Source organism: Staurois parvus, unplaced genomic scaffold (genome assembly GCF_062004578.1).
Source record: "Staurois parvus isolate SC_StPar_1 unplaced genomic scaffold, SC_StPar_1.0 ptg000659l, whole genome shotgun sequence".
In the NCBI taxonomy this organism is placed as follows: domain Eukaryota; kingdom Metazoa; phylum Chordata; class Amphibia; order Anura; family Ranidae; genus Staurois; species Staurois parvus.
In genome coordinates this window covers 300,080-437,790 of record NW_028318455.1, presented here as the reverse complement: position 1 = coordinate 437,790, position 137,711 = coordinate 300,080, and the positions used below count along the sequence as shown (strand labels likewise).

Genomic DNA, 137,711 nt, shown 5'->3' with positions numbered 1-137,711 from the left:
CAATTTATTATAGATTTATTTTGGATACCGAATTTATATCACAGCAAAGGCTAATAAACCCGACACAATGTTGGCAAAGGGACTTCGTCCTTTGCCCAAAAACACTCTCCAATCATCTTGCGAACTAGACATAGCGTCCTTACTAGCAACCCTATTCAGATTTTGGATGAGTTTAGGCACCATCTTACATATTTTATACACTGCACCTACTCAAACAAGTGACCAGGATATAGTCCACTTCTTGGAGGGTCTTTTCCTCCAGAAACTTACGCCAGCTCAGGGCAGTTAGGGATCGAGCCATTTCTACCACGGAAATTCAACAGAGCATTAAAGACTTAAAATTGGGTAAACAACCTGGGCCCAAGGGCTATTCCGCTCTCTTTTACAAAAAATTTGCAAACATAATCACTCCCCACTTAGCGAATATTTATAATACTATTCGGAAGGTGGCGTTTTCTCCTCTCACCTGACTACGAACATTGTTATGATCCAAAAACCTGACAAGGATCTCCATAATTGGGCAAATTATTACCAAATCTCTTTGATCAATATATATCTAAAACTTCTCACAAAGATTCTGGCTAAAAGGCTCAATTCTTCCTGACTAGACTCATTAAGAAAGATCAGGTGGGCTTTGTTCCCAAGCGCCAAGCAGGAGATGCCATCCGTCGAGTTCTGCAATTACTCCATATTGCCAAAGGTCGATCCTTGGAAATGTTGCTTTTATTGATAGATAAATGGCCTTTGACACCCTTTCTTGACCCTACTTGACTATGGTTCTCCATCATTATGGTTTTGGCTCGCTTTTTCTGTCTTGGATAGCTGCCTTGTACAGCACTTCCCAAGCTAAACTTAGATACCATGGGTTTGAATCCTCCGTCTTCCTGATCAAACGGGGCACCCGACAGGGTTGCCCTCTTTCGCCGCTCTTGTTCGTTCTGGCCATAGAACCTCTGGCTGAAGCGATTTGGAGCAATCCTGGTGCGATGGGTGTGGAAGTTGCGGGTTCCTCCCACAAGATTTCTATGTTTGCGGACAATCTATTGTTATCCTTAACGTCCCCCCACTTCTCTCTACCTAACTTGATGAAGACTCTGGACTCTTTTGCTCAACTCATGGTTGAACTGGATGGACTTTTGTCTTTTTTTCAGCCAGACTAACTATGTAACTCTCCAGTCTCCATGTTAACCTGGGAAAATCAAAGGCTCTCTGTGTCTCTTGCACCGCAGACTTTGAATGCTCTCCGTCAGACCTTTCCATTCCAATGGCTTGCCTCACTGCCATATTTAGGTATCTGTCTCTCTCCAACTTACAAAGGCCTATATCAGGCCAATTTCCCCCCTTATTTAATGCATTGTTGGATCTGTTGTTCTCATGAAACCACCTTCGGCTATCCTGGTTTGGCAGTATCAATGCAATTAAAATGAAGTACCTGCCCAAATTGTTATACTTCAGAGTTCTCCCATTTCTGATACCCTCTCATATACCCAGAATTCAGCAGCAAAACATTCTTCGCTTTATTTGGGGTTCTTCTTGGCCCCATGTCAATAAGTGAATACTGTTCACCTGCAGGATCCATGGAGGTCTTTCGGTCCCTAAACTTCACGCCTACTACCTTGCAGCCAAGCTCGCCTCCATTCCCCATTTACATGAGACTTACCATTTGTCCTTATGGGCTACAATTGATATGATCGATTCTCACCCGATGCCCTTGTCTTCTTTCCTGTGGCTCCCTTCTAGCCATCGCCCCTCTGGCATGGGTCCTTCCCTATTGCACACCCTCAGTCTTTGGGATTCAATCAAATATTCCGCAGGATTGATTTCTCCTCGCTTACCTCTTTTGTGCCTCTTTTGCTGTCCATTATTTCCTCCTAGTATGGACCAGCCTGGCCAATTTTCCTGTAGTATAGAACACTGGTTCTCGGACATCCACTCCTTGCTCACCCCAACTAGGATTGTTACCTTTTTGAAGCACTTCGCTCATCCCATGAGATACCCTTACGGGAACATTTTTGCTACCCTCAGCTTCGCCACTTCATTCAGAAATTGGTTAGGCCCCACTCAGTGCCTTATCTCATTTTGGCTTTTGAAAGCATTTGTAGGTCAGTCCACGCTCAGCAGGTATAATCTCTTTGATATACTCTTCTATCATTTCCTCTAAGAAATCTCAGTTGCGTTCCTTTCAACAACATTGGGAATGCAAACTGCCTGTATCCCTGACACCTGAGAATTGGCAGATAATGATCCAAACAGCCTCCAAATGCTCCAGAAATGTCACCACTTTGGAAAATGCCTATAAGGTCATATACCGTTAGTATTACACGCCAGCTCGATTGGCCAGAATTCTACCAAATTATCCATTGACCTGCTTCTGGGGTTGCCCCCAGCCTGGGACAATGGCCCACATTTTGTGGTCTTGCCCTTGGGCGATGAGATTATGGATCTGGGTTTACGCGCTCTTAGGAACTATATTTAACTCAAATATTAAAAGGAACCCCTGTGAGGCCCTCCTTTTTAAACCCATTGAATCTCTGTTATGGGCAGAACGTGAGCTAGCAACGCACCTTTTTAACACTACGAAGCTTACCATAGTGAAAGCTTGGAAAACTGCATGTCACGTACCTGGTGATGGAGGCCAATGGAGAGAGGGCTTCCCTTGCGGCTAAGTTCCGGACTCCCCTGAGAGTGGGACAGCGGGAGTCAGGCCCAAAGTTGCACAGGACGCCTGTAGGAGTGCTGGTTGGTGGTCCACTCAGAAGCACAGCTGGTGCACGGAGATAGGTCTGCAGATAGGAGGCGCATGTGCAAGCCCTTTCGGGATTTAGATGTTTACTAGGTAGTCGGTTCAAGCCAAGGTCAAGTACCAGGTGGGAATCAGAGCAGACATAGTCAGATAGGATAGCCGAGGTCATACACAGAGGAGCGAGAGAGAGAGTATTCGTAAGCCAAGCCGAGGTCAGATCAGGGGTAAATCAGAGTAGACAGGTCCAGGAGCAAGCCGAGTCGGTATCTGGAAATCACAGGAAACAAGGCACAGGGAGTTAGAGATCATCCAGCAACTTGGGGAAGTGATGAGCCTCCTTATAAAGGTCGTCTGGCACCAAACTGAGGCTGATGCGTGCTTCTGTGGCCATGCAGGGTACAGGACCCTGACACCTCAGCTCTCAGTTTTGAAGCGGTAAAACATCGCATGAATGATATAATGGTCAACGAGAAATTGACATCTATACTGTCTGACTCTCATGACCAGTTCCTATGTGTGTGGCAATCCTGGATCTCGTACGCTTATCCCTCACGCTTCGACCATAAATTACTATCCCTGTGATATTTTGAATACGCTACCCTCCTAGACCATCTTCCTTCTCTTTCCCCTCAACTTTATTTTTCTAATTGTTTTAGGTTAACGTCTGCACCGTGGAAGTGATACCTTGTAATGGCTAAGTACACCAACAGCACTTGTTACTCAGATCGCTTCTCTAACGAGTCCTGCTGACTGTCACTTGTGTGGCGTTCTGCATGTTTACGGAGACTGACTAATCTAGCTAACTTCCTGTGGAGCAATTAGACGAGAACTATCACTTTACGCCATGATGCGGATGAACCTTTCTCCTCTATACCCTTCTTTCTTTCTCTCTTCAGCTTTCCTTGCTGATCCTTTTTTTCTACAACTTATTTTATGCCTTAGTTTCAACAATACCTTATTGATTTTAGGGTTGAATAGATACTGTAAGTTTTGTATTGTTTTTTTTTGTTCTAAAAGTTGGTCTGGATGCCTTCTGGTTCCACTTCTCATATTTAAGTTGTTACTGGTTTTCCTGTTTGAATTCTACAAATATTTGAAAATCACTTCCATACCCAGGTCCAGTCTTTCTTGGACCTTCTGTTGCTCATTGTTCTTTCTTTTATCTTGTCATGATTTGATGCTATACTTTGAAATACCAGAAAGATGTATACAATATAGTTCAGTTATTTGGCTCTGTATATCTATGCCATTTGTAAATAAAAAAAATATAAAAAGTGAAATGACAAAAAAAAAGCAAATTAAATAATAGGTAATTTAAGGCAATATAAGATACAGTTGTAAGAAAAAGTATGTGAACCCCTTGGGATTACGTGGAGTTTTGCATGAATTGGGCATAAAATGTGCTCTGAACGTCATCTAAGTCACAACAATAGAAGAACACAGTCTGCTGAACATAATACTACACAAACATTAGCTGTTGCCATGGTTTAATTGCACATAACATGTAAACATTTACAGTTCAGGGAGGAAAAAGTATGTGAGGCCCTAGCTTAATGACTTCTCCCAGAGCTAATTGGAGCCAGGAGTGAGCCAACCTTGACTCCAATCAGTGTGATGATATTGGATGTTTTGCTGACAGATGTCCTGCCATTAAAAAACACACACCTGTTTTGGGTTTACTGGTTTCAAGAAGCACTGTCTGATGTGAACCATGCCTCGCAGAAAAGATCTCTCAGAAGACCTACGATCAAGAATTGTTGACTTGCATGAAGCTGGAAAGGGTTACAAAAGTATCTCCAAAAGCCTTGATGTTCATGTGTCCACGGTAAGACAGACTGTATACAAATGGAGAAAGTTTAGCACTGTTGCTACTCTCCCTAGGCGTGGTTGTCCTGTAAAAATGACTGCAAGAGCACAGCGCAGAATGCTGCATGAGGTAAAGAAGAATCCCAGAGTGTCAGCTAAAGACCTACAGAAATCTCTGGCACATGCTAGCATTTTTGTTGACACATCTACAATAAGGAAAACATTAAACAAGAATGGAGTACATGGGAGGACACCACGGAGGAAGCCATTGCTGTCCAAAAAAAATATTGCAGCACGTTTGAAGTTTGCAAAAGAGCACCTGGATGTTCCACAGCACTACTGGCAAAATATACTGTGGACAGATGAAACCAAGATTGAGTTGTTTGGGAAGAACACACAACACTATGTGTGGAGAAAAAAAGGCACAGCACACCAACATCAAAACCTTATCCCCACTGTAAAACATGGCGGAGGGAGCATCATGGTTTGGGGCTGCTTTGCTGCCTCAGGGCCTGGAAGGATTGTTGTCATTGATGGGAAAATGAATTCCAGAGTTTATCAAGACATTTTGCAGGAAAACGTACGACCATCTGTCCGCCAACTGAAGCTCCGCAGAGGATGGGTGATGCAACAGGACAATGACCCAAAGCATACAAGTAATTCAACAAAACAATGGCTGCAACAGCACAGAATACGCCTTCTGGAGTGGCCCAGTCGGAATCCTGACCTCAACCCGATTGAAATGCTGCGGCATGACCTTAAGAGAGCGATTCACACCAGACATCCCAAGAATATTGCTACACTGAAACAGTTTTGTGAAGAGGAGTGGTCCAAAATTACTCCAGATCATTGTGCAGGTCTGATCTGCAACTACAGAAAACATTTGGTTGAGGTTATTGCTGCCAAAGGAGGGTCAACCAGTTATTAAGTCCAAAGGTTCACATACTTTTTTCTCCCTGCACTGTGAATGTTTACATGTTATGTGCAATTAAACCATGGCAACATCTAATGTTTGTGTAGTATTATGTTCAGCAGACTGTGTTCTTCTATTGTTGTGACTTAGATGACGGTCAGAGCCCATTTTATACCCAATTCATGCAAAACGCGATGTAATCCCAAGGGGTTGACATACTTTTTCTTGCAACTGTAAATCACTCCTCAATAAATTGTTGATTGTATTTACACCCCATAAGAACTGCCCACATATGTGAGACGGCAGGATACGGTATGTCACAGCAGAAAATAGCATTTCATATACCATAGTAACCAAAAAGGCGAACACAAACATGTACAGTGGGGCAAAAAAGTATTTAGTCAGCCACCAATTGTGCAAGTTCTCCCACTTAAAAAGATGAGAGAGGCCTGTAATTGGCATCATAGGTAGACCTCCACTATGAGAGACAAAATGAGAAAAAAAATCCAGACAATCACATTGGCTGATTTGGAAAGAATTTATTTACAAATTATGGTGGAAAATAAGTATTTGGTCACCTACAAACAAGCAAGATTTCTGGCTCTCACAGACCTGTACCTTCTTCTTTAAGAGGCTCCTCTGTCCTGCACTCATTACCTGTATCAATGGCACCTGTTTGAACTTGTTATCAGTATGAAAGACACCTGTCCACAACCACAAACAGTCACACTCCAAACTCCACTATGGTGAAGACCAAAGAGCTGTCGAAGGACACCAGAAACAAAATTGTAGACCTGCACCAGGCTGGGAAGACTGAATCTGCAATAGGCAAGCAGCTTGGTGTTAACAAATCAACTGTGGGAGCAATAATTAGAAAATGGAAGACATACAAGACCACTGATAATCTCCCTTAATCTGGGGCTCCATGCAAGATCTCATCCCGTGGGGTCAAAATGATCACAAGAACGGTGAGCAAAAATCCCAGGACCACACGGGGGTACCTAGTGAATGACCTGCAGAGAGCTGAGACCAACGTAACAAAGGCTACCATCAGTAACACACTACGCCGCCAGGGACTCAGATCCTGCAGTGACAGACGTGTCCCCCTGCTTAAGCCAGTACATGTCCGGACCCGTCTGAAGTTTGCTAGAGAGCATTTGGATGATCCAGAAGAGGATTGGGAGAATGTCATATGGTCAGATGAAACAAAATAGAACTGTTCGGTAGAAACACAACTCATCGTGTTTGCAGGAGAGAGAATGCTGTGTTGCATCCAAAGAACACCATACCTACTGTGAAGCATGGGGGTGACAACATCATGCTTTGGGGCTGTTTCTCCACAAAGGGACCAGGATGACTGATCCATGTACAGGACAGAATAAATGGGGCCATGTATCGTGAGATTTTGAGTGCAAACCTCCTTTCATCAGCAAGGACATTGAAGATGAAACGTGGCTGGGTCTTCCAACATGACAATGATCCCAAACATACCGCCCGGGCAACGAAGGAGTGGCTTCGTAAGAAGCATTTCAAGGTCCTGGAGTGGCCTAGCCAGTCTCCAGATCTCAACCCCATAGAAAACCTTTGGAGGGAGTTGAAAGTCAGTGTTGCCCAGCGACAGCCCCAAAACATCTAGAGGAGATCTGCATGGAGGAATGGGCCAACATACCAGCAACAGTGTGTGCCAACCTTGTGAAGACTTACAGGAAACGTTTGACCTCTGTCATTGCCAACAAAGGATATATAACAAAGTATTGAGATGAACTTTTGATATTGACCAAATACTTATTTTCCACCATAATTTGCAAATAAATTCTTTCCAAATCAGCCAATGTGATTGTCTGGATTTTTTTTCTCATTTTGTCTCTCATAGTGGAGGTCTACCTATGATGCCAATTACAGGCCTCTCTCATCTTTTTAAGTGGGAGAACTTGCACAATTGGTGGCTGACTAAATACTTTTTTGCCCCACTGTATATGAACACTTCATATGTTGGAAAGATATGGTGGAAAGATTGAGCTCTTATTCACAAAAAATGGCATTAATAATATATTTTCATTAAATTTAAGTTTGAATTAAAATTGAAAATTTAAATAGAATTTGGGGACATCAAGTTCTAAAAGACTGACAAGCGTAGGAAATATGTCAGCATTAAGGCGGATGGTAAAATTCTATATATAATATAAAATTTAAGTATATATATAAATTAATAATAATGAGAATAATAATAATAATGAATAAAAATTTAAATTAATAATTCAATATGATTGGTGATATCAGTGGATTATAAAGAGAAAAATATATATATATATATACATAAAGGAATAAATTACTTAATACCTGTGGGACACTGAAAAAGTACATTCATTACCATAGATTACCATAAAATTCGAATTGGAAGGTCAAAAGTGGATACCTGGATTGACAGATTGAAATCATCCATTTGGGTTCAGTACACATAGCTAGGAGGCATTCGGCCACTAAGTGTCAGTGTTACAGTCTGTTTAGCAGGCCTGACAGTGGAAATGCTGGAATAAATATTGCCAAGCGACTTCAGTGGAACGCACGCCAACTTCCAGGTGCTAGTGCGCATGCGCCGTGCGTTCCAGCGGCCATTACACAGAATTACTTGCAGGAAGGTAGTGTCCATCGGCACCTGCATTACTAGTTAACACCCATAATTCCACCAGCATTAATGGACAAATTGGAATGGGCACTGGCCAGAGAACAGCCACAGAGCAAATAAAAATAAATTACTAAAAAACGGGGATTAACTAGTGGACCGCACGCCGACCCACTGAGCATGCGCCGTGCGTACCCACGACCATCTCTATGAAGGGCTTCCCAAAGAGGACTAGCGCCATCTACTGCCCACACTATAGAAGTCATACTAATCCGCTGATTAAAACAACACAATACTTCCACAAAGGTGGACCTAAAAATTGGAAGCTAACATGTACTATAATATCAGAGAACGCTAATCACCAGTATAAAGTGCTGAATTAATACAACGTGAAGAAATTAGTAAAAGTAAAAAAAAAATATATATATATATATTTATATATAAATAAAATTAAATACTTAATCAAAGGCAAAAAAGGCACAATAAACAATAAAAGTTAATATAGGGAAGAAAAATGACAAGTCTCTGGTCATCTCCTGTACTGTGTCCGCAGTCTTTGGTCATCCCCTGTACTGTGTCCGCAGTCTCTGGTCATCCCCTGTACTGTGTCTGCAGTCTCTGGTCATCCCCTGTACTGTGTCTGCAGTCTCTGGTCATCTCCTGTACTGTGTTCGCAGTCTCTGGTCATCCCCTGTACTGTGTCCGCAGTCTCTGGTCATCTCCTGTACTGTGTCCGCAGTCTCTGGTCATCTCCTGTACTGTGTCCGCAGTCTCTGGTCATCCCCTGTACCGTGTCCGCAGTCTCTGGTCATCTCCTGTGCCGTGTCCGCAGTCTCTGGTCATCCCCTGTACCGTGTCTGCAGTCTCTGGTCATCTCCTGTACTGTGTCCGCAGTCTCTGGTCATCTCCTGCTCTCTGTCCGCAGTCTCTGGTCATCTCCTGCACTCTGTCCGCAGTCTCTGGTCATCTCCTGTACTGTGTCCGCAGTCTCTGGTCATCCCCTGTACTGTGTCCGCAGTCTCTGGTCATCCCCTGTACCGTGTCCGCAGTCTCTGGTCATCTCCTGTACCGTGTCCGCAGTCTCTGGTCATCCCCTGTACCGTGTCCGCAATCTCTGGTCATCCCCTGTACCGTGTCCGCAGTCTCTGGTCATCCCCTGTACCGTGTCCGCAGTCTCTGGTCATCTCCTGTACCGTGTCCGCAGTCTCTGGTCATCCCCTGTACCGTGTCCGCAGTCTCTGGTCATCCCCTGTACCGTGTCCGCAGTCTCTGGTCATCCCCTGTACCGTGTCCGCAATCTCTGGTCATCTCCTGTACCGTGTCCGCAGTCTCTGGTCATCCCCTGTACCGTGTCCGCAGTCTCTGGTCATCCTCTGTACCGTGTCCGCAGTCTCTGGTCATCCCCTGTACTGTGTTCGCAGTCTCTGGTCATCCCCTGTACTGTGTCCGCAGTCTCTGGTCATCTCCTGTACTGTGTCCGCAGTCTCTGGTCATCTCCTGTACTGTGTCTGCAGTCTCTGGTCATCTCCTGTACTATGTCCGCAGTCTCTGGTCATCTCGTGCACTCTGTCCGCAGTCTCTGGTCATCTCCTGTACTCTGTACGCAGACTCTGGTCATCTCCTGTACTCTGTCCGCAGTCTCTGGTCATCTCCTGTACTGTGTCCGCAGTCTCTGGTCATCCCCTATACTGTTTCCGCAGTCTCTGGACATCTCCTGTACTGTGTCCGCAGTCTCTGGTCATCCCCTGTACTGTGTCTGCAGTCTCTGGTCATCTCCTGTACTGTGTCCGCAGTCTCTGGTCATCCCCTGTACTGTGTCTGCAGTCTCTGGTCATCCCCTGTACTGTGTCCGCAGTCTCTGGTCATCTCCTGTACTGTGTCCGCAGTCTCTGGTCATCCCTGTACTGTGTCTGCAGTCTCTGGTCATCCCTTGTACTGTGTCCGCAGTCTCTGGTTATCCCCTGTACTATGTCTGCAGTCCATTGGTTCAGAATATTTTTTTCTTGTTTTCCTCTTTAAAAACCTAGGTGCGTCTTATGGTCAGGTGCGACTTATGGAGCGAAAAATACGGTAATTAGATTGAATGCTGATGTGAAAACTAAATTTCATTCATGCCTACATGAAAAACAGAAAGCAGTTGCTTCCTGATGTATGTACCCTCTAAGATGAAAACAAAATGACGGAAATAAAAAACTGACAGGATCAACAAGAATAGTTATTTTTTTAGTTTTATTAAAGTATGGTTGCCAAAACCAATTCTGTGCGACAATATATGTAACATTGTTGTAGAGTTTTTTTTAAAGTTTTTCAAGCAGAAAAAAATGCTGAACACTCTTAAATGCTCCTAATTGTTACTAAACGCTACTAAAATGCTACTAACAGATTTTTTCTATCTTTTTTTTTTATTTTACATGCACTGTAAAAATGCTAATAAAATGCTAACTCTCTTAAGCACTACTACCAGTGTTTATCCAGCATTTTTTCCCAGCAGTTTTTGAGCTTAAAAAACTTCTAGTGTGCATGGAGCCTAAAAATAACAAAAGCTGCTACCCTAGGAAACACAGAAATCAGACGCCCCATCCTGAGAGGCTGAGCCAGCTGCCAGTCAGGCATCTAGGTGGATCCGGACATTGAAATAGGGATCTTGCATAGCCTGGACCAGCTCTGTGATGTCAGCCAACAGTGGGCATTAGCCCACTGTTAGTAGAATCTGGGTCACAGGAGTGCCGAAATAAGTGCTCTCCTGTGAACCAGAAGAGATGTGTGGCCTAAACAAACCTTGGCTATACTTACCCTTTAAAATTTACCTATGTACTTGTCCTGTATTCATCATGCTTGGCATTTGTATTTTTTCTTTTGACCCTGTATTCTCTGTCATGATTCTCTTATGTATTTGACTTTACTCTGTAGCGATTGTACCATTGATATCAACAATAAAGAGCAGTACTGGTTGTAAAAAAAAAAATCTACTTCTGTGTTTTTCTAAATATCTCAATCTTTTGACAAATTTCTAGGTTCTACGTGAGGTCTGATGCTATACCTTATTCTATTTTTGTATTCCTCCCATTATATAGCACCTTCTCTGCCAATAAGGGTGTGGATGATATGAAGAGTGTATCTAGGCCAATAAGACACAGTCCAGCTGAATGGCCGCACATTATTAACCACTTCAATACAGGGCAATTTTAACTCCTTCCTGGCCAGGCAATTTTTCAGCTTTCAGCACTGTCGCACTTAGAATGACAATTGCGCGGTCATACAACACTGTACCCAAATTAAATTTTTATCATTCTGTTCACACAAATAGAGCTTTCTTTTCATGGTCTTTGATAACCACTGGAATTTTCTATTTTATGCTAAATAAACTAGAAAAGACCAAAAATTTTGGAAGAAATAACAAGTTTTTCTTTGTTTCTGCTGAAAATTTTGCAAATATATAATTGTTCTTCATAAATTTATGACAAAATGTATATTGCTACATTTCTTTGGTAAACATAACCCAAATCAGAGTATAATATTTAGTCTGTAGGAAAGTTAAAGTCCACAATCTATTGTATACAGTATATCAAAAAATCGATCCATTCTGCTGTACTGACTGCCTATCTAATTTCTTGAGGCTCAAAAATGTCAGGACAGCACAGATATCCCCCAAATTACTACTTTTTGGAAAGTAGACAGTCTGAAGTATAAAGTATTTAGTATGGCGAGTTTTTCAAAGTAATTTTTTGTCATACTTTTTTGGAAAATAAAGAATTTTAAAAAAAAGTAAAGCGGTAACACCGAGCTACACTTGGGAATACCATACAGCATTGCTTAGGGATTCCTTGCAGCACTTACCTTGTCCTGCACTCCCACGATGTGTCCCCTGCTGCATCCCCGGCCATCTCCTCCAGTCAATGCCGACATCTGTCTTCTGGTCCCTGCGAGCGTGGGACATACGGGGGCCGGAACCGGCGGGAAATTTGAAAATGTTAAAAACTGACATTCACTAAATACACTAAAATCACATAGTGAAACATTACTGTTTCAAAGCATTTCACATACATTTTGTCCCGAGTGCTTTGTCCTGTGCCCTGCCTGCATTTTTACTGTCCTTTCTGCCTGGAAACTTAGAAAAGTGCATGGCGTCCAAAAAGCGTCCCATTAGGTCAAAAGCGGTTTTAGACCAGCTAGAATACAGCAATAGTAAATCAGAACCACTTGCAGAATTGAGTGATAATGATTTGTGGAGAAATTTGTCATCAGACAGTGAAAACGATTCTGCGACTGAGCTCAGTGATGTGCGAACTTGGCGCTATATTTCAAATTTCAGTGTTTTTGGTTTGATTATATTATTGAATTAAATTTATTATTATATTTATATTTTCTTTGATTATATATTATATTATAATTTGTGATTTCATGTTTCAAGTTTAATCCTACCCAGGATGTTTACTACACTCTTGTTCGGACAGATTTCAGTGAGTTATTCCTAAAAATTACAGGCCTACAATAAAAAAATGACATATTTCCATGCAAAAAAATGTACCGCTTTCAGCCCAGAAATATGGACATAATCAGACTGCTAGGGAGGTTACTGGTCTCAATCCATTAAGTCAGTCAATTAGAGTTCACCCTTTGGACATAGGTATGGTCACCTTAGTAACATCAACTTGTAAAATTTAAAGCTGTGCAGCAGACATAGGGGTGATGGATTGCCCTTACAATCCACAATCCCTATTTCTGCTGTACTGCTTTAAATTTTACAAGTTGGTCTTCTTTCTAAGGGAGAGATCATCGCCTAGGGGGGCTCATTTGCCCTTCCTGGGCATTCTGTCATGTGCTTGTCGAGTGGAAGCCCCAGCTTGGAGGCTGGAGGGCCTGGAGCCAATGTTTGCTGTCGAAGGTGGACTGAGAGGGCTGTGGTCTAAGTATCTAGTCTAGTATCATTCGGAGAAACTGAAGGATACTGGTAGGAGGCCACCATCTATCCAGAGACGTTCTGTGAGTACAGACGGGGAGGGATCTTAGAGGCTAAGTGCTATCACTTCTCCTGTGTGCTAGGACATCAGCTGTGTTTGCTAAGAAGTTTCTTCTGTCCTGAAGAGCATATCTTATCCATTCCCTGGGTGGGAGGCTGTTGCTTTGACTGTTCACCGAAAAAAGGCTCAATCTCCTCAATACTGCCTTGCAGAACCTATCCACTTTCTGCTACACAGGGACAGTGTTCATGGTTACAAGAGTTTTGACTTTCAAGCAAGTTTCAGTGTCCTCAAATTTCATCATAGCAAGTTATGGGAGTAACCTACTTTCCCAATCCCCATCCAAGTTCAACCCTTTAAAAACACCAAAACTAACAACACTGTTTCTTGAGCATAGAGAGAAAAAAGTGCATATGTCTGGCTGCGGGGTAATAGTGGGAAAAGACCTTGGGACCTACAATGTGCTGGCCTCTATGGAGGTTCTGCTACAATAACATGACCAGGCCAGCTACTGTATATGACTGCTGTTTCTGGACAATGTTCATTCACTGGATAACAATTTAGATCTGATTTGAGTGAGACCAAATGTTGGGAGATGGGGAACTGTTGTGTCTTTCTCCTGATGAAAATTTGGCTGCATAACAACATCCTGGACTTGGTGCTCCAACTCAATGGGATGCTACTCTTCTGAGCAGATCGTGATTATTTGTTAGGGCGAACTCAAGGTGGTGGACTTTGTATTTACATTAACAAAAGTTGGTGCACAATGTTTTTCCTGGTTGGTAGTCACTTCTCTGAGGCAGTAAAATATCTAACGGTGAAATGCTGGCCTCATTATTAGCTATAGGAGTTTACAGTAGTACTTGTTGTGTATGTTCCCCCCAGCACTAAGGCTAATGATGCACCGAAAAAGCTTCATGACAATATCAAGGCACACCTAGGCTCTCAGTGTGATTGCTGATGATTTTAATCATGATAACTTGACTTACTTTCTGCCAAAGCTTCTTCAGCATGTCACCATTGCCATGTCAAGTGAACATGCTTGATCAAGGATATACAAATAGATGGCGGGCATAGAGCTATCCCTTGTCTACACCTAAGCATTTCTAACCACATTTTCATTTTCATCATGTTGATCTGTCTACTGCCTCTTCAGTCAGGAATCCAACAACAAAGACTATTACGGTGTGACCTTAAAGTGATTGTAAACCTCAGACATGAAATGTGCACAAAGCATATCCCTCTATAGTTTGTGCTTGTCTTAATCCAGAGTAAGTGTTATTTTTGCCTGCTGCCTTATTGCTCTGCTATCTACTGTATATGAGTCATTCTGACACGTTTTCCTGACACCAAGAGAAAAGAAAGGTAACAGGGGAGGGAACTGCAGCACACAGCCTGTGATTGACAGCCTCAGCTCTGTTCCTGTGTGTGTGTTGGGAGGGAGGTCCCTTCCCTCCAAACAGCTCTGACTGAGCTCTTCAGAGTGTAATTTCTGCTCCCCAATCCCTGTTGTGCACTTTGAATGGCCATAGAGGAGAGAGGGCAGCAGATAAACACATACAATTTATGTAGATTTGTTTAATCTCTGTATCGCCTGAGGCTGGTCAATTCACTGGGTATATGGAAGGGTTTACATCCACTGTAATGCTACAGGACTGTTTTGAATGTAATAACTGGCATATCTTTAAACAGGCAGTGACAAGTGTGGGAGGTGTGGACCTGGAAGGAAATGCATCATCAGTTATGGGCTATATCACCAAGGAGGATGTTACTTCAACTAGAACAATTAGACTTGGGTCTTCAACTTGAAGCTGCAGACTGGACCGAAATTTGGTCTGCTACAAAATTGTCTTCCCAAAATATGGTGGCCGTAGAAATGAACTACAAGGTCCTCCTGAAGTGGTATCTGGTCCCTGCCTGGATTGCTAAATTTCTTCCTTCCTACTCTCCCTCCTGCTTCAAAGGCTGTTCTGAAGCTGGCATGCACCACCTGATTGTTCAAACCTTGTAGGCTGAAATCTTTTATATGTAGCCCAGTGCTGGCTAACTTACCTGTGTCATCGCAAGACATTCATAATAAGAATTATGCTGAGCTAGCGCTCCCTCTAGTGTTTAGCTGTGATAGTGAAATATTATTCATAGGCACAGAGAGAGAGAGGAGGGCCCAAAAAAAGCCGAGGATTGTGGGACATGTGGTTCAGAAGGTTTGATTTGCAGAGGGATCAATACCATTGTGAACTACAAGTTCCAGCCAGCTGGAAGAGGAAGTGGAATCCTAGGAGAGGATATATAAATCAAACCCCAAAGGAAGTGCTTTCTCTTGGGACCACAGGCTGAAGCTGAGAGGAGAGACCCAGCTGCTTGTGAGAGTTTGGTAGGCTGTGCGTCTGGATGGTGTGAACGATCTTCAGTGGGAAAATTACATATCTACAAGCAGATCACCTGTCCCAGCTCCCTGTTGGCAGAGTCACTGTCCAGAGTTGTCTAGTAGCATCACTGCCACAGTTACAGCGGAGTCCCAGTGTCGAATGGGGCTAGGCCTGACGCCCCTAAGCTGTTTGCAGATTCTGTGGGAGCCCTTCCAGGACATCCTGAATCCCATGAGCTGCAGTGTCATTAGGATTGATGAGTGGGCTGAAGCCCACACTGTGTACACTCTTCACTAGGGATACTGCATGCAGACACCATTACCATATGTCTGATTGTAGATCTGTCACCTTTACCTGGAGTCATTTACCATTGCACATTATTCTTTTTGGGCTCTATTGGGCTCAGGATGCTAGTTTCTTCATGACTCTATTTCACTACTCTTCAAGCCAAGGACTCTGTGCCTTACTTTGTGCTTATATTAAAGGGGAACTTTATTTAGAACCTGTTTATAGCATATATTATATGTCTACCTCTCCCAAAGAATGTTGATATTTTCATACCTGTGGCATCAGGATTCTAAGGGAGCAGTCTGACACTGAAGAAAGGTCCTTCTTCTCCCTTTCATACTTGAGGTCAAAGGTTGTCCTTGAATATATTTGAATTACTGTTGACCTGTTGTGTTCACTACTGCAGGTACTTTGTGCTTCACTTTGAGATTAGTAATCAGGTTATTGTCCTAAGAAGTATTTGCTTTAACTGTCTGCAACTAAAGAACCATTAGTAAGTACTCAGTTGTTTACTGCAATTTGGTGTCTATGAAATCATGACTTGTGCATTAGGGTGTCAGGAGGCTTGCAAGGTCAGGGCAACCTTTGGGGACCATCATCTTACAGCGGCCCTCACGAGGGTAAGACTACACATATATTTGCCACCCTGTTTGACTGTCCACTAAACACTGACCCAGCCATAGCCCTGCTTGATACGGTCCTTAGCAGTGATCCAACGTCAGTTTAAATTACTCCTGCAGGTCACTACTGCAGCGATGCAAACCATTGGCTTAGGCCTGGAAATCTCCCCACCCTAGTGTCCTCGAAACCAAACATAGAATTACCCGGGCAATGATACATGCCAAGGTCGAGGCAGCAATCTGGTGAGTAAGTATGAACAACTGTAGAAACCACAGGTGGATCATTTCTTATTAGTGGAGTTTGACAAGACGCTATTAGCACTTTGATACAAATGCTTGTACTTTTGGAGCCTTCCATTGGAACTTCCATTGGGGTTCCCCTTCTCCTCCTCTATCCTCCCCTCATACTTCCCTGCCTTGTTCTCTGTCTCTATTTCTTCTCTTTTCCTTTATCCTCAATGCATCCCGTGGGCTCTCTCCAACCCCAGGTGAATGCTTTCCCTGATTTTGTTGCTGAGAGAATCTGCTAATAAATAGACCAAGGTGGGGTCACCGAACTTATGGCAATACCCACCTTTCCCTGAGATGGCCCAGTCCTGTAACCTCTTTTTCTGACCTTTTAAAGGCTCTCAGCTCTAGGGGCCTCAGTTGTGACTCTGCATCACCTAGGTCATCCGCCCTCCTAGCATTCTGTACTATGGTCTGGACAAGCGTAAGAGACTAACCTTGACTATACAGATTATAACATGTCTTAAGGCTCTGTTACACCTTAGTAACTATTGTTTTACACTATGTACAGACTATGTTATACTCGCTGTTCTTCCTTCAATACAAATATTTGAACAAAAACTGATCCACTGCAGATGTTATCTTACTCACTTGGAGCATAAAGATTCTTAAGATAAGCTGCCCATAGATGAATTAAAATCTGAACATTTCAGCAGGCGTCCAACTGTAAGAATACAAATGTGTCACAGGGAGGATTCCTCCATCCACCTTGCATGTGTGGTTGGGGCAATCTGTTTTTTTTTTATCAACCTACTGGATTATTAAAAAAATTAACCATCCATAGCCAACATTTTTTTTATTTGAGTTTTGCCTTCAATATTATTATGCCACAAACCCTAATAGATAAATTGGCACTACTTGGAATGAACCGGATATCATATGTACTCTCCAGCGCCTCAGGATATGCACAGCCAAAAGGGAAACCAAGGGTACCAGGACAGCGACAACCAAAGGAAATGTTCCAGGGGTGCAGCCCTCCTCAGACGGGGAAATCAGCCACTGGATAGAGAGAAAACAGGTGGCGCACACACCTAGTGCATTATGAGGCATCAACAGCGAGGCTCTTTCTTTCCATACATCATACATCAGCATCAGAGGTTGGTAATCAGCTCTGAGGAAAGGGATTCGTCCCCGAAACGCGTCAGCCATTTGACCGCACTGAGAGTGAGAACACCATGCCCGCCGTTGTGGCCATTGTCATTTTTCTATGCTTTTTAGATACATGCTTTGTCTGTGAGTATGTTTTTATTATTTCATTCCTACAATAAACCTTGGATAATGCACTAGGTGTGTGCGCCACCTGTTTTCTCTCTAACTACTTGGAATGAGCTCAATGTTGTGTAACTGGTAGGCCAAGGTTGCATCTTGAACCCCTTACTGTAGACACTGCTGACTTACAATTGCTGAACTAAGTATCTGGGCAATTATTTTGTGATGTTCGCAGACAATTCAGCACACATTGTGATGAATCTATTTGCAGACAAGAAGTTGAGAATCTAGAAGTCTGGTGTAACATTAACAATCTATTCATTAACATAGAGAAAACAAAGGGGAAGATTTTGGACTTTAGTAAGACTAAAATAGGAGCTAGACAAATTTGTATTGATGTACAGACATTCCTGTTCATGGGAGGCTTGTTGAAACATTTCCGCTCGATCTGCACATGCTACCAACGTGCAGCAGTGCTGATCAGTGTATTCTGACAACAGGGGACATTTGCATTCTGCTGTCGGACTGCAATGATACAGCGAGGAGGATTCCCCCATCCACCTTGAATATGTGGATGGGGTAATCAGGTTAGTTTTTAACGTTTAGACAAACATCTGAGTAAAAAACACTGAGCCATGTATGGCCAGCGTGACACTACTCTCTACAACTGAGGAGAATCTGTTGAGATGGTCCCGTACTTTAAATATTTGGGAGTACACATCTCTGATAACCTCCCTTGGAGCACCAATACAGCAGGTATAATAAAGAAGGCCTATCATCACCTTTACTTTTTGAGGAGTATTAAATGTGCTGGTTTTGGTACTTCAGTTCTCATCTTCTTTTATAGGTGTATGGTGGGGAGCATCCCTATTTTTTGCATTACCGTTTGGTATGGTAATTGCTCTGCTGTGAATAAACAGACACTGTAACAGCTGATAAAGACTACCTGAAGGTTGTTGGCAGCAGTCTGCTCACTATTAGTAATATTTAGAGCAGCTGGTGTAGGTTAGAACTACCAGGCTGAGGAACAGCTTTATCTCTTATTTTGTGAGATTGACAAATGCTGCATGACCACCATAAATGACTACTGCTTTTAATAGTATTTCTTTTCTGCAAATTGAGATTTATAATACTGTGGTACCCTCCTAGATAGGTGCTAGGTTTAGATTTTGTTTGACTTACTGTGTTCAGGACTGTATTTTTGTTGTTAGGTAAATTTAGTTGCTCTCAATGTAACCAGTGTAGCTGCAATTTCTGGGTTAGGCAAAATTAGTTCTAGCTCACTGTAATCAGTGCAGCTGCGTGTAATTGTTTAGGTCTGTTCTGTGTTTCACAGGCTTTGGGTTTGATTACTCCTGCCTTCTAGAGCTTACTGGGTAATCCTGGAACATACACTATATGGCCAAAAGTATTGGGACACCCCTCCAAATCATTGGAATCAGGTGTTCCAATCACCTCCATGGCCACAGGTGTATAAAAGCAAGCACCTAGGCATGCAGACTGCTTCTACAAACATTTGTGAAAGAATGGGTCGCTCTCAGGAGCTCAGTGAATTCAAGCGTGGTACCGTGATAGGTTGCCACCTGTGCAATAAGTCCATCTGTGAAATTTCCTTGCTACTAAATATTCCACTGTCAACTGTTAGTGGTATGATAACAAAGGGGAAGCAACTAGGAACAACAGTAACTCAGCCATGAAGTGGTAGACCAGGTAAAATAACAGAGCGGGGTCAGCACATGCTAAAGTGCACAGTTTGCAGAAGTTGCCAACTGTCTGCAGAGTCAATAGCTAAAGTCCTTCAAACTTTGTGTGGCCTTCAGATTAGCACAAAAACAGTGCGTGGAGAGCTTCATGGAATAGGTTCCCATGGCCGAGCAGCTGCCTACAAGCATTACATCACCAAGTGTGGATGCAGTGGTGTAAAGCATGCTGCCACTGGACTCTAGAGCAGTGGAGACGTGTTCTCTGGAGTGATGAATCACACTTCTCTGTCTGGCAATCCGATGAACGTGTCTGGGTTTGGCGGTTGCCAGAACAGTACTTGCTGGACTGCATTGTGCCAAGTGTAAAGTTTGGTGGAGGGAGGGTTACAGTGTGTGGTTGTTTTTCAGGGATTGGGCTTGGGCCCTTAGTTCCAGTGAAAAGAACTCTTAAGGCATCAGCATACCAAGACATTTTGGACAATTTCATGCTCCCAACTTTGTAGGAACAATTTGAGGATGGATCCTACCTCTTCTAACATGACTGCGCACCAGTGCACAAGGCAAGGTCCATAAAGACATGGATGAGCGAGTTTGGGGTGGAGAAATTTGACTGGCCTGCACCTGACCTCAACCCGATAGAACACCTTTGGGATGAGACTGCGGGCCAGGCCTTCTTGTCTCATCCGACATCAGTGACTGACCTCACAAAAGTGCTTCTGGAAGAAACATTCCCATAGACACACTCCTAAACCTTGTGGACAGTCTTGCCAGAAGAGTTGAAGTTGTTATTGCTGCAAAGGGCGGGCCAACTCAATATTGAACCCTACAGACAAAGACTGGAATGCCATTAAAGTTCCTGTGCGTGTAAAGGCAGGCATCCCAATGCTTTTGGCAATATAGTGTAGGTGTGAAGTAGGACAAATGAGCAGCATGAATAACTGTACTGTCCCAGCCAATCTTTGTGAGCCTTGTACAGGTGGCTGCTGTATAAATAGTATGGGTATAAAAAGTTTGAAAGCTGGAACAATCTTGTCTTGTCCTGGAGAGGGAAGTCCAACCTGGAGGCCATGTTGTCCTAGTGGGCAGCTAGCATGTACTTCTGTTTTCTGCTGGTCCGGGGACCCATTCTACAGTTACTTTGCTGAAGCTGACCAAGAGGATTTTTTTCCTTAGAGATCTGGTCTGGTATCACTAGAAAAGGAGTCCGGTAGATATTGGAAGGAGGTGGCCAGTTATCCAAGGACATTAGTGAGTACAGAACTGTGTGAGATATCCCTGAGACTGTTTTCTGCTGCTATACCTTTTGCAATAGAGTTGGCCTATTTCACTTCTACTGAAAGGGAATGCACTATTATAGTGTTCCTGGAAATCTCAGTCCAATATTTGCTGTAAGCAAGCCAGGAAAATACTTGATGAAAAGACTTAAGGAAAAGAAATAAAAAAATTATATTGAAAAAATTAAGGACGGAAAAGGAGAACTGATTTACTACACCACCGATATTGCTGAAACGTTCCAAAAATTCTATAGTAAGCTGTATAATGTTAAATCTAAGAACCCGAAAGTTACAGAGGGAGAAAAGAGGGGGAAACTGTTGGAATATTTAAAAACAGTGGACCTGCCAAAATAGCAAAAGAAAAATTAGTGTCTTTAGATCAAGCTATCACTCAGGAGGAAATTAGTAAAGTATTGAAAAATACAGTGGGGGGGAAAGCCCAGGACCCAACGGGTATACCTATTGCTCCCCAAGTTCTGTATATAAAAAAAAAAGAAATTAAAGAAATAGAATATAAAAGAATAGAATAGTAAATAAAAGAATAGAATAGAAAAAATATAATAGAATATAGTCATCTTCCGAAATTCAAATTTCAAAAATATTAGAATAGAATAAAACACAGTAGAAAAGAATAGAATAAAACAGAATAGAATAGAAAGTAAAAGAATTGCATAAAATGGAACAAAAAATAAAGAATTGAATAGAAAAGAAAATAGAATAGAAAATAATAGGATAGAATAAAGAAATAGAATAGCAAGAATATAACAGTCTTTCGAATTTCAAATAGAATAGAATAGGACCAGCTATTCTTCACAATGAATTTAGATCGATTCGATATTTTCTATTCAAACTCAATTTGAATAGGAATCCATTGGACACATTTGAATCTGATTGAAAATGAACAAAGGAAACAACAAAACTAAACAAAACAAATTTTGTTACGAATGCAAGAAAACAAAATTAGTAACTTAATGAATCGATCCGAAAGTAAACAAACTTTTTTGTTCTGCACATGTCTATGCACAGCTGCACCAGATTCTATGTGCACCAGTTTTAGTAAATCTCCCCCTAGGTATTAATGCAGAAAGTTGTAATAAGTGTCCATAAATCAAGATGAATGTCTAAGCATTCCTAGTGTAAACCCTGTGTGCACTTTTGCCCTGGTGATTGGAACAGAAACACTTAAAGTGGAGTTCCAGCTGAAAAAAAAAGTCAGCAGCTACAAAAACTTGTAGCTGATGACTTTTTAAATACAGCCACTTACCTGTCCCTCGGTCCAGCAGTGTACTCACCACCGCTGGTTTCACTGGCCGTCTTCTCTCCCTGGCACTGGCATTTTTACTGTGTGGGCAACCGGCTGTGACAGCCTACGGCTTCACATCCCGGTGCTCACTGCGCATGCGCGAGAAGCGCTGCGCTTTGTGAATGGCCCCGTAGTCTTCTGGGACCTGTCACGTGTCCCAGAAGACTACAGGGGGGGGGGGGAATACAACTTCCACTTCTGATCACCTAGGCGATCGCAGTGGAAGTGGGAGCGGGTACCTGTCAAATTCGGGTACCCATTCCCCAAAGCTGCCAATCCTTAATGGGGAGCGGGGTACAAAGCATTAAAGCGGAACTTCCCCTTTTGGATGGAACTCCGCTTTAAGTGAGTAAAAATCTTTTACTTCACAAACACAGCCTCCAATGGACTAATTGCTATGCACTTTTCAATGGCTTAAGATAATAGAAGTAGCTCTTCCAAAATAAAAAAAAGTCCCAAAACCAATGGTAAATCCTCCAATCCATTGTTTTACATTTCACCACAAGTACTGAAACTTCTCTTTCATCATAGACCCTGACAGCTTCCTTTGATGACAAAATGTGTAGGGCAGAGCATATGACATGGACGTCATCACATTTTTTTGTTCTCTATTGCTGCAATTTCATATGCATTTTTATATTCAATTTGTATGGAATTATTTGTTTGTTTTTATTAATAAATCACCTAGATTACTTGAATCACCTGGAGCCTTGTTTTCTTTTTTATCTATCAGATGGATATTGGAGCATTGACCCGATTGGGAGCAAGATAGGAATCTTCTTCTAAAGAAAAGGTTATGATGCTGTAAACCCTCAATTTTTCATTAGCTGTTGGATAAAGGTGTGTTTATGTCCTAAGCCAGGACAACGCTGTACATACCATGGAAGGCCATGAGAAAAATGAAAGTCCAGCACCGACACGGAATGAAGTAAAATTGCAGTACTTTATTAGTTATCCATCAAGACATGAGTGTAAAGTTTGATGCGTTTCAGTCCCACAAATCCTGGGCCTTAGTCATAACCTCCTTCATCCTGAGCTCCAACTTCTGGTGAGAGGCTTTGACATGTTTGGTGGAGGACATTGTGCCACAGAAGAATCTCACTACTTGAACTGAAATATGGTGGTGGAAGGTATGTTAAAGAAGAGTCTTGCGCTGAAGTGTAGTACAATAGATTGGGAGGCTTTATAATTGATTTATGGACTTTTCTAATCTACAAGTGCTACTTATAATATCTCAGTTTTAAGAACCATATATCAGGGGGTGCAGCTTCTTTTTTATTCCTTTTTCAATTACATTTTGCCAGGATTTGTGTATATTGTTGTTTTTAGCCTGGCTTTTTAGTGGTTTATTTTTATACTCTTCAAAGGCTGCCTAAAAAAAGGAGGGAGTAAAACAATTGGCATGTTTTTATGGTATAACACCATATATTCATTGAAAACATAAAAACAGTTACCACGCTGACATTTCCTGGTACACAACCAGTGCCAGCATCAGATATATAGCTTACATTACATTCACTTCTACAGTCATGTCCAAAAATATTGGCACCCAGGGGCAGATTGACCATTTGGAAACTCGGGCACTGCCCGAGCGACCGGGGTCAGTAGGGGGCCCCATGAGATGACCCTGGTACCTTTATCATAGGCTTTTTTGAGTTTGGGCAAGGACACAGGGGCCCCATGATCCCCTATTGCCCGGGGGCCCCATGGGTTGTCAGTCCGCCCCTGTTGGCACTCCTTCATTTCTGTCAGAAAATGCACCACTTCACCCAGAAAATTGTTGAAATTACAAATGTTTAGGCATTCTCATGTTTATTTCTTTTGTTTGTATTGGTATGAAACAAAAAAGTGGAGAAACAAAAATCCAAATCGGACACATGCCACGCAAAACTCCAAAAATTGGCTGTACAAAATTATTGGCACCCTCAATTTAATATTTTATAGCACACCCCTTGGAAAATATAACTGAAATCAATCGCTTCCTGTAACCATCAATGAGTTTCTTACACCTCTACTGGAATTTTGGACCACTCTTCTTTCACCAACTGCTTCAGGTCTCTCAGACTGGAAGAGTTACTTTTTTTAAAAGCTGTTTTGAGATCTTTCCACAGGTGCTCTATGAGATTGAGATCCGGCCTCATTGCTGGCTAGTTCAGCACTCTCCAGCACTTTGTCTGAAACCATTTCTGGGTGCTTTCGACACATGCTTTGGGTCATTGTCCTGCTGTAAGACCCACGACCTCTGACAGAGACCCAACTTTCTGACACTGGGCTCAACATTGCACCCCAGAATAATTTGGTAGTCTTCAGAATTCATAACATTAAAAACATCCAGTGCCTGAAGCAGCAAAGCAACCCCAAAACTTCAGTGAGTCTCCACCCTGTTTTATGGTAGGGACTGTATTCTTATCTTTAACCACTTGCCCTCTAGAGGATGTACCCCCCTTAATGACCAGGCCTCTTTTTGCTACTCTGCGCTGCATTAATTCAACTGATAATTGCGCGGTCATGCAATGCTGTACCCAAACAAAATTTATGTCCTTTTTTCACACAAATAGAGCTTTCTTTTGGTGGTATTTGATCACCTGTGCGCTTTTTTTTTGTGCTATAAACAAAAAAAGACCGAAAATTTTGAAGAAAAATTATATTTTTTACTTTCGGCTATAAAAAATATATAAACTCAAATTAGTTATAAATTTAGGCCAAAATGTATTCTGCTTCATGTTTTTGGTAAAAAAATCCCAATAAGTGTATATTGATTGCTTCGTGTGAATGTTATAGCGTCTACAAACTATGGTATTGATACTGCAATTTACGCCATTTTTTTGCTATACAGCACTGCACTAGTTTAACTGACAATTGCGCAGTCATGCAATATGGTACATAAATGAAATTTATGTCCTTTTTTTCACACAAATATAGCTTTCTTTTGGTGGTATTTGATCACCTGTGTGCTTTTTATTTTTGGCACTATAAACAAAGTTGAGAAAACTTTTTTATTTTTAAAAAAAACGATATTTTCTCATTACTGTCATAAAAAATATCCAAAAAACTAAAATTTCATCATAAATTTAGGCCAAAATGTATTCTACTACATGTTTTTGGTTAAAAAAACCCAATAAGTGTATATTTATTGCTTTGTATGAAAGTTATAGCATCTACAATCTATGGTATAGATAATGGAATTTACACAGCTTTTACTTTCTGACTGCCCATCACATTTCTTGAGGTGCTAAAATATCAAGATAGTACAAACACCTCCAAATTACCCCTTTTCGGAAAGTAAACACCCTAAGCTATCTGCTGAGAGGCATATTGAGTCCATGGAAGATTTTTTTTTTTCCACAAGTTTCTGGAAAATGACAAAAACATTTTTTTTTTTTTACACAAAGTTGTCATTTAAATTGTATATTTCTCACACAAGCCATGCTTATATGTGGAATTATACCCCAAAATACATTCTACTACCAAGTATGGGGGTACCACATGTGTGAGCCGTTTTGGGAGCCTAGTCACATACAGGAGCTTGAAATCCAATGACAACTTTGAAAGCCTGAAGGTGCGTAACTTCCTCATTTCACTTCCTCACTACCTATCACAGTTTCGAAGGCCTTGAAATGCCAGGAACCAACCCCCCCCCCCAAATGACTCCTTTTTGGAAAGTAGACACCCCAAAGAATTTATAAAGAGGCATGGCGAGTATTTTGCAGATCTCATTTTTTCTCACAAGGTTTTTAAATATAAATAAAGAAAAGAAAAAAATATTTTTGTTTTTTTTTCTTCAAATTTCAAAAACTTGTGGCAACAAACGAGATCTGCAAAATACTCACCATGCTTCTAATCAAATTCCTTGGGGTGTCTACTTTCTAAAAAGTGGTCATTTGGGGGGGGGTTTGGTGCTATCCTGGCATTTCAGGGCTTCCGAAACTGTGATAGGTAGTCAGGAAGTGTAATGAGGAAATAAAGCCCTTTAAAAGTCTGATGGTGCTTATTGGATTTTGGGGTAGTGTACTTGGCTAGACTGCCAAAACGTCTCTCACATGTGGTACCCCCATACTCGGGAGAAGTAGCAGAATGTATTTTGGGGAGTAATTCCACATATACCCATGGCATGTGTGAGCAATAAATCATTTAAGACCTCCTACTCTCTAGCTCCCTTGTCTCCTCCTCCCATGTTCGTCTCCAGACTTCTCCAGAGCTTCTCCCATCCTCTGGTTACTACCTTTTGTACCACTAGCCCCTCCCTCCTAGATTGTAAGATCCTAGGAGCAGGGCCCTCCTATCCTCTTGTATTGAACTGTACTGTTGCTGTATAGTCTCCCGTTATATTATAAAGCGCTAAGAAAACTGTTGGCACTATATAACTCCTGTATAATAATAATAATAGTAATGTCTTCTTGAAGAAGAGATTTTTGTTGATCTGGAAACGCGTCAAAATCGAACCATGCATTGTCCATGATTAGATTTGCAATACCATTTCTGATGACACCGCCGCAATATGTATTGTAGCTTTATATTATTTTTGAAGATTGTAAAAATAACATTTCATACTGTTTTTATAAAAAATCTCTTTTGCATTGTTGAAATTTATCATACAAGTAAATTGTGCCATTAAAGTCCCATCAAAAAAGAGGACTTTCCCCCCCTTGTATTTGTTAGGGATGTTGGCACTTTGTATATTATATCCCTTCCTCTCCCCGAAATGAGAAAATATCTTTTTTTTTTAAAAAAATGTTTTTCTTCAAAATATTTTTGTTTATAGCGCAGAAAATAAAAAGCGCACAGGTGATCAAATACCACCAAAAGAAAGCTCTATTAGTGTGAAAAAAGGACATAAATTTTAGTTATGTACCCTATTGCATGACCGCGCAATTGTCCATTAAACTAGTGCAGCGCTGTATAGCAAAAAAATGGTGTAAATTGCAGTATCTATACCATAGTTTGTAGATGCTATAACTTTCACACAAAGCAATCAATATACACTTATTAGGATTTTTTTTACCAAAAACGTAGCAGAATACATTTTGGCCTAAATTTATAACTAACTTTGAGTTTACTATATATTTTTAATTTCAATCATTTTTTAGGAAGGTTTTCAAGAAAATTTTTTAACAGAGATAAACATTTGGTTCAGTTTAGAATGTATGCATACAATACAGCTTTATTAGACAGTTACCCCACCTTTTGGCTGGGGTCGGAGTTATAGTTGCGGCATAAACATCAGAGGTATGCTTGGGGTGGACTGAACCATGGGGAGGTGTAGTAGGTATTGAGGGGGATTAAACAGGGGGGTAGTAGAGGGGGGGAGGATAGTAGAGGGGGGGAGGATAGGTTGTGTGAGGATGGGGGAGAAGTACCAGTCTGACGTGGATAGTTTGTGCGATTGTTTGTACAGTATCAGGGTTTTACGGAGCAGTTAGGATTTTGTAACCAGTTAGACCATAGAGAATAAAACTTATGCTGGGTGGAGTTATTAGTGGCCAGTCTTTTTTCCATTTCGCATTGGAAGTTAAGATCTGAGATTAGCGATTGAAAGGAAGGGGCTGTGGTGGTATTCCAGAGTCGGGTTATGTTTAGTTTTGCTGCAAAAAGAATGCGAACCATGATGGTACGAGAGGTATATGGGAATTTGTTAATCCCGATGTGTAGAAGTGCAAGTGCCGGATTGGGGTTTATCATTATTTTGGAGATTTTGGCTATTAGTTGGAATACGCTATTCCAAAAGGATTTAATAGATTTGCAAGACCAAAGTATGTGAAGAGTGGAACTTACGTCCCCGCATTGTCTCCAACAAGAGGGGGAGTGTTTTGGATAGAAAATGGCAAGTCTGGCATGGGTTAGGTACCATTGATGAAGTATTATCAAATAAGATTCCCAATGTGAGCTGCAGTGAGAGGATTTGTAAGTGTAGTTAAATGCGGTAGTCCATGAGTGGGTAGGGATGGTTTCCGCTAGGGTTTTTTCCCAGTTGTATAAAGAGGTAGACTTTAAGGTAAATTGTAGGTCTGTTAAATATTTGTAGAAGGTGGAAATGCCTTTCCTTGGGTAATGCGGTTTGGAGAAATAAGTGTAGGCTGTAGCCGGGATTGTTATGGTTTGGGGTATGTTGTACATTCGGATGCAGTGGATGATTCATAGGTAGGTGAAATATTCAGCGGCCGGGAGGCTAAATTTGGTGTGAAGATATTGAAATGAGTGTAGGATGTTATTTTTGTAGAGATCTGATATGTGATGTATGTTTCGTTTTTCCCACTGGGTTAAATCTAATGAGGGCGTAATGGAGTGTAGTATGTTGAGTGGGGTATGGAGTTGTTTGGAGTCTACGTAATCTGTGGATAAAAGATCTTTCCAAGCTTGAAGAGTGGCTTGGATGCATGGGTGTTTTAAGTGATATGTCCTTTGTGAGAATATTGTGGTTAAGAGTAGATGTTGTGATTTATACTATATGTTTTTTAAAGCCGAAAGTAAAAAATATTGTTTTTCTTCAAACTTTTTGGTCTTTTTTTTTTATAGCGCAAAAAATAAAAAGCACACAGGTGATCAAATACCACCAAAAGAAAGCTCTATTTGTGTGAAACAAAGGAACGTAAATTTTGTTTGGGTACAGCATTGTATGACCACGCAATTATCAGTTGAATTAGTGCAGTAGCAAAAAGAGACCTGGTCATTAAGGGGGGGGGGGGGGTAAATCCTCTAGAGGGCAAGTGGTTAAATTGGCCAGTAAGGATATCCCTCATATTGAATGGCTATTTGGATTGTGGCATTGGGAGACTGGCAGATTTTAACACTAACCGGAGGTGTCAGAGCTTTGCTTGTCAGTAAGGGCTGACATTTCATTGTGTCAGAAATGATTGACAGGTGCATGAATGTCATACCTAAAGCAGTTTCACGCCCTTTCCATCTATCTCTTTAATGAAAACTTATCTATGGTTTCTATACTAAAGCTACAAAAAAAGACAAAGCCCTTAGGACTTATTCACACTTCATGAATGAACATGCTTTTTGCTTCAATATGGTGCAGTCAATATGCATGGACAAGCAAAATGTATTGTTTTGAATAGGATCTGCTTACTAAAGTTCCAAGTTGATTGTTATATTTTGAGTGTGTTGCCAAGAATTTTGATGTTCAAGGCAATGTATTTCTTTTAAATACACAAAGCAGCAAAACACTGCTAAAATTACAGTTACCCACCCTCCATCCAATACTATCCAATCCCCAGCTCCCGCTCTTCTCCAAGACGCTTACTTACTTGAGTAGGACAACAGCAGCTTGCTTCAATGTTTTTTCATCCTCTGGTGAAATCTTCCTCACTGAAACATGAAAATGCCTTAGTAGTTAGTTTTTTCTGAGTGTCTCCACTCTTGGGAGGCAGCTCATCAAACAGCCCCTGTGCCAACGTAGCATGTAATATAGGATGGAGGATGTAAACATCAAAGCAGGCTGTGGCTGTCATAAGTAAGTGGCTTGGTGTTGGTGATGAGGTTGTATAGTATTCAAAGGAAAAAAACAACTCTTTGAAATGTTCGCACTGTACAGAGATTTAATTTGGAATGATATACAAATATTAATTGTCTGTATTTATTGCTAAGAACATAAAACTCTAAAGAAACCATAGTTTTTATGTTTTCTAGGTAAGGTTTTCATTTTCAGTTTGGATTGCTTGATTTTTAATTCTAGACTATTCTTACAGGTACTTATATAGTGCCGTTAATTTACACAGAGCTGAACACATATTTTACATTCAGATCAGTCCCTAACCCTCAAGGAGTGTACAATCTAAGGTCTCTAACTCACATTCATACAGACACGTACTAGGACCAATTTAGACAGGAGCCAATTGACCTACCAGCATGTCTTTGGACTGTGGGAGGAAACCAGAGTACCCAGCGGAAACCCATGTAGGTACAGGGAGAACATGCAAACTCTAGGCAGGTAGTGCCATGGTTGGGATTTGAACTGAAGATCCCACTGCTGCTGGGCAGAAGTGCTAACCACGTAACCACTGACTAGGGCAGTCTTAAGGGATTCATGATCATTTCGAACAATGCTCCTTTTCTGGGATGTTTGTTTTCAACCTAGTCCTGAAAATTCTACGTAGTGTAGGTACTTGTTTAGAAGTGCTATACTTTGGAGCAAAAGAGGGTGGTGATTCATAACTTAGGGCACTAATGTAATGCTACATAAAAATAAGTTACATTACTATTTAATGTTAGTGCCTCCTTCTAATTTTAGGATAAATGCACTTTTAGTAGAATAGGAAAGGGTTAAAGCTCTTGATTTTTTTTAATCATCTCTTTCTCTGTGCCTGTTAGCGAGATTTCCATGCACTTCCTTGGTGGTTACTGTTGCATAACCAGACTTCATGTGTCTAAACTAAAGTTGGCCATAGGCAAGCAGATTTCTTCCTGTGATAGGGGTTGTAGAATGAGATATCTCAAATGCTGAAGCAGGACTTGGAACATTCCTTTTTTCGATAGACAGAACCACTCATACCCCCATAGATATTCATAATTACCCAGATCTTTGCTTGAGCATTACATTACAATACATAATTTAGGCAGGACTGTGCCTATTATGGACACTCTGGAGGTAGTCATAGATGGGTAGATCTCAATTGAGAATGCTGTCTTTGCATTAATCATGCAGTGATACAATGTTCTGTAAACTATGACTTACATTGCAATCTTGTACACACATGGTGAAAAGGTTGTTACTTTAACAAAGGTGAAAAGTGAAAGATTATCGAACAGATTTTCTGAAACAATAAAACAGCCAAATCTTTATAAGTTATGCTCACGTCTCGCATATTTCTTGCAATTACCAAAGCCCCATATGGCCACTCTAAGTTAATATTTCATCAAAGTTATTACTGAGAACATTTACTATTGATAGCTATAACTGAGCTTTATGGGGCTATTGTGAATTCATATCCTCTTTCAAAATGAGTCCTTGAAAATTTCAGTTTTTAGGTCTGACATTTGCAGGTTTTAATTGAAAGTACTGCACGTATATGTCCGTTTCTGCTCCTGAAGTTATGCGTTTCATATTCCTGGGGCATACATGCATTGCCTGCACCTTCAGCCCATACTAGGCAATGATGCATGTTACGATAGTCCCTGAAAATATAATAAATTGATTTGTTAGATAATTACATTACTTTCAGGATAATTTGACACTTCCAAAAAGTGTCATACATACTTATTTAGTAAAATAGTGCAATAACGTTTTCGAAACATTTCATTTAATTGAAAGTATGACTGGAAATTTGTTTGTTTGAAGTCATATACACTGACAGTACTTTTCTGAATGCTTAACTACATTTTCCAGCTAGAACTGCTATCTAATCATAGGCAACATATGTAAAATCTCTATGCAGCTAAATGGACCTAAAGCCTGTGGTACCTTCTACCATAAACGATCATACCAGCAATAAAATACTTATACTTATTTGTTGCCCAGAGTAGTCTTATTTCAGATTTGACTGTGTAGGTAATTTCCTGATATTACTGACTTCCCTGGCTGAGAGGGAACCTCCCTTGGCCACAGCAGAGAGACTGTAATTGCTGATACTACTTTTTATTGTTGTTTTCCTTTGTGAGGGATAAGGTAAGTAAAAGTGCTTTTTAATGTTCCTCTGAACAAAAATGAGCATTTCACTCTTGCAGTGAAGGCTAGTCTTTTAGTTTCTCAGGAATTCTGATTTAGATACTGATTCAGAATACTTTATGAATCTCAAAGGGAAATTGCAAAATCCAAAAGAAATTTAAATATACCATTAAAAGTGCAAAAACAAAAATCTGTTGATCTTCCCTGAAAACTTGCTAGCTATCTGTGTTCTTTGCCCCTACAGACCATTTACATTATTCCCAGCTATTTTTGAACAGATAGTTAACCCTTACTCTGAGGATAGATTTATGTTATTGAAAAAGAGGAGAAGAGGAGATTATAACATGGTGGCATCACTGCTTTTCCATAGACACTATTCAGTGAGTGAGCTTTGTCACCCTAGAACAGAAAGTGTGTTATTAGCAGGATTAGGAAAAGAAAATGGAAAGAAAGGTAAGATTAATGCAGCCACAACATCTGATGCCCCCAAGAAACATAGCCTGAGAAGAGCACCTCTCAAACTGTGTTGCATGTCTATAGCTTACATGTTTTGAAGAACCTACTCTCTTTGTCAGAGCCTATAACATCATAGAGACCTCTCCTCAATATAGCCTGAGAAGAGCAACCAACATCCAATCAGCATTAACAAACAGCAGCACAAAACATTCTCTCTCTCTCTCTCTCTCATAAATTCCTAAAAAGCTTGACTCATTCACTTGACATCAACACTAAGCTACCATGCCTAATGACAATTACCGTATTTTTCGCCGTATAAGACGCACTTTTTCTTCCCCAAAACTGGGGGGAAATGTCTGTGCGTCTTATAAGGCGAATATGGAGTGGCCGGTCCGGTATTTCCACCGCGGCCGTGTCAGAATACCGGGCCGGCCGCTCAGCTCTGCAGCGGGACCTTACCTGTTCCTCTATCCAGCGGCATGCTGTCTTCCCGGCTTCTGTAGTGTGGGCACTGAGCATGACAGCCGGGTGCCCAGTGCGCATGCGCGAGAAGCGGTGCGCTTTGTGAATGGTAAGGCGGTACCTGGGACACATGACAGATCCCAGAAGCCGCCGGACCAATCACAAAGTGCAAGTGCTTCTCGCTCATGCGCACTGGGCACCCGGCTGTCATGCCGAGCGCCATTACAGAAGCCGGGAAGACAGCGCGCGGCTGGATCGAGGAACAGGTAAGATCAAACAAAAACTCTGCGGAAGTAAGAGCGGGTACCTGTCAAATTCAGGTACCCGCTCCCCACTTCCCCAAAGGTCAGCAGTCATCTGTACTGTCCGCAGTCTCTGGTCATCCCTGTGCTGTCCGCAGACTCTGGTCATCCCTGTGCTGTCCGCAGTCTCTGGTCATCCCTGTGCTGTCCGCAGTCTCTGGTCATCCCTGTGCTGTCCGCAGTCTCTGGTCATCCCTGTGCTGTCCGCAGTCTCTGGTCATCCCTGTGCTGTCCGCAGTCTCTGGTCATCCCTGTGCTGTCCGCAGTCTCTGGTCATCCCTGTGCTGTCCGCAGTCTCTGGTCATCCCTGTGCTGTCCGCAGTCTCTGGTCATCCCTGTGCTGTCCGCAGTCTCTGGTCATCCCTGTGCTGTCCGCAGTCTCTGGTCATCTCCTGTACTGTGTCTGCAGTCCATTAGTTCAGAATTTTTTTTTCCTGTTTTCTGCCTCTAAAACCTAGGTGCGTCTTATGGTCAGGTGCGTCTTATACGGCGAAAAATACGGTAGTATGCTTCTTTTCTATTGTAAAGAAAAACACACCCTTCTGTTAGCAAAGGTGTAAAGGTGTTCTCAAACTACCAGGATACACACAAACGGTTGCCATCAGAAATGGGAATGCATGCCACAGTGTGTAATTTAACCATCACTGTTATTAAGTGAAACTTGACCAGCTAACACACTTTGTAATCCTGCCTTCATTCTCCATCTACACCTGTATAGAAACATTTGGATGTCACCTCCTCATTTTATAGGATCATGATATATTAGGAAACATATTACAAGTATACTGGAAGTCAAAGTGGAATTACTGTACATGTACAGAAAATTCCACTTTGACGTCCAGTATACTTGTAATATATTTCCATCAAATACAATGTAACCTTCAGGTCATTTTGCTGTGCTTGTTAATTTTAGGATGTATGGAAGCATCATTTTCCTCCCAATATTGGTGTGTTTCTGTTCACACCTAACAAAGAAGTTCTAAGCTGGTTAAAAAGAAAAATTAAACCAGTTGTACTTACCTGAGAAAACAGTGACTTCCTGTTGAACAGCTTCCTAAACACCTTCCCACATCAATTTCCTAGAAGATTGAAAAACAAATTAAAACAAAGAATACTTCCTTATCCCTATTCACATTCCCAAAAGTTGAACAAAAGGCAGAAACAGTAGAAACTAGTTTGCATGTCAATGAGTGTGAATAGCAAGATTTAAACATCAAGCTGTGGCTTTGTCTCTTTGTATAGCAATTAACCAGCCTTTGTATTCAATGTGTTAATGAAAAGTCCTTTAAAGTGAATATTAAAAACGTTTAATAAAAACTACTGAAAAAGAAATTTAATTAATTGTCAATTGCCTGCATTTATACCATGTACCTCTTATGCATATTTTATTTTAATATACAGCTTGTTATACTTTTGGTGTTGTGCATTTATAAATACATTGTGTTGTGCATTTATAAATACACCAATGTGCTAATTTGCTCTCTACATAAAGTTAATGTATTATTATCCTAGACGGCTTTATAAAGAATTTAAAGTTTATCTGTACTTTTTTAGTTTTACATAGAGGAATTTTTGTCTTTCTTCCAAGTACAGAAATTGCCTTTACTTACAGAGACATCAAAAATTGAATGAAAATCTTTTAAAAGTGAGAGAAACTCCTCTTAGTTGTCAGCAAAATAGGTGTCTCCCTTGAAAGATTCCTCCTGATCTCCTATGTCAGCTACAAGTGTAAAGTACTAAATTTCACATGATTCAATGTCCCAGTGAAAACGATCATCAGGGCAAACAGAAAAGGCAAATCTCCTCAGTGGATACACAGATAACAATACAATTATTGCAGAAGTTCTAACTCTCCCTAATCTATCCAAAGCTACAAAAAGTATTTAGCCAGAGGTACACTTTAATGTGAATAGCACAGATAGTGCATCATAACACATTAAGGACTGTTTATAAAAATGGAATTAAGAACTGAACTAAGACATCAGTTTTTGTGTTTGCAATTTTCAGTAAAATATGCACACGATTTTCTTCAAATTTCTTAAAACAAATGCTAATTTAGGAGAAACATAATTTGAAAACACCAAATTGTACTTTGAGTTTAATGCAATATAGTAAAAAATGGAAGATTGAAACTGATGTGTTGTTAAAACTACCTAATTAAAAGTGGTGAACCTGTTTTAAAGGATGGCCTCATGCACCCTGAAAACCCACCTCTTCAGGGAGCCTACCCCACCCCCTGCTAACTTGCCGACCTCCTCCACTCTTCCTACCACTCCATCCCCCACAGCTTTCTCCTCCTGTGCCACCATCCCCTCCCTCCTAGATTGTAAGCTCGAAAGAGCAGGGCCCTCTATCCCCTCATGTTTTGCATTGTATTGTATTGTTATTGTTCTGTCCCCCATTGTAATGTACAGCGCTGAGCGAACTATTGGCTCTTTATAAATACTGTATAATAATAATTCAAAAGTGGTGAACTGATGAGTAGCAGAACGTTTAGAACTTATAAATGCTGCTTAACAGAAAGTGTAAATCTTTTGCAAAAACTGGAGACAAAGAGAGATATACTTTTCAATTGTTGAAAAGAAAGTGGAGAATTGAATAAATAAACTCAGAATGATGCAGCAGCACACTTTTATATGTTAACAGCCCTCTTACAAACTGCTGGCAAAATTAGAACTTCACAATTTTCATAAATGGAAGATCGATATATGAATTTTTATAGTACAGTCATTTAATAATTTGGGGTGGACCTCCACAAAGTATGCCAAGAATGCTGGAAACTGCATTGTATTAGCTTCAAGAATAATGAACTCAGAAAATTGCAAATTAGTCCATTTGCATACAAAACAAAAGTGGCCAATGTGTAGTTCTGCAAAGAAAGTGGTGAAGTAAATAAATAAAAAAGAGTCAATACAGTTTGAACCTTTAGTTTTCTAGGTAATAGTGGAGTTGGCAAGAGTTACAAAATGACACTGCAGACCATTAACCAAATAAACACTTTCAAAATGGCATGTTATCACTTTTAAATCTTACCTTTAGCAATTCTTCAACAACACCTTTGTGGTTTTGAACAATCTCATAGTAGTATTCCATATAGGATACTCTGTAACAATTCTCTTTCATATCACAGGTTTCCACTGTCTGAACAACTTCTGCTCCATTTGGATTTTCAATAACTGTTGTGCCAAATTTGGTTGGAGCACACCAAAATCCTGTAAAATATTAAATCATGAAACATTTATTTAATATGATTGCCATGGAAGCAAAAACATAACATTTTCCACTAGTTACATATTTAAGTTCACTGCATACTTGCTTTGTGCTAATTGAAATATTGGGGTGATATGTAGATATAGCAGCTGAGTTAAATGTCTAATGAATGTGTATACATTACAAATGAATATAATATACATATATACATTAATACAGTATATATATATATGCTATGTTTTGCTTATCTACAGTGCAAATTAGTGTTCATGAATAAACATAATATTACCTATTGGGGGAGATTTTCTAAAACTAGAGCACTCAGAATCTGGTGCAGCTGTGCATGGTATTCAATCAGCTTCTAACTTTAGATTGTTCAGTTAAGCTTTGACAGTAAAAGCTGGAAGCTGATTGGTTTCTATGCAGAGCTGCACCAGGTTTTGCACTCTCCAGTTTTAATAAATAACTCCAATAGTATTCAAATACCAAACAGGAGTAAGCAAAATGAACCAAGAATCAGGCAAACCCAGCAAATTCAACAAATAAAATCTTTCTTTGTGAATCCCACATTCTCCTTTCCCCTGGGCGTGTGTTTTTCACATTTTCGTTTTATAAAAAAGATTACTATTTACTGTTTTTAATTTACCTGTAGAAACATCAGGAGTGGAACATTTGCCAACATCAATTGTAGACTCAAAGGGGGTGTCTGGGAAGAAGGTCTTCAGAAATGGCATTCGGATACACTCCTGTGGAATGGGAGTGCATTGACAATCCTCAATGACTGCAATTTCTTGAATTCCCTGGAACAGAAGGACCCTTTCTATAGTGACTTTTGTAGGTTGGCAGCTGGACTGACTTGGACATGAAGGCTCTGAACCAGATGGAGAAGGTATATCTGGAACCCTCTCTCGCAACTGCAAAAAAAAAAAAAAACTGTTAAAGAAGGTGTAATTTCTCACGTGTTTAAATGAAAAGACACAACTTGTTAAGACCTTTAAAAGATGCATGATCATTAGGCTGGCCATACCTGATACAATTTTCTTGTGCTATTTCTGTACAATCTTTGTTAAATTTACCCTCAGCTATGTATTGCAAGGGCCTGCCTGATTGGATACATATTGAAAGTGTTGTTTAGATTTGATCTCATATTACATGATTTTTGGTAAATCTAAAGGAAAACTGTACAAGAAAATTGTATAATGTATGGCTGGCTTTACATTTTGCAAATGAAACCAGTGTGTTTAAGACAACATGTCATATATTTTAACACAGTAATGCCCATAGGCAATAAGTCTACTACCAAACTTCGTGCTGCAGCATGTGTGCACTGGAATGGTGCTCTTTCCAGAAGCTTGAATTTAAGAGATTTTACAGTGAACAATTCAAAGTTGATCTATAATTGGCCAATGTTCATGTAGCAAAGCAGTATGATAAAAATTCTTGTTGAGCTCCATCAGTTTAGTTTAGTTTAACTAGCAATGAATTACAAACATTGGGACAAATCTAGAAATGACAAACATGTCTAATTATGTAGTAGAGTAAATAAATTAATTACTCAAAGACAGAAATTTGGACATTTGGCACCATAATAATCAGAACAAACAGGAAAGTAAGTTTAATGTTGTATTTGGGCAGCAAAAATGGTTTTCAGTTTTATTTAACAGATATTTCAAAATTTCCGCTCTAAATAATAATACAATAGAATTTTATTATAATAAATATTGTGCCACAAAATATCCAAAAAAGTGCAATTTTTGCTTTTAAACACCCAAGAGTTACAATGTTATTAGCAATTGAATCTACCCAAAGTCATTAGGCTACAAAAGCACACTACTATAAAAAAGACAATTCAGATGAATTAAAATAACAATGGAAATATAAGAATATAATATGTAAACAATGAAAATTAATTTGCTCACTAACCTTTTTATTTTTCAGGAAATCTAGCATTGAAGAGTGCTTTGGAAGTCCGGAAAAGACAGAATTGTAAGTGTTCACTCTTTGAATGACCCCACAATGAGACCTGCACAGGCCAACATCCACACTTACAGGACTGCCAGATATGTCTATAAGAAAAAAAAATATCTTTATAGTAATTTGTTGTCTACAACTCCATCAATACAGCTAGAACACAAATCATTATTTAATGTGTCAGTTTTGTTATGTTCAGAACCTTTTGACATAGACAAGACCTACTGACCATGTTTGTTTTGTGAAAAGATGGTTACTGGAAGCTTTTTCACAAACAAATTAGATTAAAAATCTAACGAGTATCAATACCCAAATATTTATACTCATATTACTAGACATAATGCCAGTATGCAGAATCGTAGGCCTGACACAATCAATTGTGGAGAGTGAATGGAATTTACCTGGCCCTATGTAAACAAAGTTGCTCTGTCTTTTACAGCATTCTCTTTCTGCAAACAAATTTCGTCTGTTGTTCTGTCTGTTTGTCATTCCATCATCTGTAAGATAGTAGGTAAAGTTACAATGAATATTATACAGCCAAAAAAAAGGATTTGGAGCCCACTAGTATTTAAATACTACAAAATTAATTGTTCTGGTTGTTATTAATAACATATCTAATTAACAGTAAGGTAAAGTAATTGACAAGGTACTTACAAGCTGAACAGAGGCAGCAGCAGCACAAGCTGAAGAGTATCGTAACCATAAGCACTAAATTTTCCATGTTGAGTGTCTACCCTTGCCTCTAAATGACTGTCTGGGTTCCAAAACTCCTATTGCAGACTTTAAATCCTTAGGGAGACATGGTTTATATGTATATTGGTGCCAAACCTACAATAAGATGCTGCTCAGCTTGTAATCTTAATAGAACACAAAAGTGGTGCCAAAACCCTTGATCTAATTGAATTTCCCCACTTAAATGTCTCTGAAACAGTGGTTAAGATGCACTTCAAAGGCATGATTCAAACAACAAATTATCCTCTAAGCTTGGCTCATCTTTTGGTTTTATTTGCTTGCTCTGCTTGAGGTGTTAGCTCAAAATACTTGCACTAGCCAAATGAAGCCCTAATTAGCTTTGAGTCTACTTCTTTTGAGAAGGAAAAGAAAACAATTAGATATTCATCCATCTCACATGTCTGTTATCTGTAGTTAAAAAAAGATTTTTAGCATTTAAATGTTTAAAATTAAGCTTCTTAATAAACTTTGACTTTAAGTTATCTATAAGAGTCTATCTCCAGTAAGTTGGATAGTTCCATAGCAGAAACCAATGATGTACAGTTTGTACTTATCCTGCTCCTGCTTAAACCCAGCTTTCATGACATAAATACCTACAAATCCACCGTTTTAAGGAGTACCACACATTTTCTTTGTTATTTGAATGTATTTAGATGTTTAGTTCAATATCTTCCCTTTTATTAGTATACAATATATTGTATATAACATTTTCTAGTTTTGAATAGAGTGGGGATGGACTTACTACTAAACAGGGCTCCATTAGAGAGATTACCATCACAACCGGTCCTGCTGACAAGAGTTTTGCCAGACAGAAAGTGAGAAAATCTGCAACCAGGACACAGAAAGGAATAAAAATCTGGCAGCAACAAGATATAAAGACAAAAAGGGGTTATAACCCTTCCTTACTAATAGTAACTAGCATATATTGATATTGAAACCAGTTCAGAAACCTATTCATTATTTTTATAATTACTTTTTTAGGTGTATAAGTAAACAGTAACTATTGTTTAGCTGTTAGGCTTCCATTGAAGCTTTTTTGTTTATATATAAAGTTTATTTTTTTATATTTTCAACTAGGGTTTATTTTTTTCTGTTTTTCCGCAACACTGAATTGGCAATTTTTATTAAAATAAAACACAATTTTATTATGTACAAAGCTTAGAAAACATTCTTACATTTTCTTTTAAAACTAAATACATATGAATATTTGGAATGCATTAAGTACTTTTGAAAGCTGGATGAATCATGATTGTACATATACCAAATTAAATAAACGCTTGTCTATGCATTTTGAAGCTGGATCATATGTGCTATAAAGAAAGTTTAATTTAAAGCTAAGGAAAAGTGTGTGTATATATATATATATATATATATATATATATATATAAAATATGTATTGTGACATGGGGAACCATTAGCTCAGTAGTAGATGCATTTTTAAGAAAGTTCTTGTCAGTCAAGAACTATATTTAAGGGCCTGGTAGCCCGTGTTTATTAAAAAAGGCAAAAAAACTAAATCAAAAGTCCAACATAAGCTTTCCCATACAGGGTCTCTTCTCCAGTCAATATACAAATGAAAAATGCCAAGCCACCTGGCTCTCTCTGGTCAGCAGTACCTCTGGATATTCCTGGTACACAGCCTTGGGATCCTTCGAACACACAGTCTCAAGCCCTTTAATGCACAATGTGTCTATCTCATCACAGATACTCTCTCAATGACAGCAACTGCTCCAACTGTCTCCCCCTCCCCCTGTAACTCTCAGCAGACCAATATTATAAGGGCTGTGTGCGCCTGGGTGCACACCCTGAAGTTGTCTACAAAACCCAGACATTGTGTTGGAAATATCTTCCCTCCCAAGGTGTTTTAAAATCTCCAAACTATGGAGCTCCATCCAGAAAATATCAAAATCTGGAGAAATCTGAAAAAGCAGTTGTCTCTGCTCAAAATAAATGTTTTTAGCAAATGTGCAAACCCTGTGCCCTTTTCCTGACAATTTCTACCTATATTCACCCTGTGACAGGACCTTGCACTGTTATTTATATATATATATATATATATATATATATATATATTGTGGCAGTACGGTATCCTGCCACGGTGGAAATCATAATGGAGACCCAGGATTCTCAACCATACAGGTTGAGGGGCTCCAGGCAGATCTCATAATGCAGAGGAAACTGGTTTATCCGTTTCCTCTTTGGTTTGTAAAGCCTGTTTTGGGACCTGTAGCCTGGAGATTTCTTAGAGATTTGGGAGGGATGAAATCTCCAATCCTGGGCCCATATTTTGGGAGCAGCCAGCGTGCTGATTGCACAGGTGTGTGCAGGCCTTTTAGGGGAGGCCAGGCCATGATTCTGGGCTCCACCCCGGCAGACAGGAGTCAGGAGGGCTCCACCCCGGCAGACGGGAGGTCGCTGCCTTGGAGTCAGGTGGAAGCCAGACTAGCTGTGTGCTAGAAGTTTGCTGTGTGCAAAAGCAACCTCGTGGAAGGCGTCTGTAGGAGACATATATATAAAGTGGGATATCTGAGAGAGGCAGAAGGCTGAGTATTGTTTGCATTTGTGTGATGGTGGAAACCCCTGCGTGGGAAACCTTTATGTTACAGGACTTTCATTTAAATAAAAGTGGGCAAAAAGGCCCTTAAAAAAGAAGCGAGTTGCTGTGTGCTTTGAAGAAGCTCTACCACTTGAAGCGAGTTCCCACAATATATATATATATATATATACAGTTGCAAGAAAAAGTATGTGAACCCCTTGGGATTACGTGGAGTTTTTCATAAATTGGGCATAAAATGTGCTCTGAACGTCATCTAAGTCACAACAATAGAAGAACACAGTCTGCTGAACATAATACTACACAAACATTAGATGTTGCCATGGTTTAATTGCACATAAAATGTAAACATTCACAGTGCAGGGAGGAAAAAGTATGTGAACCTTTGGACTTAATAACTGGTTGACCCTCCTTTGGCAGCAATAACCTCAACCAAACATTTCCTGTAGTTGCAGATCAGACCTGCACAATGATCTGGAGTCATTTTGGACCACTCCTCTTCACAAAACTGTTTCAGTGTAGCAATATTCTTGGGATGACTGGTCTGAATCGCTCTCTTAAGGTCATGCCACAGCATTTCAACCGGGTTGAGGTCAGGACTCTGACTGGGCCACTCTGGAAGGCGTATTCTGTGCTGTTGCAGCCATTGTTTTGTTGAATTACTTGTATGCTTTGGGTCATTGTCCTGTTGCATCACCCATCCTCTGCGGAGCTTCAGTTGGCGGACAGATGGTCATACGTTTTCCTGCAAAATGTCTTGATAAACTCTGGAATTCATTTTCCCATCAATGACAACAATCCGTCCAGGCCCTGAGGCAGCAAAGCAGCCCCAAACCATGATGCTCCCTCCGCCATGTTTTACAGTGGGGATGAGGTTTTGATGTTGGTGTGCTGTGCCTTTGTTTCTCCACACATAGTGTTGTGTGTTCTTCCCAAACAACTCAATCTTGGTTTCATCTGTCCACAGTATATTTTGCCAGTAGTGCTGTGGAACATCCAGGTGCTCTTTTGCAAACTTCAAACGTGCTGCAATATTCTTTTTGGACAGTAATGGCTTCCTCTGTGGTGTCCTCCCATGTAATCCATTCTTGTTTAATGTTTTCCTTATTGTAGATGTGTCAACAAAAATGTTAGCATGTGCCAGAGATTTCTGTAGGTCTTTAGCTGACACTCTGGGATTCTTCTTTACCTCATGCAGCATTCTGCGCTGTGCTCTTGCAGTCATTTTTACAGGACGACCACGCCTAGGGAGAGTAGCAACAGTGCTAAACTTTCTCCATTTGTAGACAGTCTGTCTTACCGTGGACACATGAACATCAAGGCTTTTGGAGATACTTTTGTAACCCTTTTCAGCTTCATGCAAGTCAACAATTCTTGATCGTAGGTCTTCTGAGACCTCTTTTCTGCGAGGCATGGTTCACATCAGACAGTGCTTCTTGAAACCAGTAAACCCAAAACAGGTGTGTGTTATTTAAGGGCAGGACAGCTGTCAGCAACACATCCAATATCATCACACTGATTGGAGTCAAGGTTGGCTCACTCCTGGCTCCAATTAGCTCTGGGAGAAGTCATTAAGCTAGGGCCTCACATACTTTTTCCTCCCTGCACTGTGAATGTTTACATGTTATGTGCAATTTAACCATGGCAACATCTAATGTTTGTGTAGTATTATGTTCAGCAGACTGTGTTCTTCTATTGTTGTGACTTAGATGATGTTCAGAGCACATTTTATGCCCAATTCATGCAAAACTCCACGTAATCCCGAGGGGTTCACATACTTTTTCTTGCAACTGTATATATATATATATATATATATATATATAGTGGGAACTCGCTTCAAATGGTAGAGCTTTTCTTTTCAAAAGCACACAGCAACTCGCTTCTTTTTAAGGGCCTTTTTGCCCAGTTTTATTTAAAAGAAAACGTTCCATAAAGCTTCCCACGCAGGGGTGTCCACCATCAAACAAATTAAACAATATTCAGCCTTCTGGCTCTCTCAGGTATACCGCTTTATGTCTGTCTCCTACAGACTCCTTCCAAAAGGTTGTTTTTGCACACAGCGAACCTCTAGCACACAGCTATTCTGGCTTCCACCTCTACTAGGTGAAGCCCACCTGACTCCAAGGCAGAGACCTCTTGTCTGCCGGGGTGAAGCCCTCCTGACTCCTGTCTGCCAGGGTGGAGCCCAGAATCATGGCCTGGCCTCCACAAAAAGGCCTGCACACACCTGTGCAATCAGCGTGCTGGCTGCTCTCAAAACATGGACCCAGGATTGGAGATTTCATCCCTCCCAAATCTCCAGGCTACAGGTCCCAAAACAGGCTTTACAAACCAAAGAGGAGACTGATAAACCAGTTTCCTCTGCATTATGAGAACTGCCTGGAGCCCCTCAACCTGTATGGTTGAGAATCCTGGGTCACCATCATGATTTCCACCGTGGCAGGATACCGCACTGCCACATAATATAAATATATATATATATATATATATATAAAATCACCCACTCCATGTGTGTGTATATATATAGCAAGGTGGTTGAGAACTAAATCTGCATGGAGGATCCTGTAAGAATTTTTCAGGGTGAAAGGGCTCAGTGAAAAAGTGCAAGACTGTTGCTACAGATGATGAGACTGTGAGCTCAGGATCTGCAAACTGGCCAAATAGGTCAGGAAGGTCCTTGAGGCAGTTTAGAGGACTGGGTGCAGAACCCATAAAATTTTATAGTTGTCATATTTCTGCTAACTGTTCCCTAACTGATGAACCTATGCAATGTGGTAATGCGTATTTAATAAACTGCATGTCTATTTTTGCACAGGTGGCATGTACTGCATCATGTCAGGGATGTATAGAAAAACAAATGTGTGTGATTTCAGTTGATAGAAAGCCAGTCACAGCTCTACTAAACTCTAGTAGCTTTGTGACATTAGTAAAAAGGGATTTTGTTAATCCATGCAAACTTTCACCCTAGTACTATTGGGGTCACTTGTATACATGGTGACACACATGACTACCAGACTGCTATAGCTGAGATTTATACTCCCTGGTGCTCTGTGACACATTCTGTGGGGGTGATACCCTCACTGCTTCACAAAGTCATAATGGGGAGAGATTTCCCCATTTTTGGATTTTGTAGAAAAACAAAACAAGTCAGGAGGACATATTTCCCCTTACTGGGGAAACACCTGAACTCGCTACTGACCCTTTTGATTGCAAAATGGAAGGGGAAACTGTTGGTGTGACCAAGCAAGGAGTAGGTCCTTTTCCTTTCAGAAAAAAATGCCTGTCAGAAAAAAATATTTTTGTATGGAACAACTGAAAAACTCCAGACTTACTAGAGCCAGATAAAACATTATAATGATATCCAGGGAAGCTGTTGAACCTGATGTTGGGGTGTCTTTTCACTACATGGTTTTTAAAAAATAGCTTTCTTTTTCAAGTGGTAAAACAAGGGGAGGAGGTGGTAGAACATCTAGTGGTCCCCAAACCATATCGCCAAATGGTATTAGATTTAACCCATGATCATAAAATGTGTGGACACCTGGGTATGGAGAAATCTAAGAGAATAACCCATAGACTCTTTTTCAATGGTGTACATTGAGATGTCAAAGAATACTGTGAGTCATACCCAGAGTGTCAGTACTCTGCAGCATCGCTACATTTTTGCAGTTCGCTGGTACCAATTTTTTAAGTGCCTTTTGAAAGAATTGGCACTAGTGGGACCAGTGGGAAAGTCTGCCTGGTTCCATTAGCACATACTAGTAATACTGGACTATGCCACACGGTATCCTGAAGCCATTCCCTTGGGTAATATCTCAGCTAAGGTTTTGGCCAAAGAGCTCATCCAGGTATTTAGTTGTGTAGGTATTCTGAAAGAAAAAATAATGGATCAGGGCACAGCATTTAAGTCCCTTTTAAGTCACTAAAGAGTTATGTAAGTTGTTCAAAATCTCCTATCTCCCTACCTCTGTCTTCCACCCTCAGGCTGATGGTCTTGTGGAGAGATTTAACAAGATGCTCAAGAACATGTTAAAAAAGGTGGTGGACAAAGATGGGAGAAATTGGGATTTTTTAATTGATGTGCCTCATGTTTTCTATACAAGAAACATGGAAGGGAGAGACGACGCCATATAGAAGCATCATCGAGCATATCTCGCTGATGCAGGATAGATTCACGGCTGTCATGCCACTCATATGTGAACATATGGAACAAGCCCAGGAGGTACAGAAAAGGGTTTATAATCGGGTACTAGTCCCCACAGTTGAGATTAAATTCCTAGCAAAGTGGCATGGTCCTTTTTAAAATTTTGGAAAGAATAGGTGAGGTAAACTACAAAGTCCACCAGCCAGAGGGAAGGAAACCAGAGCAAATATATCATGTCAACCTCTTAAAACCTTGGAAGAACAGAGAAACTCTGCTAGGAGTACCAACCCCCCCAAAAGGACACAGCCTCCTTTACACCCGAGATGCCGATAACTTGTCAGTAGCCCAACAAAATGACTTAAAAAAGTTTGTAAGAAAGAATAGACATTTTATCTCACATATCTGGACTGACCACAGTTATACAACATGACATAATTACAGAGGCAGGTGTCCGTGTCAATGTAAAGCCCTATAGAATACCTAAGGTGAGGCAGGAAGCAGTTAAAAATTAAATGAAGAGCATCTTACAGTTGAGAGTGATAATGGAGTCCCAAAGTAATTGGTCAAGTACAATAGTGTTGGTCCCAAAGCAAGACGGAACCATAAGATTTTGTAATGATTTCAGAAAGCTGAATAGTGTGTCCAAATTTGATGCTTACCCAACGCTTTGGGTGGATAAGCTTGGGAACTGCCCAGTACACAGCTACTTTAGATCTTATTTATTTAATTTACTTATGATCTGACTAAATTCTATTGGCCGATACCCCTAACAGAATCTGCAAAAAAAAAAAAGACTGCATTCTCTACCCCTGAGGAGTTGTTCCAGTATAAACAAATGCCTTTTGGTTTGCAGGCCTTTGTCCTGCCTCGTTCCAGAGAATGATGGACAAGATGTTAAGACCACATTTCCAATACACAGCTGCTTATATGTATGATGTAGTGATCTATAGTTCAGACTGGAAGTCTCATTTGCCCCCCCCCCCCCCCATAAACAGTAGTAGATTCCCTTTGGAAAGCAGGACTTACTGCCAACCAAAAAGTGTTCCGTAGGCTTGGAGGATATCTTAGCTACATTATTGGTCAAGGGCTGATTAAGCCTCAGGTCAATGAAAATGAGGCTAATCAAAAGTGGCCCCAACTTATAAACAAAAAGCATGTCTGTGCATTTCTTGGATTTTGCCATCATTGGAGCCCCACTGACAGATCTGATGAAAGGTAGAGGGTCAGTCATCATTAAGTGGATTCCTGAAGCAGAGAAGACATTTCAAATGTTGAAGCAAACTCTTTGTGCAAAACCAGTTCGCATGACCCCAAATTTCACAAAAGAGTTTTTTGTACAGATAGATGCCTATGATGTGGGACTGGGCACAGTACTGTCTCAAATCAGAGATGGGGAGGAACACCCGGAGGTCTACTTCTGCAGAAACCTGACTAAACATGATAAAAAAAACTATGCCATTGTTGAGAAGGAATATTTGGCTATCAAATGAGCCTTGGATGCCCTCAAATATTACCTTTTGGGTAGACAATTCAAACTAGTCACTGATCATGCCCTTCTCAAGTTGATGTGTGATAATAAGGAGAAAAATAGTTAAGTGAAAAGGTGGTTCCTTTTCCTTACAAGAATTTAAATTCACAGTGGAGCATAGAGCTGGAAACTTCAGGACAATGTAGATGCCCTTTTTTGTGTCCATTGCCTTGTTGGGACAGTTGCTCACCTACAGTAGCTTGAGCAGAGAAGGGGGGGATATATGACATAATGAAAGGTATGGTGACTGAGGGATTGTATGTGTCACCTTACATGTTTTCTTATGTGGGAAACTATGGTGGAATCCGGCCCAGGTTTTCCAGGCCACCTTGACAGTGTGGGTTCCAAGCCAGATTTTGCTTCCCACTTGTGACCAGCAGCAGCTAAGCCTGAGAGAGCTACATGCGGAAATTAATAAAACAAGAATGCAGTGCTCAGAGTATAAATTAATAATAAAAATTATGATTAAAAAGTAAATTGATAATAAGAACTATCATAAAACACAATAATGCATGTAAAATAGAATAACAAGAAAAACTGTGAATGGATGAAGATTATTATAGCAAACCGGCTAGATGAAAATGACTCCTGGTCAAAAAAATTCCTTCACAATGGATAAAAGTGAACAATAAAGTGCTGAAGTCTAACATCCAATGGAATGGTGAATGGATGAAATAAAAAAACAATATGCTCAGGAATGCAGATATACATGGTGATAACTGGATACAGTGTGGGTGATTTCTTTGTGATGTAAATGAAGTGTGCTTGCACTTACCAGAAGCGCAAAGATTATGTGCATATAGGGAATCTCAGATAACAATCTGGGTCCTTGTAGTCATCAAGAATCTGGTCATCATAAGAGTAGAGTAGGGGCACCAGTGGTTCACACACATCAGGCGGCTCTCCAAACCACGTAATGGACCAATATCAAGTGAAGATGATCAAGAGGATGTTTCCTTGAGTGATATGGGTGGTTTTGGTGATTCGCACCAGAGGATACTATTCCAACCTTAAGATGGCTCAAAAAATGATAAAGCCACCAAAACAAAGGTGTACAATAGTGTAATACGTTTATTAAATGTGTAGAGTAAATTAATAAAATTCACATAAAGTCCGTCATAAAAATCAATAACTGGATGTACATATAATCAGAGTACTGCAATGAGTTTCTGAAAATCTTCCAAATAGCATGCAGAAAAAACAATATTAAAAGTGGTCACTGGGTGCACGTGTAGCCTCAGTGGGGAACGTCAGTAAGACAGGGCTAATCGCTGATGCGTTTTGTGTAAAAACACGTTGTCAAAGGGATAGCTCTGTCCCTGATGTTAGGATCTATATATAGCCACATGCTAATACTCATTATGAGCACCGCAATGCATAAAACGAACTGCGCATGCGTGAAGCGGGCGCCATTTTGCCGGAGTCCCCTGCACACGCGCATTACGTCCGCGATCGCAGAGATGATAACACTGCGCATGTGCGGCGTGGGCGCCATTTTAAAGGAGCTCTAAGACTATCAGCAGCAAGAAATTAAGAGACCAAGGGCTGTTATAAAAGGATCATAAAGGGGATTACTTAAACATTAAAAACGGGAGATAACTAACGATAAATATGACCTAAAAATGTCAACATTTATGGAATAATCTTAAAAATAATGACTGGGAACAGCTATCTAAAATAGTGTATTAACACTATTTACTAGAGGGAAAAATTACATAAAAAAGAGGCACCATTTTATTGTGGGCCAAAACGTAAGGGAACAGAACATTAGGAATAAATTAGTGATATTTAGAAGATCAGGAATAATAATACAATATAACTAAAAGGGATAATATAATGTTGTGTAAGAAAGATAAAAATAGAATTATATATCAAAAATAAGTTTATATAAAAAATTAAATTTGCAAAAAAAATACTGGTCTCTAGATAAATGCCCCAACATTCAAAATGACATAAAAATAAATGCTAAAATGTCCAATCAACATTAAAGGGATAAGAAGAATAAATACCAATGTTTCAAAGGGATAAGTATGTGACAGATACATCATGCGATGGTTTTATATTATAAATTGTCTAGCATGTAATAATATATAGAATAGGATACAGCAGAATAAAAAAACAAACACTGGCAAAAAGTGAAAAAACATGAACAACTATAATTGTCTAAGGATTCCCCCATGAGTGGGTGGAAAAAAAATATATAAATAGTATTCTAATATAATAAATAGAATAGAACACACCAAAAAAGGATAAAAAATAGCAAAGCATTATAAAAGACTCAGATTAACCTACAATAACACTATAAAGTAGTGAACCATCATGTATAATCTAATGAGTAAACATGGATAAGTAAAACAAAATATATAAAACTTTATGAAAAGAGGGGTAAAAGATAAAACACTGAAAAAACTATCTGGTATCAATAAAACAGTTGATGTCTAATTCGACATTATGTCCTAAAGGGCACAGAAATCTAAGCTCATAGATCCACTTTGTTTCTAGCTTAGAAACCTCTCTTGTTTTATGGTTACCTCTCCAGTTATGTTTGGTAATGTCTATGGCCATAAATGTAAGGCTCTCCGGATTCCTATGGTTAAAGTACCTGTAATGCTTGGACAACACATGTTCTTTAAAACCTTTTTTGATATTATATACATGTTCTCTCAGACGATCTCTGAGTCTTCTGGTTGTCCTACCCACGTACTGCTTTTTACATGGGAATTGCAGCAGGTAAAGCACATGGGTGCTATTGCATGTAATTAGTGAGTCTATATTGTAAGATTTACCTGAGGTAAATGTTTCTTTTTTGGTTTTCCGGATACCATTACATGTACAGATAACACATTTGTTAAAAGGATAGAATCCTTTTAGGCCGTAAGAGAAAGTAATGTTCTGTGGTGGGTCAATTACATTAGGAGCTAAATAATGCCGTACTGAAGGTGCTTTCCGAAAGACAAGTTTGGGTCTGTCAGGAAGGGTATTACGTAAAACTGGATCATTTTTTAGAACAACCCAATTTTTCTTAAGGATTTTTGAGATGTCTTTATGCTGTACCGAATAATTAGTTATAAACGGGCATACCTTAGGTACCTTTTCTTTTTTACTGGCGGACAGTAATTCGGTCCTATTTATAGCCGCTATCTCATTAATGCCCTCCTGTAAAGAGACATTTTATTACATAAGTTATTGCAGTTGCGCCGTAATCTGAGAAACTGGCCCTTAGGTATATTCCTAAACTACATTGGGTGATGGCAACTCTCAGTTGGTATAAAACTGTTACGGTCTGTACCCTTAAAAAACGTTTTGGTAATGATATTGGCACCTTCATTAATGATGACCAGGTCTAAGAAATTGATCTCAACTTGTCTGTTTTGATACGATAAATTAATATTAGTGTTATTAAAATTAAGTGTTAAATAAAAAAATTGTGCAACGAGAATTCATCTCCTTTCCATAGTAAAAACACATCGTCTATATATCTGCGATAAAAAGACAGTTCCAGCCAATCCCTTGAGTAAATAATTACTTCCTCCCACCAGGACATGAATAGATTAGCCAAACTAGTTGTGAATTTCGTGCCCATAGCTACGCCGGTGATTTGGAGATAATATTGGTTATTGAACCAAAAGTAGTTATGGTTTATGGCATAATTAAGTAGTGTCATGATGAAACATTTCTGTTGTTGAGGAATAAAACAAATAAATAAACAGTGTAGCGCTGACAAAACTACTGAATAAATAAAATATGTGAAATGGTGATTGAAATAAATCAACCAATTGCATACTAAACAGTCCCATTATTACACACAACGGGGAAATCTACATAAATAAATAAATAAATAAATCGTGTCATACGTGAATTCCCTCTCATAGGGAATATACAGTGCACATAGTGAAATATAAAACCATAATTCAATACTATGAAATGACACACACACAATAGTGCAAATCAACTGTGAACCAATAATTAGTTCAATAGTTCCAAAATACACAATACATATAGTGGTCCTCCCACTTCACTCTCATGCAAATATTGTGCTGTGTAAGTGATTCACAAGTGCCAATCCTCCAATGTCCGAAATGCCCCCTCACCTCCTTACTTAGACCCCAACAGGGCCAGCTCGCTTTAGGGATCAACCGATCCTGTAAGAACAGACTCCTCTCAGGATTCCCCAATTTGTTTGCAAGATGTCAGAATAGCCTCCCAGAGCTGCTGTTTGGATGTAAACTGCCTCCACCCTCATAGATCTTTTGCTTGAGAATGCTTCAAAGGTTCTCAATAGGATTGAGGTCAGGGGAGGATGGAGGCCACACTATGACTTTCTCTCCTTTTATCCCCATAGCAGCCATTGATGCAGAGGTATTCTTTGCAGCATGAGATGGTGCATTGTCATGCATGAAGATGATTTTATTACGGAAAGCATAGTTCTTCCTTCTGTACCAGGGAAGAAAGTGGTCAGTCATAAACTCCACATACTTTGCAGAGGTCATCTTTACACCTTCAGGGACCCTAAAGGGGCCGACCAGCTCTGTTCCCATGATTCCGGCCCAAAACATGGCTCCACCACCGCCTTGCTAACGTCGCAGCCTTGTTGGAATAGGGTGGCCGTCCACCAACCATCCACTACTCCATCCATCTGGACCATCCAGGGTTGCACGGCACTCATCAGTGAACAGGACTGTTTGAAAATTAGTCTTCATGTATTTTTCTGCCCAATGCAGCCGTCCCTGCATGTGAACATTGGTTAGTGGTGGTTGAATAGAAGGTTTATGCACAGTTGCAAGACTCTGGAGGACTCTACACCTTGATATCCGTGGGACTCCAGAGGCACCAGCAGCTTCAAATATCTGTTTGCTGCTATGTAATGGTATTTTAGCAGCTGCTCTCTTGATCCGATTCATGGATCTGACAGAAATCTTCCTCAATGTGCCTTTATCTGCACAAACCCGTCTGTGCTCTGAATCAGCCACAAATCTCTTAATAGTGCGATAATGACGCTTAAGTTTTCGTGAAATATCTAATGTTTTCATACCTCATCCAAGGCATTGAACTATTTCACTCTTTTCAGCAGCAGAGAGATCCTTTTTCTTACCCATATTGCTTGAAAATGGTGCTCTGCTTAATAATGTGGAACACCCTCCTTAAGTAGTTTTTCCTTAAATTGGGCTCACCGGCCAATCTAATTATCACAGGTGTCTGAGATTGTTTTCAGTGATCAAAAGAGCCCTGAGGCACAATGCCATCCATGAGTTAAACTGAAAAACAAAATATTTAATCTTTGTGACACTTAAATAGAATTTGCATAATAATTTGGAACAGGGTGTATATAAGATGTGCTCAGACTAGGCCACTTTGCCTGAGCAACTTCTTAGTTGTTGGAGCTCCCATGTGTTTCCGCTGTGAATCCTATATTGTCTATATGTGTACCGACCCCGCTTCGTTCCTGACCTTGGTTGTTTTCTGCCTGTCCTGACCCCGGCTTGCCTATTGGATTCCCTTTGTCTTCTCCCGTTGTTCTCTGCTCCCACGAGCAGTGTCCTCCACCTCAGCTGGGTGTACTTGGGGGCCGCGACCTAGTCCCAGCCTGCTGCAAGTCCATCCCCACCATCAGGGGCTCTGGTGAACAAGCAGGCTGGGGTTTAGACTCCGGCCCTGGGGAACCCCAAGTTGAGGATCAATAGAGCTCACTACTACAGGTGCTGACAAATAAATTTCCCAAATGATAATTGGAGGGATTGGGATAAGTAATCCTTGCAGTTTATACCATACCACTTGAAGGAATCACAACAATGAAAAACCGTTCTAAGTGTAGTATTTAATAAGGCAACAGTAGGAATTAAAACAAACTGGATACACTCACATGATACACATGATACAGTGCCTGAGAAGCCAGCACCAGCATGCATTGCCTGTGTATTCAGTTAAGATGGCCGACGTGCATTCCAAGCCTCTGTCCTGACCGGACGTGACGTCACCGGAGCCCGGATATGACGGAATCCCATTTATCTTTGATGTATGTTTCGCCTGGCGGCATCTTCATGAAGTGCATTTATATATTATATTTTATTTAAGTACAGTGCCTATCTATTCACTACCAGTTTACATTCAAGTGTCACCTTCACTTTTTAGGGACAGCTGTAAAACCTAGGGGGTTAATTTATCATTTACATCACTCTCAATTGGCGCCACAATAATTCATTTTTGTTTGATGTAGGATTTTACACCAAATCGTGCTCGCTTTGATTCAATGTATTGTACCCAGCTGAGCTTTCCCTTGTAGACCATTATACTTTCATCTATGCTGATATCGCTTTCTGGCACATAGCTCCATTGAAAATTCTTTAGAATCATTTGAGATACTTCCCAAATTTTCTTTAGTTTTGGTGCAGGATGAGTAGTTTCATCAAATTCTTTGTTGTTTTCGAAGTGTAAAAATTTAATGATCAGGGAAAGTCTGTACTCTGACATGACCGTGCCAAAGAATGGAGTGAAAAGTAATTTGTTAGTTGTCCAATACCATTTCTGCAGGGGTTTCCCCACCACTCCCTGAAGTATTATTAAGCCCAGAAATTTCTAAATGTCATCTTTGGTCATTGGTTCCCACTTTCTGCTTCTTGAAAACGTCCGATGCAAAGTAACCAATTGCTGCTGTTGGTACCGATTTGTCTCAGTAACTATTTTTTCAATAACCTCATCGATCAGAAATAATTGTAAGTATGCCAAAGGGTTGTTGTGTTCAATGTCTACTTTGATACCAGATGCTCCAGTAAATTTGAAAATTTGGGGGCGCTGCCTGATCCGTACCACAGTCAATAGAGCACCAAGTTCGCACATCACTGAGCTCAGTCGCAGAATTATCACTGTCGTCATTTTCAGTGTCTGATGATGAATTTCCCCACAAAATCTATCGCTCAATTCTGCAAGTGATTCTAATTCACTATCGCCGTTTTCTAGCTGGTTTAAAACCGCTTTTGACCTAAAGGGACGCTTTTTGGATACCATGGACATTCTCAAGTTTCCAGGCAGAAAGAACAGTAAAAGTGCAGGCAGGGCACTGGACCATGCACTAGATACATAACTGAGGTGCAATGGTTTGATACAGTAATGTAATCCTAACAGATTACAATGTATTGTGTGTATGCCATGTTTTGTTTACTTTTTTGAATCTCCCCCTGCGTTGTGGTGCTCGCAGGGAAGGGAACCCAGAAGACGGATGCCAGCATTGGCCAGTGGACATCGGGGGATTGCAGGGACAAGATAAATTGCACTACAGTCTAATCCTGAGTGAAAATTAACCCCAAGCCACACTCGGGATTACCGCCAAGGAGGTTAATGTGAACATGAACTTTAATGTAACAAGCAACCAATAGACACAACTCAAGGAAGTGGAGGTCACATTTTTCATATCACATCTGCATTTCAAAAGGGTATCTGGCTGCAGACTATAGCTCCACTTTCGACCTGAAACGTGACCTTAAACTGTTTTTTTGTTTTTTTTTTAATTAACTTGAACTCTTTCACTGCCAGAGCTGTTTTTGCATTATATGCATACATTTTTTAAATATTTAGGCCTGAAGATTACACAAAACCCCCAAACAGGATATATTTTCTGAAAGCAGAAACCCTAGAAAAAAAATTGCGGTAGATCTAATTTTTTAGGTCACATTATATTACCGCAAAGGTCTAGGACAGTGATGGCGAACCTTTTTGAGCCCGAGTGCCCAAACTGCAACCCAAAACCAACTTATTTCTTTCAAAGTGCCAACACTGCAATGAAACCTGAATATCGAGCTTTTGGGTTAGAAAAAACAACTCGTACAGTAGTGCAAACTAATTAACAGTACAGGGATGACCAGAGACTGCGGACAGTACAGGGATGACCAGAGACTGCGGACACAGTACAGGAGATGACCAGAGACTGCGGACACAGTACAGGGATGACCAGAGACTGCGGACACAGTACAGGGATGACCAGAGACTGCAGACACAGTACAGGGATGACCAGAGACTGCGGACACAGTACAGGGATGACCAGAGACTGCGGACACAGTACAGGGATGACCAGAGACTGCGGACACAGTACAGGAGATGACCAGAGACTGCGGACATGGTACAGGAGATGACCAGAGACTGCGGACACGGTACAGGGATGACCAGAGACTGCAGACACAGTACAGGGATGACCAGAGACTGCAGACATAGTACAGGGGATGACCAGAGACTGCAGACACAGTACAGGGATGACCAGAGACTGCAGACACAGTACAGGGATGACCAGAGACTGCAGACACAGTACAGGGATGACCAGAGACTGCGGACACAGTACAGGGATGACCAGAGACTGCGGACACAGTACAGGGATGACCAGAGACTGCGGACACAATACAGGAGATGACCAGAGACTGCGGACACAGTACAGGAGATGACCAGAGACTGCAGACACAGTACAGGAGATGACCAGAGACTGCGGACAGTACAGGGGATGACCAGAGACTGCGGACAGTACAGGGATGACCAGAGACTGCGGACACAGTACAGGGATGACCAGAGACTGCGGAAAGTACAGGGATGACCAGAGACTGCGGACAGTACAGGAGATAACCAGAGACTGCGGAAAGCACAGGGATGACCAGAGACTGCGGACAGTACAGATGACTGCTGACCTTTGGGGAGGGAGGGGGAGCGGGTACCTGAATTTGACAGGTACCCGCTCTTACTTCCGCAGAGTTTTTTTTTTATCTTACCTGTTCCTTTATCCAGCCGCGCGCTGTCTTCCCGGCTTCTGTAGTGTGGGCGCTCGTCGGACAGCCGGATGCCCAGTGCGCATGCGCGAGAAGCGCTGCGCTTTGTGATTGGTCCGGCGGCTTCTGGGATCTGTCATGTGTCCCAGGTACCACCTTACCATTCACAAAGAGCACTTCTTCTTGCGCATGCGCTCTTGGGACCCGGCTGTCACGCACACTACAGAAGCCGGGAAGACAGCGCGCCGCTGGATAGAGGGACAGGTACGGTCCCACTGCAGAGCTGAGCGGCCGGCCCGGTATTCTGACACGGCGGCGGTGGAAATACCGGACCGGCCGCTCTATATTCGCTCCATAAGACGCACTGACATTTTCCCCCCTTTTTTGGGGGGAAAAAAGTGCGTCTTATGGAGCGAAAAATACGGTATTCTCCTGGCGTGCCCACAGATAAGGCTCGGCGTGCCGGCTGTGGCACGCGTGCCACGGGTTCGCCATCACTGGTCTAGGAAATGCAACATTTCAGTAAAAAAAACACAATAGTGAATTTTAGGGCAAACAAATGCAATAAATTACACAAACCTTTGGGTAGACGAGGTTACACCGAGTAAATAGATATCCAACATGTCAAACTGTAAATTTACCTGCGCCCCGTGAATTGGCAATGAACTTCAATACCCTATATTTTCTTTAGGCGACGCTTCAAAAGACTTCTATAGGTCATCACTTTAGTGTTACGGAGAAAGTCTGATGCTACAAATATTATTCTCACTCCAGCGTGCACAGCGATATGTAACATGTGTATTACAATTGACACTAGCGGGAGTACGTGGAAGTAATCAGGCAGCAGTGCAGCCACCAGATTGTGTGAAATATCCCCTGCTGTTAGGTCCATATGATACACAGATCCAGCACCGAAAGGGTTAATGTAACAACCAATAGACACAACTAGAGTAAGTGGAGATCACGTTTCCTGTCTAGAGTGGAGCTCAAGTGTGAGCTGCTGTGACAGGGAGATCAGAGCTTCTCAAGGCGCAAGCATTGCTGCACTCGGCTCCCGATCATTGCGCTGTGATATTCGAATTTGGGGGTGTTTGTGTGCCCCAGACCCTGAGGCAGCCAGGCACCCCTACTAATCCCCAATTGCCAGTGTAGCATGAAGATGTGTATGTTATGAAAATATGTATCCCTGCAGCAACTGCGCATGTGCGGAATCAGGAAAAAATGGCCAAGGAGCAGACGATGAAAACACTTATCTCCTTACATGTCGTACAGGCACGTGTCATCATACATGGGGGATACATGAGGATACACAGTGGCTGTAGCATAAAAGGGGGGGGTTGGGGTCTGTCAGTGGGGGGAGGGGTAGCATTTGAGGGAGTTGGGGGTTTGTCACTGGAGGGAAGGGGTGGTATTTGGGGGGTAGGGGGGTCTGTCAGTGGGGGGGAGGGGGTATTATTTGGGGGTTTTGGGGTCTGTCAGCTGCAGCCACCAGGATTGTGTATAAAACTGACAGGCAGACTCCTGCCTTTCAGGTGGAAGCATTCGGGCATCTAAGCTGCCACCTGATTGCTTCCACACAACCCCAGTAGTGCTGCCCCCACCGCCATTTATTCCAGGCTCCGCTTGTCCACTTGCAGGCCCGGGACTGACGTGGGACCTCCTGTTCACTCTCCTCCCCTTCTTGCTATGTGTGTCACTTCCGGGTCACCTGTCACTTTCCCTGGCTAGCATAGCTGGGAAGGAATGTATTGCAATGTGATCTGTATTGCAATATATTCAGGTGAGCACAGGGGAGACATTCAGGGTCTTTTAGATTCTCCATGTCTCATTTAAAGAGAACATTTCACCAAAAAAATCATCACATACTGTAGGGGACCTTTTTGTCTCCTATGTGATGAAATTAACAAAATAAAGTTACACCCAAGCACATAAAATACCCCCCAAAAACATTTTAAGGCCCCCCACACCGACATGTATGCACGTAAACACACACATCGGGGGCACCTATGCTTCAAAACGTCAATGCCGGAGCGAGAGTAATTTCTAGCATGCCGGAGTGAGAGTAATTTCTAGCACCAGATCTCCTAACACTAAACTGATGACCTGTAGGAGGCTTTTGAAGCATCGCCTAGAGAAGATACAGGGTACTAAAGTTTGTTGCCATTTCACGGGAGCACATAAATTTAAGGTTTGACATGTTATTATTATTAATATTATTATACAGGATTTATATAGCGCCGACAGTTTGCTCAGCGCTTTACATTATGGGGGAGACAGTACACGAGACAGTACAGTAACAATACGATTCAATACACGAGGGGTTCGAGGGCCCTGCTCCTTGGAACTTACAATCTAGGAGGGAGGGGATAGTGGTACAGGAGGAAATAGCTGTGGGGGATGGAGTGGTAGGAAGAGTGGAGGAGTTCAGTAATTAGTTGAGGGCGGGGTAGGCTTCCCTGAAGAGATAGGTTTTCAGAGTGCGCCTAAAGGTGAGCAGAGTAGGTGAAAATCTGATGGATTGGGGTAGGGAGTTCCAGAGGATGGGGGAAGCCCTGGAGAAGTCCTGGAGACGAGCAAGGGAGGAGGAGACCAGGGAGCTAGAGAGTAGGAGGTCTTGTGAGTAGCGGAGAGTACGTTTTGGGTGGTATTTGGAGACAAGATCGGTGACAGGATCGGTTATGAACAGCTTTATACAGTGGGGCAAAAAAGTATTTAGTCAGCCACCAATTGTGCAACTTCTCCCACTTAAAAAGATGAGAGAGGCCTGTAATTGGCATCATAGGTAGACCTCAACTATGAGACACAAAATGAGAAAACAAATCCAGACAATCACATTGGCTGATTTGGAAAGAATTTATTTGCAAATTATGGTGGAAAATAAGTATTTGGTCAATATCAAAAGTTCATCTCAATACTTTGTTATATATCCTTTGTTGGCAATGGCAGAGGTCAAACGTTTCCTGTAAGTCTTCACAAGGTTGGCACACACTGTTGCTGGTATGTTGGCCCATTCCTCCATGCAGATCTCCTCTAGAGCAGTGATGTTTTGGGGCTGTCGCTGGGCAACACGGACTTACAACTCCCTCCAAAGGTTTTCTATGGGGTTGAGATCTGGAGACTGGCTAGGCCACTCCAGGACCTTGAAATGCTTGTTACGAAGTCACTCCTTCGTTGCCCGGGTGGTATGTTTGGGATCATTGTCATGTTGGAAGACCCAGCCATGTTTCATCTTCAATGCCCTTGCTGATGGAAGGAGGTTTGCACTCAAAATCTCACGATACATGGCCCCATTAATTCTGTCCTGTATATGGATCAGTCATCCTGGTCCCTTTGCGGAGAAACAGCCCCAAAGCATGATGTTGCCACCCCCATGCTTCACAGTAGGTATGGTGTTCTTTGGATGCAACTCAGCATGCTCTCTCCTCCAAACATGACGAGTTGTGTTTCTACCAAACAGTTCTATTTTGGTTTCATCTGACCATATGACATTCTCCCAATCCTCTTCTGGAATATTCCAAATGCTCTCTAGCAAACTTCAGACGGGCCCGGACATGTACTGGCTTAAGCAGGGGGACACGTCTGGCACTGCAGGATCTGAGTCCCTGGCGGTGTAGTGTGTTACTGATGGTAGCCTTTGTTATGTTGGTCCCAGCTCTCTGCAGGTCATTCACTGGGTACTCCCGTGTGGTCCTGGGATTATTGCTCACCGTTCTTGTGATCATTTTGACTCCACGGGGTGAGATCTTGCGTGGAGCCCCAGATCGAGGGAGATTATCAGTGGTCTTGTATGTCTTCCATTTTCTAATTATTGCTCCCACAGTTGATTTGTTCACACCAAGCTGTTTGCCTATTGCAGATTCAGTCTTCCCAGCCTGGTGCAGGTCTACAATTTTGTTTCTGGTGTTCTTTGACAGCTCTTTGGTCTTCACCATAGTGGAGTTTGGAGTGTGACTGTTTGAGGTTGTGGACAGGTGTCTTTTATACTGATAACAAGTTCTAACAGGTGCCATTGATACAGGTAATGAGTGCAGGACAGAGGAGCCTCTTAAAGAAGAAGGTACAGGTCTGTGAGAGCCGGAAATCTTGCTTGTTTGTAGGTGACCAAATACTTATTTTCCACCATAATTTGCAAATAAATTCTTTCCAAATCAGCCAATGTGATTGTCTGGATTTTTTTTCTCATTTTGTGTCTCATAGTTGAGGTCTACCTATGATGCCAATTACAGGCCTCTCTCATCTTTTTAAGTGGGAGAACTTGCACAATTGGTGGCTGACTAAATACTTTTTTGCCCCGCTGTACGTCAGTGTTAGCGTTTTGAATTTTATCCGTTGGGCAATCAGAAGCCAGTGGAATGAGTGGCAGAGGGGGGTGGCAGATATGGAGCGGTTAGTAAGGTGGATGAGTCTGGCCACAGCATTCAATATAGACTGAAGTGGGGATAGCCTGCGGTGAGGTAAGCCGATGAGGATGGCGTTACAGTAGTCGAGGCGTGATATAATAAGGGAGTGAATGAGTTGTTTAGTGGTTTCCGAGGTTAGGAACGGTCGTATTTTGGAGATGTTGTGGAGGTGAAGTCTACATGACTTTGTCAGCGATTGGGGCTGGAAGGACAGATTGGAGTCTAGGATGACACCTAGTACTCTGGCTTGAGGGGTGGGACTGATGGTAGTGTTGTTGGTCTTGATAGAGAAGTCGGGGGGGGGGGGGCGCGGGCTGGGGGGAAAACTAGGAGCTCAGTTTTGGAAAGATTTAGTTTGAGGAAGTGGAGTGACATCCAATCCAAATGTCGCTCAGTAGGCTTGTGATATGGGCGGAGACTGAAGGGGAGACTGAAGGGGTGAGGTGAGGCGTAGAGAGATAGATTCAGCATAGATATGGTAGTTGAAGCCATGGGAATGTATCAATTGGCCAAGGGAGGAGGTGTAGATGGAAAAGAGAAGGGGCCCGAGGACAGAACCTTGAGGGCCCCAACAGAGAGGGGGAGTGAAGAGGAGGTGGCAGCGTTATAGGTAACACTGAAGGAGCGCTGTGATAGATAGGAAGAGAGCCAGGAGAGAGCGGAGTCTCTGAGGCCAAGAGAGTGTAGTTTTTTGAGGAGGAGGGGGTGGTCAACCGTGTTGAAAGCCGCCGAGAGTTTGAGAAGTAGGAACACTGAATAGTGGCCATTAGTTTTGGCGGTAAGCAGGTCGTTGGTGAGTTTGAGTAGGGCAGTTTCGGTGGAGTGTAGGAGGCGGAAGCCAGACTGTAGGGGATCAAGGAGGTTGTTGTCGGTGAGGTGGGAACTCAGGCGATTATAGAATAAGTGCTTTAGGAGTTTGGATGTAAATGGCAGCAGGGAGATGGGTCTTAGGTTGTTCAGGTCGGTGGGATCCAGGGTGGGTTTTTTGAGTATGGGAGTGATGTGTGTGTGCTTTAGAGGGGAGGGGAAGGTGCCAGTAGAGAGGGAAAGATTAAAGATGTGAGTGAGGGAGCGTAGGATGGAGGAAGAGGGTGATCGTAGGAGTTGTGAGGGGATAGGGTCAAGGGGGCAGGTGGTGAGGCGGGCTTCTGAGAAGACCTTAGTGACCTCTTCAGTAGTAGCGAGGTCAAAGGAGTGGAGTGTTGAGGGGGTTTTAGTGTGAGGAGTGCTAGGTGTGGTGGAAGTCTGAGCAGTGGCAAGGTCGCAGGAGTGGAGTTGTCAGGGACCTCGGGCTTCGCCACAGCGCGTGAATCTGCGCATGCGCGGATTGCCCAGGCACATCAATATGCGGGCATTAGGACCTGGGCGTCCGCGGCGGCAATTGCGGACGCGCATGCGCACTCGAGCATGCGGACGCGCGCCTGGCACCTATGATGGTGCAGGGAGCACTATTTAAACTGGCTAGGCAATGTTCTCATTGCTGCAAGGTCTAGTTCCTGTTACCTGTGTTCCTGTAGTGCATTCCTTGTTGCCGACCCTGCCTGTTCTGATCCATGCTGACCTTCTCCTGCTCTGACCCCCGGCTCGTCGCTGACCATTCCTCTGCCTGTTGTTACTGTTATTTGGACCCCCTGTTACTGAACCCGGCGTGTGACCTGACTACTCTGTTTGCTGCTTTGTAGCGCGCCTGTCCCCACTGTTACCGACCCGGCTAGTGTGACCACGCTTACTCCTGGCGGTCATCCATCCATCCCGCTCGGACCTGGACCTGTCAATCCCTTCACAGCAGGCTCATCCCTGGCATATACCCTCAGCGGGACCCCTCTACCATAGTTGGGTGCACCCAGGGGTCGCGACCTGGTTTCAGTCTTGCACCAACTCCATCCCCACCATCAGGGGCCCTGGTGAAAAGGCAGACTGGGACTTAGACTCCACGCCCCGGGAAACCCCGTTCTGTGGACCACTAGAAATCCCGTTGGGCGAGCCTGACAGTACCTTGCGGCCATGACTAAGCCTGGAGGGGGAACTTCCCCTCTGGATGACATAGGCCAACATCTGGCGACCCTTACACAAGGGGTTAGGGCCCTACAGGAGGGTTATACAGAGTTGGGTGGTCGCATGCAGACCTTAGCCACACCGACCAGGCGGTCTGGGGATCCCACTGGGGAGACACCGGGGTTGTTACCCGCTCCAGGACCCTGTGTCCCCACACCAAAACATTTTAATGGGAACCGAAGTAGATTCAGGGCATTTCGTAGCTCCTGTCAGCTATGCTTCAACCTCCAGCCTCGGACATTTTTCTCAGAATCTGTGAGGGTCGGGTTCATCATTTTCCTACTACAGGGTGAACCCCAAAACTGGACCCACTGGCTCTTAGAGAACCAAGACCTACAGTTGGAATCGGTGACAGTATTTTTTGAGGCGATAGCACTCTTGTATGACGACCCCCAGCAGGCAGCGATGGCCGAGAGGGCCTTACATACACTGAGGCAAGGTCACCGAACAGTGGAGGACTATACCGCCGAATTCAGGCGTTGGTGCAGTGACACCCAATGGAATGAGGCGGCCCTGCACCACCAGTTCCGCATGGGTTTAGCTGAATCATTGAAGGACGAATTGGCCTGAGTAGACATACCCAGTACTTTGGAAGCCTTAATAACCTTGACTATTCAAATTGACCGCCGGTTGCGGGAGCGCAGGCAGGAAAGGTCCAACCAAGGACAGAGGCCAACTGGAATACCTTCTCATGCTTTAATCCAGTCTCAGTTGCGGCGGGTCAACCAGAATCAGAAAGCTATGGATACTCCGAGGCCCGGGTTATCAGGAAGGATACGGCAGACACTTACACTTGAGGAACGCCAGAGGCGTCAGGTAAACCATCTTTGCCTTTATTGTGGGGAAGCAGGCCATGTGGTGCGTACCTGTCCAGCCAAGATGGGTAAGTGTTCCGCTGTTTTTTCTACAGTCACTTCTAAAGGTATGGGCAACACCAGTTATCTAGCAGTACCTGTTTCACTTCAGCTGCCTGGGAGAACTGTGGTAACCAGAGCAATTGTGGACTCTGGGGCATGTAGCTGCTTTATAGATTTGGACTTTGCAGCTCAGCAGCAGATTCCCCTACAGACGGAGGTGGGATTGAATATTTTCTTAGCAGATGGGTCCCGTATTAGGTCAGGGGTAGTTGACCACGAAACCCCACCTATCCGTACTACAGTGTCGACCCATCATCAGGAAATCCTTCGTTTGGATGCCATAGCATCCCCCTTATTTCCAATTATCTTGGGGCTCCCTTGGCTACGAGCCCACAATCCCCAGGTTGACTGGAAGGCAGGATCTATCCATTTCCATTCAACCTATTGCCAGCAGCATTGCCTCCCTAAGACCTCCCCTATTCCGCAGGCCTTGTTATGTCTGGAGAGGGATGCAGAGCTGGCTCAAGTCATTCCTTCAGCCTACCATAGCTTTTTAGATGTGTTTAGTAAGCGGGGGGCAGATACTCTTCCCCCGCACCGAGCTTATGACTGCCCAATTGACCTCCTCCCAGGGTCTGAAATTCCATTTGGGCGGATATTTCCCTTATCCGAATGGGAGTTAGGGGTGCTAAAGGAGTACATAGACGAAAACCTCCGTAAGGGGTTTATTCAACCCTCCACATCACCAGCCGGGGCGAGCATTTTCTTTGTGGAAAAGGACAGGTCCCTACGGCCCTGCGTAGATTTCCGGGACTTAAATAAGATCACAGTCAAGAACCGCTACCCGCTGCCACTGGTCCCCGAACTTTTTCAAAGGTTGAAGTCAGCCTCAGTCTTCACTAAACTAGATTTGAGAGGTGCCTATAATTTAGTCCATATCAGAGAGGGGGATGAGTGGAAGACAGCATTCTGTACCAGATTCGGACACTTCGAATAATTGGTTATGCCCTTCGGCCTATGCAACGCACCCGCCACTTTCCAGCATTTCATAAACGATGTGTTCAGGGACTACCTGGATATCTTTGTCGTCATATACCTAGACGATATCCTCATCTTTTCCATGACTTTGGAGGACCATAGAGGTCACGTGAGGTGTGTGTTAGAATGGCTGCGCCAACACAGCCTGTATGCCAAGGCAGACAAGTGCTGTTTTGAACAGCGTAGTATTTCCTTTTTGGGTCTAACCATCTCCACCACGGGAATAGCCATGGATCCCCAGAAAGTTTCGGCCATCTTGGATTGGCCAGTACCCACTGATAAAAAGGCGGTCCAACGCTTTATTGGCTTCGCAAATTTTTATAGGAAATTTATTAAGAACTTTTCGGGCCTGGTGTCCCCTATCACCCAGCTGACTAGGCAGGGGGTTCACTTCCAGTGGACACCTGAAGCACAGAAGGCATTCGAAGCCTTAAAAGAGTTGTTTACTGCAGCTCCTATTCTGAGCCACCCTGATCCGTCCTTACCATATATCTTGGAGGTAGACGGATCCGAGAACGCAGTCGGGGCGATCCTGTCTCAAAGGAAGGGCATCAAGGAGCTCATGCACCCGGTGGCCTTCTTCTCTAGAAAACTAACTACTGCAGAAAGGAACTATGATATCTGGGATCGGGAGCTCCTGGCGATCAAGGTAGCACTAGAGGAATGGAGATACTTATTAGAGGGGGCGGTACACCCAATATTACGAAGCCAGATGCGCTCTCCCGCATGTTTGGGGACCCTGAAGAGATTCCCAAGCCGGATACTATCCTGTCCTCAGGGAATTTCCTAGTCCTCCAATCTGAGCTCCGTTCTAGATTGCAGACCGCGTCTGTAGGAATGCCAGGTCTACCCGGTGTCCCCTTACTGAATAGGGAAGGACTCCTCTGGAAGGAGGATCAGATTGTGGTTCCTGAGGAAGCCTGTACGTTAGTGCTAGGATATTGCCACGATCATCCGTTGGCAGGGCATTTTGGAGTACGTAAGACCCTGCAGCTGTTGCAGCATATATTTTGGTGGCCTAATATGGCCAAGGATTGCGAATCATACGTTAAGACCTGTCCCGTTTGTCAGAGAAACAAACTGACTAGGGACAAGGCTTGGGGCCTTTTGCGTCCATTACCAATACCTGACAGACCATGGACAATGATCTCCATTGACTTTATTGTGGAACTTCCACCCTCTCAAGACCACACAGCAATCTTTGTGATTGTAGATCGCTTGTCCAAAATGGCCCATTTTGTACCTCTGAAAGACACACCTACGGCCTTTGAGACAGCACGAGTTTTTATTAAGGAAGTGGTATGACTCCACAGGATTCCCAGGGATATTGTATCAGACAGGGGGGTTCAGTTTACGTCTAGGTTCTGGAGGGCTCTATGTGAAACCCTCGGAATTAAGCTATCATTCTCCTCAGCTTACCACCCACAGATCAATGGTCAGACCGAGTGAACAAATCAGACCCTAGAGCAGTACCTCAGGTGCTATACCACCTTCCTCCAAGATGACTGGTTAACTCTCCTGCCACTTGCGGAGTTCGCATATAACAATGCGAGTCATTCTGCTACAAAACAATCCCCGTTTTTTGCGAATTATGGGTTCCACCCTGTATTCCTGCCAGATCTGATCCCGGAGGTCGCGGTTCTGGCCACGCAGGATATGTTAATTTTTTTGTCTTCAATAGCAAGGTACTACAGGAAGCAATGGCAAAGGCCCAGGGTGACAATAAGAGGGCATTTGATAGGAAGAGAAGAGGGGAATTAAGCTTGCACCCAGGGGACCAGGTCTGGTTGTCCACCGCAAATCTAAAAATGTCCTGTCCATCGAGGAAACTGGCACCCAAGTTTCTGGGTCCTTTCCGGGTAAAACGTAAAATCAATGAGGTGGCATACGAGCTCACACTTCCCGAGTCTCTAAAAATTCATCCGGTCTTCCACGTGTCTCTATTAAAACCAGCGACACCAGACCCCTTTCCGGATCAGAGGTCTAAACCACCAGAGGCAGTAAACGTGGACGAGGAGGAGGAATTTGAAGTTGAAGCTATCTTAGATTGTAGGAAAAGGAAAGGCCAAACTCAGTTTTTGGTTAAGTGGAAGGGATATGGGGCTGAGGAAAATTCGTGTGAGCTGGCCCAAAATGTGCACGCCCCAAGACTTGTGCAGGAATTTTTTCGAAACCAGCCGTCAAGAAGGGGTCGGTTGGGCATCCGGAGGCTGCCCGTAGGGGGGGGGCCATGTCAGGGACCTCGGGCTTCGCCACGGCACGTGAATCTGCGCATGCGCAGATCGCCCAGGCACATCGATATGCGGGCATTAGGACCTGGGCGTCCGCGGCAGCAATTGTGGATGTGCATGCGCACTCCAGCACGCGGGCGCGCGACTGGCACCAATGACGGTGCAGGGCGCGCTATTTAAACTGGCTAGGCAATGTTCTCATTGCCGCAAGGTCTAGTTCCTGTTACCTGTGTTCCTGTAGTGCGTTCCTTGTTGCCGACCCTGCCTGTTCTGATCCATGCTGACCTTCTCCTCCTCTGACCCCCGGCTCGTCCCTGACCATTCCTCTGCCTGTCGTTACTGTTATTTGGACCCCCTGTTACTGAACCCGGCATGTGACCTGACTACTCTTTGTCTGCTGCTTTGTAGCACGCCTGTCCCCACTGTTACCGACCCGGCTAGTCTGACCGCGCTCACTCCTGGCGGTCATCCATCCATCCCGCTCGGACCTGGACCTGTCAATCCCTTCACAGCAGGCTCATCCCTGGCATATACCCTCAGCGGGACCCCTCTACCATAGTTGGGTGCACCCAGGGGTCGCGACCTGGTTTCAGTCTTGCACCAAGTCCATCCCCACCATCAGGGGCCCTGGTGAAAAGGCAGACTGGGACTTAGACTCCGTGACCCGGGAAACCCCATTCTGTGAACCACTAGAGATCCCGCTGGGCAGAGCCTGACAGGAGTGTTGAGGGGGTTTTAGTGTGAGGAATGCTAGGTGGGGTGGAAGTCTGAGCAGTGGCGATGTCCCTACAAATTGCATCGATCTTGTTTTTGAAGTGGTTAGCAATCTCGTGGGCGGTGAGTGAGGTACTGGGTGGAGGTGGAGGAGAAGGTATTAAATGAGGGTAACAAAGTAGGAAGGCAGATTTATATCGCGTGAATGCTTGTTGGGATTTGGTTTTTCGCCATAGTCGCTCCAGCGCACAACTGCGTCGTTTGAGATTTTTGGTGTGGTCAGTCTGCCAGGGTTGTAGCGGTCGGGGTCTAATGCTTCATGGTGTTGGGGGTGCTAGCGAGTCTAGAGTGGCTGACATCGAGTTGTTATAAACAGTAGAGGGCAGGACAGGGGAAGGATACTGTCGTAAAGTTGGTCAGCTGCAGAGTGGAAAGGGGCAGGGTTCAAGTTTCGGAGGTTTCTGCTGGTAATAGTTTGATGTTTGGAGGGATAGGTGTTTGAGGACGAGGAGAGGAAAGGGGGTGTTTGTGAGGTTGTAGGGAGTGCAGAGATGAGAGAAGACAAGGTCTAGGGTGTTCCCGTCGGAGTGGGTGGTGGACTGTATACACTGTGTGAGTGCAAAAGAAGAGATGTTGAGTATCTATTTACTCAGTGCAACCTCATCTTTTCTATTTTTAAAATAATAATATTTTACCAAAGTTTGGGTAATGTATTGCATTTGTTTGCCCTAAAATTCACTTTAGTGAGCTTTTTTACTGAATTGTTGCATTTCCTAGACCTTGCAGTAGGATTGTGTTGCCTAAAAATTTGGAACTACCACTATTTTATTCTTTAGGGCAGCCTTTCTCAAACAATGCAGAGGAATCCTTGACATAACTTTCCGGCCTCAGGGAACCCCTGCTAAAATCCACAATTCATGATACATTAGTGTGATAGTGGTAAGAATGCTCCTTACACTTGTGGTAACTGGGAAGAATTACCCCCTTAATGATTGCTAAAAAGATTTATGGTGTCTGTGGGAACTTACCTGAGAGGCAAAAATTGCTCATTGCTCAAGGAACCCCTGGCAACCTCTGGAGGAACCCTGGTTGATAAACCCTGCTCTAGGCTCTAGGGTGACTGCTTTCAGAAAATACAATGCTCAAAAAAATTAACACTTTGAAAACACATCAGGTCTCAATGGAGAAAAATATCATGCTGATATCTATACTGATATGGACTGGGTAATGCATTAGCAACATAAGGATGCCCCATTATTTGATGGAAATTAAAATTATAAGCCTACAGAGGACGGAATTCAAAGACACCCCAAAAATCAAAGTGAAAAAATGATGCAGCAGGTTAGTCCTTTTTGCTGAAATTTCATTGCAGCAACTCAAAATGGTACTCAGTAGTTTGTATGGCCCCCACGTGCTTGTATGCATGCCTGGCAACGTGTCGAGGCATGCTCCTAATGAGACGACGAATGGTGTCCTGGGGTATTTCCTCCCAGATCTGGACCAGGGCATTACTGAGCTCCTGGACAGTCTGAGGTGCAACCTGGTGGTGTCGGTCGGATGGACCAAAACATGATATCTCAGAGGTGTTCTATTGGATTTAAGTCAGGCAGGGGTGGGGGGCCATTCAATGGTATCAATTCCTTTATCCTCCAGGAACTGCCTGCATACTCTCACCACATGAGGCAAGGCATTGTGGTGCACCAGGAGGAACCCAGGACCCACTGCACCAGTGTAGGGTCTGACGATGGGTCCAAGGATTTCATCCTGATACCTAATGGCAGTCAGGGTGCCATTGTCTAGCCTGTAGAGGTCTGTGCATCGCTTCATGGATATGCTTTCCCAGACCATCACTGACCCACCACCAAAACGGTAATGCTGAATGATGTTACAGACAACATAAACTTCTCCACGGCTTCTCCAGACACTTTCACATCTGTCACATGTGCTCAGCGTAAATCTGCTCTCATCTGTGAAAAGCACAGGGCGCCAGTAGCGGACCTGCCAATTCTGGTGTTCAACGGCAAATGCCAATGGAGCTCTATGGTGTCAGGCAGTGATCACAAGGCTCAATAGAGGATGTCGGGCCCTCAGGCCACCCTCATGAAGTCTGTTTTTTATTGTTTGGTCAGAGACATTCACACCAGTGGCTTGCTGAAAGTCATTTTGTAGGGCTCTGGCAGTGCTTATCCTGTTCCTCCTTGCACAAAGGAGCAGATACCAGTCCTGCTGATGGGTTAAGGACCTTCTACGGCCCTGTCCAGCTCTCCTAGAGTATCTGCCTGTCTCCTGGAATCTCCTCCATGCTCTTGAGACTGTGCTGGGAGACACAGCAAACCTTCTGGCAATGGTAAGTATTGATGTGCCATCCTGGAGGAGTTGGACTGCCTGTGCAACCTCTGTAGAGTCCAGTCATCGCCTCATGCTACCAGTAGTGACACTGACCCTAACCAAATGCAAAACTAGTGAAAAACAAAAATGAGGAGCAGGGAAAAAAAATAAATGGCAGTGGCCTCCAGCTGTAAAACCATTCCTGTCATTCTTGCCCTTCTTGTGCACCTGTTGCCAAATTTCATTAGCACCAAAGCAGCTGAAACTGATTAACAACCCCCTCTGCTACTTAACTGACCAGATCAATATCCCAGGAGTTTCATTGACTCGATTAAAAAGTGTTCCTTTAATTTTTTTGAGCAGTGTATATATTGTTTGGGTGTTTTGTGTAATTTTCAGGCCTAAAATTATATTTCAAACACTTGCCTACTGAGCACTTTTACCCCTTCGTGCCCGGGCCAATTTTCACCTTTCAGTGCTGTAGCATTTTGAATGACAATAGTGCAGTCATGCAACATTGTATCCATCATTTTTTTCACACAAATAGAGCTTTCTTTTGGTGGTATTCAATTGCCACTGGGGTTTTTATTTTTTGCTCTCTAAACAAAAAAAGATCAAAAAATTAAAAAAAAAAAGGTTTTCTTTGTCTCTATTTTAAATATACAATTTTGCAAACAGGTAATTTTTCTCTTTCACTGATGTGCGTTGATGAGGCTGCACTGATGAGCAGCACTGATGAGTACTGATAGGCAGTACTGATGGGCACTGATAGGCTGCACTGCTGAAGCAGCATTGGTGGGCATTGATGAGGAGGCACTGATTATGCTGCACTGATATTCAGCAATGATGGTCACTGATAGGCTGCACTCATGAGGTGGCACTGGTGGGCATTGATGAGGAGGCACTGATTATGCTGCACTTATATGCAGCAATGATGGTCACTGATAGGCAACACTGATGGACGATACTGACGGGCAGAGCTGACTTTCGGCACTTATGGGCACAACTGCTGGGCAGCACTGATGGGTGGCACTGCTGGGCACTGATCATCAGTGCTGATCTCCTCTGTGACAGCTGTCGGTTATTGGCAGTACTTTCCTCACCCTGTGACAGCGTGAGGAAAGTGCTGCAACTGTATTTACTCAGTGATCTGCTGTGTCATTGGACACTGCAAATCACATGGTAAAAGGCCGCTGTGATTGGCCTTTAACCTCATCACGTGATCAGCTCTGTCCGTAGGACACAGTGATCACGGAGATCAACGGGTGTGCACCACTGGAGGGAGGGTGCGTTCTGGGAGGACATCATATGACGCCCTCCCTGAACTGGACAACTGCGCTGTAGCCGTCATTCGGCTATAGCGCGGTTAGCAAGTGGTTAATCATGTACAATAAAAATGTGAAAATGGCTCTGGCAGCGAAAGGGTTAAAGTTGATCAACCACTTCCCGTCTGGACCATGTACATTATCGACTGGAAGGGAGCAGTGCCGAAGCTGGTTTCCATTTATAAACGGCCCCCGCATTCACTGCCTGTGCGCACTCCCTGGGAGCGTGCGGCACCGTGATCCGGTGCCCGCTGTGTCCTCTGAACACAGCGGAACACAGATCGCTGTGCAAGACCTCTGTGTGAGGTCCCGATTCATGTGATCCCTGATTGGCAAATGAGCGATCACAAGAATAGTAGTAAACAAGATGTCACTTCCTGACATCATTGCTTACTACTTGTGAAATCTGTGAATGATCACAGAGGTCACATGGTACAAGGCTATTCACAACAGCCTTGTACCATGTGACAAGCTGTGACCAATCACAGCTCTCACAGTATTTCTGAATAGCTGCTAGAATGCAGCCAGAGAGAAGGAGAAATTATTGCTTTTATAGCATTTATGGGTGTAAAAGCAATCAGTGTAAAAAAAGAAATAAAAATCTTCAAATCTTCATCACCCCCCACAAGTAGTACAGTGTCATATGGTGACACTGTACTCCTAGGGTGACAGTATGTTAAAAAAAATAATAATAATAATATAAAATAAAAATATACATTTTTTTTTAGAAAAATTATAATTTTTGGTTATAAACTAATTTGGGTGTTTTTTTTTTTTTTACTAAAAAGATAGATGTATACATTTTTGCCAAGATTTATGAAGAAAGATTATTTATTTGCTAAATTTTATAAGAAAAATACCTTTTTTTCAAAATGTTTGGAATTTTTAATTTATATAGCAAAAAAATTAAAATCCCAGTGGTGAATAAATACCACCAAAATAAAGTTTTATCTGTCTCAAAAAATGCTAAAAAATTCATATGGGTACAGTGTTTCATAACCGCGCAATTGTCATTCAAAATGTGATAGCACTGAAAGCTGAAAATTGGCCTGGACAGGAAGAGAGTTAAAGTGTCTGGGCTTGAAGTGGTTAAAAAAATAAAACCTGTGGAGGTCACATGTTTCTTGTCTAGAGTGGAGCTCTAGTCTTCAGCCAGATACCTTTGGGAAATGCAGATGTGACAGGAAACATGTGACCTCCACTTCCTCGAGTTGTGTCTATTGGTTGTTTGTTTCATTGAAGTTCATTAAAGAAAAAAAAAGTTGGAGTGGAGGTCACATGTTTCCTGTCGAGTGGAGCTCCACTCTGCAGCCATTGGTTGGTTGATAGATTAACGTCACTTTTTTTTTTTTTGTCGAAAGTGGAGCTCCAGTCTGCAGTCAGACTCCTCGGCTTACAATACAAAGAGGGTGTAGCTAGCTAGTTGGTTGGTAGTGTAAAGTACGTCATCAGAGTGCGCTTCTTTTTGTAGAGCCGTCTGCTGGTTTAAAGAGATGTCGGTGAATTATGCAGCTGGTTTGTCCCCGTATGCTAACAAAGGCCAATGTGGGCTTCCTGAGGTAAGATACATTATATGACGAGCTCTTGCTGCAAGAACTTTGTTCATGTTTCTTGCTTCGTTGTTTTCTTCATTTCACTTGAAGAGTCAGTGGTGTTTTTTTATTTTTACGTTTGTATTTTGGGTGCAGGAGTAACCTGTATGCTAACGATATTGAAATAAAGAATCACGTTTTAGCTTTTTTGTTACAGTTTCTGTAGTTCATATGACTGTCAGTAGCAGCTCAAGACTATAAGGCCTCATATTTATGTATTTGCCTCTGTATTTACAGAGCTAACAAAATGCTGCTTTTACAAAAATGATGTTTTTGTTTTTCTGCCTGAAATGAAGCTCCAGGTCAGCCTATGTGGTCATACACACATAGGTGTTTACAGGCACATTAGCAGAGAAGCATTTGCAGGCTTTCAACCCTCCCCCACACCACCACAAAAAACAGTGCTTTCAGGAAAGGAGCTTTTTGGCAGAAAAAAACAGAAAAGGCAGTAAATGCATCTAAACACTAACCACGTTCATTCCAGTGCCCAGAATAAGTTAATATTCTGGCCAGTGAAATCCATGAACGCTCAAATGGTTGATACACCTAAATGAACATGCAAAACGCAGCTTTAGGGGTGTTTTTTTTTGTTTTTTTTGCCAGCAGCAAAGACATTCATAGAAGAAAAAAAAATAACATCCTGTGTATATGAGCCCTATATGGCAGCAGTGAGATCAACTGTGATAGAGCACATCTGTCTCTTTTGCGTATTGGATTGGATGTCGGCGGGTGTAAACGGACACATGTCCATTTACACCTGCCACGCCATAGGAAAATGGAGGTTCTGATCGGGTCCACCCGAAAATCAGGCAGACGGACCCCATCGGAACATCCATGTGAAAGGGGCCTAATAGTATTGGGATGTGTTCTTTAGCAGCTTTGCTCTTTTTTTGTTTTACTTTCACTTTGGAGTTTTCTCTTGCAGAGCATTGCACCTAGGAATATCTAGTATGACATCACCTGCCAGTCACTCTGTTGTTGAGGCACCAAAGTGCTGTGCCAGGGTGAGTGCAGAGAGTCCTGTCTGTTTTGACAACTGGCCAACCCCTAGTAACTTTTTCTGGCCCTAAAATTACAGTAAGTATTTGATACATTTTTTTGATTTCTTTCCTCCCTTCTGTGTGGAGGGAGTCTGTAGCATCTCTCCCCTTCCTGTGTGGAGGGAGTCTGTCTAATTAGGCAACCAGTTAAACTCTAGAAATGCATTGGGTGCCATTTGAAATGAAAGACACTACAATGTAGTAACATGCACGTGCATGGCATGATACTGCGCGTCACCGAAGTATGGTGTATGGCTGCGTTAGTGATCCATGTTACCATTAGGAAGAGCCCCTATTTCATTGCTGTACTTGAAGATTCCTGAAAACAGTTACCAGTCTAATGGTGAATTTTATGAGAGATGGAGAGAGAGAAATATATTCATATTGCCTGGAACAGCGCTTCCACCCGATTGCTTCCACACAGTGCCAGCCGCCACCCCCCTGCCTGCTATATGTCCCAGGCTCCGCTTGCTCATCTGCAGGCCTGGGACTGGTTAAGTGGGTGCCAGTGGGATGTGGTATAGGGCAGGGAGGAGAGCGGACCCATCCACCCCCCTCCCCTTCTTGTCCTAACCCGAAAGTGATGTGACGTGATGTCACTTCCGGGTTCCTGTATGACAGCAGATTCCCAGTCATTGAGGCCAGGAAAGAATGTAATGCGGTGCAATGTGCACTGCATTACATTCAGGGGAGCACAGAGAATGTCTCAAAAAAATCATCATATAGGGGACAAAAAGTCCCCTATGTGATTAAAAAAAAAAAAAAGTTAAGTTTATTTTTTTTCTTGTAAATGGAAGTCACACCCAAGCATATTACTTCTCCTTCCCCACCAAATTTTTCAAGGCCCCCACATATGTATGCACGAACAAACGCCTACACATGAAAACGTTAATTGCGATACACGTGTTGGATATCGCCACGCATGCCAGAATGAGAGCAATAATTCTAGCACCAGACCACCTCCGTAACGCTAAAGTGATGACCTATAGGGAGCTTTAAAAGTGCCACCTATAGAAAATATAAGGTACTAAAGTTTGCTGCCGTTTTACGAGTGCATGCAAATTTAAGGTTTGACATGTTGGATATCTATTTGATGTAACGTCGTGTTTTATATTTTACAAAAAATTGGATAATTTATTCCTTTTCGTGCCCTAAAATGAACTTAAGCGTATTTTTTACTGAAATTTTGCGTTTCCTAGACGTTTGTGATAATATCGTGTGACATAAAAAATTTAAACTACCGCTATTTTATTCTCTAGGATCTCTGATTTCAGAAAATATATAATGTTGGGGGTTTTGTGTCATCTTCAGGCCTTAAAAGATTTTTTTTTTTAAACGTGTGCAAACAAACGCAAAAACAGCTCTGGCAGCGAAATGGATAAATGATAAGCCAGGACACTCCCCTTTCCTGACAAGCACCCAATCGGTGTTCATTACACTGCAAGGTCTCTCTCCTCCCTGCTAGTCCCCAGGTGCTGTGCTGGAGAGAGGCAGGGTGGGGAGGTGGAGCTAAACAGCGCAATGTTAAAAATATTAAACGTTTAAGTTGCCATAAAGCCCCCTTTTTTTTTTTTTTTGTTTTGTTTTTAAAAGCTCCAGACATTACTTAAAGCAGATTTAAATATGGTTTTGGTTAAAATCTATGTTTTTTTTTTTTTTATCAGGACAATTAGATTGGGACACCGATTTAGTTCCTAGTTGTGTGTGTGTGTGTGTGTGTGTGTGTGTGTACACACTGCTCAAAAAAATTAAAGGAACACTTTTTTAATCAGAGTATAGCATTGAGTCAATGAAACTCCTGGGATATTGATCTGGTCAGTTAAGTAGCAGAGGGGGTTGTTAATCAGTTTCAGCTGCTTTGCTGCTAATGAAATTTGGCAACAGGTGCACTAGATGGGCAACAATGACAGGAATGGTTTTACAGCTGGAGGCCACTGCCATTTTTTTTTTTCCCTGCTCCTCATTTTTGTTTTTCACTAGTTTTGCATTTGGTTAGGGTCAGTGTCACTACTGGTAGCATGAGGCGATGCTCTACAGAAGTTGCACAGGCAGTCCAACTAATCCAGGATGGCACATCAATACTTGCCATTGCCAGGTTTGCTGTGTCTCCCAGCACAGTCTCAAGAGCATGGAGGAGATTCCAGGAGACAGGCAGATACTCTAGGAGAGCTGGACAAGCCCGTAGAAGGTCCTTAACCCATCAGCAGGAGAGCCCTACAAAATGACCTTCAGCAGGCCACTGGTGTGAATGCCTCTGACCAAACAATAAGAAACAGACTTCATGAGGGTTGCCTGAGGGCCCAACATCCTCTATTGAGCCCTGTGATCACTGCCCTTCACCATAGAGCTTGATTGGCATTTGCCGTTGAACATCAGAATTGGCAGTCCGCTACTGGCGCCCTGCGCTTTTCACAGATGAGAGCAGATTCACCCTGAGCACATGTGACAGACATGAAAGTGTCTGGAGAAGCTGTGGAGAATGTTATGCTGTCTGTAACATCATTCAGCATTACCGTTTTGGTGGTGGGCCAATGATGGTCTGGGGAGGCATATCCATGGAGGGATGCACAGACCTCTACAGGCTAGACAATGGCACCCTGACTGCCATTACATATCGGGATGAAATCCTTGGACTTATTGTCGGACCCTACGCTGGTGCATATGACGTCCTCCCAGAACGAGAGAACCGCCTTGTGTCTGTCATTTTACTATATGACAGGTGGGAGGTGGTTAAAATAGCCAGTCTTATCAGCGTAATTGAGGTACTTGGCTATTATAGACCGTGGCTTGCGTCTGTCATTTGAGGGTGAGCCCAGACGGTGTGCTCTTTCTACTGTGTATGATGAGGTAAGGCGCAGGGATGCGAGCAGAGCAAAGATCCAAGAGGCTGCCTGCATTAAACGATTCGGGAAGGGCAACAATGCGCAGGTTGCTCCTGCGTGAGCGATTTTTCCAAATCATCCAATTTATCTAGGATTGATTGCTGTGTACGTGCAACTTGTTGTGTACCTGCAGGAATGGAGTGGGCATCATCCTCCAGATCTGAGAGCCGTTGTTCTGTTTCAGATAAGTGTTTCGCCTGTTCACTCTGCTCTTTTCTGATTTGATCAATGCCCAGCGATACCGTGCGGTCCACAGCTAATGAGATAGTAGGTGAAAGGAGTGCAGCTACAGCCTGAGCAATTTTGTCATATTGATCTGCTGGAACCTGTGGTTCCTGAGGAGCTGAGGCTGTTTGGTGTTGTGCTGCTGCTGAGCTTGTCTCCATTCCGTCGGCCATCTTGGCTGCAGAGGAGGGAGAGCTGCACATGTCGGGCCGTGGAGCGTGTACAGAGCCAGGAGGAGCCGGCAGAAGTTACTGGTCCATACAGTGGGGCTCCAGGATGCAAGGAGTATGCGTGGGGGGCCTGCAGTGCGAGTCTCAGGAGTGGGGAGCCAATGTTGTATGCTGGAGTGCCCGGAGCCACGAGTCCCGTGTCCCTCACATGTAGCGCCGGAACTGGAAGTCGACTCTTTATGTTAACAGGCTTGCTATCCTCGATCTGGATGTATGGAGAGAGTATTTAACCTAAAGGATGTCCAAAAGCAATTTCACTGTGGGCTAAGCAAACCACAAACAAACACCAACAGGCCCAATAAACAATAACCACAAATCTGTGAAGAGCTCCTTGCCAGATAAGGCCATTAGTTCAGACACTTGGCTCATCGAGCGAAGGCTACAAGTGAATTACTTCAGATCCCACAGAGTCAAAGCGGCAGCAACATGGAAACCCTGATAGTACTGAGAGCCTAACAGTGGCCCAGACCCTGCTGCAGGAAAGGATTTTTTCCCATGATCCTGGGGAGAAATCCTGCAGCACGAAGAATAGCATGCATTGCATGTCCAGTGATCTATTTTACAAGAAGTAGACTTCCCAGCTTAGCATTAAAGGATTCCTAGACTCCATGATGCCCTTTCTCTCAGAACTTGAGCTTCAGCCAACATGCTGTTAAAGACAGCAGCCATGAAGCCGGAAGACAAAACGGTCTTTGGGAACAGAAGACCATGATCAGGTAGAGCCCTCGGTGCAATTGTCCATCATTCTTTCAAGTCAGCATAACACATTCATCTGGGCCAGCCTGGAACATTGAGGAACACCAGAAAGTCCTTATTCACAAACCTGTGAGACAGACAAGGAAAGGCATTTTGCAGGAGGTAGCAGTCCCACAGAGACAAGGCATCCACCAGAAAATCACTGTGCCTGAGACTAAACTGCCTAATCTGTAAAGCTACCTGGAGGCCCAGGAAGTAAACTTCTTGAGTCTCCTACCTGTAACTCGCATCCTGGAAAACCTCCAAGGTGGGAATGACTTTCCCAGGTTCATGTGCTGCTAGCTGAGGCAGTCTGCCTGCCACTGTGTATCCCTAGAATGCACATGGCTGACTCTCAACTCCAGAGCTGGATCCCTGAGCCTGAGCTCAGGTGAATCACCTGTCCAAAGACCAAATCAACCTGTCCTTTAAAGAGAGAATGCCATCTTTTTCTTTCTACAATAGTCAGTAGACATGTACAATGGAGCACAGTGCAGCCACAGAGAGGAGAGGTAACACAACTTCTGAGGACATTAACAGATAAACTGCAAGAAATGAGAGAGCCTTTTTGTTGTGGAAACGTGGTGTCCGTTCCATGGGTCCTCTCACTTTTTGGATGGTAGGCTGGGAAAACTCTGGACAAGAAGATCACTTTTGAGGAGGATGGCTCTGGCTGCATTGCTATATGTGGGACAATTTGGAACTGATTTTTTCACCCCAAAAGATCCATAGAAGTGACACCCTGCCTTATTGCAGCCTTTAGCAACCAAGGTCAATGACTGCACTACAGGAGAGGCTGAACTGTGTGGACAGGCACCAAAGGTGGAAGATGAGGGTTTTGTCTCTTTACACTGCTTGAGGGTTCCGTGAGGGAATGGGCTGTTATGGGGGCATCAACACTTTTATATCTATGCACTGGTTCCATGAACGGAAGTAGAAGGCCTGCTACCACAGGCATGCTGCCATATTAACACAGATTTTATTGAAATGCATATTCTCATTAACAAATGCACTAAAGTTAATTTAGGACACCTTTTGGTGGTTAAATATGTTCAAACAGTGATAGGTTTTCTGGTGAAGTGATTTAGGTGGCTTTCCACAGTCTTGACTGCTAAAGCAGCTTTACGTTTATATACATTTTATGGTAGACAAGTGCTTAAGGTGGGAAGCAGTAGGACTTTTTAGGCAAATTTGGGTTACCCAAGAAATGTAAAAATGCAGATTTTTAAAAATGCCTTTCTTTTTTTGTTGTAGATGATTGACCCACCAGATGAATTGCGAAGGAAGGTGCAGGAGCTTGCTGAAATGATACAAAGAGCCTCTAATGTGGTATTTCATACTGGAGCAGGAATAAGCACTGCTTGTGGGATCCCTGATTTTAGGTTCGTGGGTTTTGTTTTGTTTTTAATGTGTGTATGTAATTGTGCCTTTTGTGCATTTCTCATGACCACTTACAGACAGCAGAGCATGTGTTTTTACAGCGTGTTATCTTAGGATATGTAGTCAAACGTTCTCTCAAAGCAGAACTAAATCCCTCGACTTGCCTGTTTCACAATATAGTTACATTTAAGGCATGCCGTAAATAACTGTCACAGTTGCTCTCAACTGAACTTGCCAAGCCATCAAATTGTTGGTATTATAACTGATCATGTGTGTAACATCGTGGCAACTGCAGATCAGACAAAGGCTAAGGTTGCAGCTTCCTTGGCTGTAAAGGATAGGAGTGTGTTAGTTCCTCCTTTAGAGTAGAATGAAGATATGTTGGTGCTCAATTAGAAAATTAATACATATTAGACCTGTAATTCTTGTATGAATAGCACGTCTTTTTACACCCCTAGGTTCCACCTGCTCTCCCTGCCTGGTGTGAGTGGGTACATTGGTATCAGAGTTGCCTAAGCCCACGCAACACGTTTTGTCATTAGGACATCAGTCAGGAGCACTCCTGATGATGTCCAAGTGTTGAAGTACATGTCCACTCCCTTTATTCAGGTGTCAGATTGCACTTGGCTCTCTGCTCTGTGCTGTGGGGTGTGTGACATCTGTTACCGCCTCCTGAAAATTGAAGACCTACGACCTGATATTTAGAGGGCTCTGGAGGGGAGAGGGCTGTGGCTAAAGTACAGCTAATGCGGGAAGATTTGCATTATCATTGTTTTATTACCTGAGGATAATCATTTCAATAAGCTCAGTTAAAGGTTTATTCTCCAAGCAGACGATCAGCCTTCGGGAGCCATGCACCTTTAGTATGGGAGGATAAGAGCAGCTCTAGTGTGGCTTATTGTCAGCATGTGGATTAGCATTTGCTGCTGATTGTTGATGATATAGCGCCATCAATTTGCGCAGCGCTCAAGGGGCGTACACTCTAAAGTCCCTAACTCACATTCATACATACACATACTAGGGTCAATTTAGACAGCAGCCAAATAACCTACTAGCATGTCTTTGGAGTGTCGGAGGAAACCCACGCAGGCACAGGGAGAACATGCAAACTCCAGGCAGGTGGTGCCCTGGTTGGGATTCGAACCAACGACCCTAGTACTGCTAAGCGGAAGTGCTAACCATTTAGCCACTGTGCTGCCCTGCTGATCACTGCTTTTCCCTTCCTCTCCTCTACCTCCCACTTTTAGCGGCACAGTGTGATTGCTCGTCTCTCACTGCCAGGCTGCTTCGGAGACTCTATATCTGCCGGCCTGCAAAGCCTTGCTAGAGCCACCTGTCCTGTTTTCCCGCCCCCTCTTCCTACTAGTTAGTGTGTCAGGACTGGGGCTTTAGCGTCATCGCTTCATCTGGACAGCCTCTGAAGTTGTACTAGTTCACACTTAACTCCTTCACTGCTACACAGCTTCACTCACCAGTCCTAGCCCACTACATTTAACCCCTTCACTGCCACATGGCTTCACACAACAGCCCTAGCCCTCTACATATAACCAGTTTACTGCTGCACAGCATGGACAGTTTCACATAGCAGGAAGATCTGTATCCCCTGCAGCAACAGCGCATGCATCGGAATCAAGGAAAGCAAGCCAAGCACTGAGCTAAGCCACTTAACTCCTTACATGCCAGACTTCAACACAGGCACATTAATGGGACTCGGTAGGCAACGTCACAGCCGAGCGGGGGCACAGATCATCTTTGTTAACTGTGCCGATCCCTGGGGATACAGGATTTCACAGCAGATGTAACACCCCATGCCTGTGTTGTAGTCTGGCATATAAGGAGTTAAGTGACTTAAGGCACTTCTTCAGCTTTAGTTTAGCTCTCGGCTTCTTTTCCCTGATTCCTGCAAATCTGCAGTTGCTGCAGGGGATACAAATCTTCACGAAATACACATCATCATGCTACACCAGAGCCTGATTTTGCTGTTCAGCATATGTTTTTACTGTGCACCCAAGTGCTTCAGTGTGCATGGGTAACCTGAAGGAATAGTGTTTTTTTTTTTTTTTTTGTGGTTTTTTTTTTTTTAATCATTTTGGGCCAGTGCCTCAATGATGCACTTCTGCTGAGCATTAGGAGCCGGAGACTCCCCTTTCCTGATGAGCACCCAATCGGTGCTCATCACATTGCAAGGTCTCTCCCCTTCCTGCTAGTCCCTGGGTGCCATGCTGGAGACAGGCAGAGAGGAGTTAAAATGATTTTTTTTCATGAGGACTAGTAGATTATTATGAGGGACAAGTAGATTGTGACCCCAATTTAGTCCCTTGGGCAAGTAGTATTTTTTTTTTTTAATTTCCACACCCCTTATTATATAAAGGGTCCTGTGCAAGTTTGTTGCAGTGTGTTCTAGACTCGCAAGTGATATAGTAGAGTGGCATGCAGAGACAAGGGTTCACATAGGATTGCTATGGACCGGAGATTACAGGACATGATTTTCCATTGAAGTGTATAGAGCACGATTTCCCCTTTAAAGTCAGTTGGAGGCAGTGTGTGAACCCAGGCACCAGGATGCAATTTCTAGTCACCATGGTGACCTGCCTCCTGGGATTTGTTGAGCCCTGTTTTGCAGTCAAGTAAGACAAAGAAGGGAATTGAGTGTTTTTATTCTACTGCAAGGGTCTTCAAACTTTCTAAACTAAGGGCAAGTTTACTGTCCTTCAGACTTTACAGGAGCCAGACTATGGCAACTGAGAGCAGAAATTGTCCTGGTGTCAATGGGAGTAAACCGTGCATCTTTTGCATTAGATCCCTATCATTGGTGTCAGTGGGATCATGACTAGTGCCCTATCATTGGTGTCGGTGGGAGGAATAGTGCCCCATATTCGGTGGGAGGAATAGTGCCCCATAGTCGGTGGGAGGAATCGCGCCCCATCCTTGGGGTATGTAATGTTGGATATGTTGCGGCAGCAAAGTCTTTGTTGTCAACGTACATGACCTATTGAGTTTGTCAAGTGTGTGTGTAATCTTTTTAGTTGTAATGGCTTTTTTCAGGGCAGCAGGTCGTTGCTGTCTTCAGGTGGGAGTTGGCTAAAAACCTTTTGGCGTTTGGTTGATTGGATTGGTGGCTGTATAGCAGATTTGAATAAAATTTGTACAAATTTTCATAGTACTGTATATCCCAAAGGTATTGGCAATTTCTTGATTTTAGGTAGGGCATACAATTTAATTTTAGTATGGAGCCAGGCATGGTGTTATTGGTGTTTGTACAAACTATATTCACTAGATGTTTGTGGTGTTTATGGAAATGTTCATAGTATTTTTGGTTGGATCCCAGTAATAACCTATCTAACTTTTGTCAAGAGTTTAAGTTGATTTCTTAGGCCAACTACCTTTTTCAATTTAGTATGTGTAGGTGCTTGTTTAGCCTGTTGATGTGTAAGGGCGTCGTTCCTTTTCTTGGTATTTCTTTTTAAGCTTTCCAATATATAATGTCCCTTTTTAAATATATTTTTGTATCTCCCAGCTCACTGAAACAAGTTTGTTTCCTCTACAAGTATATTCTAAAATGGCCTGGACAGACTTGTTGGTACACCAACAAAATATGATAAATGATTGAACCATAGTAATAATTAACCACTTGAAGATTGGGAACATTTCTGACACTTTTTTTTGTTTTCAAGTAAAAATTTGTATTTTTGCTAGAAAGTTGCTTAGAACACCCAAACATTATATATTTTTAGCAGAGGTCCTAGAGAACAAAATGGTGGGTTTTGCAATATTTTATGTCACGTTATTTCTGCAGCACTTTTTTGAATGCACATTTTTGGGAAAAATTACCCTTTGGTGAATTTTAATGCACACAAACACCCATTTTTGGGGGGTATAATATAAAAGATGGTGTTGTGCCAAGTAAATAGATACTTAACGTGACGCTTTAAAATTTTGCACGCCTGTGGAAAGGTGACAAACTGTCACCATAGATGACACTTTAAAAGCCTTTTACAGTTTACCATTTATTAATTACAAAGAAGGGATGGTGTTAGAATTATTGCCCTTGATCTGACAATTGCAGCAATACTTCACATGTGTGGTGCAATCTCCATTTACATATGCGTTCAAGACCAGCACATTTGACTTTGCATGCGAGAACTGAGACTGGGGTGCTTTTAAAAAAGGATTTCTTTTCTTACACGGTTTCTTTAAAATGGTCTGTTCAGATGCTTTCCTAATTTAAAGATTGTGCTTTTTACATCCGGTAAACTGAAAGTGACAGAAATGCTCGTCATTCCGATTTCTTATACCATCAAGATCATCGGCGGAACCATGGGACGGTAGAGTCTGGAGAAGCACCTCTCCCGTCTCCTGTAAAAACCTAATTAGCCAGTAGGATGATTTTTACATAAAAGCTATCTGTCGGCTTAAAAAAAATTATACTGGAATGATGCCTGCAGCTGCAGGCATCATCCCGGTACAACCACTTTGACGCCAAATCACATATGTGATTTGGTTGTATTAGTCTCACACATCTTCAACCTTGTAATCAGTCAAGCTATTCAAATGGGGAATAAAATGTTGTTCTGCTGTTTGGTATCATTGTGTGCACCACACTAAACATCGACCAGAGAAAGAAATGCAGATCTGAATAGATCAGAAAAAAATAAAGCAGCATATCAAAGATAAAAGCTATAACATAATTTCCAAGCAGTTTGAATTTTCTGTGACTGCAGCTGCAAATGTTAAGATGATTAATGTATATATCCACTGTGTTGTCAAATTTGAGAAAAATGCAACGTTTGTGTTTCTATATACACAGCAAAAAAAAAGTGTGTGTATAAAATATATATACAGTTGTGTTGAAAAAAGTGAATAAAGCTCAAAATCCTTCTAATAGCTTTTATTTCCATACACACAAAAGCATTGGGAAAACTACACATTCTATTCCAAATCAAAACATGAAGAAAAATATTCAAATTTGTGGTGTTCCTCTAAAAAAAATTTGAAGAAAAGTGAATAATAGACTGTTCAAAAAAAATAGCAGTGTTTGTATTCTTTACAAACTCAAACATTCACTATATAAACTGAAAAATGTTTGAAGATTTTGCTTTCCTTTGAATCACTTAATTATTATTGAGTTATATAACCATTGTTTCTTAGAACTGCTGTACATCTGTGTTGCATGGATTCAACCAACTTCTAGCACCTGTGAACAGGTATTCCAGCCCAGGATGATTGGACTACATTCCACAGTTCTTCTCTATTTCTTGGTTTTGCTTCAGAAACTGCATTTTTGATGTCACCCCACAAGTTTTCTATTGGATTAAGATCCGGGGATTGGGCTGGCCACTCCATAACGTCAATCTTGTTGGTCTGGAACCAAGATGTTGCACGTTTACTGGTGTGTTTGGGGTCGTTGTCTTGTTGGAACACCCATTTCAAGGGCATTTCCTCTTCAGCATAAGGCAGCATGACCTCTTCAAGTATTCTGATGTATTCAAACTGATCCATGATCCCTGGTATGCGATAAATAACACCATAGTATGAGAAACATCCCCATATCATGATGCTTGCGCAACCATGCTTCACTGTCTTCACAGTGTACTGCGGTTTGAATTCAGTGTTTGGGGGTCGTCTGACAAACTGTCTCCGGCCACTAGACCCAAATAGAACAATCTTACTTTCATCAGTCCACAAAATGTTGCGCCATTTCTCTTTAGGCCAGTCAATGTGCTCTTTGGCAAACTGTAACCTCTTCAGCACGTCCTTTTTTTTTTTTTTTTTTTTTTTTTTTCAACAGTGGGACTTTGCGGGAGCTTCTTGCAGATAGCTTGGCTTCACATAGGCATCTTCTAATTGTAACAGTACTCACAGGTAACTTTAGACCTTCTTTGATCTTCCTGGAGCTGATTGTTGGCTGAGTCCTTGCCATTTTGGCTATTCTTCTATCCATTCGAATGGTAGTTTTTCGCTTTCTTCCACGTCTTTCAGGTTTTGGTTGCCATTTTAAAGCATTTGCAATCATTTTAGCTGAGCAGCCTATCATTTTCTGCACTTCTTTATATGTTTTCCCCTCTCCAATCAACTTTTTAATCAAGGTACGCTGTTCTTCTGAACAATGTCTGGAACGACCCATTTTCCTCAGAATTTCAGAGAGAAATGCACTGTAACCAGCATGTACAACATTTGCTGCCTTCCTTCCTTAAATAAGGGCAATAATTGCCACCTGTTTTTCAAAGAATGAATGACCTCACTAATAGAACTCCACACTGCTATTATTTTGAACATGCCCCTTTCAATTAGTGATTCAATTACACAGAATCAGCAGCACGCATGTCATGACTGTTGGATTTCTATTACTCTACTACACCTGCTAGTAAATTATTTGCCATGTAGAAATATCATTTCTACCAAAAACAGTGATTGATCAGGTTAGTGATGTCTGACTGCTATTATTTTGAACACAACTGTGTATAATATATATGTGTGTGTGTGTGTATATATGTGTATATATGTATGTATATGTATATATATGTATATATGTATGTATATGTATATATATATATATATGTGTGCTGCCTTGTATTGCACAAGGCATTCTTTAGCATTCAGCAGTGTCTGTCCCTTTAAGGCTAGGGACGTCCTGTTTGCTAACTTGGGAGGAAGTGACCTCATCTCTTCAGACTGAAGAAATTCTACAATGCAAGTACATGTGGGATGCTGTTCCCTCTTCATATATGGGCTTGATTAGACCCCCAAAGTCTGTAAGTACCCCTCCTATGTACTGTGGAATGTTATGCACATAGCTAGGAAGTTAGATATGTAATTATGTTTGTTTATTCTGTTTGTATTTCAGTTTTACCGCATTTATTCACGCGCATTCTCATTATGTCACATGTTATCAGTAAAAGATCATCGGTTATCAATCATCGACTCTTTACTGTGTGGACATCAAAGGTTATACTGCCTGTAATCCTCTGTAACCCTTTCATAACTGCAGAGAAGGCAGGACAATATATATATATATATATATATATATATATATATATATATATATATATATATATATAAAAAATTTTTGGGGGGGGGGAATAAGCTCAAGCGGTAGGTGTGTTTTTCAATGAGTTGCGCCAGTCCAAACTGTAATTTAGGGCATGGTAACCCACTTTTATTTAAAGGAAAACAAAGTTCACCCTACTGCATAGCCCACCTCTGGCCTATTGATTGGGGTTCTCCTGACGCCTCTGATAGGAGCCAACCTGGCTTCTGGCTGGGACACCTCTGTCTCCTGGCTGGGGCCCCCTGACCCCGAGTTGAGACCGTCCACCTCCCACAATGGGAGCAGCCTCCAAAATGACCATAGTTCTGAGCTTTCCTCAGACCTGTCTATTTAACAGCCCCTGCACACCTGTGCGAGGGGCTGTTAAATAGTTTGGAGGCATCTAGCAAAACCCAGACACACGATTGAAAGTTTGATCCAGAATTCAGAGAGAGCCTGCGTAGAAACAGCAATCCTCCCTTTGTCACATAAAATATTTATGTCTTCTGGATGTTTCTGGGGAGAAGGTGTAATAGATGACTACAAGCATTTCTCAGCTAGCTCAGCGTGATCTGTCCCAATAGCTGGGCTATGGCCTGGCTGAGTCCAGATCTTATAAGCATACAATGGATAAGCCCAGCTCATAAACCTTTTAAAGTGGTTGCATTCTCTTCATTAAGGTAAAAAACTTTTTAAATGCTTCTCCCCCTACAGCCGCCCCTAATTGCTCACCTGAGCCCAATCTCGGTCCAGCGCTGTGCACGTTCTTCTCCCCTCTCCCACTTTTGAGGCTTGGTTAAGAGCAGTGGGAGCCATTGACTCCTGCTGCTGTCCAGAACCTATGAGAAGAGAGCAGGGGCGGGGCTGAGCTGGGCTGTGTATTTGAATAGACTCAGCCTCACTTGGGATCGAGCCTGCATGAGTGACCAAAGAGAGGAAGAGGCTTCCTTGGTGGGCCCTCAGCGGGGGGAGGAGCCACGAGTGCTGGCAGGGGACTCAAGAGGAAGAGGATCAGGGCTGTTCTATGCAAAACCATTCCACAGAGCAGGTAAGTATAGCGTGTTTATTTCAAAACAACAAAAAATGTGAGTGTTGACAATTGCTTTAACCTTTTTTCAAATCATACAGTATTTTAATACCTAGTACAACTGAGGAGATATCTGCCTCCAGACAGGATTCATTATGGTAAACACAGTTTCCCAGCCCTCCTCATAAAACACAGAGCTAAAAAGTGATCAAGTGCTAGTAATACTTGTGAGCTAATATGGTGAAATTCAAAAGTGTTTGAATTAATCAATCAAAAATAATAAAAAATAAATGCACATGTGGTTCTCTAGCTCCTTACACTAACTCATAAATAGTGCTGACACTTCAATCCAAATATTAACAATAGTGCTGCGCTCCCATGCTATTAATAGTGTTTACCCATAATATAATGTGATAATAAAATTAATACTTAAAACAAACTTGTATTCATCTGTGACTTGTGTTCGTGATCAAATTATAAACCTGATTATTAACAAAAACAAAACCAAACAATATATAAAATGATGACCAAAACAAAATTATAAAATTTCCTCAATGGAATCCAATAAACCAAATTAAACAATTACAACCACAAAAAAAAAAAATGTCTGTATTAAGTGAACAGTCCTAATATATGGAAAAAACTTGTGACATCCAATGGGTGAAAAAAACCACTGAGTATTGCTATATTATGCGCTCACCTCCTTTTTAGCCCAATAAAATTTAGGCTAAAATCGCTTTTTTGTCCTGAAAGGACAGATGCAACTATTCCTGCTCCAAAAATCCTTCTCAGATGATTCCACGTTGCATTATATTGATAATCCACCTGGTGGTTCTACAAAATGATGCTCCCTGTAATGGTTATGGATGGATGGATATCTCACTTTCACCTTCAGGGGTCTATCTCTCCTTCTATCCCCTCCATAACTCCTGCTGCCACTTCCAGCCACGTCTCCTCTCTACTTCTTCCCAAGAAGAAGTAGAGAGGAGACGTGGCTGGAAGTGGCAGCAGAGAGGATTTTTTTTTTTTTTCTTACATTTTTAGATCGAAAGCTTTTTTTTTGGCTGGGGTGGAGCCTGACTATGGAGCCGAGTGGGAGATCGTGGTAAGATCTCCTGTACCCAGGCTCCCCCAGCGTCCAGCCAATAGTTCGTAATAACCTACCGAAGCCAAGCAGGAGGAGGAAGACGTGTCTGCTGCTGAGTCCTGCGGGTGAGACCCGGCACCCGCCATCCGGGAGTCCTCGGTCCACAGGGAGGACTGCGGGAACGTGCAGGGGGAGGCTGAGCTGAAGGGTGGAAAGTCCTGTGAGCTAGGACGTGGAGGACGCCGGGTGATCATGTGACCGGCAGTGGGGAAGCCCAGGAAGGAGAGAGATGCCGGCCGGCACAGGGGAGTACTCGAGGACCTGATCTCCCCTCTCTACCTGTCCCCCTCACCCCCCCCCCTGAATGATTATAACTGCGGTATCAGTAGAAGCTGGAGCCTGACAGGAGACATATATATATATATATATATATATATATATATATATAGCAAATGGTTTTTGGGGAATTACATGACAGACTGCTGAATTGGAGGGGCCCCATTCTGCAACCACCCTGCCGAGGAGATCGATAGAAGCCACCCCCCCAGATGTGGAGAAGTGAAAGCCTAAAGGGTTAGTGAGAGTGGCAGAAGAAACGGAATGTAATATGTTGTGTCAAAAAGGAAAAATTTAGTAAATATGGACTGTTAAAGGAGCGGGGGTTGCATACAGGGGTCACTACGGAGACTATAGAGGGTCTTATATTTTTATATGCAAACAAAGAACGTTAGCTCCTGCAGTCGGTCCACAAGGGAGAGAGGGGGAAAGAAGGAGAAGATCAAAAAATGAGATTATTAAATCCACTAGATATTTGAAATATACCAAAATGAAGAACAAAGCAATAAAAGGTAGTGGGTCAAAAGCCCCCATCTCAAGTTCAATAAAGAAATATATCCCCGGACAGGACAAACAGACCCCTGAGAGGCAAAGTTGGATCTATGAAAAAAGTGTGATAGAGAACAGTAGTGGTGGGAGCCCCAGAGGATCCCTGGGAATGTCCAATACTAGTCAAAACTTTGAAGAAGCAGATACAGAAAAGATAAATGCTCTGGATAATCAAGATTTATATTTACCGACTTAAAATGGAGTACTGACGTGATACTTTTTTTTTATTTGCACTAACATACAATTTTGAGGACAAGCTTTCGGGGTATGTCCCCTTCTTCAAGGTCCAAGCAGTACTATTACAAAGTTTTAGCAGAATGTTAGAAGAGATGTGGGGGATGAGAAAAAAAGCAGAAAGAAACACAAGCTTAGGGTTAGACTAGAGATAGGACACAGCAAAGCAAAGACTGGGGGGGGGGGGGAGAACAACACTCACAGAGGGAGTCATAAAAATGTTGGATAATGATTGAGGAATCTCATGTCCAAATTAAGGCCCTGATCTCTTGTGTCAAATAGAATTGTCATTCTTAGTTCAAAAGCGGCGAAACAGGACAGAAGTTGCAAACAAGGATGAATTTGCACAGACATACCATCAAGGAACATAAGATGACTTTTGCATACCTGTGGGACACCATTTCGCACAACCAGACCACATTATGGAAGACCTCAATGTTTTAGCTCTTAACCACTTGAGCCCCAGAGGATTTACCCCCCTTAATGACCAGGCCTTTTTTTTGCTGTTTGGCGCTGCACTAATTCAAATGATAATTGCGCGGTCATGCAATGCTGTACCCAATCGAAAATTTACGTCCTTTTCTTCACACAAATAGAGCTTTCTTTTGGTGGTATTTGATCACCTGTGCGCTTTTTATTTTCTGCACTATAAACAAAAAAAACCCGAAAATTTTGAAAAAAAACATTATTTTCTACTTTCAGCTATAAAAAATATATCGTAAACTCAAAGTCATAAATTTAAGCCAAAATGTATTCTGCTACGTGTTTTTGGTAAAAAAAAATCCCAATAAGTGTATATTGATTGCTTTGTTTGAACGTTATAGTGTCTACAAACTATGGTATATAGATACTGTAATTTATGCCTTTTTTTGCTATACAGCGCTGCACTAATTCAAATGATAATTGCACGGTCATGCAATGCTGTACCCAATCGAAAATTTACGTCCTTTTTTTCACACAAATAGAGCTTTCTTTTGGTGGTATTTGATCACCTGTGCGCTTTTTATTTTTGGCGCTATAAACAAAAAAAACACGAAAATCTTGAAAAAAACTATTTTTTCTACTTTCAGCTATAAAAAAATATATTGTAAACTCAAGGTTAGTCATAAATTTAAGCCAAAATGTATTCTGCTACATGTTGATTCTGCTATTGATTGCTTTGTGTGAAACTATGGTATAGATAATTTGAAATTTACACAGCTTTTACTTTCTGACCGTCCATCACATCTCTTGAGGTGCTAAAATACCAGGATAGAACAAACACCCCCAAATGACCCCTTTTCGGAAAGCAGACACCCTAAGCTATCTGCTGAGAGACATATTGTGTCCATGGAAGATATATTTTTTTTTCCACAAGTTTCTGGAAAATGACAAACCTTTTTTTTTTTTTTTTTATACAAAATTGTCATTTAAATGATTTATTTCTTGCACAAGCCATGGGTATATGTGGAATTATACCCCAAAATACATTCTGCTACTTCTACCGAGTATGAGGATACCACACGTGTGACACTTTTTGGGAGCCTAGCCACATACAGGAGCCTGAAATCCAATGAGCACTTTGAAAGCCTGAAGGTGCGTAACTTCTTCATTTCACTTCCCCACTACCTATTACAGTTTCGGAGGCCCTGTAATGCCAGGATAGCACCAAACCCCCCCCCCCCCAAATGACCCCTTTTTGGAAAGTAGACACTCCAAGGAATTTAAAAAGAGGCATGGTAAGTATTTTGCAGATCTCATTTTTTCTCACAAGGTTTTGAAATATAAAAAAGAAAAGAAAAAATATATTTTCTTTCTTCATTTTCCAAAAACTTGTGGTAAAAAAATAAATTCTTCTATTGATTCAACATGCCTCTCAGCAAATAGTTTGGGGTGTCTACTTTCCAAAAAGAGGTCATTTTGAGGGGTGGGGGCATTTTATGCCCAGCATTAGAAGTTTATGCCACACATCACTCACTCTTCTAACCACCTGAAGATAAAGCCTTTTCTGACACTTTTTGTTCACATTAAAAAAATCTGTATTTTTGCTAGGAAATTAAAGTGAACCCCCAAACATTATATATTTTTTTAGAGCAGACACCCTAGTAAATAAAATGGTGGGTGGTGCAATTTTTTATCTCACATATTACTTACACAGCGATTTTTCAAACGCGATTTTTTTGAAAAATATACACTTTTTTTTTTAATTTTAATGCACAAAAACACAATATATTGGCCAATTATTTGGTATGATATAAAAGATGATGCTATGCTGAGTAAATAGATACCAAACATGACATGCTTTAAAATTACGCATGCCCTGTGCAATGGCGACAAACTGCATACATTTTTAATATCTATAGGCAACGCTTTAAAAGCTTTTACAAGCTACCATTTTAGATTTACAGAGGAGGTCTAGAGCTATAATTACTGCCCTTGATCTGACGTTCGTGGCGATACCTCACATGCATGGTGCAATCGCTGTTTCCATACTGGCAAAGGGTCAACGCTCACGACCGCAGGTGTGCGCGTATGGGCGAGGGTCCTTTTTTTTTTTTTTTTTTTTTTTTTTCTCTGATTTTATTTAATTATTTTTACACTGTCCCTTTTTATTATTTTTTTTCTAATCACTTTTAATGCTATCTCAGGGAGGGGGAGGGGGGGCATTTTCTCCCGCTGCTTGTAAAGGCAATTCTGCAGCTAATTAACCACTAGGAATGCTTTTACATGAAAGCCCATTGCCGGCTGAAAAAAATGATACCAGGATGATGCCTGCAGCTGCAGGCATCACCCTGGTATAACCATTCAAAGTCCAGTGATGTACCAGTACGTCACTGGTCCTTGTTGGGTGTATATGCTATGTTCTTTTTTTCTTTATGCAGCCTGTGGGCTGAATGAAAAAAAAGAGAAGAAATCTCTGCCAGAAAAAGTGTGTGGTATGCCCACCATTAGAAACCTCCCTCAATCCACCCACTTTTAATGGTGGGCACATATGAAATGTGCCAACAAATATAAAATATATATGCCAAAGCATGGGGGCCATCCACCCACTGGCCACCCCAGGCCCCCATGCTTTGGCATATATGCTCTTTTTTTTTTTAACTGCGGATGAAAAATCTCATCCGACAGCACTGCACACACCTACTTATGTCTATTCTGAAAGCAAGACCCTGTTGCTGTCAGAATAAACAGGTCAGTGCTGCAGTTTGACGTTCCTGCAAAGAAATCAACAATGGTTAACAATAATACATAAACTCAATAAAACAACTTTATAAGGAAAAGTGTGTGGTGGTATGCCCACCATTAGAAACCTCCCTCAATCCACCCACTTCTAATGGTGGGCACATATGAAATGTGCCAACAAATAGTAAATATATATGCCGAAGCATAGGGGCCATCCACCCACTGGCCACCCCAGGCCCCCATGCTTTGGCATATATTCTCTTTTTCCCGAGTCATCTTCTAGGACAGCTCACTTGAGAGATAGGGCTCCTCCCAGGAAACACCCGCTCCACCTTTTTTCCCCTTTTATAGGCGTCCTCTCTCCCATTGCCCCCAGTTTTAGTGTTTCCTCCGGCCAGGAAGGAGCTACGCCCATTTTTTGTTTTTATCTGGGCTCTCTGGCGGAGTACAGAGGGTCCCTGGCTGAGGCCCCCCCTTCCTCCAAGCGAGGCAGGGGCCTTGTGAGGGGGGGGACCTTTCAGCCAGTTTCCACTCGGGGAATGCCCGTTGTAGGGTGGGGGCGTCGGCCTCAGATGGTCCCAGCGGGGCTCTCCAGGGGGGTAGAGCCCGCTCCGCCGACCGAGGCATTGGTGCCTTTCCCTGCGGGGTTTCAGGTAAGTCTTACCTGCTCCTGGGATCCCGGCAGCATGGCCAGGAGGCTCGGCTGCGGAGGTCTGGACGCTGCGATCGCGTCACTTCCGGGCGCCGGGTGTCGTCACTTCCGGCGCAGGAGCAGGGAACGGCCGCCGCCATCTTGGAAATGGGCGGCGGACCGTGGAAGGAACCCGTGCCACGGCCGCTTCTCCACCGGCGGCCGTGAGTGGGAGGTCGGCGAGGGGGGATCGCAGGGGGGGGGGCGGAGCCCACCAGCCCCTGAAAAACCGCCGCACCGAGGCAGAGTCTGCGGCAGCATGGAGGCAGATCTGTCAGGAGCGGGGGAGGCCTGCAGTAAGGTAAGGGCCTTTGGCAACTCTCTTTTGTTTTTGCCCCCCCCCCCCCCCCTCCCTCCCTCCCTCCCCCCCCCCCCCCCCTCCTCCCCTCCCCTCCCGGGATGATTGGGTGCCCCCCACGCACACACAGCCCCCCTCTCCCCCCCCAGGCCCACGGCTGGAGCTTTCACAGTGGCACAGGGGGGGAGGCGTTGTTTTTACAGACGCATGAACGCATGTATCTCCTTGTCCCCAGATGGGCCCACAGGAGGAGGATAGAGGGGAGAAAGAAGCTCCTTGTGAGCAGAAAAAGAAGTGTGCCACTTGTAGGAAGAAGCTGGCGAGCTCCTGGAGGAAGCAGCTCTGCCAGGGGTGCATAGACAAGCTCATCAAGAAGGAGTCTGGATCTTTTTTTAAAGATTTCCTACAAAATATGACACAGGAAATGTCCAAGACATTTCAAAGCTTCAGGGAACAGAGGCCGGGGCCGGCCCAGGATGAGCCCCAACCGGGCACTTCTGGCACCCAAGGGGGGAAAAAGAGGAAGCTGGACAAGGTAGCGCCGGTAAGGGACTGGGAAGAGGCCGAACAGTCGGACACCTCAGACTCGGAGGAGGGTGAGATTGAGGCTCAGGGCCCAAAGGCAGACAGGTTCCTTTTTCAGGTGGAAGACACGGAGGACCTGTTAAAGGTGATCTATGAGACCCTGGATCTGGAGGAGGAACAACAGGACCTCTCTCTCCACGACCAACTGTACGCAGGGCTACAGGCAAAAAGCAGCCGTACATTCCCAGTACACCCTGCCCTGTGGTCCACGATCAGGAGGGAATGGGAAGAGCCAGAGAGGAAAGCTTTCCTTCCCAAGAACCTCAAGAGACGTTTCCCCTTTAAGGAGGAAGATGCCTCGGTTTGGGAGACTTGCCCAAAGCCAGACGCCCCTCTCTCGAGGATCTCGAAGGACACGGATCTGTCCTTTGAAGACGGTGGGTCCCTAAAGGACCCAATGGATCGGAAAGCAGATGCTTTCCTGAAGAGGGCATGGGAAGCATCCGCAGTAAATTTTAAGCCTGCAGTGGCAACAACCTGCGTGTCCAGAACCCTGGATGTGTGGTTGGGGCAGCTCCGTTCGCATCTGGAACAAGGCACCCCGGGGGAGGAGATTCTGAAGTCCCTTCCGGTGCTGGAGAAAGCGGTGGCCTTCATCGCGGACGCATCAGCAGAGACCATCAGACTCTCTGCTAGATCTACAGCGCTCATAAACTCGGCGCGGAGGGCTATCTGGCTGAAATCTTGGCAGGGGGATCTGGCCTCCAAGTCTAAACTCTGTGGCCTGCCGTTTGAAGGAAAACTCCTTTTCGGCCCGGAGCTGAATTCAGTCCTGGAAAGGTCGGCAGACAGGAAAAAGAGCTTCCCGGTCCCCAGCAGGCAGGTCGGACGGAAGGGGTTTCGCCCATCCAGGCGATACACGTCAAGGGAAGCTAGGTTCCAAACCCAGCGCCCAGGCTGGGGCACGAGAAGAGGCAGGAACGAGCCGAGAGGCAGGGGAGGTTTCCTTTTCAACCCCAGCCAGAATAGACCCAAAACCCAGCAGAAGTGACTGGAGAGGCCAGGTGGGAGCGAGGCTGGGGCGCTTCCACGCACAATGGCTAAGGATAACCCAGAACACCTACATTCTGGAGGCCATCCACAGGGGGTACAGAATAGAGTTCACAAGGGCCCCCCCTCAGAGATTCTTTGCAACACCCCTGCCAAAGGACAGGGCCATGGCGGATGCGTTGGTGGACCTCCTACAAGATATGCTCAGTCAGAATGTTATCTGCCAGTTGAGAGAAGAGGAAAGGGGAAGTGGATTCTTCTCCCATTTCTTCCTAAGGAAAAAACCGTCAGGTGCTTACAGGATGATATTGAATCTGCGGAAGGTGAACGAGTTCGTGAGGCCCAGCAAATTCCGTATGGAGTCCATATACACGGTGAAGGATCTCCTTTCACCTGGGGTGTTCATGGCCTCGATAGATCTGCAAGATGCATACCTGCATGTCCCGATAAGAGAAGACTCCAGGAGATTCCTGAGGTTTGCGCTGGAAGGCGAAATGGGTCCGGTGCTATTTCAGTTCAACACACTCCCCTTCGGCCTGTCGTCGGCCCCGAGGATCTTCACCAAGATTCTAGCGGAGCCTTTAAGAGTTTTGAGACTGGAAGGGATAAACATCATCCCCTATTTGGACGACCTGCTTTTATTTGCGGGCACAGAAGGTGGCCTGAGAACGCACATCGAACGTACGATATCTTTTCTGGAAAGTTTGGGGTGGCTTATCAACAAGGAGAAGTCGCAGCTAACCCCCTCCAAGAGGATTACGTACTTGGGGTACGTCCTGGACTCCGCACAGGCCCGGTCATACCTCACATCAGAAAAAGCCCTCAACCTGCGGCAGGACACAAAGGCCCTCAGGAGGATGTCGACCTGCACGGTCAGGACCGCGATGAGAATAATCGGGCGGATGACAGCGGCAATACCAGGGGTGCAATGGGCGCAACTTCACTCCAGGGTTCTGCAAAATCACACCCTTTCCCACTGGGACGGCAGCCGAGCAGGTCTGAATTCCAGGATCCGCATCACGCAGGAAGTGAAGGAGTCGCTAAAGTGGTGGGGAAGCACTCTCACTTTGGAACGGGGAAGAAGTTGGAGGCTGGCCAGCCCAGTGCGGATCACCACGGATGCAAGCATGACTGGTTGGGGTGCCCATATGGAAGACGGCCTCGCCCAGGGCACGTGGGGTGCAGTGGACTCCAGCAGGTCGTCAAATTACAGGGAGCTGTTGGCAGTTTTCAAGGCACTTACGACCTTTCAGGAAAAGATAAGGGGGAGAGGTGTCCAGGTTCTCTCCGACAATACCACTGCAGTGGCATATTTGAACAGGCAGGGAGGCACAAGGTCCCCAAGGCTGATGGAGTTGGCCGGATCCCTCCTGAGCTGGGCGGAGGAAAACCTGGAGTTCATCACGGCAGTACATCTGAAAGGGGACCTGAACCAATTGGCGGATCAGCTGAGCCGAAGAGAGGTCAGCCAGACAGAATGGTGCCTCAGCCAGTCAGCGTTCGATCAGATTTGCGCCAGGTGGGGCTCCCCCTCTATCGATCTATTTGCCAACGGCCAGAACACAAAGCGGGAAAGGTACTTCTGCCTGCAGAGGGACCCCAAAAGCGAGGGGATAGATGCGCTAGCCCAGCAGTGGGAAGGAGACCTCCTTTATGCCTTCCCTCCATTCAGACTACTGCCGCAGGTGATACAGAAGATCCAGTTGTCTCAAACCACAGTTGTTCTGATCGCACCATTCTGGCCCAAGAGATCTTGGTTCTCCCGGTTGAAGGAGCTCAGTTTAGCGGACCCTTGGATGATGCCACCCACACGCGATTTACTCACCCAGGGGAGGGTGATGCATCCTCATCCAGAAAGGCTGTCCTTAGCGGCGTGGCTTCTGAGCGGGACCGGCTAGCGGAAATGGGGCTGTCGGCAAGAGTGGTCGCCACCCTCTTGGAGGGCCGGAAGAGGTCGACGAACGCCTTGTACGACAAGGTCTGGAAGAAGTTTTCCGCCTGGAAGGTCAGAAACGCAGCACCGGGCACGCCCATTTTGCATGCCGTTCTTGAATTCCTTCAAGCCGGTGCGGATAAGAATCTGGCCGCCAATACCCTCAAAGTACAGGTAGCGGCTCTGTCGAACTTTCTCGAGCTGAGGTTGGCGGCAGACCCCTTGGTAATCAGATTCCTGAAGGCTATCTCCAGGCGCCGTGCCCCGTCCTTGCCAAAACTGCCAACATGGGACCTGGGCACAGTCCGGAAGAGCTTTCAGCGGGGGCCCTTCGAACCGCTGGATGAGTGTTCGCTCAGGTTTTTGACGCTTAAAACCATCCTCCTCACGGCACTAGTTTCTGCCCGCAGGGTCAGCGAGTTGCATGCCCTTTCAGTGATCGAGCCGTACTGCACCATCTTCTTGGATAGGATCATCCTCCGCACGGACGCGGCCTTCCTACCTAAGGTCGCGTCACACTTCCATAGATCTCAGGAAATAGTAATACCTTCCCTGGAGGCCGATCCGGGCAGCACGGAAGACTATAGCAGGTTAGACGTTCGACGGTGTTTGATCACGTACATCGAACGCACGAAGACATGGAGACACTCGTCCCGGCTTTTCGTCCTATTCCAGGGGCCAAGGAAGGGGGACGGTGCCTCCAAGGGCACCATCGCCAGATGGATCAGGGAGGCAGTTTCGGAAGGTTACAAGTCGGCAGGCCTGTCACCACCGCCCGGCCTAAAAGCCCACTCCACGAGGGCCACTGCGGCCTCCTGGGCGGAAAAAGGGGGGGCCTCCCCCGGACAGATCTGCAGAGCCGCAACGTGGTCCAGTTTCGCCACCTTCACTAAGCATTACAGGCTGGATCTGATCGGCAGCAAGGACCAGGCATTTGGCAGGAAGGTCCTACAAGCAGGGTGCCCGCCCTAATGTACGTATTTCTATTCTACTCCTCTCAAGTGAGCTGTCCTAGAAGATGACTCGGGAAAACGCAGTTATTTACCTGTTAACTGTATTTCCAGGAATCTTCTAGGACAGCGTAACTCCCCCCCGATTACTGTTTGATCACACAATTATGTGCAGGTATGTTGCGAACCTATGGGGGATGTCTTTATTACCGGTTTTCTTCTTTGTTTTCTCCTAGGCCTTCGGTCATATTCTTATACTGGGGGCAATGGGAGAGAGGACGCCTATAAAAGGGGAAAAAAGGTGGAGCGGGTGTTTCCTGGGAGGAGCCCTATCTCTCAAGTGAGCTGTCCTAGAAGATTCCTGGAAATACAGTTAACAGGTAAATAACTGCGTTTTTTTTTTTTTAACTGCGGATGAAAAATCTCATCCGACAGCACTGCGCACACCTACTTATGTCTATTCTGAAAGCAAGACCCTGTTGCTGTCAGAATAAACAGGTCAGCGCTGCAGCTGAAAGCATTCCTGCAAACAGAAATGGTTAACAATAAAACAACAATAAAACAGTGAAAGTTGAACAATCACAAAAATGACAACAAAAAAAACTATAACTATTATTTTTTTTTTTAAACTTCAAACATTTAAACAGCTGGTAGGGTCTCTCCAAATGCGATAGCCAGTTTCCTGACTACCTAACATCTTTCGAGACCCTGTGTAAATGTGCCCTGATCTGTGCCGTGCTGTACCCTATACTAATAGTTCACTAGTGTATGGTAGAGGCGGAAGCAGGGCTTGATGCAGAGGCCAGGTTGGCCAGGACAGGAGGGACAACAATAGCGGCTGTCACGCCTAATCCCACGTTTGCTACAGACACGACATCTTTTTTGGGGTCTTCTTTGGGTTGGGGTACCAGGAATGGTATCGGGAAAATGTCTCTCATGCAGACGGCTAACTGCATCTGGGAGAGGGATTTGGGGCGCAGCACCTTCTGGATACAAAAAGGCCCTGATGTTCTCTAACTGGAAATTTAGGTATGATCCACTATGTCCAGTTGCTTTATAGAGAACAAAAGCGTTATATACAGCCAATTGAAATAAACTGACACTTTTATGTACCAGCATTTGGATTTTCGGGAAACTAAGTACGGCTGCATCATCTGGTCATTGAAGTCCACCCCTCCCATGTTAAGGTTATAATCGTGGACACAGAGGGGCTTCTCAACAACACCAGCTGCCGTGGTAATTTGGACGGTCGTATCTGCGTGAATGGAAGACAGGAGGTAAACATCCCGTTTGTCCTTCCACTTCACTGCAAGTAATTCTTCAGTTCTCAAGCAGGCTTTTTCCCCCTTTTTTAAGACTGGTATTTACAAGCCGTTGGGGGAAGCCCCGGCGATTAGATCACACAGTGCCACATGTGCAAATTCCCAAATTGAACAAATGTCTAAATAGTGGCACGCTTGAATAAAAATTGTCTACGTATAAGTGGTACCCCATATGGAAATAGGATGACGCCAAGTCCCAAACTATCTTGCCACTGCTCCCCATGTAGTCTGGGCATCCGGGGGGCTCCAAGTAACTATCTTTTCCCTCGTAAATCCGGAACTTACATGTATAGCCTGTTGCCCTCTCACAGGTCTTATATATCTTGATCCCATATCTGGTACGCTTGCTGGGGAGATATTGTTTGATTACAAGGCGGCCAGAATATTGAATGAGGGACTCATCGATGCAGATGTTTTTCTGGGGAGTGTACACATCTGCAAATTTTTGGTTAAAGTGATTTACGAGGGGCCGAATTTTGTGGAGCCGGTCAAATTCAGGGTCACCCAGAGGACGACTGAGTGAGTTGTCGTAGAAGTGCATAAAACGCCTTATCGTCTCATATCTATGCCTGGCCATGGCAGCAGAGAACACGGACATGTGAACAAGAGGGTCGGTGGACCAATACAACCGCAATTAATTTTTATCATTAATGCCCATGTTGAGGGTTAGGCCCAAAAAACTTTAAATTCGGAAACCGTAATAGGTTTCCATGCGAATGGTCTGGCAAGGTTTGAATTTGGGTTGGCGGCGATAAATTGTCGTGCATATAAATTGCTTTGATCCACAATCAATGCATAAAGATCTTCTGTGAAAAACAGCTCAAAAAAATTAAGGGGAGTATTTAAATTTGCTGTTTCCACCTGAATTCCGGGTTGGGCAGTGAATGGGGGAAGTACGGGTGCTGCAAAATTTGTGGGCTGCCAATCGGGATTTGCAAGCAAATCCGGAAGGACACTAGGGGCTCTACGGGCCTGTCTGCGAATTCTTGGTGGCCGCGGGACTCTACTTGTGCTCGCCACCGCACCAGCTTGTACTGCACTTATGGGACTCGCCACGTCACCAAGTGATACTGCAGTGCGGGTATGCCTACGACCAGGATGTACTAGGCCGCTGGTGCTCGCCAGTTCACCAAAAGATACTGCGGCACTAGTACTGGCACTCTGCTGCATATGAGAGTCATCATGCATTTGTACCACCTCAGCAACCTGTGAATGGGATCGGGTACGCCTGACCTTAGCAGGGACCACTTCCTCGTCGTCTGAGCTACCTGTCAGGGTGCCGCTGCTGTCTATAGGTTCGTATTCTGAGCCTGGTTCTGCCAGTGAGTCTTCCCCTTCGCTCTCACTTGACATGCTCAGAATCCTATAGGCCTCTTCACTAGAGTACCTTTGGTTGGACAATTTGGCCACTAAATTTACAGGTACCTAGTGCGACTCACGGGAAAAAGAGCGCCTGGCTGTCAGGGACTGCTTGAACCGCTACAAAAAATTTACCGACAAGTGCTAACAGATATCAGGCCTGATTCTGTGAACACTGCGGTTTTGTGTGTAATATGTATCAAGTGACAGTTATCTACTGACACTGCACTTGCTGGGGGAGAAGGGGGGGGGGCGTAGGGGCTAAACGCAGGTGCTGGCAGGTGTTGGGGCTGATCCCGCTAACACTGCGTTTTTGGGGATACTAAAGTAATGTGAATGCTGGTATAGCGCTGATCTGATCAAAGATATTGATCCAATCAGACACTATACTAGCAATGAAGGTTTAGCGTGCAAGTAAGCGTGTTCCTGGCAATCAAGGGGTCAAATGTGATTATTTGTGTACTAGCGGGCAAACTGGTGCTATCTGGGAGGGGCGCTAAAACTATCGGAAGTCACCAGTGACACTAATACAGTGATCAGTAAAAATCTGTTCACTGTAATCAATGACACTGGTGACAGGGCAGTGAAGGGGTTAACTGGGGGGGGGATCAAGGGGTTAAATGGGATTACTGATGTACTGGCGGGTAAACTGGCGCTATCTGGGAGGGGCGCTAACACTATTGGAAGTCGCCAGCGACACTGATACAGTGATCAGTAAAAATTGGTTCACTGATCAGTGACACTGGTGACAGGGCAGTGAAGGGGTCAACTCGGGGGGGGGGGGGGGGGGCGATCAAGGGGTTAGACGGGACTACTGGTGTATTAGTGGGCAATCTGGCGCTATCTGGGAGGGGCGCTAACACTATCGGAAGTCGCCAGCGACACTGATACAGTGATCAGTAAAAATCGCTTCACTGATCAGTGACACTGGTGACAGGGCAATGCAGGGGTTAACTGGGGGGGGGAATTAAGGGGTTAAATGGCTTTATTGGTGTACTGGCGGGCAAACTGGCGCTATCTGGGAGGGGCGCTAGCACTATTGGAAGTCGCCAGCGACACTAATACAGTGATCAATAAAAATCGCTTCACTGATCAGTGACACTGGTGACAGGGCAGTGAAGGGGTTAACTTGGGGGGGCGATCAGGGGGTTAAATGTGTCCTAGAGTGTGTTCGAACTGTCAGTGTAGTGTTTTACTCACGTTTAAATGTCTCCTCTTCTCTGTCTGGAACGGAATGTGTCCAGGCAGAGAAGAATGACATCATATCCTGCCCTGTGTAAATGTCAACACAGGACAGGATAGGACAGGGACCGATCATCCGATTTCAGCCAGAAATCACTGGCTGAAATCTAATGATTGATCCCTCCTGGATCAAATCGTGTCGCCCGCGGGTCGGCGGGAGCGCGCGCGCCCCCTACCCGCAAATGTGTCGGGAGCACGGAGCATGTTTTAAAACGTGCTTTTGAGCTCCACTGCCGCCCTGCACACGTATATACACAGTGGCAGGGCGGCAAGCGGTTAAAGGAAATTTCAAATCCATTCAGGAAAGAAAAACTTTTGAACTAAGAATAATTCTTTATGACACGAGATAAGGGCCTTAATTTGGACATGGGATTCCTCAATCATTATCCATCATTTTTATGACTCCCTTTGTGAGTGTTGTTCTCCCCCCCTCGTCTTTGCTTTTGCTTTGCTGTGTCTTATCTCTAGTCTAACCCTAGGCTTGTGTTTCTTTCTGCTTTTTTTTTTTTTTTTTTTTCTCATCCCCCACATCTCTTCTAACATTCTGCTAAAACTTTGTAATAGTACTGCTTGGACCTTGAAGAAGGGGGCATACCCTGAAAGCTTGTCCTCAAAATTGTATGTTAGTGCAAATAAAAAAAATATCACATCCGTACTCAATTTTCTGTCGCAAGTGCACTGATACAGCTACAATCACCTCAAGCATTTACCGACTAAAATAGAAATAGAAATGTTTAAAGGCCTGGAATTATCTATGAAAAAAGAGATGGGAAAGCTACATAAAGATCTGGCGTATGTCCTATCTAGAGTGGAGGAGATGGAAGTAAAAACAAACAGGTTCAAGAGATACTGGCCTTGGAAAATAAAATGGCGGAAATGAAAAAGGAACAAAGAAATCTGCTCTATAAATTTGTAAGACCAGGAAAATAGGAATAGAAGATGCAACTTAAGGATACGTGGTCTACCTGAGATTACCCAAGAATATCTGAGGGAAATGGTAGAGAAAATGTTAGATATAATAATGGACAGATCTGCAGCAGAACCCTATAGAGTTGATGGAGCATATAGAATTGGAAGTTGATACCAAGGAGGAGGAAAACGAAGATCGAGAGATATTATCGCTCAATTCCGATATTATTGGGATAAAGAGGAAATCTGGAAGAGGATGAAAGGAAGAGCTACTATAAAATACGGAAAAATAAATCTACAGATCTTTGCTGATCTCGCCTCAGAGACATTGTTAAGAAAGAAAATCTTGAAACCATTAGAACAAATGAAGGAAGTAGAACGTTTGATATAGCTGGGGGTTCCCAGCATGTTTGATCGGCTGGAAAAATGGACGATTGGCAAGGTTAAAGTGAAGAATTGAGAGACTTGAGTTGCAGAAAATGGACATACCTGAGTGGGGGGAGAATGAGAGGGGGCAGGTAGTTTAGGAAGGGGGTGGGGGGAGAAGGAGAGGGGGAAGTTTTGGGTGTGTTTGTGTTTTTTTTTTTTTTTTTTTTTTTTTTTTTGTGTTGTCTTGGCAGGACGTAGGGGGAGGGTAAAGGGGAAGAGGTGTTCATGATCAGAGCTTCAACCGAAGGTGGAATCTAGAGTGGGATTAGGACCACAAATGATTCAGAGGCAAAAGAATAGCCTAAAAAGGGTTGGGATGGGTTGGGGCGGGGGTGTTGGCTGCCTTAGATTATGCAGGATAGTAGGAGATATATTAGGCTGGAGAACGAAGGAGAAGGTACAGTGAAGAGTGGGAGAGAAAGAAGATGAGAAAAAGAGAATTCACTTTGTGACTTATAATGTTAGAGATTTAAATAGCCCAGGGAAGATTTAGGATATTTAAAGCACTTCAGCATAGATTCTCTTCAGTGGTATTTTTTTACAAGAGACACATCTAGTACAAGAAACAAATGTGAAGCTACAATCCAGATATTATGCAGATTCCCCAATTTAAATGTGCAAAGGGAGTGGCAATAGGATTTGCAAAAAATATAAGGTTTAAGTTGAATGAGAGATTGGTTGATCCGGAAAGGAGATTCCTCTTGAAAGGAAAACTACAGGAAATACAATGCACATTAGCAAACATTTATTGCCCGAATAAGAACCCGGAGGTATTTTTAAAAAATATTCTGAGGAAGTTAATGGAATTCAAAAGGTAATTTGGTTGTGGCTGGAGACTTCAATGTTTGTATGGATCCACAGATGGACGTGGCCTCTCTGGTGCAGAGAGATAGTAGTAGGTCTCTGAAAAATGTGAAAAAATTTTATTTCAATGTCAACTTGTAGATATTTGGAGAATTAAGCATATGAAGGAGAAAGACTACACATTTTACTCTCCTGCACATGAGTTGTATTCAAGACTGGATTACATACTATTGGACCATAGACTTATTGAGTCTCTGGTTAAAGTAAACATAGAGGTTATGTCGATTTCTCACAATGCAATTACTATGGGGAAATGAGCAGAGGGGAGGAAAATTTTGGAGGCTGAATGAGTCACTTCTCCAGGATCAGGACTGGAAAGTTAAGAAGGAAGTAGAGCAATTTTTGGAAGAAAACGACTGAGGAAGTGTCGGTAGCTATGGTGTGAGAAGCACATAAGGTCTATATCAGAGGAATTTTAATACCGATTGGAGCAAAAAAGAAGAGGGATAGAAGAGAAAAAAATACACTGTTAAGTGAACTCTGTGACTTAGAGCTGACTCATAAAAATCTTGTAACAAAAGAGATCACACAGAAGATAATAAAAGAGAAGAATTAAATAATTTCCTGGAAGAAGAGAAGAGGAGAGTGTTTAATAAAATAAGTGAGAGATATAGATGGGAGGGATAGACCAGCAAAGTATTTGAGGGCTCAGAGGAAAAAAAAATCTAGGAATTATATTGAGAAAATAAGATAATAAAGGAGAATTAGTTCACTCAACCAAAGATATAGTAAAAGTGTTTAAAGAATATTATAATAAGTTATATAATATTAAGCCTCATGGTACCATAGGAGAAGATGAAGTAAGAAAAACAGAAAGAAGACCGGCATATTTAAAAAAGCGGGATTACGGAAATTAAGCGAACAATTAAAATCCAGGGAAACCGCAGTAACTCAGGGAGAAATACATCTAGCATTAAAAAGTACGGTAGCAGGGAAAAGTCCAGGATCCGATGGGTATACAGTGAGATATTATAAAAAATATGAAGATATACTACTACCTAAACTGAGAACATATATGACTGCTTTGGGAGGAGAGATGAGGATGGAATCCCTGCAAGCTCATGTAGTCCTCATACGAAAGGATGGCAAAGACTATACTCACTGTTCAAGCTATAGACCGATTTCCTTATTAAATACAGATACGAAACTTTATGCAAAAGTACTTGCAAGTAGATTGAAGGACCTAATGCTGAAATGGATACATATAGATCAAGTAGGGTTTGTTCCAGGGAGAGAGGGTAGAGACAACGGATTAAGATCCCTGTTCCTCATACAAAAAAGTAGGAAAGAGAAAATTCCAGCGTTGGTACTCTTGATTGATGCTGAAAAGTCATTTGTCACAGTAAATTGGGGATATATGTTAGATACTTTGGAAGTAATAGGCATGGGATCTAGAATGAGAGAATGGATAAGGAAATTTTATATAGTCAACCCTCGGCAGCAATAATGATAAATGGGGAATTATCTGAGTATATTGGGATGCAGAATGGAACAAGACAGGGATGTCCTCTGTCCCCATTGTTATATGCCCTATCTTTGGAATCTCTTCTGGCTACCATTAGGAATAATATAGATATAAAAGAAATTTGGGTAGGAGAAATTGAGCATAAGGTGGCAGCTTATGCAGACAACATGTTCTGTGTAGGAAATCCAAGGATAACATTGCCAAACTTAATGAAATCTTTAAAAGAATACGGAGAGATGTCAAACTTCAAAATTAATCCAACTAAAACAGAGATCTTAAATATAAACCTTACAAATAGAGAGAGAAAAATGTTACAAGAGGAATTCCCTTTCGTCTGGAGAGAAAGAGAACTAAAATATCTTGGTATAAAACTGACTATCTTTTAAAGAACCTATATAGATTAAATTATATCCCACTACTAAATGAGATTAAAGATGAAATAAAGAAATTAGGATGGGGATCTCAGTCATGGATTGGTCGGATAAACCTGATAAAAATGGTAATTTGTTCCAAAAATTCTATACAAATTCCAAATGATACCAATTTAAACTTCCAGAGGTATATTTTAGAATAATTAAAAAAATCTTAAGATTTATTTAGAGAAATAAGAAGCCTAGAATAAGTTATGAAATTTTAGGTAGAGATAAAGAGGTGGATTTGGGGGTACCAGACCTGAAAAAATATTTATAACTCCGTAATTCTGGCAAGAATTTTTGATTGGACACAACACACAGGGGAGTAAAAATAGAAGTTAGGTAAAAATAGAAAATACACTAAGTAATATGAATTTAAGTAGAATTATCTGGTTACCTCAATACTGAGGATTAACAGCACAAGTATGTTTACACATAACGTCTTGAGAGTTTGGGATGTTTTACACAAAGGGGGTGGGAATTTAACTCACTGGTAATGCCTCCTAGGATCCACAGAGTTTTTACCTCCAGGTAAAGAGTATCACAGGGAAGTGGATAAAGAAGACAGATATACAATTAAAAGATATAATGGTTGCAGAGGAAATATGTTCACTTAGCGAACTGGAAAGCGAGAGGGAAATATTTACAAGAATGGATGAATGGCGTTTCGGTCAATTAAAACATTTTATAGGAAGTCTCCCAAAGCCATTAAGAAAAAAATAGGATTGGAACCCCTTTTGAGCAATTATTAGATACACGGGGAGATGGAAAGCACGTGATTTCTAAAATATATAAGATTCTTTTAGCATTAATCACTGCTATAACGCCACCATTTTATAGAGAAATGAGAAAGGGATTTAGAAATAATTGATGGGGGAAAACAAAAGAAAATGTATAGTTTAATTCACAGGAATGTAAATGTCTCCTAGATTGTAAGCTCGAAAGAGCAGGGCCCTTAATCCCCTCATGTTTTGCATTGTATTGGTATTGTTCTGTCACATGTTCTGTCCCCCTTTGTAATGTACAGCGCTGAGCGAACTATTGGCGCTTTATAAATACTGTATTATTATAATAATAATAATAATAATGAAGGAAGTAGAAATTAATTACAAGTGTTTGGTAAGATGTTATATTACACCGAATGTAGCACATAGAATAAGTGGAGACAATTCACCGTTATGTTGGCGAGGATGTGGAGATAGAGGTACAATGTTTCACTTATGGTGGGAGTGTCACAAAATCCAAGAATACTGGGAGGGTATAGTACGCATAATTCAGGAAACACTGTCTGGTGTGCTGGATTTTCAAGCCTGCTCTTGAGTCAGGGAAACTTTCCTATAAAAACATGAAACATTTTCAAGATGGATGCCAGCCTTAATGGCTGGGGAGAAGTCTTGGATACCCTCTTGGTGCAGGGAGCTTGGTCACCAGAGGAAGCCCATCTTCCCATCAACATCCTAGAACCCAGGGTGATTCACTTTTACCTTAAACAGTTAATTCTTAGAAATGTAGTAGAAATAGTGAGCGCTCCTTAAAATAGCCGCTAAAACACCAAAAGGTGGTAAGATAAACCTTCAAATGAATCAATATCAATATGAATATAGGTGCAGCACTAATAAATATATATATAATAAATGTATATCCAATAATAAAAGCAAATTATGTATAAAATAGTCTGGTAATATGAAAATAAATATGTTCATGTGATAAATCCAAAGGGAAGTAAAATCAGCAGCAGATATAGAGTAGACTTGTGACACCAACCAGTAGTAAAAGTGCGCACTCACTGGAAGCGCATATATAATGCGCATGTAATATTATAACCACCAGGATGACTAGGTAGGCAGGACAAGTAGGTGAACTTCCATCTATGGAATGGTCATCAAGCCTTAGGAAATGGTTGGAATCTGCTGGATCCAGGAGGTCCCCTTAACCACTTGCCTACCAGGCACTTATACCCCCTTCCTTACCAGGCCAATTTTCAGCTTTCAGCGCTGCCGCACTTTGACAATTGCGCGGTCATGCAACATTGTACCCATATGAAATTTTGATCATTTTTTTCTCACAAATAGAGCTTTCTTTTGGTGGTATTTAATCGCCACTGGGCGCTTTACTTTTTGCGCTATAAATTAAAAAAAGTGCAAAAAATTTGAAAAAAAAAAAAGTTTATTTGTTTCTTTTATAAAATTTTTCAAACAGGTATTTTTTCTCCTTCACTGATTTGCGTTGATGAGGCGGCACTGATGGGCACTGATAGGCGGCACTGATGGGCACTGATAGGCAGCACTAAAGGGCACTGATAGGCAGCACTAATGAGGTGGCACGGATAGGCGGCACTGATAGACAGCACTAATTAGGGGTCACGGATAGGCGGCACTGATATGCAGCACTGATAGGCGGCACTGATAGGTGACACTGATGATGGGTACTGATAGACGGCACTGACTGGCATCACTTCTGGGCACTGACTGGCGGCACTGACTGGCACAACCCCTGGGCACTGACTGGCAGCACTGCTGGGCTGCACTGGTGGGTGGGCACAGGTGGGTGGCACAGGTGGGTGGCACTGGTGGGCGGGCACAGGTGGGTGGCACTGCTGGGCACATGTAGGTGGCACTTCTGGGCACAGGTAGGTGGCACTGCAGAGTGGCACAGGTGGGGGCACTGCTGGGCACAGGTGGGGGCACTGCTGGGAACGGGTGGGCAGGGCTAGTGGGCGCACTGCTGGGCGGAACTTGCGGGTGTCACTGCTGGGCACCGATCATCAGGGCACTGATCATCAGTGCCCTGATGATCGGTGCCGATCCCCCCACGCGATCTGACAGCGTGAGGAAAGTGCAGCCGAGAACCGGCACTTGCATTTCCCTGTGATCAGCGTGTCATTGGACACCGCTGATCACGTGGTAAAAGGCCGGTGGGATCGGCCTTTCACCACATCACGTGATCAGCTGTGTCCGTAGGACACAGCGATCACGGAGATCGCCGGGTGCGCGCCCCCTGGGGCGCGTAGGAGAGCGCGTTCTGGGAGGACGTCATATGACGTCCACTCAGAACTGGCCGGCCGCGGTGAAGCCGTGATTCGGCTATGCGCGGTCGGCAAGAGGTTAAGGATGGACTAGGTGCTCAGCCTGAGTACAGAGCTCCCTTCCTCTGGTTGTGGCCTTTGCTGTTCTGCATCAGAGACTTTTGGCCTCTCATTCTTTAGTTAACCATTTTCCAACTGCCCTATAGCAGAAATACTGCTACAGGGCGGCACGGGTGGCCAAAACCACATGTGTGTGTATGTGTATATATATATGAATGATGTTGCATTTCCAGGTAGGCGGTGTGCGCCCTACCTGCGCTGCCATTCGTGGCTGTCAATCACGGGTGATTACCGAGGATCTCCGACTGGGTGGACAACTGTTTTGTTTACTAACATTTCTCCTCCCTGTCAGCTGGCTGTGCACAGCACAGCCATCCAAAGCAGTGTGATTACAGTGAAGCACACAGGCACTAGTAAAACACTCCCTGCACACAGTTAACACCTTGATCACCCCTCATGTTAACTCCTTCCTGCCCAGTGCCATTAGTTACAGTGTCAATGCTTTTTTTTTCAGCACTGAGCAATGTATTGGTGTCACTGAGGATGTCAGTGATACCAAATCAGTTCCCCTCAGTGTCAGAATGTCCACCACAGTACCGCTACAAGTCGCTGATTGCCTCCATTACTAGTAAAAAAACAATTAAGTAAACCAATTCATTTACATGTATTGGGTTTTTTTTTTAGCAAAGACGTAGCAGAATACATTTTTGCCTAAATTTGACGAAATTTGATTTATTTTTTTTTTATTTTTTTAATGTACATGATTTATAGCAAAAAGACAAAAATATATATATTTTTTTTTCTTTTTATAGCGCAGAAAATAAAAACTGCACAGGCAATCAAATTCCACCGAAAGAAAGATCAATTCGTGGGGAAAAAGGACGTAAATTTCATTTGGGTGCAGCATTGCATGACTGCGCAATCGTCAGTGAAAGTAACGTTAGAAAAGGCCTGGTCAGGAAGGCGTGAAAATCCTCAGGAGGGCAAGTGGTTAAAGCATTTGTGCAGGGTGTTGCACACATCTCTCCCACTGTATATTCCCTTGTGATTGGATGGGTGGCCTCTGAAAGGCAAAAAGAACCAAGTTAAGACCCCATAACCTGGTTCTTTTGATTGTTCAGAGGTCACCCTTATCTGACCCTACCTGAAAGGGTGCCCTCTCATTGCTTTCACCGCCGAGAGGTTGGCATCTTCATCCTGTAAGGAGCCTTTCCTAATGGTACAGGAGGACAGGGTTGTCCTGAGGCCTAAATCTTCTTTTCTTCCTAAGGTGGTTTCCTCCTTCCACCTCAACCAGGACCTTGTCCTTCAATCCTTACAGCCTGCTTTGAAACATCCCCAAGAAAACTTCTGTCCACTGTCTTGATGTGGTACGCATCTTCACGGTCTCTAACCTACAGCCTCTCTCAGACAATTGCAATTCATCCTTTGTGCTTCTTGAGGTTTTCCCGCAGGGGGCTCCCTGCTTGTTGCGCCACCATTGCTTGGTGGATTAGACAAGTCCTTATTCAAGCCTCATGGACTTTTCAGCAGCAGGCATCTTTTTCTCAGATTTGCAAGGCTGCCCCCCAGTCTTCTGTTCATGCTTTTTTAGCTTTGCCAAGTGAATGCTCAGGCCTTCTCTGATGCCAGTTTCAGGCATAAGATGCTACAAGCTGCTGAGTCTGTTAAGCCCTTCTTGACCCGTTTTGGGTCTGTTTGCTTGCTTTGTTGCCCATCCCTCAGTTGGACTTCTTTTTAGATGTATGTCTAACAATTATAGGATTTTTGACTTTACTGCAGACTGAAATGGTTTACACTGGTAACAGGCCCCCTCTCTTTGATTACCTTATTTATTGCTTGCAGAGTATGAGAGGTGTTCTATATGGAATGTCCCTATTTTGTGGGGTTTTGTTTTTTTTTTGGGGGGGGGGGGTTGCCAGTGTTTAATTGCCTCAAGGTAGCTGCATATAACCTATAGTTAAAGGTCAAAGTTTGTGTGTCCTGCACTGTACTCCAAAAAATAGATTTTACTTGCATTTCAGTTTTTTTTTTTTTTTGTTTTTTTTTTTCTAAGGCTTCTGGCTTTAATCAATTTCAGGAAATACCTTGCCTACATTCTGTAACCTGCTGACTAATGTCACGCATTTGAAATCCCAGTATTTGGATGTCTACCTAAGTACCTTGCATTTACTAAAGCATTCAGAATATCTAAAACTGTTTTTCTCCCATATTTGTGCACATAGAGCTGTCAAGCTTCAAAGAACTACATTACTAGATGCGTTTTAATGTTCTATCCAAGAAGCCTATAATGTCATGCATTTGTATGTGCCTTCTGTTATCTCTGCATAGGTCCTGAAGCTGGTACCTCCTTCATAACTGATCTGTAAAGCAGTGACATCAGCTGGCCTGCTTTATTAGTTATTGCCAAGACTGTGTCTCCTGCAGAATAGGCTTTTATAAGAATAGTTCTCCAGGCTGCAATCCCACCTTAGTCTAGTACATTCACATTTATCCCTTTCAGTATGCCCTGGAAGGTATCTTGGGAAAACTTAAGTTGGTCTCACTGGCTATTCAGTTTTCAGAAGACTTCCAGGACTTTTCCCTATTTGTTTTCTGGTGTTTTTTTGTCTGTCCTGTGGTCCCCTGTGAAAACTAACCAGCAATCTTGTGGGACCTCTATTTAGATACCTTATTGTGAAGGGTTTCCTGCTTGTGATGGAAGAAGCCTTTCTCTCAAGTGCTATCCTTGAAGTTTCCTGGAAATCCAGTTACTGTGTGGAGGTCATCTTTAAGTTTTTTTTATTTCTCCTTTGTACAAAGTGTATAACAAGAGAGCCGTACGTAAAAAATTTAAATATTTTGTGTTTTTAATGCAAGAATTCTGAAATGTCATTATCTTATTTTTAAAAGGGGTCCCAGTGGGGTGTGGACTTTGGAGGAGAAAGGTCTAAATCCAAAATTTGATACAACATTTGAAAATGCCAGTCCCTCTATAACACACATGGCACTTCTACAACTACAGAGAGTTGGTATCTTGGAGTTTTTGGTCAGTCAAAATGTGGATGGTCTACATTTAAGGTCTGGATTTCCCAGGTAAGCTATGTTGCAATATTTGTGTTTGGTGTCTTTAAATTATGGAGCCCATGACTAAGTAAAGCCTTTCATTTGCAGGGAACAGCTTGCAGAACTCCATGGAAACATGTTTGTTGAGGAGTGCACCAAATGTGGCAAGTGAGTATGTTTTTGTTTGAAAGTGGACATGTACTATATAACCAAGATACGTAGGAGGTACAGAAGTCATCTAAGTAATCTGGCCCCTCTTTCCCTTGCCTTACATTTCTCCAAATGAAAAACTGCTTCTCTTTTCATGCTATGTCTAGCAGAGTGGATGACAAGACTCCATGGTTTAAAGAAGTATGAGAAAGCTTTTAGCCCTTGGCCCTACTACAGCAGTGTAGTTTGTTCTGCAATCCTGTGACCTGCTTTCGGCTGACATCACTCAGCAGGTCCAGGCTCTGTAAAGATTCTGGCTTTGCAATCAGTATCCACCCAGATGCCTGGATTGGCATCTGCTCTGCCTCTCAGCAACTGAGAAAATCCGCTCCCTCCACAGCCTGGAGCAGCTGGAGGGACAGAGCTGAGAACCGATGTCTTACAGTCACCGACTCTCCACTGACTGAAGATTGAGAATCTAAACAAATCCTTTAATAGTAGAAATGAGAAACAATGGGGGGGATAATTTTTTCTATAAAAGTCATCTTGTGGTAATATCCAGATTTTGCATGTACAGCATTATTACAAAGGACTGGTACTTTTGGGTGTGCCCAAAAAGGCAAGTGAAGAGTAGAGGACTAGTCAACTCTTTCACCTGTAGCTTTTTCCTCTGTTACTGACTTACCACGCAGTCTTCCATGTTGTCTCTGTGGAGACAGCCATCTTGGTAGAGGAGTATGGCTTTGCTTCCTCATGTCAGAGTTGCCCACTTGAAACCTAGTGATCCGGTGACTACTGGTGTCATGATCTAGAAGCCACAGGAGATGTGGACTGAAATTCATGCACTGCAGATAATCAGGTACAGCTTTCAGGAAAGCCCTCAGGGTAATAAAGTGAGATCCCAAATTTCTTTGTATTAGGAATTAGAAGCAATCATGCCCTAAAAGATCTCACATTGCAGATACAGTATATTGCTATTTGATGGAAAAAGAGTGCTTATGCACAGTAACATATCAGGATGTGCACTACTCTTTGTGGAAGAATTCCACAAGAAAAGGTACTTTTTCTCACTATTGCATTGACACAGTTAACATTTCTAAATGTTCCTTATAGAAAAGCAAGTCATGATGTTTTGAGTTCAGGTATACTTGAGGCATATTTTGTAAAATGTTTTTTTTTTTATAGAAGACAATTCTAAATGTATTCCACATCAAACTGTAGAATATTTGATGATGCCAACCTCTTACCTTTTAGACAATATGTTCGAGACTGTGTTGTGGGAACGATGGGATTAAAACCTACTGGAAGACTTTGTGATGTTCCCAAAGTTAGGGGCCTACGGTCATGCAGGTAAGCAAAAAATTAGAGATGTATGAATTTTTGTGTTAAAATGGTAAACAAAACTATTTTTGTATTGCATTTACATGGTATAAATGGTACAGTATTTCATTAATAAGTGTATTTTTCAGAGATTACTTGTGACATAATTGACTGTAATCGTCTCTTAGAGGAAAGCTGATTGATACTATTCTGGATTGGGAGGATTCTTTGCCTGACAGAGATTTAAATTTAGCTGATGAAGCCTGCAGGTAATTTGAAATTAGATCTCCGTAACTTTAATATCCAAAGCCTAACATTTTCTTACTGGCTCTGCTTTTCTTCTTTTTTTTTTTTTTGCATAGAAAAGCAGATCTGGCAATCACACTTGGAACATCACTTCAGATTAAACCCAGTGGAAATCTTCCTCTTTTAACCAAGCGTAAAGGTGGAAAGTTAGTCATAGTCAACCTGCAACCAACCAAGCATGTGAGTTTTAACATTCTTTCTACTAACTTTTCTGAGTATGCTTTTGTATGCTCTGTATATTAGTGTTAAGAGATTAGGAGATTAACAGAACTGTTTGTAAATTTTTTTGAGTCGTGAGTGCCGTTCAGAACAAATACAAAGTAACACGAATATTTTATTTTTATTCTAAGTCTGTGTTTGACAGCAGTTGCTCAAGTGAGTCCTTGCTGTTGTTTTAACAATCATGAAATGCCAGGAATAGTGGAAGCTGCAAAGATGAGGAAAGGTAAAGGGGTTAAAGGGAAACACTTGCTGCAGCCTTATGGATGTGATTGGCAGCTACTTCCACAGAGCAGCACAGATGTTTCAGCCAATCGGAGCAGCTGGTGAATAAAAGCACAAAGGAGGGTGCACAGCTCTGGAGTGTTTGAACATGAGCTAGCAGCCATTCGATCACATTCAGAGCTGTGCACATCCGTTAGCTTGAACATATAACTGTGAGAATAGCCAAGCCATTGACCTGGGCAGGTACTGGAGAGTTGAGGAAAGTGGAAAGACAGCGCTAGACCTCAAGGTACACTCCAATTGTATTATCTTAAGATATTATGTTGGTGTAAATGATCTGGTTTCTGGACAGGCAGCTTCTACACCCCAGAGGATCTCCACAGTCTCCCTGGCTTGTAGTGTATTTTAAGCAAACTTGAAATTGAAGCACCACACCGCTGTTAAAGATCAGGGGTATAATTTAAAAAGTAGCCAACGCATTTCGGGCGTCCAAGTGCCCCCTTCATCAGGGTTAAAAGAAACATAAGATTTTTATTTCAATCTGACATCAATACAATGTCCCCTTAAAGGAGTCATAATTAAAACCACAGTCAATCATAATGAGAGTATCAAAAAAATGTTTTACATAAAAATGAGAACATGAGTGCTGAAAAAAAAAATGTATAATCATTATTGTTAAAATGGTATGTTGTGGTTGATATGTTGGCCTAATATAAAAGAGAAGAAAATAAATACATAGATTAATTGAAAAACATTGAGTAAAAATGTTGACATTGTATTGATGTCAGATTGAAATGAACATCTTATGTTCTTTTTTAGCCCTGATGAAGGGGCACTTGAACCCCCAAAACACGTCTGCTTCTCAACTTATACCTCTGACCTTTTAAATGGACTAAAGTTGTATCTGGACCTCTTAACAGTGGTGTGGCGCTTCAATTTCAACTTTTCTTACAAGGTACTGGAGAGGTCACTTTAAGCAGAAGTAGGATTACATCTGACAAAACCAGATATAAGGATTAATAATGGAAAGAGCAGATAAATGGTTACTGAATTAAAGCAAGACATTGTAGACTTGTGGATACAATCAGCAGCTGTGCAGGTAAGCAGCCAAGTTTACACACTGTTTGGACGTAATTGACAGCTTGTTAGCTGCTGATTACATCCTTTCAGCAAATCGGAACAGAGTCAGGTACCATTTTAATGGAAATTCATGGTTGCAGAAGGTACTTTGAGCTTAGAAAATGCAGCCAATGTTACTGTTACTGACCTGGCCAGCTGTTGGGCAGTTCTATTCTGTCGTAACCCTTTTGTCGGTGGCAGCGAAAAGGTTAAGTAAAACTTCTTAACCATATTTTCTTTTTTTCAATTGAAGGGACGCAGCATTTCACATTCATGAACCTTGGGGCATACTCCTGATATGCAGATTGGGTACTAGGCAAAAAAGACTGAGGCTGGTCCCTAAGCCCATAACCTCGTTTTTATCTACACTTTGTTTATTGTCCTCACATTGATTGGAGATCCTTCCCATCTTTTGTTTGAAGTAGTGATTCTTCAAAACAGACCCACCCTTTTTATTTATTTTTTTTTTGTTTGGAGTGCATAGATACCACCTTAAAATCCATACCTTCATTTAACGTGCTGGTAAAACCCTTACATACAGTGAAGGAAAGAATTATTTGATCCCCTGCTGATTTTGAATGTTTGCCACTCACAAAGAAATGATCCGTCTAAAAATTGAATGGTAGGTGTATTGTAATACTGAGACAGAATAGCAACAAAAAATTCAAAAGAAATGAATGTCTAACAAATTATGCTCTGATTTGCATGTTCATGAGGAAAATAAGTATTTGATCCCCTATCATTTAGCTGGATTTCTGGCTACCAGGTGTCTTTCATACAGGTAACAAGCTGAGATTAGAAGCAGTCTCTTAAAGGGAGTGCTGCTAATCTCATTTTGTTACCTGTATAAAAGACACCTGTCCATAGTAGTAATCAAACCATCCTATTCCAAACTCTCCACCATGGCAAAGACCAAAGAGCTGTCCAAGGATATCAGGGACAGGATTGTAGACCTACACAAGGCTGGACTGGGCTACCAAACTATCGCCAAACAGCTTGGTGAGAAGGTGACAACAGTTGGTGCAATCATTTGCAAATGGAAGAAACACAAATCAACTGTCGGTCTCCCTAGGTCTGGTGCACCATGCAAGATCTCACCTCGTGGAGTGTCAATGATCATGAGAGCAGTGAGGAATCATCCCAGAACTACACGTGAGGCTCTTGTCAATGATCTCCAGGCAGCTGGGACCACAGTCACCAAGAAAACAATTGGTAACACACGCCGACAAGGATTGAAAACCTGCAGTGCCCGCAAGGTCCCTCTGCTCAAGAAAGCACGTGTCCAGGCCTGTCTGAAGTTTGCCATTGAACATCTGAATGATGCAGAGTAGGACTGGTTGAAAGTGGTGTGGTCAGGTGAGACCAAATCGAGCTCTTTGGCCTCAACTCGCTGTGTTTGGAGGAGGAGGAATGCTGCCTATGACCCCAAGAACGCCATCCAAACTGTCAAACATGGTGGTGGAAACATTCTGCTTTGGGGGTGTTTTTTTTTTTTTTTTTTTTTTTTTTGCTAAGGGGACAGGACAACTGCACCGCATCAAAGGGACGATGGACGGGGCAACGTACCATCAAATCTTGGGTGAGAACCTTCCTCCCTCGGCCAAGGCAACAAAGGAGTGGCTCAAGAAGAAGCACATTAAGGTCCTGGAGTGGCCTAGCCAGTCTCCAGACCTTAATCCGATTGAAAATCTGTGGAGGGAGCTGAAAGTTCGAGTTGCCAAATGTCCGCCATCAAACCTTAATGACTTGGAGAGGATCTGCCAAGAGGAGTGGGCCAAAATCCCTCCTGAGATGTGTGCAAACCTGGTGGCCAACTACAAAAAACGTCTGACCTCTGTGATTGCCAACAAGGGATTTGCCACCAAGTACTAAGTCATGTTTTGTGAAGGGGATTAAATACTTATTTCCTTCATGAACATGCAAATCCATGCATAATTTGTTAGACATGCATTTCTTTTGAATTTTTTGTTGCTATTGTGTCTTTCAGTGTTACAATACACCTACCATTCGATTTTTAGACTGATCATTTCTTTGTGAGTGGGCAAACATTCAAAATCAGCAAGGGATGAAATACTTATTTCCTTCACTGTATACCTAGTGTAGAGACCGACCTCAGGTGATACACAGAGATGAAACAAATCCTTTCCTGCTACATAAGTTGTATTTGTCTATCTGCAGTCTTCTCTTTATCTGTTCAAGGTGCTGAATTTATTAAGCTTGTCTGCTATTTCAGAATAAAGTGGGAGGAGAACTGAAGTTACACTCTGCAGAGCTCAGTGAGTTCAGAGAGCTGATTTGAGCGAAGAGACTCACCCCCTTTCACATAGCTCACAGGAACAGAGCTGAGCCTGTCACTCTGCTGGAGCTCCTTCCCGTCGCCATTTTTTCCTCTTGGTGTCAGGAAAACTTGTCAGAAGCTGATTAGCAGAGAAAGGAAGTGGTAGACGTAAATGACACTTAGTGCTCTTAATTAAGACAAGTACACACTATAGAGGAATATGCGTTGTTCATATTTCATGTCTGAGGTTTACAACCACTTTAAGGTTAAGGGCCTGGTGTGTGTATGTATAATAAATAACTCACTCTCCAACTTTGTGTGGCCTTCAGATTAGCACAACAACAGTGCATAGAGAGCGTCATGGAATATGTTTCCATGGCCAAGCAGCTGCATCCAAGCCTTACATCACCAAATGTCAGATGAATTGGTGTAAAACACACCGCCACTGTACTCTAGAACAGTGGAGATGTGTTCTCTGGAGTGACGAATCACGCTTCTCTATCTGGTAATCCGATAGACGTGTCTGGGTTTGGCGGTTGCCAGGAGAATGGTACTTGCCTGACTGCATTGTGCCAAGTGTAAAATTTGGTGGATGGAGGATTATGGTGTGGGGTTGTTTTTCAGGGGTTGGGCTTGGCCCCTTAGTTCCAGTGAAGGGAACTCTTAAGGTGTCGGCACACCAGGACATTTTGGACAATTTCATGCTCCCAACTTTGTGGGAACAGTTGGGGGATGGCCCCTTCCTGTTCAAACATGACTGTGCACCAGTGCACAAAGCAAGGTCTATAAAGACATGGATGAGCAAGTTTCAGGTGGAGGCACTTGCTGGCCTGCACAGAGTCCTGACCTCAACCCGATAGAACACCTTTGGAATGAATTAGAGCAGAGACTGCGAGCGAGGCCTTCTCTCCTGACATCAGTGCCTGACCTCACAAATGCGTATCTGGAACAATGGTCAAACATTCCCATAGACACATTCCTAAACCTTGTGCACAGCCTTCCCAGAAGAGTTGAAGCTGTGTTATAGCTGCAAAAGGGTGGGCCAACTCCATATTTAACCCTACGAACTAAGACTGGGATACCTTTTTAAAGTTCATGTACGTGTAAAGTCAGGCGTCACAATACTTTTGGCAATATAGTGTGTGTGTGTGTCTCTATATCTCACAGAAGTGAGTACACCCCTCACATTTTTGTTAATATTTTATTATATCTTTTCATGTGACAATACTGAAGAAATGACAATTTGCTACAATGTAAAGTAGCGAGTGTACAGCTTGTATAACAATGTAAATTTGCTGTCCCCTCAAAATAACTCCACACACAGCCATTAATGTCTAAACCGCTGGCAACAAAAGTGAGTACACCTTTAAGTGAAAATGTCCTAATTGGACCCAGTTATCCATTTTCCCTCCCTGTTGTCATGTGATTCGTTAGTATTACAAGGTCTCAGGTGTGTTAAATTTGGTGTTCTTTCTCATACTGGTCACTGGAAGTTCAACATGGCACCTCATGGCAAAGAACTCTGAGGATCTTAAAAAAAAGAATTGTTGCTCTAGAAGAAGATTGCCAAGACCCTGAAAATGAGCTGCAGCACGGTGGCCAAGACCATACAGCGGGTTTAACAGGAAGGTTACACTCAAAACAGGACTCGCCATGGTCGACCATGGGTGAGTGCACACGCTCAGTGTCATATCCAGAGGTTGTCTTTGGGAAATAGACATATTAGTGCTGCCAGCATTGCTGCAGAAGTTGAAGGGGTAGGGGGTCAGCCTGTCAGTGCTTAGACCATACTCCGCACACTGCATCAAATTGGTCTGCATGGCTGTCGTCCCAGAAGGAAGCCTCTTCTAGAGATGATGCACAAGAACGTCTACAAATTGTTTGCTGAAGACAAGCAGACTAAGGACATAGATTACTGGAACCGGATGAAACCAAGATAAACTTATTTGGTTCAGATGGTGTCAAGCGTGTGTGGTGGTAACCAGGTGAGGAGTACTAAGACAAGGGTTTCTTGCCTACAGTCAAGCATGGTGGTAGGAGTGTCATGGTCTTGGGCTGCATGAGTGCTGCCGGCACTGGGGAGCTACAGCTCATTGAGGGAACCATGAATGCCAACATGTACTGTGACATACTGAAGCAGAGCATGATCCCCTCCCTTCGGAGACTGGGCCGCAGGGCAGTATTCCAACATAATGACCCCAAACACACCTCCAATATGACCACTGCCTTGCTAAAGAAGCTGAGGGTAAAGGTGATGGACTGGCCAAGCATGTCTCCAGACCTAAACCCTATTGAGCATCTGTGGGGCATCCTTAAATGGAAGGTGGAGGAGCGCAAGGTCTAACATCCACCAGCTTCGTGATGTCGTCATGGAGGAGTGGAAGAGGACTCCAGTGGCAACCTGTGAAGCTCTGGTGAACTCCATTCCCAGGAGGGTTAAGGCAGTGCTTGAAAATAATGGTGGCCACACAAAATATTGACACTTTGGCCCAATGTGGACATTTTTCACTTAGGGTTGTACTCACTTTTGTTGAGTTATTTTGAGGGGACAGCAAATTTACACTGTTATGCAAGCTGTACACTCACTACTTTACATTGTAGCAAAGTGTCATTTCTTCAGTGTTGTCACATGAAAAGCTATAATAAAATATATTCAAAAGTGTGTGTGGGTGGGTGGAAAATCCTTGGCGGTTTATTTGCAGAACACAGCAACTGGGAACTATCATTTATGGCATGTATAAAAAATATATACCGTATTTTCCGGCGTATAAGACGACTGGGCGTATAAGACGACCCCCTACCTTTCCTGTTTAAAATGTAGTGTTTGGGCTATACTCGCCGTATAAGACTACCCCTCTTCCAGTGCACACCAGTGGGAAGAATCATGCCCCATCATTGGTGTCAGTGGGAGGAATAGTGCCCCATCATTGGTATTAGTGGGAGGAATAGTGCCCCATCATTGGTGTCAGTGGGAGGAATAGTGCCCCATCATTGGTGTCGGTGGGAGGAATAGTATAACATCATTGGTGTCAGTGGAGGGGGGGGAGGAATAGTATCCCATCATTGGTGTCAGTGGGGGGTGGAATAGTGCCCCATCATTGGTGTCATTGGGGGGTGGAATAGTGCCCCATCATTGGTGTCAGTGGGGGTGGAATAGTGCCCCATCATTGGTGTCAGTGGGGGGGGGGGGAGGAAAAGTGCCCCATCGTTGGTGTCAGTGGGGGGGAGGAAAAGTGCCCCATCGTTGGTGTCGGTGGGAGGAATAATGCCCCATCATTGGTATCAGTGACACCAACGATGGGGCACTATTCCTCCCACTGACACTTGCTGACTCCTGTTCCAGTATGGTGCTGCTGCAGCCAGCATATGTGGTTGCAGCAGCACCTAAGCACGGCACACTTACCTGCATCTCCACTCGATTTTCGCGGGGCCGCTCAGCTCCGCCTCCTCGCCGGTGATTGGCAGCCTGTGTGCCTTTCCTGAGCTACAATTCTGGCTGCCAATCACCGGTGAGGAGGCGGAGCCGAGCAGCCGCGCGAACATCCAGTGGACGAACCGAAGGAAGGAGCAGCCGCGCTTCCTGGACCGGATCGTCGTGGGATCCGGAGCCAGGTAAGAGACAGCAGCCCCTGCCCACCCATGTACTTAGTTTCCCTTCTGTTGGAAGGGGGGGGGGGCGGCGGCGGCACCGCGCCGCCCCCCTAAAAAGTGTCAGCATGCCGTTACCGGCGTATAAGACGACCCCCGACTTTTGGGAAGATTTTCAAGGGGTAAAAAGTCGTCTTATACGCCGGAAAATACGATATGTGTGTTGCGCTCCACAGTGAATTTGTGATATCTATGTAAAATTAATAAATATGCAAAATAAATATAGTGATATAATAAATTAATAAAAATCATTAATTCCAAAACAATCTATAAAAAATGTGCTAGTTTAGTATAATATACATCTATATATGTGCAAAGTCCACAAGAAAATCAAATCCAATATAAATGAAAATCCATTAAAATTGAAAGAGTGCTTGTATCCAGAAACACCACTTGTTAATTTTTCACAATGTGCACTTCGTGAGTAAGTGCACATGGAGAAAAATTACCAATTTATATTTTTGGCATGCGGTCACAGTTCCATCAGCAGGAACTACTGTCTATAATTAAAACGTATTAGCTAGCCTCTAATGGGCATGATCATGTGCATTTCAATAAATGTCTATCTGATCACATTAATTTTAGTTTTTCTAAGCAATCTAGTGTTGTTTGAGGCGATTTCCTAATTAGCCGTTTATTCCTTTTTCCACTCCCAAGGATCGGTATGCTGACTTGCGCATTTATGGTTATGTCGATGAGGTGATGGCACAACTTATGCAACATCTAGATATTAAAATACCTATATGGACTGGCATATCTACTAAAATAGAATCAAGTGAGCACAATCCTGAATCCAAAGTGGTATCAAACTGTAATGGAGATCTGGCTTCTTTAGAGTGCAAAGAGAGTAAGCGGGAATGTTGTGTCGAGATCTCCAGTCTGCCAAAGCAAAGTTGAAATCAATTGTGTATGGCTGCATATATGTGCTTTCAGGGTGTATATATGCTTGTTTTAGTGTATAAATATGTATTTTCTTCATAAGGATTAGTTATCCTAAATTGTAAGTTTCCTTCAAGAGAAGAATAAAATATACCGCCAAAACCATGAAAAAACCTATGTTGATGATTTGGCTAATTGATGTACGTGGTATGTACTTCTTTCAGATGTGTTATGGGAGTTCTTTACAGAACTGCCATACATTCCCTCCTTAGACCATGGTGCATTTGTTTACGGTTTTGGAACTGTCCAACGAACTTGTGTTCATTTGACCCCAGATTCCACACATAGAGTCCCACAAAATAACCAGTACAAATGTCATCAAATATTCTCCATCACAAGGAATATAATAAAATACTGCAGGTGTACATTTTACAGACTTTAGACCATTACATGAGTACTTCATGAGCATATGCTCACAACCTTATTTCCCTGTCCTATATTAAGAGCTGTTTCTGTTTTTGAGCACAAAGGGATAATCCCCCCTTCTTTTTTTTTTTTTTTTTTTCTCTCTCAACTCATTAGAAATCTTTCATACATAATACTGTATATGTATACATACGCTCCTCTCCATAATTTACAACCTGCAACTTGTCAAACTCTCACAGGTTACCACTTGTTTTCCTGGCCTTTCCACTACACTCCTTGCTTCCAGCAATCTGCAATTGCTTTCAATAGTATAATGCTTCTATGCCTCAAAATCTTAACTCTTGGCCACTCCATTAAACTGCTCACCCTCCATAAGCCCTAGCTGTTAATGGCAAATAGCTCATCTCCTGCTTGAACCCATGATTTCCCCTCAGCTCATCTGTTCTCACTTTCTCTGTGCAAGCTCTGTGTGCTTCACCACAATATCTCTATACAACACATCTTTCATATCCTCAGCACCTCACTATCCCACTTCTAGATGCTTTACTACATTCTTTACCTCCTGTGCCCTGTTTCAATCTGCACTACACCCATGTTTCCCTAAATTCCGAACTACACGCTTCTTACTGTTCCCAATTAGATATAAGCTCTTTTTGCTACTCTGTAACATGCTATTCCTCCCCCATTCCTCATTATGTACTGCTAGTAATATGGATCCCTGTGAAGGCTGAGATTGAACTCTGCAGTCACTTTTGCAGCAGTTTGTTTTCTTATTCCAGGTCACAATCCTGCGCAGTGTCCTCTTGTATCTTTCAGCCAGTTGACTGCACTTATGCTTATCAGACATTTTCCCGTAAACTATATATGCCGTCATAACCTTTCCTACTGTACCTCACAACACAGCAAATAAATTGGCAACTTCAGTCACAGAAGCACCAGCTAAGCTGGCACCAATAATTTGCCCTCTTAAAGCTTTGAAAGCTCTGACAAGACTCCGTATTACTAGCCATGCATGTAGTGAGTGGTGAAAGTTATGCTTTCCACCTGTTAACTAGGTGTCTTATCACACAGCGAAAGCAGAAGAGTGTTGCATCACTTCCGCTTTCAAAGCATAACATGTCACTTTCACACCTGCAAACCATGTAGTTTCCTTTTTTCTTTTTTTTTTTGGTCCAACCCCAATAATGTGCACTTGACAAATTGACCTAACAAAGAGGCAGTCTGTCTCAAAATGCGTTATCATGGCAACCGGAATCTCAGCATAGTTCAGAGGTGTTAGTGTTGAAGAGGAGTCCAGTCTGTTTCCTGGTTACATCCCTGTTCATTGTTTGCTGACATCCTGCCACTCTGCTTTGCCTTGATGGTCTGGCTGTCAGCATGTCCAGATTAGAGATGAGAAGGCCTGAAGAAAAAAAAAAAAAACTTTTTTTTTTTTTTTTTTTCCCCAAAGCCATTTTTTTTACCAGAAACATTGAAAATAAAAGTGTGTGAAATATGTTATTTTACAATGGTAATATGTTTGACATGGTATTCAATCTATATAGCATGAAGACCTCCAGTGAAAAATGATGTATGTAAAGTCTTAAAATATTGCAAGTTTTCTCAGCTGAAGACAAGCGAATCCTGAAATACAATTCAAGTAACACTGTAGTTATCACTGACGTTCTCAGACAAGAGAAATATGCATTTCTACCACTAGGCTTCATCCTGTGCTACCTACAGTTGGTGATTGTTGGGATACAGTAGATGATGGTTTCTGTCCTTTTATCTCAGGCCTCAATTGAGAGGTAAGAGGGTAAAATTTACAAATTATTATATCTTTAAAACCTATAGTCTGTTCAGTAAATTGTTTGTATTTTCTTTTCCTTCTCCCAGTAAAATGGTGAGACCAACATCTAGAGTTTTGAAACATTTCCGTGGTGCATTTTCTACTGAGAGCAAAGCTACGATGTAAAAATATTTAGAGAAGAAATAGTCTCTTCCAAGTGCTACATGGATGACCAAACACATCCTTACATGCCCGAGGTGCCCTAATCCCTCGTCCACACTAGTGCGTGCTGTGCAGTCCCGCGGTTTCTTGGGCATGACAGCCCATGTATTGAATGGGCTGCTGTGCCCGCGTTTCACACAAGGAAAAGGATCATGTACCCTTTCCAAAACGCATCATCTTTTTTGACCATGCGGCTCCTGCAGTCACGCTGCAGGATGAGATGTGTGGTGATGACAGAATGAATACACAAATTAAAAATGCAAGTAACGTTTCCCTCTAGGATTTTCTGTCCAGAAACTCTGCTTTTGGTGTAGTTTTATTTAACGGTTTCTAGCCCTTTTTTTGCTTATTAGGGAAAGGTGGGTGGTTACCTGTTCTGTCATGTATAGTTGAAATGTTCTTTACATATACAGTCTTTGTTATTCTATTTGTAATTAAAAAAAAAAAAAAAAGATTTTAAAAAGCAAATTTAGTTTATGTACTGTATAAGCTGTACTTTTATTTCACGCATAATGCTTTTATATACACTGCATTTCACATTCCCAGTGTAACACAATGATTTTCAATTTATATAACTATTTTACACTGACTTTTTTTTTTGTCTTTGAAAATTTTAAAAAATTTGTGTTTTTTTTTTTTTTTAATTTTTTTTTTTTTTGGGAAAAAACGGAGAAATTGTGGACTTTGATGCCATTATGAGACTTTGCATTTATCTTATTGTAATCCATGCTAATTTATTTAGCATTACATTTTTTTTTAGAATACTCCCATAAATTCATTTTTCTAATCCATTTATTTTCAGAACATTTTTAACATGTATGTTCATATATATATATAATACACAATTTTTATGGGCTCAATTCACGAAAGGGTATCGTATCGCATGCAGGATTTGAGCCATGCAATATTGAAAATGTCAATTCACTATCTCTTTATGCATTCTTAACCTCAAAAAGCCAAACAATGTCAATGTCAGTTCACTGAAGTAAATAAGTGCATGTGTCAAATAAGTAGTGGCCTGTGCATGCAAAAGTTAAGGAATGTATGAACTTTCAGCTTGTTGTTAAGGAGTCGACACCCACTGCGTCCTTAACACTTATGTACTCCATACTCATTCACATGGGAGGGATGGGATCAGGGGCCCCCTTGATAAAAGGGCCTTCCAGATTTCAGTAAGTTGCCACCCACAACCATCGGTTCAGGGTTAAGGGAAAGAGTCCCTAGTCTTCATAAACGAGGTGCTTGGGGTGAGCTTCCCTCCCCCATGTTGAGGGCATGTGGCCTGGTATAGTGCAGAAAGGGTGGCGAATGTTCTCACTCGTCACACCCCACATTCCCCCCCCCCCCCCAACCCCCTTGTCTGGCTTCATGCTTGGCTAAGGGTTTGGAATGGATTTTGAGGGGGACCTGATGCCATTTTCTAATTTTTGGCGTGAGGTTCCCCCCAAGAAAAATCCATAGCAGACCCAAAGAGCCTAATATGGTTTTAGGGGAGTGCTGTTTTGTGCTTTCTTTTTTTACATTTTTTTTTACCCTGGCTCTTTTGCATACATTCTGTTGCCCGCTGACTGCAGAACAACAGATGTCATGGTATAAAGCAGTAAATATACGAGTGCTGGGTAACATCTAAAACAACAAACAGGATAAGCAGCCAGCAAAATAAGAGGGAATGCCTTAAATCCTCCAATAATATACAAAATAATCAATAAAATGCAGCGCTAAAGTATACAGATTAAAATGACGTAAATAAATAAATGAAAGCCCTTTTATAATGTGTAATTACACGAAACGCGTCAGAGAGACCCCCCCTGTGCATGGATTACTGACCTATTATGCTACTCTATTATAAATTCCTGGATGTAAGTGTCCGTTTTTTTACTTGTTTATAAATTGTAACTCCACTTGTCTAATAAATACTACACTATTGGAGTTTTTTCTTTTTCTCTGGGCTCATTTTTTTTAGAGTTTGTGAGCCCCCCCTTTCCTTCAAGGTGGAACATGGAAGGCGACTTACACTTAAGTGTATGATCTCCCCGGTGGCTGAAATCCGTACCACATGATGTATCTAATATGATGATTATACACTACACTGTAATGAGGAAATCTGCCTTGGTCTGATGACATCTGGTGACTCAACTCCACCTGACGACTTCACCTGTTTGCAGAGTTCCCGCTTCCAGGGTACCTTGGAGTAGGTCTTATTTACTCCAATGCACAAAACTATGTGCTATCGGGTTAGTGCATTGTATACTCATTCTCCACAGCCACGGAAGTCACGATAATCTAACAGCTATTTAATGAACCATGATTATTACATTGCACCTTTTTCTAAAGATGTCATGGTAGTTAAAGTGGTTCTAAAGGCTGAAGGTTTTCTACCTTCATACATTCTATGCATGAAGGTAAAAAACATAGGTAAATATTAGAGGGAGCTGGGAGCACACCTGAGTCCAATCTCTCCCTCCTCATTGGTTGAGACACAGCAGTGTGAGAGGAGGGTCCAGCAGCGGCAACGAGGGACCTGAAATGAAAAAGATTGGGGCTAATGTAAGTATGACATGTTTGTTTAAATAAAAAAAAAAACTGACCCTTTAGTATCACTTTAAAGTGAAATTTTAGTTGGAACATAAATTTCTGCTAGGTCACTTCATGCTGGACCATTTTGCAGATATAAATATGTAAAACATTAAAACAATAGGTGCGTATACGGTTTACATTCCAGTAATATACTGTCTCGCTCTGCACATGCTTTGTTCTCTTTTTAAGTCCTGAATTTGTAGAGGCCAATCTACTGAGACTACAGATTTAATGCTGCTCAGCACTCTGGGCGTTCGCAAAATTGCAGCCTCCAGCAAGAAGAAATTTGGGGCAATTTACTGCACACACTAATTTTGGTAGCATAATTAGCAATGTAGAATGTATGTTTTTGCTAAAGAATATTATTTTTCATCAACTTTGTTATGGGTAAAGTTCCACATTAAGGATGCGGCAGCTCCTTATAGAAGTACAGTCAAAAGTGGCGTTATCCTTTTTAAAATCTTACGTTTACCTACTTAAAAAATAAAACAAAGCACAATGGACATTATTTTTCTTCTGTGTGATGTGTTCCTTGTGCTTCTGCCTTCTAGTTCAGTAAAAATCTTTCATCCTTCAACACCTCACAGAATCTCTATGCCTTATTATCTGGGCTTCAACCGTCAAACCATTAAAGGAGAATTACAGCGTACAAAGCGTACTTTCAAGGCTGTACATCTGTGGATTACCGGGGGGAGGGTCAGAGCAGACAGAGGTGACTGACAGCTGTTGAGGATGCTGACAGGTTCCCGCTCTGGTTGTTGAGGATATTAGCAGGTGCTGGCTCCCTAACAACAATATATTTTTTAAAGTTTTACTAAACCCACAACAGTAAAATCTGTTTGTACATGCAGTAAAGCATACTTGTTATATTCACTGTGAAGGGGTTAATCTTCCACAATGTGTAAAAAGGATGTATGATCCTCTCTTCTCTGATCCTCCCCTTCTTTCAGTGTCTCCCAAATATCTCCTGATAGAACAGAGGCTAGGGACAAGCTGCACATGCTCAGTTTTGTGTGTATTGCTAGAGAATTGTACTCTTCCAAGGAAAAAAAAAAAAAAACGTGATCAGCACAAGGCATCCTGCTACAAGAGCATAAAAACCTCCTCCTACAAGCTGTAACCAGTGCTCTGCTGGACACTGAGAGAAGTCACAAGACTGTTCTACCTGCTGATGAGAAAAGGTATTTAGCAGTTTATATTTACTAAAATAGTTGCATTTCCGTGTACTGTGGGAGACCAGATAGAGTGAGTGCAGGGTCCTGGGTTTAGTAACACTTTACATATTACATGGCTGGACCACTACCTATTTAACACGTGTTTACTTACTTTAACACTGTTTTATGTGGTATTTACCAAGCATATTTGCTTTTTGAGGCACATATAGGGATAGTGAATTTTTATTTATTTATTTATTTATATATATATATATATATATATATATATATATATATATAGTGTATGTGTGATATTTGGGGGAAATGTGTCCTGTGACCTAAATACCGAATGCAATAGACTTTTGTGAATGGAGCCCAATGTCTCCGATTTTTTTATTTTGGAGTATAGATGCTGATTCAATCTGCAGTTTGCCTTTTTGGGTTGTTTTCTGTTGTATTTCTTCATTGACAAAAAGATCAAATTGGGGGTATAACATGCCACAGAAACCTAGATAGAGTGGAGAGAGATTAGAACTCAGCTCAAGGTGTTTTTTTGTTTTTTTTTTTTGTTTTTTTTTTTAATTGCTGTCTATGCCTCCATTAGAAACATTCAGCCTCTCTATTTTTGCTTGTTTATCATTATCACTGCAGTGAAAGATAAAGAAAATGCAACATTTTGTAATCTTTTTTTTTTTTAATTTTGTCTTTGTTGCTGCTGTTCGAACTAGATAGACTTTTTTTTTTTTTTTTTTTTTTTTTTTTTCAACCTCACTAACTATGTAACGGGACAGGAAATAAAACTGAATCTTCGTTGGCCAAAATAAAATAAATATTTAAAAAAAGATAGCTTTTATAAGCCTCAATTAGTTTTATCCAAAACTAAAATATCTGCCTTTAGTTCAACTTAATTGTTATAAATTGACAATTATCGTTAATTACTATTTTTAATTCTGCTTGTGTTATTCAAAGGATGAAGTATTAGAAATGTAGTCAAGTTCTTTCCCTTACAGTCATTCTATGTTGATGATCATTTTTATACTGAAGTAAATATTATGTTACACACGCATTGTCTGTTTGCCTTTTCATTTTTGTCTCTACCTTATTCTGTAGCTAGGGGATGCCTTATATTAGCGATGGTGAACCTTTCTGAGCCTGAGTGCCCAAACTGCAACACAAAACCAACTTGTTTATTTGAAAGTGCCAACACTGCAATTAAACCTGAATACTGCGGTTTTTAGTTTAGACAAAAAAAACTCAGACAGTTGTCTGAACTAAATGACATATTTTGTCTTAAAAGACAAACATAATAACAGAGCTTTCAATGATATGTTTTTTTTTAAATTAAACAAAAAAAACCTAAATTTTACATGTGCATGTATTTTTGGATATGGGATACTCTATATGATTATATGCCAGACTGAAATTGTATGGGGCAAGCCTTACTCCGGGTCATTTCCCTGCTTCTACAGGTATTGGATTAGTAAAAGTCAACCTGTATTAGGATGAGCAAGAAAACTGAACTTGCTAAACACACTTTAAACAACACCTAAACTAGTGGCTTGGACTGCAAACACTACATTAGGTAAAAGTTTGCATTTGGCATGCTTTTGCACAATTAATGTGATTTTTGCTGTTGTATGCATGCTGATAATTTGTCAAACCTTGGCTCATACTTCGTTAGTTTAAGAACAACACATACAGCACTCAGGTCATCTGTTTGTCTGTTTCTGGTATCAGATTTTATATAATTCAAAGCTGAAAACAGCTGCTCACAAGCATAAGATGACCCAAACAAAGCAAGAAAAGCAATCCCAAGTGCTTTCATTGACTTAAAGTGTAGAATTCTCTGTCAAATAATTTTAAGGTTTTCATTTTCAGAACTACCAATTGTGCTGTCCTTTTTTGTCATCCTTTCACACGCTTATCTTCTCAAGTATTGCACGCAGGTCATATTTAATTTTCCAGATAGAGCTTTCTTGAAATTCCAATAGCTCCATTTCTAGATTTCCAAAATCTAACCAGTGTAAGCAGGAAAGATCAAGTTCTTCAAATCGTGGCTTTATCCGGAAAAGTAAGATTAGGAGCATGAGTCATGATATAATTCACCATTTTTGTGACATCTTTGAGGATTTCATCCAATTTTTGCTGCTTTCCCTGAGCTTCAAGAGCTTCTTGATGTATAATACAGTGAAACTGAATGATTGGATGTTTTGCTTTAACAAAGAACTGTATGAAACCAGATGTTACCCCCACCATGCAAGGTGCCCCATCAGTAGTAACTGAAACCATTTTTTCTGGTTTTATGTCTTGTGACAAAAAAGCCTCCATCACAGCATTGTAGATATCTATCTCTTGTGTTCTTCCAAGAAAAGACACCAGTTTCACCAGCTCCTCCCTCATAATGTCACCAACAGCATAAAACAAAATTACTGCTAGCCTTGTGTGATTGTTTACATCTGTGCTTTCCTCCAAGCACATGGAGTAACAGGCTGCCTTTTTGTAAGTCAGTGGTGAGCTACTGACTAACATCACTTGCGTTGTGCAGAACTCTATCTTTAACAGTAATTCTGCTAAGTAGCATCTCAGAGATGCGTTGCATAATTTTATCCTTGTTTGGGAAATTGTGAAAAAGGGAATTGCTTCCAGACAACATGGCTATTTTGATCAAATCACCATCAGAGAGGGGTTTACCATGTTTTGTTATGCACAGTGAAATTTGAAAGCTGTCAGATGATACTGGGAGTGATCTATCCTCCATTTCCCTTTAAAAAAGAAAAAAAAAAAAAAAACTCAGTTTCACCAAGTTTAGTAGCACTTTGTGGTTCGTGTCAAAGTGCCATCTGACACTTGATGTGCGAAATAACACTTTCACTACATAGAATATGTAACGCTTTCCTATTGCGTTCAATCACTCCAAATGTCTCTGTCAAGGCCTCTTAGAATGATCTTCCACTATCTGTTTTCAGTTTAGCTTTTGTTGATGTGCTCATTTTTTTTATGTCACTTGACACTTGAAGTCTAGAAAAACACAAAAGTAAAAAAAAATGGATGATTTATTAACCCCATGCATATAAGATATGAATATATGTAAATGTTCTCAAAATATGGCTATATAGAAGACCATAAGAGATTAGTTCACATTTTTATAGACAGATATAGGCATAGCCATAGTCCAATGTCCTGTGGAACAACAAGGCACGCTGTGCCCAGGTAAGAGAAGTTCGTATAGATACCGCTGTGCTGTTGGTGACACTGCTCTTCTGGGTCTGGAAACTGTGTGTGTAGGATCCAGAAGAAAGGGATGAAACGCTCAGGCGTCAAGCGCGATGACGTTGCTGGACGAGCCATGACTCATTTCCGAGCATGTGCATTGGCGATGACTGGTCTTTTCCATGGTTCGGCTGCCAGGGGGTAGTGATCTGCTTGTGTGCCCACAGAGAAGGCTCCGCGTGCCAGCTGTGGCACGTGTGCCATAGGTTCGCATTTGCTGCCCTATATAGTTAGTCTCACCCTTTATCTTATGCTTTAGCCTCCATTTATCAAAAGTACTGTATTCTGCTGGAGCTAGACACACTGATTTTTTTTTTTTTTTTCTTCTTTTCTTTTACAATGAATTTTGTTATAGACAACACAACAAAGAAACAGAGATAAGCTCCTTGATGCAAAAGAAGTAAGGTGTACAATTCTGTTAATGAAGGACAAATGCACTGAACTATTGACACGGAGAGAAGCGGAGTACTAAAACACAATCTCAAAAGGAATATAATGAGACCCTATAAATTGCGTTAACAGCAAATAACTAATGAGCTGGTGAGCATAGACCAAGAATAGTTACCAGAATCGCATACAGATGATAGGAAAAGCTGAGCATAAAGTCTCACTGGACGCACATCGGAACTTCCAAAGAAGTCCGACTGGTGTATAAGACATTACAGGCACAGTTCTCTAGAGGTATTGCAATCTGTGCATATAGCATAAAAACTGACAGAAACAAAAAAAGAAAGGGAAAGAAAAGCGGAGAAAGCAGAAACAAGAAAATAATAGTAAAGACAAAGAAAGGGCTCCAGGGGATCACACTAGGACAGGGGTGGGCAACTGTGGCCCTCCAGCTGTTGGTGAACTACAAGTCCCATCATACCTCTGCCTTTGGGAGTCATGCTTGTAGCTGTCAGTTTTGCAATGCCTCATGGGACTTGTAGTTCCACAACAGCTGGAGAGCCACAGTTGCCCACCCCTGCACTAGGAGAATCTTATATTGACTGGAGGGTCTGGTAAGATCTAGAAGGTTGAGCCACATCAATCCAAGGACGCCAGATCTGCAGAACCTTAGTGTGGGTGTCTAACAGCATAGCCGTTAGCTTCTCATTAACCATTATAAAATTCATCCAATTCTTAACGGCTTCTAAGCTAAGAGGGGTATTCCAAATTCTCGCGATCATCAATTTAGTAGCCATAAATAGTTGCAAGTCCTTAAAGACCGAGGGGAAATTAGCCTGATACAGTCCTTTATAAGACGGGGAGATCTTAATCCCCAGGTATGGCAAGACCAAAAGCCACTGAAAGGAAAACCATTGTTTCAGAGTTGCCAGTAACGTGGGGGAAAGGGTAATAGACATGGCTTTGGATTTAGTAGGATTGACATAGAGGCCTGAAAGAGCAGCAAAGGAGTCCAGAACCACCAATAAGTTGGGCAGAGTAACCCCCGATTAGTAACAAACGGCAATATGTTCTCCGCAAACAATGAAAGCTTATGCTGGGAACCGGCTACATCCAGCCCCTTAATATCAAGATTCATCCTGTGCTAGGGGCTTCAAAGCCTAGATAAATAATATGAGAGAGAGCGGGCAGCCCTGCCTAGTTCCTCTACCGATCGGAATCGTAGAGGACTCAAAACCATGGTATCTGAGTTTTGCTTGGGGCACGTATATAGCGACGAAATCCAACGCAGGAACGAGGGACCAAAGCCAAAATGGTGAAGGACTGACATGAGGTAAGGCCAGAATAAGGTGTCAAAGGCCTTATTGACATCCAGGGATAAAAGCATCATTTCAATTTTTCAAGTGTGAGCCTGGTTTTGTAACTGTAAAATTCGTCTGATTGTGTCCCTAGCTTGTCTATGGGGGACAAGGCCCACCTGATCTTTTTTGATCAGACGAGAAAGGAAAGAGTTCAAACGGGTAGCCAAAAGTTTTGTAAGGATTTTCATATCGACGTTGATAAAAGAGATTGCTCTATAATTCGTCGAGGAATGGTCCCGAGCCGGTTTTGGGTTCATGACAACGTTGACAGTCAGCAAATTGGGGGAAAAGACTAAAACCTCCATTCACCGCATTAAACATGGCTGCGAGGTGAGGGGCCAGAACATCAGACAGTTTTTTTCATAGTACAAGGCCGTGTAGCCATCAAGTCCTGGACGTTTGCTAGTCTTCAAATTGGCAATACAGCGCAAGACTTCCGATACTTGAATATCACGGTCCATCAAATCTCTATGAGCTTGAGTCAGAGTAGGCAAAGATAGACGAGTTAAAAAGTCAGAGATGGCATGGGGTTCTGCCCAAGTCGAGTCTGTGTAAAGTTTAGCAAAACGATACCGAAACTCCTCCAACACCTTTGCAGGATTACTTGTTAGGACATTATGTCGAGAACGCAAAGAGATTGTGCATAAAAGAATGCAACCTGCGTGCTAGCATTGAATCTGGTTTATTTGGTTTACTGTACCACTTCTGACGTGTCCAGCGCTCGGCATCATCTGTTAAGCAAAGATCCAAGTCCAGGTACTCCTGGGCCAATAACATTCGGTTGGAGGGAGTAGTGAGTGTTTAAATTGAGATGACACAGTAGCTAATTGAGTTTCAAGCTGACACTGTTTATGTTGCCTCTTCCGGTTACGCCTGGAGGCTACTCTGATATGAGCACGAAAGACTGCCTTATACGCTTCCCACAATGTCACTGATGAAGAGACAGAATCTGAATTGAGCTGAAAATATTTACAGATTTGCGCAGAAGGTCCGCCTGAACTTCTTTCAGTGACAGCAAGGAGTTATTCATACTCCAAGAAAAATAGGAAGGTTTGCAAAGAAGGGATTGACAGACCACCAAAATGGGTTCATGATCAGATCACGGCACTGTAAGAATAAAGACTGAGTGCACAAGAGGAAGATGATTTTGTAAAACTAAAGCATGGTCAATTCTGGAGTGAGAATGATGAGGGTGCGAGTAATAAGTGTAGTCTTTCCCCCCAGGGTGGAGCTCACGTCATAAGTCTACCAAATCATGAGTCCATAAGGTTTGAGCGAAAGATTTGGCTGCAGAGGAGGGGTTAGAGTCCATTGATTTTTTTTTTTTACCTGTCTCATGTTCATCTGTTATGATCTCTATACATTTTTAAATTTAAAGGATAAGTTCACCTTTTGCAGTCAAAATATGTGCATTTATTATTTTTCTTATTAGGAGCCTGCAGAGCATTGCACCCATGATCAGCAGATCACTGGTTCAATGTCAGGCTCCTGCAGACTCAGTGGGGTTTATTTACAAACGCTGGAGAGTCCAAAATCAGACTCCCTTCTGCATAGAAACCAATCAGCTTCTAACCTCAGCTTGTTCAATGAAGCTTTGGCAATGAAACCTGGAAGCTGATTGGTTTCTATGCAGAAGGGAGTCTGATTTTGGACTCTCCAGCTTTAGTAAATAAACCCCCGTGTATCTGTCTACTCATACCTTATATGGTGAGGCAGTTACACAGTGTGAAAAGACCTTTAATGTTTGCAAAAAAAACTAAAGATAGGCGCTAGCCCTTCATAAAAAAAAAATATAAACTCAATATGCCCTAAATTTCAAGCACAAATACTTAAATTCAATAATAAAGTCCAACAGAATAATACAGTGTTTGTGGATTTTATTATTGAATTTGAGTATTTGTGTTTGAATTACTTTACTGTGGGTAAAATTGTACTAATTCATATTTAGGGTATACAGGAGCATCTCAAATTAGAATATCATCAAAAGTTAATTATTTCAGTAATTCAAATCAAAAAGTGAAGCTGATATATTATATAGATTCATTGCACACAGAGTGATATACAGTCAGGTCCATAAATATTGGGACATGGACACAATTCTAACATTTTTGGCTCTATACACCACCACAATGGATTTGAAATGAAACAAACAAGATGTGCTTTAACGGCAGACTGTCAGCTTTAATTTGAGGGTATTTACATCCAAATCAGGTGAACGGTGTAGGAATTACAACAGTTTGCATATGTGCCTCCCACTTGTTAAGGGACCAAAAGTAATGGGACAATTAGCTTCTCAGCTGTTCTATGGCCAGGTGTGTGTTATTCCCTCATTATCCCAATTACAATGAGCAGATAAAAGGTCCAGAGTTCATTTCAAGTGTACTATTTGCATTTGGAATCTGTTGCTGTCAACTCTCAAGATGAGATCCAAAGAGCTGTCACTATCAGTGAAGCAATCGATCATTAGGCTGAAAAAACAAAACAAACCTATCAGAGAGATAGCAAAAACATTAGGCGTGGCCAAAACAACTGTTTGGAACATTCTTAAAAAGAAGGAATGCATCGGTGAGCTCAGCAACACCAAAAGACCTGGAAGACCACGGAAAACAACTGTGGTGGATGACCGAAGAATTCTTTCCCTGGTGAAGAAAATACCCTTCACAACAGTTGGCCAGATCAAGAACACTCTCCAGGAGGTAGGTGTATGTGTGTCAAAGTCAACAATCAAGAGAAGACTTCACCAGAGTGAATACAGAGGGTTCACCACAAGATGGAAACCATTGGTGAGCCTCAAAAACAGGAAGGCTAGATTAGAGTTTGCCAAACGACATCTAAAAAAGCCTTCACAGTTCTGGAACAACATCCTATGGACAGATGAGACCAAGATCAACTTGTACCAGAGTGATGGGAAGAGAAGAGTATGGAGAAGGAAAGGAACTGCTCATGATCCTAAGCATACCACCTCATCAGTGAAGCATGGTGGTGGTAGTGTCATGGCGGGGGCATGTATGGCTGGCAATGGAACTGGTTCTCTTGTATTTATTGATGATGTGACTGCTGACAAAAGCAGCAGGATGAATTCTGAAGTGTTTCAGGCAATATTATCTGCTCATATTCAGCCAAATGCTTCAGAACTCATTGGACGCCGCTTCACAGTGCAGATGGACAATGACCCAAAGCATACTGCAAAAGCAACCAAAGAGTTTTTTAAGGGAAAGAATGTTATGCAATGGCCAAGTCAATCACCTGACCTGAATCTGATTGAGCATGCATTTCACTTGCTGAAGACAAAACTGAAGGGAAAATGCCCCAAGAACAAGCAGGAACTGAAGACAGTTGCAGTAGAGGCCTGGCAGAACCCAGCGTCTGGTGATGTCTATGCGTTCTAGACTTCAGGCTGTAATTGACTGCAAAGGATTTGCAACCAAGTATTAAAAAGTGAAAGTTTGATTTATGATTATTATTCTGTCCCATTACTTTTGGTCCCTTAACAAGTGGGAGGCACATATGCAAACTGTTGTAATTCCTACACCGTTCACCTGATTTGGATGTAAATACCCTCAAATTAAAGCTGACAGTCTGCAGTTAATGCATATCTTGTTCGTTTCATTTCAAATCCATTGTGGTGGTGTATAGAGCCAAAAATGTTAGAATTGTGTCCATGTCCCAATTTATGGACCTGACTGTATTTCAAGCATTTCTTTATTTTGTTTTTGATGGTTTTGAAGAATCTATATAATATGAGTTTCACTTTTTGATTTGAAGTACTGAAATAAACTTTTAATGATATTGTAATTACTTGAAATGCACCTGTATTCATTTTATATTTTTTTATGAAGAGCTAGCGACTATTTTTTTGCAGGCAGTGTCACAGTAACAGGAGAATTCAATAAACTACCTAGAGGGCTCACCTGCGCCCTGGTAGTTCATTGAGAACTACAAGCCATGAGCTGCAAATGCTGACAGTAGTTGTAGTTCTCCTGTTCACAGCACCTGTGAATGATGCGGCTGGGTAGGTATAGTCCCGCACTCATTTTTTTTCTTTAATTGTGACTGCGGGTGCGGGGAGAAGATTTTCAACCCGCTGTCACAGGGAGTCGAGGATCAGGGCTGAGAGCTGCAGGAGCAGGAACATGTTCCATGTTCCACCCTAGAAACTGGTAGAGTATATAACATGTGCCTGAAGGTGAATTTAGCCTTTAGCTTTCTACAATCTGCATGATATTTGAATCAAGTGACTGTCTACAAGGTAACGGAGACTGCAAGTCAAGCTATCTCACCACAACTGAATCAGTTAGACTGCTTTCACACTGATCTGTTGTTTTTTCTTCTGCTTTTGCTTTAAACTATATACATCAACAGTTCCATGGCATTACATGGTAACACATTTTTATTCTGCTTCCTTTTGTGTTATTTGTATGTTCAACATAAACTATATTGTATCTCTTTGTGTATCAACATGTCAGCTTACACCAGATAGCAGGTTACAATGAAACTGGTTTTGTGACAATGCCTCTGTTCTTTCACAAGCTGGGGGCATGTTGGTGAACTAGCTGTATTGCTT

At 42.5% G+C, this 137,711-nt stretch overlaps 3 protein-coding genes across 4 annotated transcripts; 2 read left to right on the top strand and 1 right to left on the bottom strand.

Annotated features, from left to right (window-relative positions):
* Window positions 1–31,025: 31,025 nt before the first annotated feature.
* LOC149448745 (uncharacterized) lies at window positions 31,026–38,829 on the bottom strand. The gene is made up of 7 exons (XM_089694303.1): window positions 38,763–38,829; window positions 38,510–38,605; window positions 38,061–38,203; window positions 36,784–37,051; window positions 35,961–36,139; window positions 33,948–34,006; window positions 31,026–31,217 (listed from the first exon to the last, which is right to left on the bottom strand). Exons 1-7 carry the CDS (start codon window positions 38,827–38,829, stop codon window positions 31,067–31,069), a joined length of 963 nt encoding a protein of 320 aa, XP_089550429.1. The 3' UTR covers window positions 31,026–31,066.
* A 33,330-nt stretch (window positions 38,830–72,159) lies between these two features.
* Window positions 72,160–129,192, top strand: SIRT6 (sirtuin 6). Of its 2 annotated transcripts, none has more exons than XM_089694311.1 (8): window positions 72,160–72,311; window positions 78,711–78,838; window positions 111,686–111,868; window positions 111,947–112,006; window positions 113,243–113,338; window positions 113,497–113,577; window positions 113,671–113,794; window positions 117,411–118,575. In XM_089694311.1, exons 1-8 carry the CDS (start codon window positions 72,246–72,248, stop codon window positions 117,474–117,476), a joined length of 804 nt encoding a protein of 267 aa, XP_089550437.1. In that variant the 5' UTR covers window positions 72,160–72,245; the 3' UTR covers window positions 117,477–118,575. The 2 variants fall into 2 exon arrangements, with proteins under 2 accessions (XP_089550437.1, XP_089550436.1); XM_089694310.1 differs by lacking the exon at window positions 117,411–118,575 and adding an exon at window positions 121,761–129,192 and having other exon boundaries at window positions 72,172–72,311.
* Window positions 93,342–94,823, top strand: LOC149448744 (uncharacterized). The gene has a single exon (XM_089694309.1). It carries the CDS (start codon window positions 93,483–93,485, stop codon window positions 94,821–94,823), a length of 1,341 nt encoding a protein of 446 aa, XP_089550435.1. The 5' UTR covers window positions 93,342–93,482.
* Window positions 129,193–137,711: the final 8,519 nt, after the last annotated feature.

Bases quoted from the DNA above. Each gene is read 5' to 3' on its own strand.
- LOC149448745 (XM_089694303.1), bottom strand. From the start codon at position 38,829: ATGGAAAATTTAGTGCTTATGGTTACGATACTCTTCAGCTTGTGCTGC. The intron at 34,007-35,960 runs GTAAGATTTAAA...TCAATCTTCTAG, and splicing joins TTGTTGAAGAATTGCTAAAG to GAAATTGATGTGGGAAGGTG. The intron at 31,218-33,947 runs GTAAGTACAACT...TTATATTTTCAG, and splicing joins GGAAGTCACTGTTTTCTCAG to GGACTATCGTAACATGCATC.
- SIRT6 (XM_089694310.1), top strand. From the start codon at position 72,246: ATGTCGGTGAATTATGCAGCTGGTTTGTCCCCGTATGCTAACAAAGGC. The intron at 112,007-113,242 runs GTGAGTATGTTT...CTTACCTTTTAG, and splicing joins GAGTGCACCAAATGTGGCAA to ACAATATGTTCGAGACTGTG. The intron at 113,795-121,760 runs GTGAGTTTTAAC...TCCACTCCCAAG, and splicing joins ACCTGCAACCAACCAAGCAT to GATCGGTATGCTGACTTGCG.
- LOC149448744 (XM_089694309.1), top strand. From the start codon at position 93,483: ATGGGCCCACAGGAGGAGGATAGAGGGGAGAAAGAAGCTCCTTGTGAG.